The 119,195-nt window shown below is 36.8% G+C and overlaps 5 protein-coding genes, 1 long non-coding RNA gene and 1 pseudogene across 6 annotated transcripts; 4 read left to right on the forward strand and 3 right to left on the reverse strand.

The window, feature by feature from the left end:
- Positions 1–46,739: 46,739 nt before the first annotated feature.
- LOC133816793 (uncharacterized) lies at positions 46,740–47,538 on the reverse strand. Its single transcript, XR_009885470.1, has 3 exons — positions 47,215–47,538; positions 46,888–47,124; positions 46,740–46,804 (listed from the first exon to the last, which is right to left on the reverse strand). It is a non-coding gene; the product is annotated as an uncharacterized LOC133816793 (long non-coding RNA).
- A 19,686-nt stretch (positions 47,539–67,224) lies between these two features.
- Positions 67,225–67,767, forward strand: LOC133815697 (uncharacterized mitochondrial protein AtMg00810-like). Its single transcript, XM_062248508.1, has one exon. It carries the CDS (start codon positions 67,225–67,227, stop codon positions 67,765–67,767), a length of 543 nt encoding a protein of 180 aa, XP_062104492.1.
- Positions 67,768–71,381: 3,614 nt separating this feature from the next.
- LOC133816794 (uncharacterized) lies at positions 71,382–72,796 on the forward strand. The gene is made up of 2 exons (XM_062249102.1): positions 71,382–71,499; positions 71,926–72,796. Exon 2 carries the CDS (start codon positions 71,938–71,940, stop codon positions 72,556–72,558), a length of 621 nt encoding a protein of 206 aa, XP_062105086.1. The 5' UTR covers positions 71,382–71,499; positions 71,926–71,937; the 3' UTR covers positions 72,559–72,796.
- Positions 72,797–94,298: 21,502 nt separating this feature from the next.
- LOC133819803 (protein SRC2-like) lies at positions 94,299–95,491 on the reverse strand. Its single transcript, XM_062253146.1, has one exon. The coding sequence runs from the start codon at positions 95,271–95,273 to the stop codon at positions 94,404–94,406; it is 870 nt and encodes a 289-aa protein (XP_062109130.1). The 5' UTR covers positions 95,274–95,491; the 3' UTR covers positions 94,299–94,403.
- Positions 95,492–97,176: 1,685 nt separating this feature from the next.
- LOC133815698 (uncharacterized) lies at positions 97,177–97,794 on the forward strand. The gene has a single exon (XM_062248509.1). It carries the CDS (start codon positions 97,177–97,179, stop codon positions 97,792–97,794), a length of 618 nt encoding a protein of 205 aa, XP_062104493.1.
- Positions 97,795–100,763: 2,969 nt separating this feature from the next.
- Positions 100,764–101,573, forward strand: LOC133815699 (uncharacterized mitochondrial protein AtMg00810-like). The gene has a single exon (XM_062248510.1). It carries the CDS (start codon positions 100,764–100,766, stop codon positions 101,571–101,573), a length of 810 nt encoding a protein of 269 aa, XP_062104494.1.
- Positions 101,574–104,972: 3,399 nt separating this feature from the next.
- On the reverse strand, positions 104,973–108,740 carry LOC133815700 (synaptotagmin-1-like; annotated as a pseudogene).
- Positions 108,741–119,195: the final 10,455 nt, after the last annotated feature.

The raw sequence follows: 119,195 nt of genomic DNA on the forward strand, positions 1-119,195 counted from the left end.
CAGACAAGCAGTTATTACATAACATAAGTAAGCACATCACATTTAATATGTTTAATAAAACATTCTTAACATAGTAATAATCCTGTACTATAACCGGGCCAAGCCCTAAACATAGACTGGGTGCAATTTTCTTACCTTAGGTCCGAGTAAATAGTGTTTCACGACCCCCAAGTACGGTCCTTTCCTCCCGAGCCTAATGGTTCACCCTAGTCACAACCATAACAATGAATTACTATAAGGAAATGAACTAACAAAGGCCTCCGGACCAAGTCCTAGCCTCTGGGACCTTGCATTCTACTAACCCGGGTAGTAGAATCATTCCCGAGCCCTTAGGTTTGGGTTCCCAGATCCCAAAACCCAATTTTTCTCATTTCCCCTATTAGAGTCGCGGCGCCCCCCAGTTAGGGACGCGACACAACAAGTCAGAGAGTCCTCGACCCCAAAACCACAGGACACGTGCCGCGGCGCAATCTGCCTGTCGCTGCGGCGCCAAGGTAGTTCGAGGCACTTGCTTGTCCCTCTGAGTTCCTAAGGGCTGCAACGCCCAGGAACAGGGCCACGGTGCGATGTAGTGAACTCAGAAAACCAGCGATTTTAAGAATCACTAACCCTCCAAAAACCATCCCAAAACGTGATTTTCACGTGTTTAGACCATAATAATAGTCCCCACAGCTCAGACATATCAAAACCAATCTTAAAACTCAATCCAAACCTCATTAAACCCAAAATTCAATCAAGCTCTAAAAACACTTAAAACAAAACATAACTCAAACTCAAGAACTCGAATTACCTCTGTTAAACGTGTTTCCCTAGCCGATTCCTAAGCTTCCACAACTTCCAACTTGCCCTTAATTTTCTTAAAACTCAAGAGTTCACAAAGAAACTCACTTGGAGACAGAGAGAATGAGAGAGAGAGGGAGGGAGAGAGAGAGTGTAACGCCCTGGTTACCCCAGAACAGTTACGGTGAACGGTGGACCGGAAATTTGACTCGCTACCCGAGTCCTTTGGTAAAAAATGTGCTCTACGTGTAATTAACAGGTTAAGGTATAAAACCAGTAAAAAGGAAATGGAGATTTTCATTACAAACTGCTCTGCAGAGCTAAATAAAACATTTACAAGTTGTTCTCAGTACAAAATGGTCACTACTGTTTAAAATTTACAATCCCGCCGACCTAAGCGGCAAAAATAGGGTAAACCCCCTAGTTCCTCTGAGAACTCCTTAGCCGTGGTGGTCAAGCGGCCGCATATGTACACATCACCACATCAGCTCTCCACTCAAGGCTAGGTGAGCTTCTCTTTCCCTTTACCTGCACCACATAGCACCCATGAGCCATAGCCCAGCAAGAAAACATAACACTTTGCATAAACATTATCAAATGATTTTCATTATAATCACACTGAGCATAAAGCTTTCAAACAAATGAGTGAACATCACATGAGGTTCCGATAAACCATACTGAGTGATTGTCTAGCATGTCACTAATTCAAGTGGGAGAGTGGCTGCTAGGTAAGCCACTAGCCTCCAAGCGCTTATTTCATTCATCGACCCTCAGGGTCGGTCTGACATTAATGCTCTTTGAGCCATTCAATGCTAATAGTTGATTAGATCCAATCTTTGTTGGCTTGCGTTACACGCTAAGGCCGTCCTGACTAATGAGTCAGCGCAGTGTGACCAGTGCCCAATACCACTACTGAACCTGACTAATAAGTCACAGCTTCACAGTTGATACTAGCACCTTTGCCAAATCTGACTAATGAGTCAGTACCATGCGTAAGTGAGCAACATATGCTAAACATTCTTTATTCAATCCAAGTCCATATTAACACAACCAACATGCCTCATGAATCTCCATGCATGTCACACTTGGGGTGCATTTTTCTTACCTCTGGTCCGAGCGAGAATGAATTTGAAAAACAACCCTGAGAACGATCAACCTTTAGATTCCTTAGCGATTACCTAATCATAACCAATTATAATCCATTAATAAAATAAATTAATAAATGGTTCACAATCTAAAATCACACTCCCGGGATCAATCCCCCACTCTTGGGATGCTTAAAATACTCAAACGGGGCAAAGGAACCAAACCCCGAACCTTAAGGATCATTCCGAGCCCTTAAATGTGCTTGCTGAAAAATGGACTAGCGATGCAGCCCCATCAGAAGGGGCTACAGCCCCATCAGAAGGGGCTGCAGCCCTATGAGTGGCGCTGCAGCCCTAATAAATGGCGCTGCAGCCCTATTTCCAAGTCAGAGAGCCCATCTCTGAGCCCTGAATAGCGCTGCTGCGCCCCAAGTGGCGCTGCTGCGCCCAGAACAGACCAGAAACTTTCTGGTTCATCTTCTTTGCGATTTTTCTTGAAACCAAACCCTCCAAACCAATCCAAAACCTCACCAAACACCCAATTCAACCCCTAAACCTCATCTACATCACACCCTCATCAAAACCCAATCAATCTTACACAAAAACTCCCATTGATTCCAACTATCCACACCAAAACTATAAGCTGAAAACTATAAAGTAAAACAGAGTATGGCTTGTTTTTCATGGATGAATCCTTACCTCAAATGGAATTAAAGTCCTTTTCAATGGGTGAACCGAGTCTACAACTCCCAAGCTTTGATTTCCTAGCTTGTATCTTCAAGTTGGGACCAAAAACTTCAAAGAAAGAAAGAGAGAAATGGATGTACGGGAAGGGTAATGAAGTTGCTCTGTTTTTCCTCTGTTTCTACAGCCATCCAAAGCCATATAAATCCAAACCCAAATGACTAAAATACCCCTAGGTCTTTAAAAGCTTCTAAAGCCTTCCCAAGGGCAAAGTTGGTACTTTCGAACCTATACCGTTAATCATAATTAACGCTTCCCGATTCCCGCTACTCTCAAAATTCCCAAACACCAATAATTCATGTCCCGTTACCCTTTTACTCCCGGCAACGTTCTAATCATTAAAACATCCCGAGACTCACCCCGAGCCTCGAACTTATTCCCGTTATGACTAAACCGCTACTTTAACACTTAGAGATCGTCTCATGCCAAATAGCTCGAACAAATCCACATTATAATGTGGTCTCAAATTATATCACCAACATGCGAACAAATAATCAATTTACCCTCAACGGGCCAAATTACCATCACACCCCTGTAATTAAAAACATGGACTCACATGCATGCATTTCACATCATATTATAATATAATCAACATATACATGCATTTTATCAATTAATAACATAATTAAGCAAGTATGGCCCTCCCGGCCTACTATTCACACCGTTAAACACATCGGAGAATTTGGGGCATTACAGAGAGAGAGAGAGTGTGTGTGTGTGTGATATGTTGCTCTATTTTCCCCTACTTCCTGAGGTAATAACCCCAGCTGCACACTAGACTAAGGGTCCAAAAAGACCAAAGTACCCTTAAGGCAACACTCTCATCTCAATGCCCCTCGAGGGCGTGAACATCAATTGCAATCCCGTCTCATATAATACTTGAAATTTCCGCTTAATTTCGCTAAACCCAAAATATCACTAATTTTCCCCAAAATATGACTCATACTCTACTGAGTCCCGGTAACCCACCGAATTACTAAAATACCCCTTGGCTCACCTCGAGTCGGGTATAAATTCCCCGTTGTGACTAAACCGCTATCTTGCTCGAAAGGACCGACTCCTGCCGAATATCTCAAATATATCCACATAATAATATGGTCTCACTCACATATTATCATATAATTACAATTAGACCCTCAACGGGTCAAAATTACAAATATGCCCCTTTAAATAAAAGCGGGCTTGTTTCGCATATTTAATACACTTAAACATGCATAATCATCAATATAATAATATAACACATGAAATTCACATAATCACATCAATATTCAATTAATTCACATAATATTCCAATATTGCCTTCTCGAGCCCCTAATCAAGGCACTAAGCCTTATTAGGAATTTTGGGACGTTACATTCTCCTTCCCCACCGAGTCCTCCACCTTCTGCCTCTGTGTCAGCTGCCCCTCCTTCCCCTGCCTCTTTCTCACCATCCTCTACCCCCACTTCACCATGTCCTACTCCTCCTGCTGTCCATCCCACCGCAACTGCACCTTCTTGTATCCCACGCAATGCCCATCCCATGGTCACATGGGCAAAGTCTGACATATTTAAACCTTGATTATTTTCTAGCGTATTAGCAAGTGTTCCAGTAAAACCTTCATCTTTTACAGAGGCAAACAAATGTCAGGTATGGCGAGATGTTATGCAACAAGAGGTTTATGCCCTTCATTCTCAACACACCTGGACCTTTGTACCACCTCCCATGGATCACATAATTGTTGGGTGTAAATGGGTCTATAGAGTGAAGCTTAATCCCGATGGCACAGTAGCCCACTACAAAGCACGACTTGTTGCTAAGGGGTACCACCAAACTTATGGGAATGATTTTTATGAAACATCCAGTCCGGTTATTAAACTAACAACAATCAGACTTGTTCTTAATATTGTTGTATCTAATCATTGGGCGATTCAACAACTTGATGTTCACAATGCCTTTTTACATGGCGATCAGGCCGAGGACGTTTATATGTCACAACCTCAAGGTTTTGTTGACCCTGACCGTCCTTCTCATGTGTGCAAACTGTTGAAATCTCTATATGGCTTGCATCAATCTCCACGAGCATGGTTTATCAAACTTAGTTCTGCTCTTCGCCAGTATGGTTTTTGCCCATCTCAGACAAATTCTTCTTTGTTTATCTATCACTCGGGGTCTATTAAGCTACTTGTGCTGGTTTATGTCAATGATATCATCATCATCATAGGTTCTTGTTCTACTTTGATTGTTGCTCTTATTGCCTACCTTGGTACAAAGTTTGTTGTCAAAGATCTTGGTGATATTCACTTTTTCCTTGGTATTGAGGTCTATCGCACTACAGTTGGGTTGCATCTTAGTCAAAGTAAATACTTCAGAGACCTCCTTACAAAATCGGGGATACTTGATTCTAAACCCATGCCCACACTGATGGCTTTGGGTTCCCTCTCATTACATGATTGTACTCCTTTACATTCTGCCTCTGATTATCGAAGATTAGTTGGTGCTTTACAATATTGTACCCTTACTCTCCCTGATCTCGCTTTCTGTATGAATAAGATGTGTCAATTCATGCACAAACCTACAAATGGGCACATGCAAGCCATAAAACTTGTCCTTCGCTACATTAAGGGAACCAGCCATCTTGGTCTCTTAATTCAACCATATTCTAATCCTGTTGTACATGTCTATATTGATGTGGATTGGGCTCTTACCCAGATGATTGTCGCAGCACAAGTGCTTACTTTATTTTCTTTGGTCACAACCTCATTTCGTGGTCCTCCTCCAAAAAAAAGGTTGTTTCCCGCTCAAGCACGGAGTCCGAGTACCGCGCCTTGGCTAATGAAGTTGCCGAAGTCTCCTGGATTCAGTCTCTTTTGTCTGAGTTGAAGCTTTCATTGCCTTATTCACTAGTGTTGTAAGTCGACAATGTCAGCTAGGGGTGAGCATCTAAACCGACAAACCGCGGTGACCGACCGCACCGCACCATACTACACCGCAAACGCGGTGTCAAAAGTGTAATGGTTCGGTATGGTTTGTATTTGAGCTAAACCGTGCGGTGCGTGGTTTGGCGGTGTGAAATTTTGGTTTGCACCGCACCGCACCGCACCGCACCGCATACTTACAAATATATTAAAAAAAAAAACTTTACATATATACCATTTTTTATAGTTACCCAATATGGGAGACTTGTATATTTTTTTTGTGTTTCACTGAACTTAATTGATAACTTGTGATGTTATTTAGAACTTATTAAGGATTTGTTGTGAACTAAGGATTTAGTATTTTTTTTAAAATTTAAATTTTGTTATGACATTTTTTAACACAAACCGTGGAAAACTGCCCAAACCACACCGCAAAAAATGGTTTGGTTTGGTCGGTTTGGTGCAACCAAATCACACCGCATGGTGTGTTCTAGTTACTAAACCGCACTTGTGGCGTGGTGTATTAAAAAGTGTTCAAACCGCCCAAACCACACCGTGCTCACCCCTAATGTCAGCACACTTCATCTCGCCTCAAATTCGGCTCTTCATGCTCGGACCAAGCATGTCGAACTTGACTATCACTTCATTAGAGAAAGAGTAGCCAGAAATGCCTTAACATTAGCTTACACCTCCTCCACTGATCAACTAGCAGATGGTCTTACAAAACCCCTCCTCACTTATCGATTTCAAGAACTGCGGACCAAACTCACCGTCTTACCAAGACCATGAGTTTGAGGGGATGTTAAACATAAGGGTTAAGCTGTAATTGTTTAGTTATTTCAGTTAATTAATCTTTTAATAATCTGCTTTTCCTTTACTCTGCATTGTGGACACGTGCATGTGGTCCCTTGTATATAATTATTTAGTCTTTGTTTTCTGGCTCTTTCCTCTTTCAAGGAATACAACAATATTTTTCCTATTCTTTCAATACCTTTTACATGTTATTATATCTTTGATTAAGAGATAATTACACTATGAAATAGTAGTATCTTTTCCTTACTCCATGATATCATAAGTGCTTGGTTTTGTTTTCTCAAACTTTTTCCAATTTCAAATAAATTTCATTCAAATGTATCATCATTATTTATCATTATCATGTTTGAAATACAATTAAAAATTAAGGTCGATAGTACTCTTGAATAACAATGTAAAAGTTTTAAAAAAAAACTCTTCACTTTTACAGAATCAATTTTTTTTTAAATCAGAAGATTATTTTTATTTTAAAAAATCATTTTCTTTTCATACAACTGAGTTAAATATTATTCTTGATTATCTATCTCTAAAAATTCTAATATAATTCTTTATTTTTTTATCAAAATTAATCTATATATATATGATGCTCCATCTGATTTTAGTCAATTTGTTTTTTTTTAATATAAGATCATTTTTTATTTATGATATAATTTTAATTAATTTATTATATTTTCTAAATTTAAAAGAATAAAAAATAATAATAAATTTAGTTAAAACTATCTTAGTTATAATGAAATAACAATAGTTACCTGATCTTATCATTATTAAATGAGATAGAATGCTATTTTTAATAGATTTTGTGAAACCAAATATTATTTTTGAAAATAGAAAATCTAATATATTATGTAGCTAAAATACATAATTATCAAAATAATATGTTATCTTTTTCACTTTTAAATTTGCAAATAAATTTAGATTCTGGTTGTATATTTTTCTCTTGATGATTATGCCAAGGCTTAAAACTAATACATATATAAGGACATATTTAATAAATATATATTCTTACACTAATTTTTTATTCATAATATAAATACTGTTAAACTAAATTGATTTAATAATCAAAATTAAAACGCAAATTATTTAAATCTATACACATTCATGATTCATAAAACACCTCATTTGTTAAATTTGACTATAGGAAATAATGATCATTACAAAGATTAATGACATGGTCAACATTTGAATTTGTCCCAATTTAAAAAAAAAACTATCAATGCATTAATTGAATTTAACATGAGTAACAATACCAATCCTGCAGTATTTATATTTGTGGCAAATTCTTGGTATGTAAGCCTTTTGAAATTGTAAATTGTGACTTTGCTTGCAATGTAATTCTTAAATTTTATATTAATTAGCATACACATGTTTTTTTTAAGTAATTTAAATGCTAGAGAATTTAACAGCCTAATTGCAAAATATATGCTTATAAATTATATAAATATAAGAACCGACTTGCCGAAAATTCCACAAAAAAATTCTTATTTTATATCAAAGTTGTATCGCAATTTGTAGATTGAGTAATTATACTTCAATGTAAAATTAAATGCTTTGCCAACTAATTACAATCTTCATAACTTTATAATAATTCCTTCTACGCACCATTATTTTTATTTTATAAATATATATAGATATATGTAACGAGAATATTGTGTAGTTAACAATATAATATGGTCAATATAATCTCAAATATTGAAATGAGATCTAATATATGAGAGTTCAGGCAGCTGCTGAGGCTCCTGGGTTTGTGAGGGCCGCGACACCCCAAGTACAGGGCCGCGGTGCGATCCTGGGAACCCTGCTTTCTCAACTGAATGTACCCAAAACTCACCCCAAAACCAAACTAAACCCACAATTCAATCCCAAAACATCAATGGTACATCCTAGGCATCAAAGCCTGACTTTCGTTCGGATTAAAAGTCATTAAAATCACAAAATCCAATCCAGGCTGAAACAAAACTCAGAAACTTAAAACTTAGATTACCTCTGATTATGTTGTTTTCCAGCTAAATTCCTCCAGCTAACAAGTTTCTAATCTTCCCTAGAATCGTTATAACTCTAACCTTGTTTAAATTTGATTCCTAGAACTCGAGTTTCCTTCGAAAATGCTATTGAACGCCAAAAGGAGAACGAGAGAGAAAGAAAACTGAACATTCTTTTTATTTGTTTCTGTCAGGTTACTTCAAGCTTAAGTAACCTTAAGTAAATTTCAAAGCTCGGGGTACCCAATAACATCCTCGGGGGCAAAATAGTCAAAATCCCCAAAATTCCGTCGTCATCTCACTAACTCCAAATATATCCTCAAATATTCATTCCCATTACCCAATATCCCGGTAATGTACTAAATACCCAAAATACCCATTGACTCACCCCGAGTCAAGTATTGGTTTCATTGTGAATTTCCCACTAGCTTGCTCCTTAGGATCGGCTCGTGTCGAATAACTCAAATAAATCCACATAATAATGTGGTCCCACACATATATCACATATATGCCAAATATTCTCATAACGGACAAAATTACGAAAATTGCCCTTTTAAATCAGAAATGGGTTCACATGCATATTTAATACACATAAACATGCATATCAAGTCATATTATAATATAACTCACATAATCATATAATGATACACATATATATCACATAATTTCCATAATTTGTCATTCTGGCCCCTTAATCAATGCCTTAAGCCTTATTAGGTAATTTAGGACGTTACAATAACCAACTGAACAACGCCCAAATCTAAATCTAAAATATATAGATCCATCCAATGAGTGCTGTCCAAAATAAGCACGTTGGCGGCTCTACAAAGCCAACACAGCAAAACACCACCATAAAAGCAACTAACTCCATCAGATGAGAAATGGGACTGTGATAAATACACCATTATTGAAAAACAAAACAACCAAATAAAGGCAAACAAAAAAACAAACTGTCACAAAATATATAAAATAAAAAATAAAAACAACAGCCAAGAAAGTCAAATTGCATAATGTATGCCTCTTACCTTCCACTCCTGGCCCTAAGCCCTCCAAAACCGAGCCCAACCAGAGTCGTCTACCCCACCCAAGAAGCACCTCAGCACCAGATGTCGATAGGGTTGGAAGTGATGACCCAACCACCGCTCCAATCATCACCCCAATCCTATGAGCACCATAAGCAATCAAAAGTTGCTATCACTACCGACAGAAGACCAGAACCACAGAAAACAAAACTACTGGAATGAGAGAGGACTCAAATGCCCTATATATGGAGGAAGAAACACATACACTTGGCTAATCAACCACAGGCAAGATCACACATGTTCTCTCGGCTAGAGCCTTGCCAGAGCCTAGATATGGGCTAGTGTAGCCCTGATCGAGAGAGGAAAGACAGAGAATCGGCCTAACACTGGTGCACACTACTCATCGGTCGACGTAGAACACCCCTATGAAGAGAGAAAACTATGGCAGTCTAAATTTACATCGTGTAATTAACTACACAATATCTTCGACTTACTTAGGTTGTGTTTAGTAAAATTTTTGTTTTTGAATTTTTTAAACACAAAAATGAAATTTTTTTTTTTTGTTTCTTTATTTTTAAAAAATAAAAATATGTCTGGTAACTATTTTTGTTTTTAAAAACAAAAAATAATAAATGCATTTGATAACTTTTATTTTTATTTTTTGTTTAACAATATAAAATGAGGTGTTGATTTGAAGAAAAGAAGAAAAAAAAAGAAACGAAACAGTCGAAAACAATTTAAAAAAATTTTAAAAGTGAAAAAAAATCTATTTCAAAATTTAATATATTTTAATTATAATTTTAAAAAATAATAAATAAAAATAAAGTTACCAAATATTATTTTATGTTTAATTGTTAAATTTTTAATTAATTAAATAAGAAACTATTTTTTAAGTGTTAACGAACAACACCATATATATTTAATTTCTTTGTTTAGTTTAGACTATGGCCAATTCTACGGTCCAAATAAAGAAAAATAGAAATTTATAAATTATAATATGTTCATTGATTTACATTAATTACATTTAGATATTATAAGGATTCTTCTACACATAATAAATGGATATTATTAGAGATACAAAAGTATTTCAAACGTGTGACTTAGAATATAAGTTAGCCATTATTTGATATCACATGAAGTCGTGCACCTAGTGCGTATACATAGAACAAATATTGAAATTTGATGAAAAGAACACACGAAGAAAATGAACTCATTTTCCACCTTTGGCCACTGTACCACTACTACGATTGTGTAAAATGACGATTACGTGATATATAATAATTTCATTTTGTATGTTAATGGCTATGCCGCCATCTCCAACAACCTCTCATATATATATATATATATATATATATATATTTATACACACATAAAGCAAAGGATATTTGCTAAGAAAGGAAAAAAAAGGCAGCTAGGGTCTCTATTCCAAAGATCACTCGTTGAAGTGTAACTATCAAAAGCAAACATGAGTTTCATTGGGTATTACTATTAGGGGTGGGTATTACTATTAGGGGTGTTTGGAATGGGTTAAAGCGAAGATGTAAATGAGAATCTAAAATACTTATTATATTTGGTTCAAATTTTTAAGAAATAAAATTAATAATTTTTGTGGGTCCCACATATATTTTAAGAATAAAGTGAATAATTTTATATATTTGAATTTAATATTACCTCTATTCTAAGTTCATCTATACTTTCAAAAAGCACTCAACTACTCAAATCAAACACCCTCTTACATATTTAAATTCCATTTTTTTAAAAGTGTCAAAAAAATCTTATTTCCTTGATAGAGAAAGCAAATGATTAAACTTTAGAAGTGTTTGTTTTGAGTAGTTGAGTTGCTTTGGAATGTGTAGAGGGACTTAGGATGGAGGTAATATTAAACTCTTGTGTACAAAAGAGTTCACTTTACCCTTAAAATACATGTGAGGCCCACACAAATTATTAATTTTACCCCCTTAAAATTTGAATCAAATATAGGAAGGGATTTAGATTTTCATTCCCACATTTACTTTACCCCATACCAAACACCCCCAGAGGGTGTACCCTTTCAAAAAAAAAAAAACTTTGAGAGTGTATCTCTAATGAATGGGTGAAATATTAAAAGAAAAACATATATTATATATAGGGGCATACAAGTTATTTAAGGATGATGATATTTACACCAAAAAATATATAATCACCCATTTATTAAAAAAATCAAATTAAATATTTTTTTAATTATCATTAACCCTTTTTCTCAACTTTTTTTTTTACATTCTTAAATTATTTTTTTTGTGTTAATTTCAATTTTATTTAAAAAAAAATATTTCAATCATTTCTTTTAATCTTGTTTTCATAATTTTTTTAAATATTACTTTAACAAGTTTTCATTATTTTTTGTTCTAATTTTTTAAATATTGAAAATATATTTTATTTATATGTATTTTTTTAAATATGAGAAAGAAGAAAAAATGGGAAAAAGTGAGCATAAGTTAAATAAAATATATTTTATATTAATTTTTAAAAACAAATAAGATGCCTTAGTAAAATTTTGGGGTGTTAATATAATGTCACATTACTTTGTAATTTTATTTTTCGGATTATACTACTCTCTTGTGATTACTAAAATACTTTATAATTTTATTTTTCGGATTATACTACTCTCTTGTGATTACTAAAATACTTTATAATTTTATTTTTCGGATAATACCACTCTCTTGTGATTACTAAAATACTTTATAATTTTACTTTATAATTTTATTTTTCGGATTATACTACTCTCTTGTGATTACTAAAATATTATTTGCATCTCTATAGTTAATATCACTACACTATATTATATTTAACAAATCAATATAAAATATATCTTAAATATAATTTTGATCAAATTTCTTTTTAATATTATATATATTTTAATTACATAATATATATGATATGTTAAAGAAAAATTAATTTGTAATAATTTTTACTTTTAATTTGAAAACAAAATAATTTTGTTTTTCTTTTCTTTTCTTTTTATAGTTTTAATGAATTGAAATAATAATTAGCCATTAAAAATTGTTGATATTCTAATCAATTGTTTAGAAAATTTTAAAATATAGTATAGCTATTTCTTTTTATTTTTTTTAAAACTTAAGAAGGAAAAAAAAAACCAAATTGTTAATTTTTTTTAATTTTAGGTTTTTAATTAATTTGTTTTTTATTTTAAACCTGAATATTAATTTTTAGAAAATTAATATTAATATTTTGTTTTATTTATAAATATATTATGTAAATAAAATTTATATTTTAGTAATATTAAAAATGAATTTGATTAAAAATTATGTTAAAGGTATACATATGTTTTTATACTGATTTGTAAAATGCAAATGTTTTGGCATTGAAACAAACAAAAAGAAATTAATTAAAGTAGTATAATTCATTTATTTTCTAAAAGTTGAACATAAATAATGTTGTCACCCTCAAGATCCTATATACCAACACCTACCATGTAAATTTCGAATAAATATTTTGTGAACTTATTATTATTATTTTTTTTAGAAAAAGAAGAGAGAGAGAGAGAGAGAGAATAGTTTGCATTCTCAAAAAAAAAAGTTCAGCAAAAAAAAAGAAGGCTTTGGGCCTTAAATATTTTGGGCTTGTTTGGATATTCTATTGAGAAGTTTACATAAATATGAGAAAAATATATATAATTTTTAAATTTATGGGAAAAAAAATAATTATACAAAATATGGTAAGTTTTGGAAAAAAAAATAAAAAAAATATAGTAATTCCATAAAATATAAAAAATAAATTACCATAGAAATAGACTTCTATGCATATTGAAATTAAACTGGATTAACTAGGTGATATAGCTGCTGCTATTCAAACCAGAGTGATTTTCAAAGTTGTTTCACATAATATAATCATGGCTTTTTAGCCAAACTGTTCTTTACAACAAGTTTATATATATATATATATAGAGAGAGAGAGATGGACCTCAACATCAACTCCACGACTCCGTCTACGGCTGCGTGGGCGTAATCACTCTGCTCCAACATCAACTCCGGCAGCTCCAGATGGACCTCAGCTCCACCAAATCCGAGCTCTCCAAGTACCAGAACCTCGGCCTCATCGCTCACACTAATCCTTGTATGTATATTTATATATATATATATAAATATATACGTCTTCTTTTTCTTCTTCTAATTTCTTTATTCTTTTTCTTTTGTCTTTTTTTTTTTTTTCCTTTAAATCTTGTTTTATTCTTCTGGTTATCTTCATTTACTTAACAAGTTTTTTGTTACTGGAAATTCCTAAATCTATATGTTCTTTGCCTTTATTCATTCTATTATTAATTGAGGATTTGCTTTGGAATTGTTCACTGTGCTTCTAGAAAACCCAACTGATGACAGTGTTGAAGTCCCTATTGGGTTTGTGACAGAATGTGGTTCTATTCTCTCTCACCCAAAGGATTGCACAGTATGGTCACTTTGGAATATTTTGTACTTTGTGCTTTTATTTGTTTACTGATATGTGTGTTTATCATTCCTCATGTGATGGAGTCTTATCTTCTTTCTCTTTTTCTTCTGTCTATTCTTTTTTTTTTCTTTCTTCAAATATTGTTTTATTCTTCTTCTTCTTCTTCACATCTTATTTTGTACTTCATATTTGATTTTTCTGGGTTTTTTTTTTCTTCCAAATCTGTTTAAGTAACCAGGTACCATGACACATGATTCATTTTATTCATATATGATTTTTTTTAGACCTAGTTGTTACCAGTTACAATAACGATTTATTTAGATTATTTTGTTTAGATTTGATTTTGTTTTCATACCTGACTAAGTAACCAGGTACCATGACAATTGATTCTTTTTTTTAGGTTTGATTTTTTTTTCAAATCTCGCTGTAACCAGTTATGATTATGATTAGTTTAGATTTTTTCTTTGAATCTTATTTTTTTCCAAGTCTGGCTAAGTAACCGGTTACCATTGCAACTGTCTTTGATTTTTTTTTTTTTTTTCAGACCTAGTTGTAACCAGTTACCTTCACCATCAATTTAGTTTATTTTTTTCATATAGTTTTTTTTCTTCCAAATCTCACTAAGTAACCGGTTACAATTCAATTGATATTTTGATAATGGTACATTACTTTAAAAAATAAAAATAATTTTTATAGTTGTAACCAATTACTACAACACCTCTTAAATAATAAAACTAATTTTTATAGTTGTAACCAGTTACCACACATCATTAAAAAAAATGGACACTGGCATACGATTATTATTACAAAAAAAATCAAAATTGTTTTGATAGTGGTAACTAGTTACTGTGGATAACATGTTGATTAAAGAAGATAAAAAATGGAAGAAAAAAAGAAGAAATGAGAATAAAAAGTAACTGGTTACACCTAGGTCTAAAAAAAATCAGATATGAATTAAATGAATCAGGTATCATGGTACCTAGTTACTTGAACAGATTTGGGAAAAAAAATCAGAAAAATCAAATATGAATGCCGATTCATTTGGCTTTCTTACATACTAAGAGAGTGGTTTTCAGATGAGTAGCTAAATGATTGCAGTGTCATAGAGGCTTACTTTGTGAGTGACAGTACAAGAAGATTGCATGTGAAAAAGTGTGGCCTCCGCCTTTTATTTCAGCCTTTATGAGTTTAGCTATCTCACTTGTTTTCATCCCTTAATTTCATTCTGCTGCAAAATAAGATTCAGTGGTCAACCCGCGTTTAGTTACAAAATCAAACATGTTTGAATTGTTTTTTTTTTTTGTGGGAGGCAACACTATGGACTTGTGGATATTGATTGAGCCAAGAAAATGAATCCTTGCTAAAGAGTGCTGTGTGATCTCGTACACAGTACAACATATGGAGCCATAGTTGTATTAATTTTATTTTATGTATTTATATTATTATTTTTGACTTTTTTTTAATTTAAAGTTGACCAATCAAACATATGACCTCATTGATAGTTGGATACTGCTTTAATTTCATTTTTTTTATACTAATACATTTATTTTTATGCTTTATCAAATTTGATTTGATAAAAAAATATTTTATCAAATATAAATGATAAAAATTAACATAAATAAATTAAAATTATAAAAAATAATCTCAAAATAATAAAAAATAGATACTAAAAAAATATAAAAGATAAAATATGGTATACAAATAAAGTTTTACAAATATATGGAAAAAAAGCTCCTATAAAAATGTAAACAATAAAAATATGCCATAAAAAACTTAAAAAAAAAAACTGCCATATTTTTCAAAGTTTATAAAAAAATCACATATTTGGTGTAATTTCCTCTATTCTATAAGCTTAAATTACACTTCTAACTATATGGTGATGATTAATGTTTTGTTATGTGGTCTAAGACCATATTTGTCTTAGTTCGAAACCAAAAATATTATAAGAATCTTTTAGTTTTTTTTTTTTTAAATTATCTGTGTTTTTATCAGTTGATGGAGAAATAGCTTATTTTCCATTTTGTTTGGAAAATAAGCATATTTTTTTTAAAAAAATTATAGCATATTCTTGTGATTGAGAAAATAACTTTCATTTGAAAAAAATTAGCATAATTTTTTGAAGTTTTGAAAAATAACATATTTTTGTCTTTTGAAATTGTTGACACCAAGAAATTGCAACGATAATCTTTTGAAAAGAACGATTGTGTTTAATGAAAACAACAATCAAAATAATGAACAAGGGAAGCTTTTTTATGTGGTTCAACTATTAATAAAGCCAACATTTAGTAATATTTCTAAGGAGCACACAAAAATAATTAACACTAGAATTCAATGAGTTTCCTTGCAAGTTTGATTTCTTATTACAATTTTGTAGAGTAATAGTACCAAATTTGTATGATACTATCTGCATTATAATTATTCACTTATTTATAGAGAATAATCTATGATCATCTTTCCCTAATGAATTTGGTTGTTATTCCACAATTTATTGACCAATAAATGGATATTCTCCTCCAAAATATCTTTAGGAATGATCAAAGAATTGAAAATAGTTAAATCTGCATCTCCCAAGTTGTCACATGGGCACCATCCCCCACGAGCGCCTCTCGGGCTAATCGAGCCTTAAGTTCTTGCTTGTGAGCTCATACTCTGTTACGAAACCTTCATCTTATTCTCTAGCAGTATATTTTTTTTTTATAAAGCTCAAGCGCCTATAATAATCCATATCTCAAAACTCAATCATGGAGTTAGAAAGTGACAGTGAGATTGAGCATAAATATCACTTTCAATCCACAGACATATGTAATGTGGGATTAAGTGGCAAACACACACACCCAAGGGACAAGGGTCCCCAACTCAGTACCAGACGATCCTAGGAAGTAAAGTTAATAATTTTTGTAGGCCTCACATGTATTTTAAGAGTGAAGTGAATCATTTTATATACTTAGTTTAATATTACATTCATTCTAAGTCTCTCTACACTTTATAAGTTCACTCAACTACTCAAAACAAACATCCTCTTACATATTTAAATTCCACTTTTTTTAAAAGTGTCAAAAAAATCTTATTTCCTTAACAGAGAAAGCAAAGGCTTAAACTTTGAGGGTGTACCCTTTCAAAAAAAAAAAAAAAACTTTGAGGGTGTATCTCTAATGGATGGGTGGGATGTTAAAAGAAAAACATATATGGGCATAAGAGTTATTTAAGGATGACGATATTTACACCAAAAAATATATAATCACCCATTTGTTAAAAAAAAAAATCAAATTTAATATATATATATTTTATTAGGGTTTATAATTTTTTAGACCCTGTGTTTTGTTTCATTACTTGTTTGGACCCTGTATTTTGACAAATTATTTTTTAGACCCTATGTTTTGTATACTGTGTTTTGTATAATGGTTCAAATAGACCCCTAAACCTGATTTTGATGAACAAAAAATTAAGTATAACAACACAATTTTTAGGAAAAATGACTGTATTTTTGTTATAAGTTATTAGTTTGATGAATTATTTGTGATTTTAGTTCAAAAAACTTTGATCAAAATCGGGATTAGGGGTCTATTTGAACTATTTTATAAAACATAGGATCCAAAAAGTAATTTGTCAAAACACATGGTCCAAACAGGTAATGAGACAAAACACAGGGTTTAAAAAGGTAGAAACCATTTTAATTATCATTAACCCTTTTTCTCAACTTTTTTTTTTTACATTCTTAAATTACTTTTTGGTGTTAATTTCAGTTTTTTTTTAAAAATAATTCAATCATTTCTTTTAATCTTGTTTTCATAATTTTTTTTAAATATTACTTTAACAAGTTTTCATTATTTTTTGTTCTAATTTTTTAAATATTGAAAATATATTTTATTTATATGTATTTTTTAAAATATGAGAAAGAAGAAAAAAAATGGGAAAAAGTGAGCATAAGTTAAAAAATATATATTTTATATTAATTTTTAAAAACAAATAAGATGTCTTAGTAAAATTTTGGGGTGTTAATATAATGTCACATTACTTTATAATTTTATTTTTCGGATTATACTACTCTCTTGTGATTACTAAAATACTATTTGCACCTCTATAGTTAATATCACTACACTATATTATATTTAACAAATCAATATAAAAATATTTCTTAAATATAATTTTGATCAAATTTCTTTTTAACATTATATATATTTTAATTACATAATATATATGATATGTTAAAGAAAAATTAAATTGTAATAATTTTAACTTTTAATTTGAAAACAAAATAATTTTGTTTTTTTCTTTTCTTTTTATACTTTTAATGAATTGAAATAATAATTAGCCATTAAAAATTGTTGATATTCTAATCAATTGTTTAGAAAATTTTAAAATATAGTATAGTTATTTCTATTTTTTTAAAACTTAAGAAGGAAAAAAAACCATATTGTTAATTTTTTTTAATTTTAGGTTTTTTAATAATTATTTTTTTATTTTAAACCTAAATATTAATTTTTAGAAAATTAATATTAATGTTTTTTTTATTTATAAATATATTAGATTTATTATATAAATAAAATTTATATTTTAGTTATATTAAAAATGAATTTGATTAAAAATTATGTCGAAGGTATACGTATGTTTTTATACTCATTTGTAAATTGCAAATGTTTTGGCATTGAAACAAATAAAAAGAAATTAATTGAAGTAGTATAATTAATTTATTTTCTAAAAGTTGAACATAAATAATGTTGTCACCCTCAAGATCCTATGTACCAACACCTACCATGTAAATTTCGAATAAATATTTTGTGAACTTATTATATTTAAAAAAAAAAGAAGAAGAAGAGAGAGAGAATAGTTTGCATTCTCTAAAAAAAAGTTAGCAAAAAAAAAAGAAGGATATTTGGGCCTTACAATTTTGGGCTTGTTTGTTGGATATTCTATAAGTTTAAATTACACTTCTAACTATATGGTGATGATTAATGTTTTGTTATGTGGTCTAAGACCATATTTGTCTTAGTTCGAAAGCCAAAAATATTATAAGGCTCTTTTAGTTTTTTTTTTTTTAAAAAATTATCTGTGTTTTTAACAGTCGATGGAGAAATAGCTTATTTTCCATTTTATTTGGAAAATAAGCATATTTTTTTAAAAAAAATTATAGCATATTCTTGTGATTGGGAAAATAACTTTCGTTTGAAAAAAATTAGCATAATTTTTTGAAGTTTTGAAAAATAACATATTTTTGTCTTTTGAAATTGTTGACATCAAGAAATGCCAACTATAATCTTTTGAAAAGAACGATTGTGTTTAATGAAAACAGCAATCAAAATAATGAACAAGGCAAGCTTTTTTATGTGGTTCAACTATTAATAAAGCCTACATTTAATAATATTTCTAAGGAACACAAAAAAATAATTAAAACTAGAATTCAATGAGTTTCCTTGCAAGTTTGATTTCTTATTACAATTTTGTAGAGTAATAGTACCAAATTTGTATGATACTATCTGCATTATAATTATTCACTTATTTATAGAGAATAATCTATGATCATCTTTCCCTAATAAATTTGGTTGTTATTCCACAATTTATTGACCAATAAATGGATATTCTCCTCCAAAATATCTATAGGAATGATCAAAGAATTGAAAATAGTTAAATCTGCATCTCCCAAGTTGTCACATGAGCACCATCCCCCGCGAGCACCTCTCTGCTCGCGCTAATCGAGCCTTAAGTTCTTGCTTGTGAGCTCATACTCCATTACAAAACCTTCATCTTATTCGCTAGTAGTATATTTTTTTTATATGAAACTCAAGAGCCTACAAGAATCCACATCTCAAAACTCAATCATGGAGTTAAAAAGTGATAGTAGGATTGAGTATAAATATTACTTTCAATCCATAGACATATGTAATGTGGGACTAAGTGGCAAACACACACACCCAAGGGACAAGGGTCCCCAACCCATTAGTTTTTTTTTTATAAAGCCCGAGAGCCTACAAGAATCCACATCTCAAAACTCAATCATAGAATTAGAGAATGATAGTAGAATTAAGCATAAATACCACTTACAATCCACACACATAATCAATGTGGGACTAAGTGACAAACACGACAAGGTCCCTGCTGGCATGTATACTTGCTAAGACCAGCTCATCACTTGAACAAAGTGATATAAATCTGTATGCAATTACCTCTGGTTGCATATATGCCAAAAAACCATGCACAAAATTTAACATATTTTATTTGGTAATTCAAGAAAATGACAAGTGAAAATGTCATTGTCGCCACTACCTTTAGTAGGGCTCATAAGAAGTTCAATGGCTTAAATTTCAAGAGATGACTACATAAGATACTATTCGTTTTTTATCACTCTAGGTCTTACTAAGTTCTTGATCGAGGATCCTCTAAAGCCAAAAAAGGGTGAGACTAGTAGCCAAGTCACTCATGATACTAATGCTCATATATATTTTGACTTACTTTGTCAAAATTATGTTATGAATGGGCTCACTAACTCTTTGTATAATGTTTGTATTTCAAATAATTCAGAAAATGAACTGGATTAGAAATACAAAACTGAGAATGCTAGTGTAAAGAAATTAATTATAGGTAGCTTCCTAAATTTCAAGATGGTCGACTCCAAAATTGCAACCAGCCAAGTCTAAGAACTTCAAGTAATCTTCATGAAATTATGCTGATGGAATGTCATTGAGTAAATCATTCCAAGTGACTACTATCATCGAGAAATCAGCCCTAGATGGAGAGATTTCAAGAACTACCTTAAGCATGATCGAAAGAAGATGAACATTGAAGGTTTGATTGTTAGACTTCGCACTAATGGACATAAAACTAAGGCCAATGTTGTAACGACCCAAATTTGCTAATAAGGCTCAAGGGCCTTGATTAGCGTGCCTGGAGGGCATAATGGGAAGTATGCGTGAATTTAATGATTAAGACGCATGATTATGATTTTAAGCATGTTATATGACTATTTGAGTATTTGAGATGCATGATTATGTGTACTATGGTATGTGATAATTCTAGCCCGTTGAGGGCATACGTGTGATAATTATGTGATGTGATTTGTACCACGTGGGTGTGGTGATATTAATGCGATGCACGTGCCGAGACGGTCCTAGAGAGCTAGATAACTCAAAAGTCACAACGGGGTTTCATACCCGGCTCGGGAGGAGCCTAGGGGTATTTTGGGGATTTTGTAATTTAGTTCTTGTGGGATATTGGTAACCGGTGGTTTGGTAACTTGTGTAGCTGTTAGTAACCATAGAGAGTAACAAGATTGGTTAAAGGAAGTGGTAGAATTGTAAGGAAGTAGGAATGACAAAAAGGGCCTTGAGGTTTAGTTGGAATGGGAAATAGATGGAAGGGTAAAGTGGTCATTAGGCAAGGAATTGGATTACTTCAGCTGAAGGAAAGGGGGGTCACGTATAACACTTGGTGGGGAATTGATTTATGCTGAAATGTGAGGAAAAGATAGAAGAAAAGAGAAGAGGAGGAAAGCTGAAGTTGGGAGACCTAGGAGGGGAGCTTTGATGGTTCTGGGCAACTAAATTGAGCATAAATCAAGGTTACTCAGAGGTAAGGGTTTGTCTATAATTTGTGTAAGTTTCAAGTCTGATTTTTGGTTGATAAGTGTGAATTGAAACAAATTGGTGGCTGGTTTTGTATGAACTCAGAATTGGGTAATCAAAGGGGAAGGAGGTTTAAAGCTATAGGTTGGACTCACCACTCAAGGTAAGGTTTCTGTGTGATTATTAGGCTTGTTTCTGTTAAGGTTTAGGGAGTTTGGAGTGTGGTTTGTGTAATGACCCACTAATCTAGACTAATTGGACCATTATCGAAACTATACATAAAACTTACATTTTTACGAAAATACCATAATTTATTGAGTAACTTGAAAATAAGAGTTATTTACAAATAAACAGAATACTAAGAAAGATTTTGGGATCCCATTGTCTTTAAAACAAAATAAGATTTAAAATAAAAGACATTACATAATAATGCGGAAAATACATGTAAAACCATAAAAAACATAAAAGGAGACTGCATCCTCGAATCGATAACGCTCGGCCCCTTGACTCCATTCATCATCGATACACATTCTCCAAGCGTCACGAATCTTTCCGCCTCTAAACTTATTTTCCTGCACATAAACAGAAAGGAGTGAGCCTAATGCCCAGTAAGGAAAATCTAACACAAAGTCATATACACAATTTCATAAGAAAACATAAAGACTTAACATAATACATATAACATACACTTATTATAATGGCCATTATTACTTGGGGTCCCATAGACTAAACAAGCATATGCCCATGGGGTTAATGGGGTCCTACTAGCTAAGTAGGTCATATGCCCATAACCCATTTGGGGTCTTGTTAGTCATATGGGTCATATGCCCAAGCCTACATACACATATACATATCATAACACTTTTAATAACATAAACATATAGATAACATAAGCACATAACATATTAATTCTAGCCTATTTTCCTTACCAAAGTTACCGGGATAAAATGGACTGAGTTAGGACTTTTGGAACACTCCTAAAACCACAATGAACAAGGGTGAGTCTAAAGAAAGGAGATGAAATGAAAGAGAATAGGAAGACTAAACCATTAAACGAAAATATGCTTACCACCACTTAAGTGCTTAAGAACTTGGATTCCCTAACCAAAAATAAGAATAAGGTTAGGGGACTGAGTAGAAGGTTTTGAGAAAAGAAATAACATAGAATACAGAAAGGACTAGAGTTTTGGGTTTACCTCAAAGATTGCAAGATCAATCTAACCTCCACCGAAATACTATAGAACTCACTTCCCAAGTGTTTGATAAGCTTATGATGTTTAAGCTTATAGTTTTTCCCCAAACCAAGTGTTTACACTCTCACACTCACTTAACACTAGCAGCCTCTGAACTTAGAGCAAATGGTGAATAATGGCTGGGTACTAGGTCCTATTTATAGAGTTTGGGAATGAAAATATCTTGATTTTATTTGAATAAAAATAATGGCTTTTTTAGGTGAAAATCATTTGAATAATCGTTCAGCAGAGGCTGAAGACTCGTTCAGAAGATGCTGGACTGTTGAAGGAGTTTGAATGGCTGAAGGGAAAAGAATTCAAATGTATTTGAATTCATGCTGGTGGAGGCGATATATCGCCCCCTATAGGCGATATATCGCCTGGACCTTTGTTCCCGAGGCGACCGTGCATCGATTCGTGTTTTCCGTATCTACGTGCTGCGACATATCGCCCCCTATAGCTGCGATATATCGGCATACGCTGAATATTTAAACACGAATTTACACATTTTTAGCTGAGTTTGAATGGAGTAAACAGCCTTGACTAAGCCCTCAACGTGCTCAAAGCTGCTGACTGACCCTATACATTCAAACTTTTACCCTTATTTAATTTAATCCTCAAAAATACTAAATCCTTAATTACCATTCAAAACATGTGCTTAAAATCCTATTGGTTGATGTCTAAACCTTATAATATAATAATATATTCCTTAATATCAGACACATTAATCAAACCTTAGGTTATACTTAATATTCTTAAACTATAGGTTAAACTTAGAAAATCTATAAGTACTACTATGAGTGTCCAAATAACTCCCGGTCTGAACCAAAAATCCAAAGTAACAATGATAACACTAAACATGCTATAATACTACTAAACAATTAGCTAAGTAAAGTTCTTGGACTCTACAGTTTGTGTTTGAGTTCAAGTTGTTCTTAATTTTCTGGTTTGAGTTGTTAAGTATGAAATTCAAGAGTGAATTTTAGGATTGAAGGTGTGAGTGAGCTTGGGCATGATGTTTTTGAGTTGTTGTGAGGTTTATTAAGGGTTTAGAGTTGGTTTTGGGACTTAGGATGGAGTTTGGGGTGATTTGGAGAGGTTGAAGCTCGGGAAAACGCGAAGGAAAAACCCAAAATTCTGGGCTGCGAAGGCGTGCCGCGGCACGGGTTTTGTGTGCCGCGGCATGGAGTCCCTGACTGATGGGTGCCGCGGCACAAGAAAGTGGTGCCGCGGCACAAGGCCAATTTCAGGATATCACTTTTGGCAATTTTTGGGCCTTCGCTCCGGGGGTTCGGGGGATGTCTCCGGGGTATTGTTTTAAGGTCTTGGGGATTCCGAGAGTGTGGGATTGGTTCCGGGAAGTAGTTTTGGATTGGTTAGTGATAAAGGATGTTTCGTTTGTGTTGTGACTAGGTCTTTGGTGAGGCTCGGGAAAGAGGGCCGTGCTCGCGGCTTTGGGGCATCGGAAGCTCGGGATACAGGTAAGAAAGCTGCACCTGAGTATGTGGTTAGGTTGGGACTAAGTGCTCCCTATGTTTGTATGCATTATTATGTGAATGTGATTAACCATGTGGTCACGATGGGACTAAGAGTTCCCAATATTTGTATATCATGTCATGAGATGGTGTTATTACGCCATGGGACATGCGACTACCGGCCTAAGGGTGTCGGAATCATTATTTGCGCACTGGGGCGCGACTCAGCCACTGGGAGCTGAGGCAGCTTATTTATCACTGAGCTCGGTTAAGCTGGCCGGAGTCAGAGAGTATTACACTGGGGGCGGCCCTATTGAGCCGAAGACAGTGTGTTAAATAAAGGGTGCGACTAAGGGCGCCAACCCTGAATGTTATTTGATGGATATGACAATCTATTAGTTATGAACGTGAATATTGTGCTATGAATATAGTTGATTGACTGTCTGGATGACAATTGTTATCACTACGTGGATAGGTGTTATGAACTGATGAATTTCTGATTATGCACTGTGGAATATTTGATTATTGATGTTAATCTTGCTATGTTTTTATGCTTTCTTGCTGGGCCCTGGCTCACGGGTGCTACGTGGTGCAGGTAAAGGCAAGGGTAGGCTGAATCAACCATGAGTTGGAGAGCTCTGGGGGCGAGGCGTACATTGTCAGCTGCTCGGCCGCCACGGTCGACAAATTGTGCAGGACGGAAACCTAAAATGTATATTTTGCCATTAGAGTGGCTTGAACTATTTGTAACTTCTAGAATTTGTTGTAACTAAGACATCTAAACCCTGTTTCGAGTCTCCATGTACTAAATCGTCATTTTTAATGAAAATAGCCTGTTTGTAACCAAAATCTTTTTATTCCTACTCTGATAATGGTATAGAGCTTACACTTTGTCTGAATGACTTGATTAGCAAGTCTTGCACTATTTTAAGCACACAGTGTAACGGTCTTGGTTATCCAGGGCGTTACAACTTGGTATCAGAGCCGTCTGGGTTTATGGGTTCCTGAAGATTAGCTGGACATGTACACTCGCCGCTAAAGACAAGCTCGACTCATGGGTTTGTAGTGGAATGCATGAAATTGTATGTTTAAGTGCTTGAATAAAATATGAGTGTATTAATTGGTATGATTAATAGGGAGCATGAGATACTGATAGGGCCTGGCCCTTGACTGCTGTGTGATGATATTAAGGCATGCTAATTAGCTTTGCCCTTGCATGTGGATGAGTACATGGACGATGATATATGGATTGTGGGTTATTATATGTTTAAATTGAACGTATATGCTATACCTGTTTATTGGCATGGAGGGCATAATAGGTATGAATGCATTTGGTGATAAAGAAATTTGATAATTTATGTATAATATGGGTGCTTGATATGCTTTATGTGTGTTTGATTGTTATGATTATTTGGATCTGCCCTTGAGATGGTTTTGGGTATAAACGTCAGGACTAAGAAGTTTAGTCGGTGAAGACAGATTAATTCAGAGTGTATGTATTGAGAATGGTCAATCGGATTCAGTTTTGGTTTTGGTAAGGATAGAAGATGACAGCTGGGGGTTGGAATCCTCCACCTGCCTTTGAGATTCGCGGTGGATGTTTGCTGATGTATGAGTCAGGTTGTGAGGTCTGATGGAATGGGTCGGATGAACAAAAAAGGCAAGTTATTGAGGAGGAACAGACAAGAATTATTGTGAGGAGGTATTATCCTCTAGTTTCGAGGAAGGTTTGGGTTTGTTCAGTAATCGATTAATGAATGGGTGTGGTTAATTCCGTTCTTAGTGATATGAGAAGGATAAACTGGGACAAAGTAGTCGTACTAGGCATTTGTGGTAAGAGGATGTCGAAAGTGGTAAGATAGCGGTAGTATATATCGCTGAGTTTGGTAGGTCGGTCGATCCACTCTGGGTTATGGTACAAATGGATGAAGCCGGAGATGATAGGTCATTTGTGAGTTAAAATCTGAGATGGTTGTTTGTGTTTGGGCAGTAGGGAAAGGGCCTCACTATCTAAGATGAAAGAAATACAGGTGATGATATTTTCGTTCGTGGAAATGTTGTAAGTATGGCTACTCGGTGATCGGAAGAATGAGAACCTTTGGTGGTATTATGGCTCCTGGTTTGGACAGGAAGGGAGTTCAGTTTTATAGGTTGGCCATCAGGACGGGGAAAACCAGGATATTTTACTCATCTAAAGCTCAAGGTTAGTTTCCCAGAGGTGACCAGTGAATTGGATAGCCTTTGCTTTGGTTGGAAAAAAAAAGTTGAAAGGATTTGGTACCGTGCGTATATTAGGAAGGATTCAGATGAGTATTTGTTGAGGAAATTTAATATGTTATATAAGGGGCAACCCTGGACAGTCATGAGTATCCCTTGAAGAATATTGATTGGACCGAATGGAAATTAAATTAGTCAACAAGGATGTAGATGAGAATGCAGCTTTCGGGCACAGTTTGGAACTTGGGTATGGAAGAAGTTGGTATCAGGGACGCAATGAGAGATGATATTAGGTTGGTTTAAGGAATTATCGAGTCACCTAGAAAAGTATGCGACTTGTGAGCGAATCGGGTAGAGTAGTGTGTCGTGGGATTCGTGGATATTGCCGGCTAGGGATGAAGAGTTTAAATGCCTCGTTACAAGACAGGACGGTGTCTTTAGGAGTTGATTATTGGTCTGGTTATTACTAGATAAGGATCAGGAAAGAGACATCTCAGGAAATTATTACTTGTACCGAGAGGGGTGTGATATGTTAACAGTAAGGGTTCCTAATTGCTTGGTGCTTCAATAATATGGGCAAGTTTAACAGGCAGAGAATAGAGAAATGACATGGATGGGTTGTATTCAGATTCACTGGGACAGGGCTAAGCACTCCCCAGCTTGCGGTAGAACGTGAATGACTACCATATTGATGACATCGTGACTAAGTAGCAGGGTCAGAGGTAAGAAGGTATTAATTTCATTCTTCAAAGGTATTTAAGGTTAAGCTACAGGAAGAGAAGAGATCAGATATGAAAGAGATTTGATTGGAAGCACACTAAGACCAATGAACACATTAGCTACTACTTGAAGTATCCTCGAAGATAGTTATAACGTAAGAATTTTGAGTATGAAGAGTTGGTTAAGTATAGGGAATAGTGATGGAATGTATGAAAGGAGTGGTAACTCTTAAGTTTAAAAGGGGAGATCCTCGCAGCGTTTAGCAGTTGTAACTGGAGTAGAAAATCTGTTGTGGGGGAAAGGTCAGAACCCTAGCTAGTGTAACAGATACTACTTGGGTGGTATCAGTGGGACAAGATAGACTGGATTAGTTTGTGGGATTCCAGATGAGTATCCAAGAAGTTCGTCATGAAGTACGTCTGCGTAAAGAGATGGGGTGGTGACAAGATTGGCTTCAGTGATAGAATCAGATCTAAAGACGCTGTATTGAATGGTTTTAACAAAACGGTGAGAGTTAGGGTCTTAATTGTTGAGTAGGATGACATACTTCAAGAAGGATCTTTGATCTGGTTATTACCAGCTAGAGATCAGGAATAGTTAGAGATCTTTGATCTGGTTATTACCAGCTAGAGGTCGGGTGTAGTTAGAGATCTTTGATCTGGTTATTACCAGCTAGAGGTCGGGTGCAGTTAGGGATCTTTGATCTGGTTATTACCAGTTGGAAATCAGGGAAGAGGATAGGCAATGGGTTGCTGTTATATTGGATAAGAGCACTGAGGATGCTGAGTTATGTGTTGAGGGTTTGGTCAATGCCAAATTGAACTCTGAGTGAGATAGGTGAAATGAGTATTCAAAGAATATCTGAATTGAACTTGTGATTGTCTGGATTGACGGCACAATGATATAATCTGGTTGGAACGTCATTAAGGTTGAAGAATGCCTGGGAAGTGAGAGTTTCCCTAGGCGAGCAAGATGGTACATGTGGTTGGGTTAAATTCCATGTCTTCTTACAGATTAGAATCAATTGTTGGGTTGCTAAGACACCTCAAGACAGGAGGAAGTGATGGTCTATGCGTGATGTTGGTTAAAGGACTCGACTAGAATTGGAGTAGAATTTATAGTTTGCTTAATAGCCAGTGCTTAATAACAAGGGCGACAGCTAAGCGGATCCCAAATGAAAGGAATTAAGGGTAATTCTTAATTGAGTTAGCTAAGGATTTTACCATGTTGTGTATAAGTTTATCATGATATAAGGACCAAATCTGGACTCTGATGGACATCGAAATTACACAGAAAATTCTGGATGAATCTCATACTACTCTTTTGGTCTTTTCATCCGGATATTAGGAAAAAGGGTACAATAATCTGAAGGTTTTGTATTGGAGGCCTAGGTGGAGAGGAATACAATGAATGAGGAACAAAAATTCGTAACTTGATAGTAGTTTGTGATAGGCATTGCAGCCTTTGAGTATGTTATAATGGGAATAAGGAAATGTCATGAAAGGTATCGTGGAGAGACTACCAAGATGGTTGGGTCATCATGGACCCGCGTCTGGGGAGAACTTGCTTTTGTCAGTAAGAATAATTGATACAACTGACCAGTACTCAGAACTCTGAGGGAGATGGATGGTAAGCCTCCATGGAATTTAGGGATTAATTTCATTGAGAGAGGACTTTACTTTATTCTCAGGTCTTGGGAAGGTTAAGGAAGGCGATGAATAAAGAATCGGAATCTGATGAATTTTATTACTTTCAGACTGATGGTAAATCAGAGAAAAAGGGAGTTATCCAGATGTTGGAAGAGCATTTGATAAGATGGGGTGTAATAAAGATTGTATATCATCCGTTCACTGGAATGAGATAAGTGAGATGTTGTACTTAGATCCGGAGATAGTTCAGAGAATCATTGGGATTATTAGAAGATTGGAACGTGGAAATTCACTTTTTAAAGTAAATGGAAACGCTTTACAGAATTGGGAAACTCATACATTGATTGATAGGAAATTTGTAGTTAAGGTGGAGTTACTCCATGGGGAGCGACCAGTTCGGTTACGAGATAGAAAGCAAAATGTTTAAGGAACAGGATTGTACCTTGAGTTAAGGTAACGTTCTAGAACGGTAAGGTCAAGGAATGACCAGAGTGGTTGGAGTCAGTTATGTAGAATGTAGTACAGATAAAATTTCGAGGACGAAATTTTTGTAAGGGGGGAATAGTTGTAACGACCCAAATTTGCTAATAAGGCTCAAGGGCCTTGATTAGCGTGCCTGGAGGGCATAATGGGAAGTATGCGTGAATTTAATGATTAAGACGCATGATTATGATTTTAAGCATGTTATATGACTATTTGAGTATTTGAGATGCATGATTATGTGTACTATGGTATGTGATAATTCTAGCCCGTTGAGGGCATACGTGTGATAATTATGTGATGTGATTTGTACCACGTGGGTGTGGTGATATTAATGCGATGCACGTGCCGAGACGGTCCTAGAGAGCTAGATAACTCAAAAGTCACAACGGGGTTTCATACCCGGCTCGGGAGGAGCCTAGGGGTATTTTGGGGATTTTGTAATTTAGTTCTTGTGGGATATTGGTAACCGGTGGTTTGGTAACTTGTGTAGCTGTTAGTAACCATAGAGAGTAACAAGATTGGTTAAAGGAAGTGGTAGAATTGTAAGGAAGTAGGAATGACAAAAAGGGCCTTGAGGTTTAGTTGGAATGGGAAATAGATGGAAGGGTAAAGTGGTCATTAGGCAAGGAATTGGATTACTTCAGCTGAAGGAAAGGGGGGTCACGTATAACACTTGGTGGGGAATTGATTTATGCTGAAATGTGAGGAAAAGATAGAAGAAAAGAGAAGAGGAGGAAAGCTGAAGTTGGGAGACCTAGGAGGGGAGCTTTGATGGTTCTGGGCAACTAAATTGAGCATAAATCAAGGTTACTCAGAGGTAAGGGTTTGTCTATAATTTGTGTAAGTTTCAAGTCTGATTTTCGGTTGATAAGTGTGAATTGAAACAAATTGGTGGCTGGTTTTGTATGAACTCAGAATTGGGTAATCAAAGGGGAAGGAGGTTTAAAGCTATAGGTTGGACTCACCACTCAAGGTAAGGTTTCTGTGTGATTATTAGGCTTGTTTCTGTTAAGGTTTAGGGAGTTTGGAGTGTGGTTTGTGTTTGAGTTCAAGTTGTTCTTAATTTTCTGGTTTGAGTTGTTAAGTATGAAATTCAAGAGTGAATTTTAGGATTGAAGGTGTGAGTGAGCTTGGGCATGATGTTTTTGAGTTGTTGTGAGGTTTATTAAGGGTTTAGAGTTGGTTTTGGGACTTAGGATGGAGTTTGGGGTGATTTGGAGAGGTTGAAGCTCGGGAAAACGCGAAGGAAAAACCCAAAATTCTGGGCTGCGAAGGCGTGCCGCGGCACGGGTTTTGTGTGCCGCGGCATGGAGTCCCTGACTGATGGGTGCCGCGGCACAAGAAAGTGGTGCCGCGGCACAAGGCCAATTTCAGGATATCACTTTTGGCAATTTTTGGGCCTTCGCTCCGGGGGTTCGGGGGATGTCTCCGGGGTATTGTTTTAAGGTCTTGGGGATTCCGAGAGTGTGGGATTGGTTCCGGGAAGTAGTTTTGGATTGGTTAGTGATAAAGGATGTTTCGTTTGTGTTGTGACTAGGTCTTTGGTGAGGCTCGGGAAAGAGGGCCGTGCTCGCGGCTTTGGGGCATCGGAAGCTCGGGATACAGGTAAGAAAGCTGCACCTGAGTATGTGGTTAGGTTGGGACTAAGTGCTCCCTATGTTTGTATGCATTATTATGTGAATGTGATTAACCATGTGGTCACGATGGGACTAAGAGTTCCCAATATTTGTATATCATGTCATGAGATGGTGTTATTACGCCATGGGACATGCGACTACCGGCCTAAGGGTGTCGGAATCATTATTTGCGCACTGGGGCGCGACTCAGCCACTGGGAGCTGAGGCAGCTTATTTATCACTGAGCTCGGTTAAGCTGGCCGGAGTCAGAGAGTATTACACTGGGGGCGGCCCTATTGAGCCGAAGACAGTGTGTTAAATAAAGGGTGCGACTAAGGGCGCCAACCCTGAATGTTATTTGATGGATATGACAATCTATTAGTTATGAACGTGAATATTGTGCTATGAATATAGTTGATTGACTGTCTGGATGACAATTGTTATCACTACGTGGATAGGTGTTATGAACTGATGAATTTCTGATTATGCACTGTGGAATATTTGATTATTGATGTTAATCTTGCTATGTTTTTATGCTTTCTTGCTGGGCCCTGGCTCACGGGTGCTACGTGGTGCAGGTAAAGGCAAGGGTAGGCTGAATCAACCATGAGTTGGAGAGCTCTGGGGGCGAGGCGTACATTGTCAGCTGCTCGGCCGCCACGGTCGACAAATTGTGCAGGACGGAAACCTAAAATGTATATTTTGCCATTAGAGTGGCTTGAACTATTTGTAACTTCTAGAATTTGTTGTAACTAAGACATCTAAACCCTGTTTCGAGTCTCCATGTACTAAATCGTCATTTTTAATGAAAATAGCCTGTTTGTAACCAAAATCTTTTTATTCCTACTCTGATAATGGTATAGAGCTTACACTTTGTCTGAATGACTTGATTAGCAAGTCTTGCACTATTTTAAGCACACAGTGTAACGGTCTTGGTTATCCAGGGCGTTACAAATGTAGTAGAGAATAGAAAACACAAAGGCAAAGAAGAAAAATCTAACAACCATGAGTGTAAAGTAGATCCTAAAGGGGGAATCTTGAATAAGCCAAAATTCCAAGAAATGTGCTTCAGTTTTGACAAGACTAGTCACATGTCAACAAAATATAAGCTGCCTAAGAGTACTCCCAATCAGTGGTCTACTCTATCTCTTAAAATACTTTATCAAAATCATATTTTTTCTATTTTACCTTACACTATTACATTATCTTACTCACACTTTTACATTGTACCATACATCATATTCTCTATATTTTATTTTACATCATTTAAATATTGTATTTAGAAATATTATTTATTAGTTAAAGTGAAAGAAAAAAATTGAAAAACAAAAAATAGTAATAAAAAATAACTAATGGGAGAGAGAAAGAAAAAAAAAAGATAAAAAAATATTATAAAAAATATTTAATGAAGTTGTAAAAGCTTAACTATATTTGGTGAAAAATTTATTGGTGTTACAGCCTATGTATTTGTTATACCCAGATTTCGAGCCATGGTAACTGTGACCTCGAAAGATGGATTCGTAACGAATGGTCTCGTAAGAATTAGAGTATGTTCCAGGATTGTATATCGAGCCTGCAAAGTACGATATATGACCTCGAATATGGTGACCTCGAAACGATCTCGATCTCGAAGGGTAGCTCCGAGAACACACTCATCCTCGGGGACGACTTCGGATCGGGGGTCTCGAGCTCGATGTACGTACGATCTTGAAAGACACGTGATCTCGGGAGATGTCATTAGCTCGCACAATGACGTGAGACCTGGGATGCTAAAGCCTTAGAGATACGCGATAACCACCTTGAATATCTACAAGTATTATAAATATGAGATGTAATCCTCATTTATTAACGTAAATCCCCAAGAATCGTGGGATATTATTAGGTCAGTTATGCGTTTCCTGGTCTTCAGGGGCGTTTCCTTTTATATCTGATTATAGGCATTTAAAGCCATTTATTTTATTCACAAAAGAGTAACTACCCAAAATATGTGGGATAGTATTCTGCATCCTTCTCTATAAATAGAGAAGCCATGCACCATTGTAATGGACCGAAATTCTGATCCTTGAGAGAAAACTCTGAAGAATTCATGCTTAAGAATTTTCAGAGACAATCTTGAGATTAATAACAGAGACTCGTGGACTAGGCAGATTTAACTGCTGAACCACGTAAAAATAGCGTGTTTGATTTGTTTTATTTCATTTAGCCATTGTCATTCATTGTTTACGTGCTCTTCTTTCACTGTTTGACGAAAAACGGCGTCAACAGTTTGGTGCTTTCATTGAGAGCCTTAAGCATTCATCCCTGAGAGATTCATGGCTACAAACAATCAGAACACCCCTGATGAAAGCTACCCAAGGCGTCCTGGAAAACAACCAATGGAGAACCCGGATGCTGAGGAGAGAAGTGGGTCCTCCGATTCCCGGGGACCACTGCCTCCACCGAGGGATGAGGATATGTACTACAATCCTGAACGTTATGTTCCTATTGTAGAACTGGAAAATCGGCAGTTGAAACAACTGTTGGCAGAGGCCAACCAACGGAATGAGGAGTTGACTAGGATGGCCGCAGAGGCGCAGGCGGCTCAGCCCCCGCCTCCGCGCGAAAACCAAGTCCCTCCTCCAAGGGACGTGCATGTTCCTCCCCGAAGGCCCCGTGGACGTCCGCGAAAAAATGCTGCCACAAGGAGGCCGACTCAACCTCCAGCACAAGCAGAGCCATCTGCTCCTCCTAGGCCCCAGAGGAGTACCCGAGCTCGGGTCCCGCCTAACCCGCCTGTGGATGTGCCTGCAGGAACTGAGAATAACCGAGCTCCTGCCGAGGCTCGGACTCAGGTTCCTGGTAGTGCACCGAACGCGACTGACCCATCTCGGGCAAATTCTGGACCCTCTAGGCCGAGGCAAGGGCGGCAGCCACCGTCGCCTATACAGTTCCCTCCGTCTCCCATAAGATATCCTTCACCTCCCCGCATAAACGCTCAACCTGTTCAAGATCAGGATCAAGGGCGTACGGGGGATAGACAAGGACACCGGGAGACTTTCCAGGAACGGAGAGGCGCGCAATCTGAGAAAAGTCAGACGTCCCGATCTCGCACTGCGGAGACAAGGCGGCATGGGAAGAACCCATCGCGAAATGACCGATCGATGAGTTTCACCAGTGACGAGTCCGGAGAGACCAGGTCCGTCAGTAAACACGACCGAGGTCGTAAAAATACTGGAAGCCGCAAGAATCGTCCTGACCTGCGAAACCATCTGAATCAGAGCAGGGGGAAGGGAGATCAGACAAATCCGGACCTAAGGAATCACCTGAATGGGCGTAGAGATCCCTCACGGAGACGCGAGCCTGGAATCATGATCAATGACTGTCAATTCCAGCACCACCTAAGGACCCAGTCCAAGAAAGGATCGACCAGCTCGAAAAAGCCTTTAGGCTTTTAAAGAATGAACGAGGGAATGGTCGATATGAGGACTCTGACGAGGAGCTCGAGTCGTTTTCTCCACATATTTCTAACCCTCAGTTTCCTCAAGGGTTCCAGATTCCTCACGTCCCAGCGTTTGAAGGAAAAACCGACCCATGCAGTCATCTGAGTACATTCAACACTATTATGAGAGCTAGTAACGTAGGTTACGAGCTCAGATGCATGTTGTTTCCAACATCATTGGTCGGACCTGCCAAGAGTTGGTTCGAAAAGTACAAGAGACACTCGATAACTTCATGGGATCAGTTGTCTAGAGACTTCAAGAAGCAGTTTCGAGCTATGATGGGAGTCAGACCAGAGGCATCCACTTTGACTAACGTCCGACAACAGTCGGGTGAAACACTGAAAAGCTACCTGACAAGATTTAATCTAGAGGTTGCCCGGGCTCGAGATGTAGATGACAGTGGGCACCTGATGGCTATCCGAGTTGGTGTTTTACCCGGAAGTGCCCTTTGGGATGACATGCAAGGGAAACCGGTGAGGTCAATAACCGAGTTTAACAGACGGGCACAGAGATTTGTCAATGTAGAGGAGGCAAGGTCAACGCTCAAGGTGACCTCGCAGTCCGAAACTACAACAATAAATATCAACTCTGCCTCAACCTCGGCTGACCCAGCAGCTCCACAGCCTACCTCGGAGAATCCCTCCAAGAGGAAAAAGAGCGAGGGAAATAACCCCGAAGCTGAGGGAGGAAAGAAAAAGAAAGGAGATAGGTATTTCTCCGTGTATAAAGTGCACACCGAGCTCAATGAGTCCCGGGAAAACATATACCTGGCTAATGAAAACCAGGTCCCCTTCAGGCGTCCGGACCCAATGAGAAACCAAAAATCCAAGAGGGATTCCAGTAAGTATTGCCGGTTCCACAGAGACACCAGACACACAACTGATGAGTGTCGGCAGCTGAAAGACGAGATCGAAGGGTTGATCTCGAGAGGTTACTTCCGGCAGTATGTCAAAAACCAGAGTACTGGACAGACTACTGCGAGCCAGAGAGTAGTCGCGCCTTCGACGGCACAAAATAATAACTCCCGATCTCGGGAAAAAGACAGGCCCCCGCCGATAGATGGAGAGGACGTAATAACCATCTCGGGAGGGCCTCACCTCGCAGGAGGGGGTAGAAACTCTCAAAAGTGATACGTGAACGAGCTGAAGACAAGGGACGGGTCTCCTTATGAACCCGAACCTAGGGCACCAAAAAGCCAAAGGGTTGAAACGCAACCGATAACCTTCACTGAGGAGGATGCTTCCCATGTTCAGTTCCCTCATCATGATCCATTGGTTATTACTCTTCATCTTGCCAACAAGAGAGTCCGCCGAGTTCTCATAGACAATGGGAGCTCAGTCAACATTCTTTATAAGGCAACACTAGAGAAAATGGGACTCTCCCTTCGCGACCTGAAGGCTTGTGCAACAACTTTGTACGGCTTTTCAGGAGAAGGGACTGCCTGTATGGGATCCATTGAACTCCCTGTGACCTTGGGAGACTATCCAGTCTCGGTAACCAAGATAATGGAGTTCGTGGTGGTAGATTTACCGTCTGCCTACAATGTATTGCTCGGAAGACCCGCCCTGGTCGGGCTGGGGGCAGTGTCATCTGTGAGGCACCTGGCCCTTAAGTTCCCAACCCCAAGCGGGGTCGGGACATTAAAAGGAGATCAATTGGCAGGAAGAGAATGCTATAGCATTTATTTGAGGGGAAAGAAACAAACGAGCGCTCAAGCACTCGTTATCATACAAAATAAAGATGGAACGGTTTTAGAAATTGACGAGGAAATCGATCCAAGGATTGAGGATAAAGTTGACCTCGAACCATTGGAAGAGCTCGAAGAAATTCAGCTCGACGAGGCTGATCCCTCAAAGAAGGTGAAGGTCGGGAAACACCTCCAAGACGAAGCAAAATAGCAATTAATTTGCTTTCTGAAGAAAAACCAGGATGTCTTCGCATGGTCACACTCAGACATGGTGGGGATAAGCCCGAATGTTGCGAGCCACGCATTAAACATAGACAAAAGCTTTCCTCCGAAGCAACAAAAGCGAAGACAACTGGACGAGGACAGAAAGAAAGCATTAAAGGAGGAAGTTGACAGATTAAAAGCAAACCATTTCATTAGGGATGCCTTTTACCCTGACTGGGTAGCCAATCCAGTGTTGGTCCCAAAGCCCAATGGGACGTGGAGAACCTGTATTGACTACTCGGACCTCAACAAGGCTTGCCCAAAAGACTGTTTTCCGCTGCCGAGAATTGATCAGCTCGTGGATGCCACGGCGGGGCATGGCTTGATGTCATTCATGGATGCATATTCTGGATATAACCAGATTCCCATGCATGCCCCCGACCAAGAACATACAAGCTTCATTACAGATAAAGGGCTATACTGTTATAATGTTATGCCGTTTGGACTCAAGAACGCTGGAGCTACGTATCAGCGGCTCGTAAACATGATGTTTTCAGAACAAATAAGGAACAACATGGAAGTTTATGTTGATGACATGCTTGTAAAGTCTCAACTTAACAAGAACCATGTTGATGACCTCGAAGAGTGCTTTGGCGTGCTCAGAAAGTACAACATGAAGTTAAATCCTCAGAAGTGCACTTTTGGGGTATCTTCGGGAAAATTTCTGGGTTTCATTGTCAACTCTCGTGGAATCGAGGCTAATCCCGACAAAATAAAGGCCCTGATTGATATGCCTTCACCTCGGAAGCATAAAGATGTCCAAAGCTTGACTGGCAGGATGGCCGCCCTGAGCAGATTCATCTCGAAGTCAACGGATCGTGGCCTTCCATTCTTCAACTTATTAAAAGGAAGTAAGAAATTTGAATGGACAGAAGAGTGCGAGCTAGCCTTTCAGGAGCTCAAAAGACACCTCGCTGAACCACCCATCCTGTCAAAACCCGAAACGGGAGAAGTATTGTACCTATACCTCTCAACCACCGAACACGCGATAAGCGCAGTGCTCGTTCGAGAGGAAGAGAGGGTGCAGAAACCCGTCTATTACATCAGTAAGAGATTACTGGGGGCAGAATCAAGATATCCATTGATGGAGAAACTCGCCCTCAGCTTAATCCACTCATCTCGCAAGCTCCGCCCCTACTTTCAGGCACATCCCATCCATGTACTGACAGATCAACCACTTAGGCAAGTCCTGTCTAAACCAGAGGCGTCCGGTCGACTTCTTAAATGGGCTGTCGAGCTCGGACAGTTCGAGATCACTTACCATCCAAGAACGACCATTAAGGCACAAGCCTTGGCAGACTTCATAGTGGAGTGCACTGGTATAGCCGACGACGAGGTAATAACCACGGCCCACGAGCTGTGGAAACTTTACGTCGACGGCTCGTCAAATGAAAATGGAGCCGGGGCAGGAGTAATTCTGATCACTCCTGCAGGGAGCAAATTTCACTCTGCTTTAAGATTTGGCTTTAAAGCATCTAATAATGAAGCTGAGTACGAGGCTCTACTCGCGGGACTACGAATAGCAAAAGAGCTCAAGGCCAAAGCTATACATTGCTACAGCGACTCCCAGCTCGTGGTTAATCAAATCTTTGGAGAGTACCAGGCTCGTGGCACAAGAATGGCAGCTTATCTGGAGAAGGCAAAATCCGCATTGGAGTATTTCGAGTTTTATGCAATCGAACAGGTTCCCCGAGAACAAAACTCAAATGCAGATGCCTTAGCTCGACTCGCCACTTCCGCCGAAAATGAAGAGCTGAATGTTGTACCCGTAGAACACCTATCAGCACCCAGCATTACTGAGCCAGACGAGGAAGATGTGTGTATGATTGAAACAGAGCCGACCTGGATGAGTCCAATAGTTGACTATCTCGAAAATGGAATTCTTCCAAAAGATCGGAATCAAGCTCGAAAGTTGATGTATCAACTTCCTTGTTACACCATTCTGGACGGAAAGCTATACAGAAGAGGGTATTCCATGCCGCTGCTTAGATGTGTAACTCCTCCCGAGGCAAAGAAGATCATTGAAGAAATTCATGAAGGGTTCTGCGGAGACCACACCGGGGGGCATAGCCTGTCAAAGAAGATCATACGCCAAGGATATTTCTGGCCAACCATTAAAACAGATTCTTTTCTAGTATGTGAAGAAATGCGACAAATGCCAGAGATTCGCCACGATACCCCAAGCTCCACCATCCGAACTGACCATGTTGTCATCCCCATGGCCTTTCGCAGTATGGGGCATCGACCTCATAGGCTCTCTCCCAACTGGAAAAGGCGGAGTGAAATATGCTGTAGTCGCCGTTGATTACTTCACGAAATGGATGGAGGCTGAACCATTGGCAACTATAACTTCGAAAAAGATCCTTGATTTCGTGGTAAAGAACATCGTATGCCGATACGGAGTACCGAGAAAGATTGTATCCGATAACGGAACCCAGTTCGATTGTGACTTATTCACCAACTTTTGTGAAAAGAACGGCATAATAAAGAGTTTTTCATCAGTGGCTCACCCTCAAGCGAATGGTCAGGTCGAAGCCGTTAACAAAACTCTCAAGAGTTCTCTAAAGAAAAAGTTGGAGGAGGCAAAAGGACGATGGCCCGAGGAATTGCCTCAAGTCCTTTGGGGATATAGGACTACAGCTCGGACATCAACAGGACATACCCCGTTCTCTCTAGCGTACGGCTGCGAGGCAATGTTGCCCATCGAGGTCGAAATCCCGACGATCCGAACTCAAATTTACGATCAGGATTCAAATCATACTCAGCTCGAAGAAACCCTAGACTTGATCGAAGAAAAAAGAGAAGAGGCTCAGCTGAGAAATGCTGCTTACCAGCAACGAACCACAAGATATTTCAATAAGAGGGTTCGAGATCGAAAGTTCGGAGTGGGAGACCTGATTTTGAGACGCGTATTCTTAGCAACCCGAGATCCAGCAGCTGGAGTGCTCAGGCCGAACTGGGAAGGACCATACCAGATAGAGTCAGTCATCCGACCTGGCGTATACAAACTTGCGAGATTAGATGGGAGCCTGATACCACAAGCATGGAATGGCGAACACCTTAGACCTTACTATCAATAGTGTAGGAAAAGTGTTGCCTGTAACCATGACTTTCTATCTGTACTAGTTTGTTTGTTTTTGAATTTCATCAAATAAAAGGTCTATTTTGTTCCATATGTAATTTCTTTTTATTTTTGCAACCTCTCTTAATTTAATAACCTATGGTCACACTCATAGGATATTAAGGGGGCATCATTGGTATATATACCATTCGATTAAAAAATAAAAAAAATATATAGATAAAGTATTTGGATACAACCAAGTACGCGAGCTTCGATAGTTCGGACATAACCGACTTATCAAAAAGATAAAAGTATTTGGAGATAACCAAGTACGCGAGCCTAGATAACCGAGTTATCAAAAACATATGAAGTATTTGGATATAACCAAATACGCGAGCTTAGATAGTTCGGAGAAAACCGAACTACCAAAAACCTAAAACGTTTGGAGTTAACCAGATGTGCAAACTTAACAGGTCTGGAACAAACCAGCCAAAAAATTGATCGATGATAAGTAGGAGCCTAAACCTATAACGAGACAAGTCGAGATCGAGGCTGGGATATCTTAAAGAAAAATAGTTTCGAACTCTTAACCTCGGAACAAAAACTGAGGATGAGGAAAAGTGACTAAACAAAAAAAAGATATAACCAGATCATTCACATTACATACCATATAAGTACTTTTGAGTTCATGGTTAAAGTAATATCCGACCTTGATAAGTAACGAGGTCGGAAGCGGATAATTCGAATAAACTATGCATGAATGCATCGAATTTCGAGCTTAAATCCAAACTATGTTTGTATGAATAAATAAACATAACCGGTTCATCAATATAAGAATATGCAAAAAATATTTCGAGCCAAGAAATGTAAAGCATATAAAAGAATGGTAAAAGAAATTGTATCAGCTCCGTGGGCATATGTTAAAATAGTTACAGAAATAAGGGGACGCAGCCCCGATAACTGATCTCCCCGATGTCAGATTCAAGGAAGAGGAGTCTCCTTGGCCTTCTCAGCATGAGTAGCACCGGACCCCTCAGGACGAATAGCATGACTATCCTTCTGAGCCGCCTCTCGAGCAGCGGCACTTGCCTCAAGACAGGCATTCCACCGCTCAACGTATGTGACCTCGAGAGGACCCAGGAAGCTGGTATCGAGGTCGGCATTGTCAGCCCAAAGTTTGTAGATGGCTTGGTCGACCGCTTTCTCCTTCTGCTCCTTATACTCGTCCAGGAGGCGGGCCTTCTCGCTCTCCATGAAGTCGAAGGTGACAGATTTCTCCTCTTCGAGCTTGGCATTGGCCTTCTCGAGCTCGGCATTCGATTTTTCCAGCTCCTCGAGACGGGTCTTCATTTTTTCAAGTTCAGACTTCGAGTCTTTGAGCTCGTCAGCCATCTTAAGCTTGAGATCCCTCGATTTCTGGGCCAGGGACATACTCATTTGCACCTTGTTGGTCAGTTTATAGTTGAGCTGTGCTAAAACGACAAGGGCCTGAAACACAAAGAACGAATCAGAATTACGAACTGAGGCATAAATACTTAAAATAGAGTTGGGAAGGCTACCGCGGTGGTGAGTTCGATACTCTTATCATAAAGAGTATTGCAGTCCGAGGCCTTGCGCACGTGATCCCAGTGGTCGTGCCGAAGCCAGAAAAGCTCTGACCCACTCGAGAAAGGACATCCGAGCTGAGTACAGCCCCTTCTGTCCCAGCGGCGCCATCAAGTACGTACTCCTCAGTATGGGTTCGGGCCGTTTCAGCTGAGCCTTGGAGGTAGAAGGTTTCTTCGGGGGCCGAACAACTGCTAGTTGTGTTTTGGTGGCAGACAGCGAGATGGGTGCGGTCGAGCCAGGCCCATCAACCTGGACAGTCGGTTCCTTGGAGGTGTTTGCAGTGGTCTGGGCCGTGGGAGTCGTCTCGCGACGTCGGGATACCTTGGACGGTCGGTCGGACCTCCCTGGTATCCTCGGACGTTTGTTCCTCTGGGCGCCAGCTCCCCCATCGCTAAAAAGCACAGCGTCGAGGTCGGGATTCATGGCACCTGCACAGTGACAATGGGTTAGACAATAATAATAAGTTTGAGAAGAGATGGAAACCAGGTAAAGAAAAAACCTAACTGGGACTCTCCCCCGAGCTCGAACTTGGGGACCAAGAAATTCCCCCGTCTTCAGAGGAGGCGGGGGGAGTGCCTTCCCTATAAGTAGGTGATAACCTCGAGAGGTCCCTATAATCATTGGTCCCGTACTGCACAGCTATCCCATTCCACACCTCGTCCGTGGTGTACATGGTATCGTATTTCCCGAGCCCACTGTCAAACATATGGACACAGTCATCTACCCAACTCCATATGTAGAAGTGGTATCTATCCTGTGGGCACGAGACTAGCCTATTGGGCCTGTGTTTTAGTAAAGTGGGGGACCACATTCGCGAAGTAGGAAGGGTTTTACCTCCATCTGAATCCGAGCTCGAGGCTTCGTCATTGGCCTCATTCCCCGATCGCGGACTCCTCAGGCGAACTGGGAGTGGTGGTCTCCTTTCTCTCCTCGGAGGAAGGGCGCCTGTGGGCAGTGGCACTTCCTCCCAGCATTCATATTTTTTTACTGGACCGGTCAGAGGTTGACTGGCCCTCTCCCAACAACCCGCAAGCTCGGAGCTTGTCCTCGTGTAATAGGTACGAGAGAGATCTCCTGCCATGAGGGAGTCGGAGCAAGGCTTCTCTGTGCCTCGTCATCGCTTCAGTAGGGGTGGGACGCTTAAAGTTAGCTGAAAAGCGAGGCACATTTCAACTAAATATGGATTTAAGAACTAAAGTCTCGAGCTCAGGAATGAAAGTAACGAGAATACTTACGAATCCGCCTGAACGAATAATGCCGAGACGGGGACAGACCATCTGTCCAAAAGAAGGCTCTCTTGAAATCAGGCGGGTGGTTGGGAAGGTCCCCAAAAATCTTCGTCTCCTTGGGGTAGCTCGAGAGGTAGTAAAAGCCATCCCCTCCCCGAGCTCGGGAGGGGTTACTTTTTAAACAGAAGAGATATAAAATCTCTTGAGGTGAAGGTCCTTCCCACCCCAGCTCGTGGTACAAGGACCTCAGGGCAGACAGCACCCTGTACGAATTGGTGTTGAGTTGGAACGGAGCCAACCCAACAAAATCAATAAAGCCTTTGAAAAAAGACTTCAAGGGCAGCAATGCTCCTGCCCTCATATGTTCTTGGCTCCATGCCGCATATTTCACTGTGGCGTCACGGCCGCCAGGGGCGAAGCAGCTCCGTTCTTGACCAGTCGGAGGTCGACACTTCAAGGTGCCTGACAAGCTAAGGCCATGGAAAGCCAGGATTTCAGATATTTGACTGGTTGTGGTAACCGTGCTCCAGTAAAGCTCGGCCTCGAACATCTCTCTCCTCGGTTGAGAGGTGGAAGGTTCCCCCATTAATGAAAACTGGAGTTCCCCTGGGTGATACGCAACAGTGACTTTTAGCGCAGGGTCGAGGGGAATAGGCCTAGGTCCTGAATTGGGCTCCAGATAGATGGCCTCCCGAAGAACTCTTCTCTTCCCCTCGATGACTTCGTCTATCTGGCGGCGGTAGTGAGCTCGAATGTCTTCTTGTTCGTGTACAAGCTCGTATTCTCTTATCCGACGTTGGTTCCGGGCAAAGAGCGATTCCGGGCTCGGAGATTTCGGCTCGTAAGGGACTGCCAGCAATGACCCCCACCGTCTTTCCAGATTCTGTGACATCTAGCGAGAAAGAAAAAATAGTGAGGGCCATGCATGCAAGAGTCACGAGCTCGATGGAATGAGCTCGGAGATTTAGGAACGAGACTAAATACTAAGACCCTTATTGAAGAGTCAGGGGCGTGTATTCCACGAAAAAGAAAATGAGTGTGGATAATTTTTTGAAAATCCCGAAATTCAAGGGAAAGAAGAGTGGCGGTTAGCCAGGAAAAGCGTTTTTGGGTTTCGTGCATTTGTCAAAGCCCATGTTTTTATCCGAAAACTTAATGTACAAGAAACGCTGCCTAAGAGTTTCAAAACCCAGAAAATGGGAACCACACTCAAACGTCAAAACTGGGTATAAACCAGAGACGAACATCCAGAATGAAAAATCTAGAAAGCATAAAAGCCTATCGGTTCAAAACCTCCTATCGTATCACGCTAAGAACGTAAACTAGCACACACAGCAAGAACATTTTAAATGGAAAACAAAAACGGCATACTTACACAGTAATGGCGATTGCAGAGAGATTGTTGATTGAAGAAGAGGTTGCAGGAAAGAACTCACTGACTCGAACAGACCAGGATTCCTTTGCTTCTTTGGTCGAGAAAACATGCACGGAACAGGAACTTTGCAAAGAGGTCTCTGGGCTTGTTTTTCTTTTCTTGCTTATGGCGAATGAAGATAAAAGTGAAGAAGATGAAGAGTGGGGTCTTGTATATATAGGCGGGGAAAAGGAATTAATTAGGAGCGTCGAATGAAATCCTCACTAGATCGAACGGATGGGGATCAATGACAAGAAGGCGCCGAAAAGTTGTCAGACGGACGATCGTGGGCGTGTTTCCAAGGTACTCAAGTACCTAAAGTGAGCAATACCCGGCTGACGCGTGTCCATTTTCAAGAGTGTATGACGGTACAATTCTCAAAGAAAGTAGTTCAAAAGTTTCCTTCTCTTAGGATTCGAATAAATACTTTTGAGGGGGCAAGATGTTATACCCAGATTTCGAGCCATGGTAACTGTGACCTCGAAAGATGGATTCGCAACGAATGGTCTCGTAAGAATTAGAGTATGTTCCCGGATTGTATATCGAGCCTGCAAAGTACGATATATGACCTCGAATATGGTGACCTCGAACCATCTCGATCTTGAAGGGTAGCTCCGAGAACACACTCATCCTCGGGGACGACTTCGGATCGGGGGTCTCGAGCTCGATGTACGTACGATCTCGAAAGACACGTGATCTCGGGAGATGTCATTAGCTCGCACAATGACGTGAGACCTGGGATGCTAAAGCCTTAGAGATACGCGATAACCACCTTGAATATCTACAAGTATTATAAATATGAGATGTAATCCTCATTTATTAATGTAAATCCCCAAGAATCGTGGGATATTATTAGGTCAGTTATGCGTTTCCTGGTCTTCAGGGGCGTTTCCTTTTATATCTGATTATAGGCATTTAAAGCCATTTATTTTATTCACAAAAGAGTAACTACCCAAAATATGTGGGATAGTATTCTGCATCCTTCTCTATAAATAGAGAAGCCATGCACCATTGTAATGGACCAAAATTCTGATCCTTGAGAGAAAGCTCTGAAGAATTCATGCTTAAGAATTTTCAGAGACAATCTTGAGATTAATAACAGAGACTCGTGGACTAGGCAGATTTAACTGCTGAACCACGTAAAAATAGCGTGTTTGATTTGTTTTATTTCATTTAGCCATTGTCATTCATTGTTTACGTGCTCTTCTTTCACTGTTTGACGAAAAACGGCGTCAACAGTATTATAGCTAAATATTTAGAGCACCCAATGAAGTTGGAGTTTAATGTTCAGTCCTTAACTATTTTTTTTTTACATATTTGCTAGTTTAGAACAGTCATTGTGATTTCTCCAAGAGATACAAACATAAAGAAGTTAATGTATAGATGATATTGCTAACAATGTTTGTTGTAAAATCTGTAATAACTCAAGATCAAACAACTAGATTGTTATAGTGTTTAAGAACTTATCCCTGAAAAGCAATCACTACAACAATATAGGGGTTTTATGACTTTATTTGGGAGACATTGAAAGTCTACAATGTCTCCCAATTGGGGAGACGTTGTTGCTGGGGTCATTGTAGGTATATATCCCACGTCTCCCATTGGGAGAGGTAAGTCACTTCCCACGTCTCCCGTTGGGAGAGGTGGAAAGTCAAACGTTGACCTTCAACCTCTCCCATTGGGAGACATGGGAAGTGACTCACCTCTCCCAATGGGAGACGTGGGAAGTCCCTGGGAATCCCACGTCTCCCATTGGGAGAGGTGAGTCACTTCCCATGTCTCCCAATGGGAGAGGTTGAAAGTCAATGTTTGACTTTCAACCTCTCCCACTGGGAGATGTGGGAAGTCTCCCACCTCTCTCAATGGGAGACATTGAAAGTCTTCCAGATTTAAAAAACAATTAAATAAATTTATAATTAATATTATTTAAATTTGATTTAATAATTAATTAAATTGAAATTATTTTAATTTAAATTGAAATGATTTTAATCTAAATTTAATTTGATTTAATAATCAATTAAATTGAAAGAAAAAAAATATATTTGTTAGACATATACAAGAAATACAATATTTGTTAGACATATTCAAAATGAACAAAGGTAAAAAAATTAAAAAAAAAACCTATCAACGAGGTTGGTAACTTTGGATTATCGGCAACATATATGTCGCCCATTCTTGTCGCAACTCATCAATTTGTGCCTTTGTATATGATGTGCTTGTTAGCTGCAAGAAATATAAAGTAAAATATATTAATTAATTATTTGATTACATTTATTGTTAAAAAAATTTGTAAATTTTAATTAATAATATCGTTCTCAAGTAATGCCCGGGACTCGCATGTTCAATCAAATCCTTCAACATCCTCATTAAGTAGTATCCACATGCCACATTGTCCGGTTGGTGTGGACACTAATTATTTAAAAATATGAGTAATTTATTATTAAATTGAAACTTTTTAAAAAATGCATACATATTATTCTACTTAATTATTATAAATGTTCAAAAATGTCTGCTGAAGTTACTTACCCGAGGTTGCTTAATGCGTAGAGTATCAGGGATCTCGACATCAGGAAGATTCATAGAGAAAAAAAGATTGAAAGCGCTGACGATCACTGATACAATCTCCTCACGGTTATTTAGCTCTGAATTCACCAGATCACAACAATAAACATGATATGCATATGGTGCCAAAATAAGCAACATCCAATGTTCACTGTATAAGAAAAACAAAAAAATTATAGCTCAAATGTTAAACAAAGAAATTATTGATATGGGTCGGAAAAATGACAACTTTTTAAACTTACCCATGGTTCCAAGGGACAAGCATAACTTGTTCTTTTGATTTTACGTCATTGCAACGTCTGAACAGATTCTGAACACGATCGTCGAATGAACTCCCTTGAGTGGCGACGATATTAGGATTGACAAATAAAAACTTATTTTGGCGACCTTGTTGTACCACATATCTGTAAATGAACCTAATACAAAAATATGAAAAATTGTTATATGAATGAATAAATAAAATTAGAAATTAAATGAACAAACTTATTTGTGAGATATATACCTCATGTAGCTGACGACTACTGCTTGTCCAATCTTCTCCTTTCGAGCAAACTGAAGTATATCATCCTTAAATATATAACAGTGAGACATATCCTGATCAAAAACTTCAGACTCTATGCCTAGATTGACACACTCGCCATCATCCCAATGAGATACGATATTTTGTAATCGTTCCAATGGAGTGTGGGCCAATTGTGTTGGAGGAGTTTGTTGTCGTCTTCTCTCTCGAGGTTGTTGTGTTAATGGAGCTCTTGGTCGTTGTGATTTGGTCCTACTTGTAGAGGGAGTCTGTATACAATTATATCAACAATTAAAAAAATTGCAAACAAATATAGAATTGTAAAGATAATTATGTAAAAATATGGCATCACCTCATGAGTTACATCTTCAGATATAATGACAAAATCCTTAGGCCACGCTATTGGCGTCCCAATGGCCTGAGCAACTATGTACATGTCCAAATCAGGATATGCAAAAGGGAGATGACAGGTTGGCTTAAGAACACTCGTAATCATAACTTGGAAGTTGTTGCCTGCCTCTCTTTCAATGAGTGTACCTGATGCAACAATGTTTGGAACCGAACCAATTGCTAATTGGCATGCTCGGCCCTGCGTAAGAAACATATTATATACAAATAATCATGTTGAAGCAGTAAAGAAATTTATTTGGTTTCAGAATATTCAAGAAAGTTTAATTACCTCTTGCAAAAGCGGTTGTAGTGCAATAATGTGGTGTTCTGCTTGAGGCACTACTGGGTCTGGAGTATAGTAGGACGCCTGCGCTGGTGGCACTGGTGGGTCGGGCACATAGTATGATGATGGCGCTGGTGGAACTCCAACGTTAGATCTTGACCCGCTCTGTTGGGCCAATAATTTTCTCAAGAGCTCATCTTGTTACTGAAGGCGCTCTTCTAGGCGTTGTGCTTGTTGACGATGCTCTTCTTCTTGTTTTCGAAATCTTTCTTCAAATTCCTTTCTAATGTCGTCATTCAAAGAAGAGGCTTTTGATTTATTTTTCGTTGAGGTAGGTGTTGGAGTATTCCAGTATACTGAGCGGGACACACCGTGTCCTCCAGCCCTAACACGTCCTCGAGGCTCAAGAGTGCCCAACGCCCTCGTCAGCACATCATCAGGTGCCCATTTACCCTCAGCTTGGAGTTGCCGGTAATGATCCTGTGAAACAATATTCACACAAAGTTATATATATATATAAGCTAATAATTTGATATATTAACATTATTAAATATGAGCACTTACAATATTTTTTTGAATCTCAGAGGCCTCTCCAATGAGCTCTCCTTTTGCATTCCGACGACCCATGCTCCATAAGTCTGTCCTATCAAGTTCAGTCAGACTTTTCCCACTTTGTTCCATTAACATCTCTTCAATACGCACATAGCCTCCTCTAGAGAGGTTGTGATTGTATTTATTCAGTGCTCGATAATTTTGCATCTCCTCTCTCTTTCTTTGCCACTCAGGAGTTAATCTTGAGTTCACAAACTTTAACCATTCATCCGGAGTTATGACATTCTCAAATCCAAATGGCAAAGCTGGCGGGAACTCATTTGGGTATTTTTTCAAAGCGCCGTAAACGTGTACCCTTGTAAGATTAGTCTTCCAATTTCGGAAGTACTTTCCCGCATCCTTCAACATCTGTTGCTTTTGTTTGGGGTCCAAATCATAAGTTTTCTGCAAGTTTGAAAGTAATAAGAAGCATATTATCAAAACAATATATATTTTAAAAACATTAAATGAAATATAATTAATAAAAATATACCTTCATTGTGTCTCATATTTTATTTTTATCCACCACACTAACATCTTTCCAACTGTTAATGTTGATGGACACAGTTGCTCGAACAAATGATCCAAGCTGTGATGAAACATTACTTCTAGATTCACCCACTAGTTGACCATACTCATTGTATTCAACAGGAGTAAGATGTCCTTCACTCCTTTTTTTGGTGTTTTTAGACATCCATGTACGTCCTCTCACAGATTTATTTTCTTGTTCCACTGACTGAGAATGAGGGCATTGCTCCCCCTCATCAGAACTACCACCAAAAGGATCAGCCTCCATTTGTGAAACATAAATATCATTATTATAACAATTTTGGACACTCATAATCAAAAGATGAAACAAATTGACGAAACCAAAAGATGAAACTAAGAATTTCACATATCATAAACATATGAAACCTATTAAATGGTACCTCAAGACCCATTATCATCAACCCATAATCCTTCACCGTTTTCACGGAAACAAATACAATCATCATCAACTTCGTCATTATCTTCTATTGCGGTGAATGTGACAAGTTCTTCTTCGAGAGGTATATCATGTAAATCACCATCTTTAATGTTCCATTCTCTTGTTTGCGCTGGAAGAACAATTGACCATTGGTTGTGAAGCTAATATAAATCGATCAGATTTGTGCCCAATTCGATTTAGATTAACTAATGTGAAACCAAAATCTTCATATATTATGCCGCTACCACTTTTCACCCAATCACAAAAGAAAACAGGTACTCGAGTTGTGATATAATCTAACTCCCAAATTTCATTAACTACTCCATAAAAAGTCATATCACATTCAACTGGATTTTTATCTTTTGCACTAGAGACTTGCACAGTTTTAGCAACAAGGCTAACACCACTGTTTTGTGTGTTTCTGTTGTTATCGCGCTCCCTAGTGTTAAATAGAGTACCGTTAATCATGTATGATGAAAACTTGATGACATTAACCGAAGGTCCTCGAGAAATCCACTTAACAATGTTTGAAACCTTATTTGATGTGTTTTGTAATTCTGACACAACCTATCAAATCAACATACCAAAAACAACCAAAAATGTCATCTTGTAATTAAGTACTAATTAATGACAACTTTCAATAATGAACACAATATACCTTTTGTTCTATCCAACTACTAAAAGTTCGATAATGTTCGTCTTGTAACCATTTTGAGTTCCTTGACTTGGATGGAAATTTGGTCTTTATCCAATTAAAATGTTCCCTTCAATTATAAATATGCTGTTAAACAATTGAATATACGAAATTACACAACTTAAACTTAATGTATTATATGAATATAACTCACTCGATATAAGGTTGAATTTCATTTATATTCTGCAACACAAGACGGCGCGCTTCATCTAGAAGATCTCGACTTACTGTGCATACAACGCTACCACGACGACTCTGAATCTCAACATTTTCAACATCATTTAACCCAATATTCTGTACACCAGTCATGTATTCAGAACAAAATTCAACTGCCTCTTCTGCAATATAGCATTCGACGATGCATCCTTCCGGCCGACTTCTATTCCTAACATACCCCTTAAGAATCTTCATATATCGCTCAAATGGATACATCTATCTTAAATAAACTGGACCACAATATCTTAGTTCTCTAACCAAGTGAACTGTTAAATGGATCATTATATCAAAAAATGTCGGCGGGAAATATTTCTCAAACTCACACAATACCTCAACAATTTCATCTCTTAACTTAGGTAACTTTAGCGGATCAATCACCTTACAACACAGTGACTTGAAAAACAAGCATAACCTTGTGATTACATCTCAAACTCTCCTAGGCAACACAGATCGAATGGCCACTGGTAGCAAATGTTGCATTAGAATATGACAATTGTGAGATTTCATGCCAGTCAGAATACAACTTTTCATGTCTACCAATGACCTTATATTTGAGGAATATCCGTCTGGAACTTTTATATTAAACAAACATCTGCAAATTTCCATTCTTTCCTCTTTAGTAAGAGTGTAAGCTGCAGGAGGTAAATATGTTCGTCTCTTATCTAGTTTTGGAGTTAATTCATCCCTTATACCCATTGCAACCAAGTCTTGTCTAGCCTTAATTCCATCCTTAGTTTTCCCAGGAATATTCAACAAAGTGCCAATCAAACTATCACATACATTTTTCTCTATGTGCATAACATCTAAATTATGATGTATAAGTAAGAAAGGCCAATATTCAAGTTCAAAGAAAACAGATTTCTTTTTATAACACCCTTTTGGCTCCTCCACAACCTTGGCCTTGCGACTACGTTTCATCTTTGTAGGTGTACGAACTTTGGGCTTCCCTAACTTGAACACAATTTTAGACATCTTCTCAAGTACTTGGATCCCATTCAATGGCTCAGGAGCCTCCTCAAACTCTTGTTTACCATTGAATGCCTTCTTCTAAGTCCGAAGTTTATGCGTATTAGGCAAGAACTTCCTATGTCCCATATAACATATTTTCCGAGAGTGTTTCAAGTATTCAGAACATGTTTTTTCTTGACAAACGGGGCAAGCTTTATATCCTTTCACACTAAACCCAGATAAATTTCCATAAGCAGGAAAGTCATTAATTGTCCACAATAAGACCGCTCTAAGATTAAATTCTTCCTACCTATACGCATCATAAACCTTAACCCCTTCATCCCACAAAGTTTTCAAGTCATCTATAAGAGGAGCTAGATAGACATCAATATCATTACCAGGTTGTTTAGGTCCTGATATCAACAAGGTCAAAATCGTAAACTTTCTCTTCATACACAACCATGGGGGTAGATTGTAAATAACAAGCATAACAGGTCAACAACTATACTTACTGCTAAGGGATGCGTGTGGATTAAACCCGTCAGTCGAAAGACCTAGACGAATATTACGAGATTCACTTCCAAAAGAAGGCCACTTCAAATCAACTCTCTTCCAAGCAAGGGTGTTAGCTAGATGTCTTAATTTACCATCCTTTATTCTTTCATTAGCATGCCACGACAAACTTTTAGCATGTTCGACATTTCTAAACAATCGGATGAAACGAGGAATTGGCGGAAGGCACCATAAAACTTTGGCAGGTACTCCTTCCTTGACATCGTCACCATTTCTTTTCTTTTGCCATCGTGACTCACCACAAGTAGGACATGATTCTGCGTCTGCAAAACTATTTCGATATAATATGCAATCATTAGGACATGCATGAATTTTTTCGTACTGCATGCCTAATGAGCATAACGTCTTCTTTGCCTCATAAAATGAAATTGGAATTTCATTATCTTCAGGCAATAACTCCTTCAAAAAACCAAATAATTCAGTAATGCTTTTATCACTCTAGCCATGTTTAGCTTTTAGATTGTACAACCTAAGAAGCGCAGATAATTTTGTAAATCTTGTACAACCAGGGTAAATTGGTTTCTCGGCATCATTAAGGAGTGTCTCAAACTTATTTGGGTCTACTCCTGATCCATAATATGCATCGTCAATCATTTCATCTAATGGATCCCAGTTCTCCTCCACTATATTCCTCTTCACTCCTTTTGGTCTACTTGGCAGAGTTGGAGCAATCGGAGCTATCTCCCCATGGTAATACCAAATTGTGTAACTCTTGTCGATCCCATTGAAATATAAGTGTTCTTTAATCTTTTTAAGATCCATCTTTTTAACATTTCCACACTTAAGACATGAACAATAAGTAAAATTTGGGTCTTTCACATTTTCCGAACAAAACCTTAAGAACAAATCGACCCCGTTCCTATATTCCGCATATAACCTATTCGCTGACATCCATTGTTTATCCATATATTCTTCTATGTCTATGGAAAAGAAAAGAAACAACACTAAATAAGCACGTGATAAAGTTGTATGTCTATATAAAACTAATTTTTTATTATCCTAGATAAAATCGGGCAGCATTTCCCCTATAATAGTGACCTAACCATCTGCATGTGTATAACAAAACAAACAATTCAAACAACATAAAATAAGTTTCTTCCTTATAGGATGTCTATATTAAACTAATTATTTATTATCCTAGATAAAATCGGGCAGCATTTCCCCTATAATAGTAACCTAACCATCCGCATGTGAATAGCAAAACAAACAATTCAAACAGCATACAATAAGTTTCTTCCTTATAGCTCCACAGCACACAACCAAATTTCTCAGAACCTACTTCACTAAAACACACAAGTTCTCAACCTTCCATTATCATCGCAGCACACAATTTTAATCTCAGAACCTACTTCACTATGGATGAATATTTAAGATATTCAAACTCCTCTAACATTTGTTTAATAATATTAAAAGTAGAAGTAAGAGAATATATATGTACCTCTTGCAGTCAATAATCCAAAAGCTAGCAAAATTACTTCCCTTGGTAATCAAATTCGCTATTAAATCCACAAACCAATAAAATTAAATTAATAAATAATAAATAAAAAATCACTAAATATCTAGCAATATATAACGTATTATTGTAATTTTAGAAACTTAATTACCTCAAATGTGTGATTGATATAGGAATTTTGATGCAAAATACTCTCTAAAATCTCACCACAAAAATCACAACCTATGAAATTAAATTAATTAATATGTTAAACATTACTAAACAAATATCACTAAATATCTAATAATAGTAAATGATATTGGTAAACAAATAAAAAAAATCCCAATGTGCCTCTAATTATAACCTCAACAAAAAATCAATATAAAATTTCATAACCTAAAAACTTAATAATCAACAAAAACATAAAAAATTTCATATATTTATATTTTATAAATTATTTAATAAATTTATTTTAACATAACTATATATATATAACAAAATAGTTACAATTTAAAAAAAAATAATTCAAATATACAAAAATATATATAAATTTCGAAATAAAAAATGATAAAAATTTAAAAAAATCATGAACATATATACTCTAATGAAATATATACAGTGTGATAGGTTAAATTAAAAAAAAAACTAAAAAAAATCATAAATCCCTAAAAAACTTCCATGAAAAAACCACAAAATCCTACAATGTATATAAAAAAATGCATAAAAATGTAAAACTAACACAAAATCATGTATATTACTCATCCTAATGCAAAACCTATGATTTATTTGCAAAATAATTAACTAAAAATCTAGAAAATTAAAAAAAAACTTACCTTAGAACCCTAAAAATGCAGCCCCAATTCGGTTTCTCTCCTCTGGTTTTGCTCTCGGGTTCGTGTAATGTGAGGAAGACAACTGAAATTTGAGTAATATAAAGGGAGCACATCCAACGTCTCCCAGTGGGAGACGTTGGATGTGCTCCCCTATACATCCAACATCTCCCACTGGGAGACGTGCCACGTGTCCCACGTCTCCCAGTGGGAGACGTTGGATGTACCCATGAACACTCCCCCAGCCTATTTCCAACGTATTCCACCATTTTTAATGTCTTCCAATTGTACCCATTAATATAAACTTTCAATGTCTTACACCACTAGACATTTAAAACCCCTGATAAGTTTTAATGTCTTACGCCAATGGTGTAAGACATTGTAGGGAGTCATTGTATATCAAATTTGTTGTAGTGAATGACACTTATAAAACAAATTCTATTGTGCATAAAACAGAGTTGTAAAATTAGAAGAGAATCAAATCAGTCATATAAACTAAACACAAATGTCAGTAACGAAATTAACCCAACACAGAACAATTATACTGGTTCAAGACCAAAGATCAATGTGATCTTTGACTCTACATCCAGTTTGAACACTATCCCTTTATTGAATGATTCTATAGCAAAGAGTACAACACAGTTGAGAAGTGGATCTTCAACTTAATAATATAATTAAACACTTATCTATTTATTAAAATAACACAGATAGTGTGTTATCGTTGACAGTATAATAACACATCTGTATAACAATGATAAAGTGTTATGTAAAGTACCCTGACCTACGATAACTAATAGTCGGTCTTAACACATCAAAAAGTGTTATGGTATGTTTTGATAACAAATTTTTGGTGTTATTAAAAGCATTTTTTCTTGTAGTGAGAAAATCCAGTATTTCATGCAGGGACAAAACACGTGGAAGTGCATTATCATTTTCTGAGAGAAAAGTGCTTCAAGAAGAAATAGAGATGCAACAAATCAACACAGATGATCAAGTTGCTGACATATTCACCAAAGGACTAAGCACAATCAATTTTTTCGAAATTCAGAACTCAACTAAACCTCGTCAAACGAGAAGAAGCTTAGATATTCGGTAATGAGGGGGAGTGTTAAAAGTCATTACCGTATCTAGAATGTTCTAGAATATACTAGGAAGAACATAGAACATTCTAGAAAGTTCTTGAATAGCTTAGAACTAACTAGACAATATAGAAAGTTCTAGAAACATTTAGAAAAATGAAGAAAGTAGTTAAATAAATTATAAAGTTAGAAAATTCTAGAAAGATGTAGATGTTTCCTTTGTAGCCTATAAATACAAATGTAATGTGTGTCCAAGGTAGTAGCAAAGTGAGTGTCCCAAAAGTGAGTCTAAGTGAGTACTATATAAGTGTGTGTAAAGAGTGTGAGAGAAGTCACTAGTATGTGTTCCAAAATAAAGTGTGTAAGTATTTAGTGTGTGTTGTGGTCAAATATTGTATTCAAGTCTTGGTGTAATTACTTTTATAATAATAAATTAATTATGTTTTCTCGTGTGGTGGTGTTCAACAATACACAGAAAGGGAAAAAAAGGTACTTTTTTCCTTATGATCAAGAGAATTATCTTTTAAATGTTTAGCACTGAACTGATTTTTCTTCTTGGATCATCTTAAATTATCTGAAGTTTACTCTATGTAGGCTTTCTCAGTGTTATTCCTTTTTCTTATTTGGGGTCTTCTTATTTTTCCTTAAAGTTGTTATAGTAAGAAATTGCATAAAAATTGATAATGAAGATGCATGTAATTAATATCATTTTGATGAGCATGAGGTAATAATTGAAATAATGTGACATTTTGTAATAATATATTGAAGGATGTGGAAAGTTTATTTATAAGCTATAGAATAGAATATCACTGTTATATAAAAAGAAAAAATTGGTGGAATGAAATTCAAATGTATATATAATGAAGGTGGTGTTTCATTTAAATTATTATTAGGATGAACATTTCTGATTGGATCCCTTGCATAATGTGCTTTTTTTTTATTATAACAAAACAATAAGCAATTAGTTGTTTTGTTTTCTGTTAGCTTGGAAATTCTAAGAAGATTTTGTAGCATATGTTGATCTTGTTTTGATTGAGGTAGTCATGCCCTGTTTATCAGATAATGGTTTTTTTTATGCAAGATCACGAGCTAGAAAAACTTGCAAGGACATCCCTTGAAGTATGTACTAATTAATTATTATGTTTATTTTTTATTTTTTTTATTTTTGTATAATATATATTGATGGCTTTGAGGATGATGAACTTTATCAAGTTTTGTGGCACAAAGGTATCTCGGAGCGTGTACTAGAAGTTTTGTTCACTTATGAGGGTAATGACTAGAATGATGACTCTTCTCTTAGGATGTGTTTTGTATTTCGTATTTTCTTATGTTTACTTATAAATTTGTTTTGAAGATTATAAATCATTTTTAAATGTATATTTTCTAACTATTATACCTCATTTTCTTATAGTGAAAGGGATGATTCTTAATGACAAACTTTGTATATTGATATATTTTAGTTGATTTGTCTTTGCAAGATTATCAATTATTTTCTAATATATATTTTATTAGTTTTTTCGTTTATATTTCAATAGAATTTATGGCTAGAATTGTGCAAACACCCATGTTTTGTTTATTTGTTTATTCGAATTTGGTATCATTCTAATTTCATTCCTAATATACAAAGTGACTGGATTTTGCTTGTCTCAAGCAAGAAAAGAAATTAAATCAAATTAAAACAAGAAGTATTAAGTGATTAAAGTTGGTGATATCCACAATTATTAAGATTGCCTAATGATCATAGCTCAAAGAAAAATATTTAGGTGAAACCAACATAAATTCTCTTGAAGCCATGGTGAGTCCTTTGTATATTTATACTTATACATATTCCATTAATATTTTTATTAATATAAACTAATATGTGTTAATAATTCTGCACTTTAACTCAACTGGCCATCCCTTCAACATTTCCAGGTTGTTATGGAGGTTGTCCTGTTTTCTGATCTAGTACATGTTTGGTTTTCAGGTTCTACAATTATTTTAGTTAATGCTATGCTCTCAGACTATAGAATTTGTTTGCTTGCTGTTTTTTTTATTTTGCTGGTTTGTTTTCTGATTATTGTCTTGAATAATGATTGTTCATAATGAAGATCATTTAAGGTATGGTTTTATTAATTAAATTTCATTTGATATTCTTAAAATATATATTGTTGTGATAATATGATTCTTATTACTTTCAAACTTGCAAAAAACTTATGATTTGGACCCTAAACAAAAGAAGTAGATATTGATAGATGCTGGAAAGTACTTTCGAAATTGGAAGACTAATCTCACAAGGTTTGATCGTGTGTATAACGCTTTGAAAAAAAATCCCAAATGAGTTCCCGCCAGCAATTCCATTTGGATTTGAGAATCTCATAAAGCCAGATGAATGGTTAAAGTTTGTGAACTCAAGATTAACTCTCGAGTGGCGTAAAAAGAGAGAATAGATGTAGACTTATCAAGCATTGAATAAATAAAACCACAACCTCTTTAGAGGAGGCTATGTTTGTATTGAAGAGATGTTAATGCAACATAGTGGGAAAAGCCTGACTGAACTTGATAGGGCAAACTTGTGGAGCATGGGTCGTCATAATGCAAAATGAGAGCTAGTTAGAAAGGCCTCTGAGATTCAAAAAAATATTGTAAGTGTTCATATTCAATAATGTTGGTATATCCAATTATTAGCTTCTATATATAATTTTCTATGAATATTTGTAGGAAATATTATTCGGTATCCTTTTTAGAATGGGAAACCTAGCTGTATATTTTGTATAGTTTCCATATTTAGATTATTGTAGGCTTATTTTGTTACCCTATTCATTACTGTAATTATTCTAGGATATTCGATATTAACTGCCAAATATCTTCTCATTCTCTGTACAATGCCTATTTAAAGGCATAACCCTAATTCAATAAAATAAAATAAATAATATTTCCACATGGTATCAGAGCCTAAAAGCCTAACCCTAAAGGTGTCTGTAATGCCCCAGATTCCCTATTATGGTTTAATGGCTGGATTAGTAGGTCGGGAGGGCCATAACTGTTTAATTATGCCATTAAATGTGTTTATGCATGTTTATAAGAATTATATTATAATATGATGTTAAATGCATGCATGTGAGTCCACATTTGTTTACAGGGGTGTTTCGGTAATTTGGCCCGTTGAGGGTATAATTGAATATTTGTTTGCGTGTTAATGATATATTGTGAGGCCACATTATAATGTGGATTGGTTTGAGTATCTCGACATGAGATGATCTCTAAACATGATTTATCGGTTTGGTCATAACAGGTTTGAGCTCGGGGCTCGGGGTGAGTCTCGGGGTGATATTAATGATTATAGCGTTACCGAGGATTTTAGGGTAATGGGATATGAATTATTGGTGTTTGAGGATATTGAGATTAGCAGGAATTGGGAAGCGTTAATTATGATTAACGGGTTAAGCGGAAAGTACCAATTTTGCCCTTGAGGTGGTTTTAGAGGCTTTAGATGACACAAGGGTATTTTGGTCATTTTAGGGAGGATATATATGACTTAAGAGGTTGTTGGCTGTAGAAGGTGGTAGACTTAAACAGAACAAAAACAGAGACTTGCTTCCTCATCCTTCCCGTACATCACCTTGCTCTTTTTCCTTCATTGGGGTTTTGAGTTCTAAGTGGGGATTCAACCAAGGAAACTTAAAGGCTGGGTTGGTGGCTTGATTCAGCTTGTAAGGGAGGTCCAAAACCAGTTTCAAGGTGAGTTTTAGTCTTTGGTTTCAGGTGTTACTCTGTTTTCCCTTTTAGTTTTCAATTCATGGTTTTTGATGTGGAAAGTGGGAATCAAAGGGAGTTTTTGTGTTGGTTTGATTGGGATTTGATGAGGGTGAGCTATGGGTGTTATTTGGGGGTTTAATTGTATGTTTGGAGGAGGATTAGAGATGGTTTGAAGGACTAGTTTGAGAGGAAAGAACACAGGGGAAAAGCTGGGTTCGTATGAGGGCGTATTGCTGGTCTGGGCTGGGCGCCGCGGCGCAGCAGGGGTGTGTCGCGGCCCTTGGCGTCTGGCAGGGGGAGAGCCCTCTCTGTTTGAGGGTGCGCCGCGGCGCAGCAGGGGAGGGCCGCGGCCCTTAAGGTCAATTTTGCCAAAATGTAGTTTTTAGCTTGGGGATTCAAACCTTAGGCCTCGGGGTTGAACCTTGTAATGACTCACTACTCTAGACTTTTGGACCATTAACGAAACTATACATACAAATCCTTAATAAAACTTACATTTGCGAAAATACCATAAATTTATTAGAAACTTGTAGAAATAAAAGTTACTCTCATAAAATAAGTAGGATATGGGATCCCATTGTCTTTAAAAACAAAACATGATTTAAAATGAAAGGAATTACATAAGAAGTGCGGAAAATACATGTAAAGATCATAAAAAAAAACAAGACTACATCCTCGAAAATCGAACTCTCGAGTCCTTGAATCCATTCACCACCGATACACAATCCCAAGCATCCACGAACCTTACCGCCACTAAAGCTATTTTCCTGCACATAAAACAAAAAGGAATGAGCCTAATGCCCAGCAAGGAAAATCTAACACATACATCATGTACATAAATTTCATAATAAACATAAAGACATAACATAACACTTATTACATACACATACTATAATGGCCATTATTACTTGGGGTCCCATAGACTAAACAAGTCATATGCCCATGAGATTAGTGGGGTCCTACTAGCTAAGTAGGTCATATGCCCATAATCTATTCGGGGTCTTGTTAGTCATATGGGTCATATGCCCAAGCCTACAATCATACATATTCATAACATATTTTATAACATATTTCATAACATAAAACATAAGATAACATAAGCATAAAACATATAGATTCTATCCTATTTTCCTTACCAAAGTTACCGGAATAAGAGGACAGCGTTGGGACTTTTGGAACACTCCTAAAACCATATATAACAGGGTGAGCTGATTGAAGAAAAAGTAATGAAAAGAATGGAAGGAATGGAATGACTAAACCTTTGAGAAACATACTTACCAAAAAATTATGTGCAAGTTCTTAGATTTCCTAACCAAAATAAGAATAAGGTTAGAAGACTGAGTAGAAGACTATGAGAAGGAAAAATAACATAAAACCAATGAACTAGAGAGTGTGGAAATACCTTGAAGACTTGTAGACCAATCTAAACCTCGAACCGAAATACTATAGAACCTTACTTCCCAAAGTGTTTGATAAGCTTATGATGATCAAGCTTATGATTTCCCCAAACCAGGTGTTTACACTCTCACACTCACTTAGCACTTGCAGCCTCTGAGCTTAGAGCAAAAGATGAATAATGGCTGGGTACTAGGTCCTATTTATAGAGTTTAGGAATGAAAGGATCTTAATTTTACTTGAATAAAAATAATGGCTTTTTAGGTGAAAATAATTTGAATAATTGTTCAGCAGAGGCTGAAGACTCGTTCAAAAAGGTGCTGGACTTATCAAGAGGTTGAATGGCTGAAAGGAAAAAGAATTCAAAAACTTTTGAAATATACTGAAGGAGGCGATATATCGCCCCCTATAGGCGATATATCGCCTGGGCCAGTATGCCCGAGGCTGTCGTGCATCGTCTCGTGTTTTCCGTATCTACGTGCTGCGATATATCGCCCCCTATAGCTGCGATATATCGGCACACGCTGATTAATTAAACACGAAATTACACATTTTTAGCTAAGTTTGAATGGAGTAAACAGCCTTGACTAAGCCCTCAACGTATTCAAAGCTGCTGACTGACCTTATAGCATTCAAACTTTTACCCTTATTAAATTTAATCCTCAAAATACTTAATCCTTAATCACCCATTCATAACATGTGCTTAAAATCCTATTGGTTCTTATCTAAACCTTATAGTATAATAAATATTATCCTTAATATCAGTCATATTAATCAAACCTTAGGTTAAAATTAATATTCTTAAACTATAGGTTAAACTTAGAAAATCTATAAGTACTACTATGAGTGTCCAAATAATTCTCGGTCTGAACCAAAAATCCACAGTTACAAAGATAATACTATAAATACTATAATACTACTATCTAACTAGCTAAGTAAAGTTTTTGGACTCTACAAACCTAGTACCCGGTTGGGTAGTGTTTGATGTCTCAGAGGCTGGGTTTTGGTTTGGGAACCCTCAGTTATCATTTTTATTGATGAATTCTATAATTTGGTTATGACCAGGTGACCGTTAAGGAATTTAAAGGTTGATCGTTCTCAGGGGTCGTTCATATAATAATTCTCACTCGAACCAGAGGTAAGAAAACAGTGTATGAATACAGTTGCACCGTGTATAGATATATGACATGCATGGTTTGATATTGAGGCATGTTGGTTGTTATATGTGCACGTGGATTGCGTATTAAATGCTAGTGAGCGCTGATTATCTGTTTATGGCACTGACTAGTCAGGGACCGACTCTAAAGTCGATGATCACGCATTGAATGGCTTTATGGCATTAATGCGGGACCGACCCTAAGGTCGAAGAACTTATAAGCGCTTGTCTGGTCTATGACCAGATGTTTATAGCCAAGGTATATGACCCTGGTGACTGTTTGTCACATGGATAGGGGACGTTGTCCATAGCACGACTCTAGAGTCGGGAGGTAGGTTATGTTGGTGACCACACACCATGCACCTGTCTTGATCAAACTTATGGAAGAATCACTTATCAGTTAAGCCCTGGTGACCCTATCGTCACATGGCTAGAGGGAGCGATGCTCATTATTGTGACTTTTGGCTATTGTCACCTATTCGCTTGGACTGATAGTCCTGAGTGGTTATTATGATCGTTGTTGATATTATATCATGCTTTATTGTGTTTTCTTGCTGGGCCTTGGCTCACGGGTGCTTTGTGGTGCAGGTAAAGGGAAAGAGAAGCTCACCCAATCCCTAAGTGGAGAGCTTGGGCGATGTTGTGTACATACAGGGCTGCTTGACCACCACGGTCAAGGAGTTCTCAGAGGGACTAGGGGTTTACCCTATTTTTGCCGCTTAGGCCGGCGAGGACTGTAAATTTGAAACAATAGCGACTCTTTTGTGTTACGAACTACTTGTAAACATTTTGAAAGGCTCATGGGCAACTTATTTACTTAACGAAATATATCCTTTCCTTTTTACTGGCTTTTCACCTTAACCTGATAATAACACTTAGATCACGTTTTAACCAAACGACTCGGGTAGCGAGTCAAATTTCCGGTTCACTGTTCACCGTAACTGTTCTGGGGTAACCAGGGCGTTACAGTGTCGCTGCTCTCTGTCTTTTTCTTGTTTTTTCTGCTTCTTTCTTCCCTCATGGCCACTGTAACCCATCCAAACACTCAAAATCCCACTGCATATGTCATTGATGACACCTCAGCCGATTCCATTCTCAACAAAATCCCATCTGATGTCTCTTCCACATATTTTGTGTTGGTTTTTATTAATCAAATCAGAGATTATGCGCAGCGGAACAACAATCAAATTGTTAATTTAATCCCATAAGATTTCTAGATCTACTTCTTCACATGCATATATATATTGAATCAAAGACAAGAATAGAAAAATTACCCCAAGTCTTTCCTTGCTGCTATCTTTTTGTATGGCTAAATCCTTGAGATCTCACACCAAGATCTTCCAAAATGTTCTCAGCACACAAAGAACGAGTGTGGGCTCGCTATACAAACAATAGGCTAAAAAATATTTATCAGATGTTCTCAACACATGAGATCTGATAAAATTTGGAACCTAGGTTTGTGAAGAACAGTGACTTTTGTTTGTATCACTGTTCTCTTTCTCAGAGAGAGATTTATAGATATTTTTCTATCCCTGAAAAGTTACGTTCTGAAAAACTGACATCTCATATTTAATATATCCAATATATTAAAATAAAATCTTAGTTATTTTAAACAATTTGAAAATAACTAATCAGTTCTCAGATTTTTGTTTAAATAATAATATTTTAATCAAATTACAATATCTCATTATTTATTTAATATTTAAATAACTAAAATTGTGGAACCTAGAAACTGATCACAGTCTCTTATGCGTGTAGCACAGTGACTGTGCACTGTGCTACATGTGTACCACATGCCAGTGATGGCATGTGATTTTTCCCAATTTTTATTATTATTTAAATACCAAAAATCCCAAAAATAAATTAATTCAAAATTAATTATATTTTTGTTAAATCAAATAATTAATTGATTATTAATTAATTAATTACACATAATTAAACAATAATTATATTTGATACATAGAAAAATATTTTACTTATCACATAAGTCCTTTTTTGCCCATTTTTGTATTTACCTTTGTCAGTGATTGTTTGAGCCATTTTGGGGACCATGGACCTATAACATTAAGCTCCAATAAATTGAAACTAAATAATTAAACTCTTTAATTGTAATAGTTAATTTATTAATTCTGATATTACTCCACTATAAATTCAGAATTGCACTTTTTATGTTATAGATATACTTTTACAGAAATCTTATCTTAAGTCGTCCATTGATATAACCAACTTACAATAGTTCAACCCTCTAATTAATTAGTTCATAAATTAGAATGGAAGAATTACCATTTTACCTTTCTAATTTACTTCTTATTCCTTAAGTACCATTAATTCACTAGTGAATAATTAATCTATAATCTAACTATAGATTTGAGCTCAAAATCATTCAGTTCCAGAATTAACCCTTAAGGGAACTAATATACGATCCGTTAGGCAAAATTAGATTCCGTATTGTTGATACATGTTCCCAGCCATCCATGATATTAAATCTCAAAAACAAAAGTCATTAGCCTCATTCTTTGAAGAGACCTTAACGAATGAATCAACATATTTAATAAACATGAACAAGAGTTCATGAACACTCAGGATTTAGGTTGATCTATAATGATCATCAGTTATGATATGAATTACAAGTCTTTATTGTTAAATGATTTTTGGATAAAGATTTTAATTCATATCGATCCATGTCATATATAATCATATTATATAAAGCACCTTTACCGATATGTCTTTCCACATCAATAATCCGAATCTAGATTATTTGTATCATTATGATACTCAATAAACCGTACTTACAACTCCAATTAAAGAATTCCATAACTTTAATTTGTTGTTGTTGACTATTTTTATTCATTCATGTGATCTTAATTCTCTCGTACTAATACAAGATCACATCCTCAATAATGAATATGGAATTTTTCTGATATTTACAAAATTATTCAAACAATAATTTACCAATCTAAATATAACAATAATAATAAACTATTGTATTTATTTATTCACAGGAAAAACAAATGTCTTTTACATGCTTTTAGGACACACTCCTAACATTTTGATCACTAAAACTCTCTCCAAATTACCATACACAAGCCGAATGGTCAGAACTTTCTGCAATGGTCTCAATCCGTGAAGATGTACCTTCGAGGATGTGGACGCTTGGGATATCTCACTGGTTCTATTCCTACTCCTCAGGTTGATGATCTCTCATATGCTAAGTGGAAGTCTGAAAACTCTCTCATCATGGCCTGGCTTATCAACTCAATGGAAGTGGACATTGGTAAGATTTATTTATTCCTTTCTACTACTAAAGAAGTGTAGGACACTGTTCAGGAGGCTTTCTCGAACTTGGAAATTTCTGCCCAGGTTTTTGAACTCAAATCCTGACTTCGAGATCATCGACAAAATTTCCTTACGATAACACAATACTATGGAATCCTTTATAATCTTTGGCAAGAAATAGATATTTTTTATGTTCCTGAATGGAAATGTTCTGTTGATGCTTCTTTCTATAAAAAAAATTCTTGATCGAGAGAGACTTTTTGACCTTCTCCATGGCCTTAATCGAGACCTTGATGAGGTGCATGGACGTCTCATAGGCAAGAATCCTCTTCCCACCATCCGTGAGGCTTTAGCCGAGGTTCGAAGGGAGGAGAGAAGGAAGAGAGTCATGATGGGACCCCAAGTCGCTGTTGAAACTAATCAATCTGCTCTTGCTGCCCGGCGCATTAAGGATGGTGATGACCCTCGTGGAAACCGATGTGAACGTCCATGGTGTTCCCACTGCAACAAGGTTGGCCATACCAAGGAAAAATGTTGGGAAATATATGGTAAACCAACTGATTGGAAGCCTCGTCCCTCAAATCATCCCAACTCTGACAGTCAAGCCTTGGTTGCTGCTCCACCAGAGCCTTTTCCATTCACTCCAGCTCAGATTACTCAACTCCATCAGATTCTAAGCATTGCTTCTGCTGTCCGTGCAGTTGATCCTTTGTTCTCCTCCAATGCAGGTACTTCTGCTGCCTTCAATGTTCAAAATACTGCCTAGATTGTGGACTCGGGGGCCTCGGATCACATGACTGGTCAGCCCAATCAGTTCACTACTTATACTCCTTGTCCATGTACCCAAAAAATTAAAATTGTAGATGGTTCCCTTTCTTCTGTGGCTGGTAAAGGAACTATATACAACTATCTCCTTCTCTTGTAATACAATATGTTCTCTATGTTCCTAATCTCTCTTGTAATCTTCTTTTTGTCAGTAAAATCATTCATGAACAGCAGTGTTTTGCTTCTTTCTCACCATTTTGCTGTACTTTTCAGGATATGTCCTCGAGGAAGACGATTGGGAATGCGAAAGCATGTAGTGGGTTGTATTACCTTGATCTGTTTCCTCCTGCTCAAGTCAATAAAGCTTTTTTGTTGTTGTTGTATTTCTTCTAGTGACAATGATATTATGAGGTGGCATTATAGGTTAGGCCACCCTAGTTTTTCATATTTAAAGTACTTATTTCCTAAGTTGTTTCGAAATTAAAACTTGAGCTTATTTCAATGTGAAATTTGTCAATTGGCCAAACACACACTTGCTGTTTTTTATTCTATACCCTACAAATCCACCCAACCATTTACTCTTATTCATAGTGATATATGGGGACCATCTCGAATAACAAATACTACAACTACTAGATGGTTTATTACTTTCATTGATGATCACAAACGTGTTAGTTGAGAATTTCTCCTTAAAACTAAATCTGATGCTGCCATGACATTCAAAAAAATTCACTCTATGATAAAAACTCAATTCAATGCAAATCTACAAGTCTTACACACAGATAATGGAATTGAATATTTTAATTCAATCTTGGATGATTATCTTTTATCTCATAGTATTGTGCATAAAAGCTCGTGTGCAGGCACACCTCAACAAAATGGGGTTGCTAAACGCAAAAATAGGCATCTTTTGGAAATTGCTAGAGCCCTAATGTTTACAATTATTCTGTCCCAAAACATTTATGGGGTGAGGCTATTCTTACAGCTGTATATCTCATCAATAGAATGCTCTCTCGAGTGTTAAAATACACACTCCTCTCTCGGTGCTTCTTAAAAAATATCCATATACACCACTTATTTCCAATCTTCCCTTAAAAATGTTTGGATGTATCTCTTATGTTCATGTTCTTGGTCCTAATCGTTCTAAGTTTGATCCCGAAGCTCTAAAATGTGTTTTTTTGGGATTCTCTTCTACCAAAAAAGGGTACAAGTGCTACCACCCTTGTACGTTTCCTTAGATGTTACATTCAATGAAGAGCAACCTTTTTATCCCAACTATTCACTTCAGGGATGGACTGTAAGTGATGTTTCTAGTTGGGATACTTGTCTTCCTAAGACTACTCTTGAATTCTCTTCTAAGCAACAACCTCAGCTGTCACAACCTCAAACGCCCAAAACTAAGGAACTCCTAGTTTACTCTCAACGACCAAGAAATCATCAAGTAATACAGTCAACTACTACTCCAACATCTCATGACTCTGACTCATAGACCAATCCTGATGTAAGAAATTCTCCTCTTAACCCTATTATACCTACTGATATTTCTAATATTGAGTCTTCCAGTATGGTAGAACCTGAGTCTGAGTTACCAATTTCCAAAAGGAAAGGAGTCAGAAGTTGTACTCAACATCAAATGTCAAGATATGTGTGCTATAGTAGATTGTATCCTCACTATAAAGTTTTTTTAGCAAAAGTCGAGTAAGTAGTGATTCCCAAGACTATTACCGAGGCTCTCACACAAGAAGACTAGAATAAAGCAGTGTATGAGGAAATTGGGGCACTAGAATCCAACACCACATGGAAAATAATCAAATGGCCTCGAGACAAACATGTGGTGGGGTGTAAGTGGGTCTTTACAGTCAAACACAAGGCAGATGGAACCATAGACCGGTACAAAACAAGACTTGTTGCAAAAGGGTTCACTGAGACATATGGGGTGGACTATAATGAGACATTTTCTCCGGTTGCCAAGTTAAATACAGTAAGGGTTTTATTATCTGTTGCTGCCAATCTTGATTGGCCCTTACAACAACTTGACATTAAAAACACTTTTCTCAATGGACATTTGGAAGAAGAGGTTTTCATGAAGATTCCTCCAGGGTTCGAAGGAAGATATGGAACAGAGAATGTCTGTCACTTGAAAAAGTCACTCTATGGCCTAAAGAAATCTCCAAGGGCATGGTTTGAAAGATTTAATCGGGTGATAAGAAAGCATGGGGAAGGTAAATATCCTCACTGTCTATGTTGATGACATGATAATAACAGGTGATGATTATGAGGAGCAAGGAAGACTCAAGGGAGTGCTAGCCCAGAATTTGAAGTTAAAGATCTTGGGCCAATGAAGTACTTTCTCAGAATGGAGGTTGCAAGAACAAAACAAGGTATTTCGGTATCTCAGAGAAAATATATTATGGATCTTCTCAAAGAAACTGGAATGAGTGGTTGTAAACCAGTTGCAACACCGATTGAACTAAGAGGCAAGTACAAAAAGGAAAAAGGGAAGACAGTTGACAAATGTATGTATCAGCGGCTAGTGGGCAAACTGATCTATCTATCTCACACAAGACCTGATATTGCATTTGCTGTAAGGTTGGTTAGTCAATACATGCACAATCGTTTAAAAGAACACTTGGAAGCTGTGTATAGAGTCTTGCGCTATTTAAAGAAAACACCAGGGACTAGGTTATTGTTTAAGAAAAATGAAGAGCGAGGTGTTGAATCCTTCACAGATGCAGATTGGGCAGGATCAGTTGAGGATAGAAGATCAACAACTTCTTATTGCACTAAAGTTTGGGGGAACTTGGTTACTTGTAGGAGTAAGAAGCAACCAGTGGTAGCTCAAAGTAGTGTTGAAGCAGAACTTAGAGCTCTTTCTCAAGGAGTATGTGAATTAATCTAGATTAAACTCATACTCAAAGAACTAAAACTTCAAAGGACTGCTCGGTTGAAGTTGTATAATGACAGTAAATCAACCATTAGTATCACACATAATCCAGTTCATCACGACATAACTACACATGTTGAAGTGGATAGACACTTTATTAAAGAAAAAAATGATGAAAATGAATTATGTGTTGTCTACATTCTCAGCAAGCACCAACAGACAGATGTACTGACTAAGGGTTTGTCTAAAGAAAGTTTCAATGAGTTAGTGTGCAAGCTAGGCATGTGGAATCTCTATGCACCAGCTTAAGGGAGGGTGCAGGAAATATTATTCGGTATCCCTTTTAGAATAGGAAACATAGTTGTATATTTTGTATAGTTTCCATATTTAGATTATGGTAGGCTTATTTTGTTACCCTATTCATTGCTCTAATTATTCTAGGATATTCGATATTAACTACCAAATATCTTCTCATTCTTTGTATAGTGCCTATTTAAAGGCATTACTCTAATTCAATAAAACAAAAGAAGCATTATTTCCACAATATTGTTACACAAGATCATTACCGACAACTCTAAGCTGAGGGTAAATGGGTACCTGATGGCCCTGATGATGTGTTGATGAGGGCGTTGAGAACTCATGAGCCCCGAGGATGTGTTAGGGCTGGAGGGAATTGTGTGTCCCGCACAGTATACTAGAATACTCCAACACCTACCTCAATGAAAAATACATCGAAAGCTCCTTCTTCGAATGACTTTATTAGACATGAGTTTGAAGAAAGATTTCGGAAACAAGAAGAAGAAGGTCGTCAACAAGCACAACGTCTAGAAGAGCGCCTTCAACAACAAGATGAACTCTTGAGAAAATTCATGGCCCAACAGAGCGGGTCGGGATCCAACATTGGAGTCCCACTAGTGCCACCATCCTACTATTTGCCCAACCCACCAGTGCCACCAGCGCCACCAGTGCATGCGTCCTACTATACTCCTGACCCACTGGTGCCTCAAGTAGAAGATCAAATTATTTCACTACAACCACTTTTGCAAGAGGTAATTAAAATTTCTTGAATATTCCAAAACCAAATAGTTTTATTTACTGTTTCAACAAGCACATTTTAATATAACTTGTTTCTTGCGTAGGGTCGAACATGTCAATTAGCCATTGGTTCGCATTCAAACGGTTTTGCATCAAGTAAACTCATTGAAAGAGAGGCAGGCAACAACTACCAAGTTATGATTACTAGCGATCTTAAGCCAACGACTCCTCTCCCTTTGCATATCCTAATTGGATATGTACATAGTTGCTCAAGCCATGGGACACCAATAGCGTGGCCTAAGGATTTGGTTATTATATCTGAAGATATATATCATGAGGTGATGCCATATTTTTACATAAATATATTTACTATTGTATATTAATTTGTTTGTATTTTTTTTTAATTTTTTATAATATTGTATACAGGCTCCTTCTACAAGTAGGACTAGATCACAATGACCAAAAGCTCTATCAACACAGCAACCGCGAGAAAGAAGATGACCACAAAATCCTCCAACACAACTGCCCCACACTCTATTGGAACAATTACACAATATCGTATCTCAGTGGGCTGATGGAGAGAGTGTCAATCCAAGCATGGAGTATGAAGTTTTGATCAGTATGTGTCTCGCTGTTACATATGCAAGGATGACATACTTCATTTTGCTCAAAAGGAGAAGATTGGACAAGCAGTTGTCATCTGCTACATGAGGTATATATCTCACAAAGTTAGTTTTATTTGAGTTTCTAATTTGATTTATTCATTCAGATAACAAATTTTTCTAATTATATTTTTGTATTATCAGGTTCATTTACAAATATGTGGTACAACAAGGTCGTCAAAATAAGTTTTTATTTGTCAATCATAATATTGTAGCCATTCAAGAGAGTTCATTCGAAGTCCGTGTTCAAAATCTGTTCAGACCATGCAATGAAGTAAAATAAAGAGAACAAGTTATGCTTGTCCCTTGGAACCATGGGTAAGTTTAAAACCAGTGGGAGACATTGAAAGTCCACGTTTTTTGACAACTTTCAACGTCTCCCATTGGGAGACGTGGGATGTGCACTTACAATGACTCCACCTACGATGTCTCTCGACGATGTCTCCCCCAGCGGGAGACATTGTAGACTTTTAATGTCTCCCAAATAAAGTCACAAAACCCTTATATTATTGTAGTGTTTATAAGTTCACCCCCTATTTCTCTCCCCTTCCAGGAACCAGTGATACTAGTGTGGATAAGGTGATTTATTGGTGGAGCCAATGTGATTCTAGCCATAGTCCTATCTTTTAAGCATTGTTTATGTATTTGATTTGGAACCTTATGGTCTGTATCTCTTAATTAGTTATGTAATAGTTATGAATGATTAATGATGAATGCTAAGTATTATTTTGATGCTTTATGACTTATTAAATTGAATTGTTCTATATATAATGATAGATGCTTTTGCTGTTATCATTTATTTTTTATATATAATTATAGGGGTTATTCTATTATTTTTAGACTTATAATTATGACATTATTTAGTATAAACTAAATGATCATTGATCATTTATAAGAATTATTTTCCAACATGGGTCAAAGTTTAACCTTTGACCATCCAAGTTATGGATATTATAAATATGCCACAGCTTAGTGCTTGGGTCGTGACAAATCATAATTTTCATCTTCCTATGCAAGAATGGATGGAAAAACACATAATATAATAAATGATTGATAAAAACAATCCTTGAGACCCAAACACTGTAAATACAAAATCAGTAACTCAATTTTAACAAGACTCAAAAAACTCAACAAAATTTGTGGACAAGTTATTTAATTAAGCCAAAAAAAAAAAAAAAACTTGAACGAAAAATAATACAAAAATATAATTCCAATACCGATAAAAAGTAGAAATCAAAATGTAAAAGAAAAAAAAAACTCTAATCGGCATGTATAGAAGATTAGGAATAAACTGAAAATACAAAAACATAAACCTATGAGCTAATTTAATGTAATAACTCTCGAAACATCTACAATGAAAAAGAATATTAGATTTACTTCTTATAGTTGAGAAAAATAAAGTAGTATTAATATCACTAGCTACCAATACAGGGAGCAAAAATTAATAGAGAGCAAAAACTAATAGAGTTATTGGTCACAAGTGTCTCATACAGAGAATAAAGAAAATCAATCGTCCATGGTCCTAAGAAAATCTGAATTGGGAAGACAATAGTTGAGATAGTATTTTGGAAGAGAAATGGTTTTGGGCCAAAAAAAATCAGAGAAACAAAATAAATTAATATATAACGATAAAAAAAAGAAAAGATATTAACACCTACTTATACGTACGGTTAATAAATTCAAATTTTAAACTAAAAAATGCGGTATTCATTAAGTAATAATTTTTACAATGGTTAAAACGATATTATTATTTTATAAAATCTGTTATATGTGTATTTAATTAATTAATAATGTATTGATATGTAAATTTCCCAAAAAAAAGAAAGGGAAGGTTATGAGCCCACAAAATGCAGCCCACAATGACCTCGTAATCTAGGGTTTCATATAATTCACCGTCTTATGTGAAGTTACTGCCGTGATAATCATGCTTTAATTTTCTCGAGCGTTATATCTCAACTCTCAATCTCTCCCAGTCGATTGATTCTCTCTCAATCTCTCAACCAGTCAACCGTTCACCATCAAAACTCTTCGACTAATCTCCGTTGTGAGGGTGAGTGGGTGACTAACCCAGATTTTAATTTATATGCCTTATAATATATTGTAATTTGAGATTGTATTTCTTATTTGAAAAGTCAATTTATTTGTTATTGTCTAGAGTAACCACTTTAATAAATTGGGTAATTTATATCTAAATTTTGGGATTCAGATGTTTGTGGTATATATTTTATTGCTTGTGCAGTGACTAATTTTAGTTTCTCTAAATGTTTACCTGCATGATCATAAATCTACTATATATCATATATGGCTTTAGATTTTATGCTTACGTTATTTTGAAAGCAGTTAGAATTCTATTCATAAAGCCTTAAATCCACATAAGTTTTTGTTTTTATTCCATTTTTAATTTTTGTTATTATTAGGGCTATTTATTATTTGATCGAACGAATTAATTAATTGTCATATATTGTATGATTCTAAGGAAGAAGAAGCCATGAACCCTAATAGTGTATTGCCACCAAAGCCCAAGTTTAGAGCCTTGAGGGCTCAAGAGATGTCCGATGGGAAAGTTGAATTTCGGACGGTGTACGTTCCTCGCCATCGATACGCGCCTCTGAAGAAAGCATGGATGGAAATCTACACACCAATCTACGAAGAGATGAAGGTTGACATACGAATGAATTTGAGGGCTCAAAAGGTGGAATTGAAGACTAGAACAGACACACCCTACATTACCAATTTACAGAAATGTGCAGATTTCGTCCAAGCTTTCGTGCTGGGTTTCGATGCCATCGACGCCATTGCTCTCTTGCGTTTGGATGAGCTCTACGTTGAGTCTTTTGAGATCAAGGATGTTAGGAGACTCAGTGGACCGCAGCAGTTGTCTCGTGCGATCGGTAGACTCGCCGGCAAAGGAGGTAAGAACAAGTTTGAGATTGAGAATCATACCAAGACAAGGATTGTCGTTGCTGATCAAAAGATTCACATTTTGGGCTCATTTGCTAATATTAAGATTGCCAGATCTTCACTTTGTCGCTCTATTTTGGGCTCTCCTGCAGCCAAGATAAGGGCTAAGTTGAGAGCTCTTACTGCTAGATTGGCCGACAGGTTTTGATTCTTACAATTGTTTTTTTTAGTTTATGATTCAGGGTTAAATAAGTAGGTGTTGCAATCTATGAAGAGAAGTAGATGAGTAGTTGAGTAGGGAGTACTTGTAGCTAGATTTACTTAAAAGTAAGAGCTATTAATTAGTTACCCAATTAAATTTTTAATGTGCAAAAGTATAATTTTTTTTAGTCGTGGAATATTAATTAATAATTGAATCTTTATGAAAAATACTTAATTTGCAGGGTTCAATCATATTTTAATTAATAAATAGGATTTGTTTGTGGACTATTAACACTACGCCCCCCTAAACTTTTTGCATTGTTTTAAATTCCCCCAACTATTATCATTATTTTATTGTGCCCCTTCTATATTAGTTTTTTTATCCTTCATGCCTAACAAAGTGATGATTTGGCACTTAGCATTGACACGTCACTGCCACATGTATAAATAAAATTTTAAAAAATAATTAAAAATTATAAAATTTATTTCAAAAGATTAAAAAATACTAAAAAAATAACACTACAAGAAAAAGACTCTACAGCGACGACATCTATTACGACGACTCCAAAGTCGTCGTTATATATAGGCGAAATCCACGAAAAAAAAATTCTTAATTTATTTTAAAAAAATAAGCTACAGCGATGACAGGGTTGTCAACAACACACAACCAGACCCTCCAAATTCCCGATACCCTACAGCAACGACATGGGTACTAGGAATTATTTAGAGGGAACACGAGGCGGGAACTGACTCTACAGCGAAGACATGTCGTCGTTGTAAGGTCTTTGTCGAAAAAAAAAGAAGGAAATATGTTTGTCTACAGCGACGACGACGACGACGACCTGTCGTCGCTGTAGGATGCTCAGGGAACTTAACTGCCCAGAGTTGGTTGCTGATAACTCTACAAAATAGAGTTATTTTACCACTTTTTATGTGCTAATTGTTGCTTAATTCTTGAGTTTTTAATTGATTTATTAAGTTTTTAAGTAATTTTGAATTTATTAGGTTTATTTTAATTTTATAGATTTTTGTGTATTTTTATTGTTATATTATTGTAAAATGTTATGGCTTAATTATTTAAAATTAATATTGTTAAGTTAGGAGTAAAAAGATGCAATTTTGAGCTTAAATGTTTAAGTAAATTAAATTTTAATTAATATTTTCATTGAACTTTTGTTGTATATTTCATTATTGAAAATATTTAGTTTTAATTTAATTTATGTTTGTTTTATAGGGAATTTTTTGTATGTTAATTGCTCTTGAAAAGCAAGAAGAATGGTGGAAAAAAAATGACATTTCTGTAAAGGAAAACAAGGAATGTGGCATTTCTCTTCAGGCCCAAGCTAGGCCCACACCTGCCACTTGAGCCCAGCCACTCTCCTCAACACTCACGCCTGATACACCTCACGCCCAGCATCCCAATATTGCCACTTCCTTGCTTCAGCACTACCTGCCCAAATGCCGCCAGCTGTCGCCTCTAAGAAGCAGCAAACCAAAGGGATTTGCTTTCCTCACCACGCATGCAGCCTTCCTTCAGCAAAGAAGGCCCAACGCCAGGCCCATTGGCACTTCACAGCCAAAACGCAAGGCCAAATGCAAGGCCCACCTTGGCCCACCTCCCTGTTGACCAGCCCAAAGAAAAAAAAAGTATTTTTTTCTGAAATAGTCAAAATCACCAAATGGCCAAAAATCACATTTTTCTTCCCAATGATATTTTTTTCTTTTCACTAAAATATCAACTCACTCTTCCCTATTTTTCTCACCTAAATAAACATTCCTAATTCATTTTTTTTACCCTAGCTTTTCACTAATATTTTACCCAACCAAACATTTCATCTTTCCAATACTCTTACACTTACTCTATTTATCCTACCACTTCCTAACACAATTAAATTAATCAATTTATTTATTTTAATTTGATTAATTTAATCTCCATATTTTGCCTATAAATAGAGTCTTGTAAGACCATTTGGAGGGCTCTTCTTCTTCATCTGTTCAATATCTTCTACACATATTTTTCTCTCTTTTCTCTACCATTTTCATCTTTTGAAGAGCATGTCAAGTATGTTATTTTGTAATTTTTATTTCAATCTAGTTATGAGCTTCTAATCTTTTTCAAAGGTTATTAAGATGATGATGAAGCAAAATGTAACTAGATAGTATTTTTTATTGTATGTTGAGTTCCCATTTGTGTAACATTGTTTATGGATTTTTCTATCAAGGATATGCATTTTTCATCTATTATTGAATGTTAAAGCATATTACACTTAGTTCTTCATTATGCAAAAATATGATATTCTTTGATTAAATGTTTTTCATTAAATTGTTCACATCTAATTCTTAGAGCATAAGTATCATATTTTGCCTAAACATAATCTCTTTGATTTTTTTGTAGTTTCATTAGGTTGTAACACAACTAATGCTTAGAAATTATATCTTATATAAGTGAAGAAAAATCCTACCTTTTTGAAAGAGTAACTTGTGCTTGAATAGAAAATATATTTTGAAAAAATATATAGTGTGATTTATTTCAACTATATTAAAACTTGGGAATCAATATACTTATAAATACTATTGAACTTGCATTTTGTGGATTCTAAAATCTTAATAATCTTATTTTATATATCTCCTTTGAAAATCATTTTTCTATTTAATCTTAAATCTTTTTATTACTTGTCTTTTATTTTTCTAAAACAAAATCTCATCAAATATTTGGAACTAGGTTAGAATATTCTTGCTTTGTTTGAAATAGTTTCTTTTGATGTTAGTCAACTCCCATGGGTTCGACCTCGTACTTACATGAACATTATATTCCGAAACGATTCGTGCACTTGCGAGCTTAAATATTAAAACACCCTCTTTTGGATACAACAGTTGCATATTTGCACAAGTCGTCGCTGTAGAGTCATCGTGGAAAAAAAGAGGGAAATATGTTATTCTAAAGCGAAGACGTATCGTCGCTATAGGACAGGGAGGGAACTTAACCTCCAAGAGTTGGTTTCCTATTTTTCACTCCCTATAGCGACGACATGTCGTCGCTATAAAGTCCAATTTAATCCACTGGTCAGTTATTTTATACTCTATAGCGATGACATGTCGCCGCGATAGGCTTTGAAAAAAAACGTGGGAAAGTGAACCGCCAAAAAATTTAAGTCAAATTTTCACTGCCTATAGTGACGACATGTCGTCGTTGTAGAGTAGACACGTAGCACACTAGAGTATTCGTGTACTATTCCCCATGTCGTTGTTGTAGGGTCTCACCATTTGAGTGAAACGGTGCATTTGATATCAGTGATGGTTGTTAATTACCTATAGCGACGACATACCGTCGCTATAGGTCCCAGCGATATAACCCCCAGGGAGAGCCTTTCTTCCTCATTTCTGGTCACTTTTTTCCTCAAACAGAGACGATTTCTCTGTGTTTACTCCGCCGCCCAGTGCTGCCCAGCTCCGCCCAAGGATTTCTAACGCTATTTTGGTCCTCCATTGTTAAGGTTAGTTGTTATGTTCCCTAATAATCTAGTGTTATCCCCGTTTCCTCCCCACACACATGGCCCCATACACTAAGTCCATGGGCTATCCTGAAGGGACCTGAGGCCTAAATCGAGCCCAATAGACGGGGAAGGAGTACATCCTGCTGACCCAAATATCAGGAAGCCCAAAATTGTCCCGGAATACAAGTCGGGACCACGAAGTTGGCATGTTTAGTCTTCCCGGACCCAGTGTCCTGGTAAATGGATCGGGATGTTGGTAAACAAACCCGGATCAGGTGACCGGGTTGGGCGTGATAAATTGTCTCCAACACTGACATCACCCTGAGAACACACGGAGTTTTGTCTCCTCAACCAACCTACAGAAGAGGTTACATACGGAATCTACGATGTTATTCAGAACAGTACTGCCACAACTTTGACGGATCTTGTCCCCCGGATCTCCTTAGAAGCCCATGCGAATAAGGCTGAAGCTACGTACTGTTGTCAGTCTTACAACGTGGTTATGCTCAAGCCGGCCCAATGGGCCCTGATTAGTGTATTTTACTCAATAAAATCCTTTGTATTAAGCCTCCATCAGTGAGAAAATAGTGTTTATACCTTTATTGGGCCCGGATTAGTCCAGCCCAAACCCAAAGCATTCAACTGCCTATAACTATGAACAGTTGTGCACTGTGGAAAGCTTATAACAATACAGAAATGAACTAAGATTAGGGATACCTTTGAAATTGCTATACCCGAACTACACCTCGAAACCGAAATACACTATAAACCTTACTTCCCAAGTGTTTGATAAGCTTAAGATGATAAAGCTTATAACCCCAACCCAAGTGTTTAACAATCTAAAGTAATCCTAGCAGCTTGTAGGCTCTGAACTCAGCTTGATGAATGAAGAAATGGCTAGGTACTAGGTCCTATTTATAGAGTTCAAGAATGAAAAGATCTTCATTTAGCTTGAATAAAATAATGGCTTTTTAATTGAAAAACATTTGAATAATCGTTCAGCAGAGGCTGAAGACTCGGTTAAAAAGATTCTGGACTTATCAAGAGGTTAAGGATTAAAATGAGCTCGGTTTCAAAATCATTCAAAATTTATGCCCTAGGGTCGATATATCGCCTACCATAGGCGATATATCGTCTGGGCTCATATGCCCGAGGCTCGTCGAGGTGGTCGTGCGAAGTTACGTGTTTTTCGTATCCCCGTGTGGCGATATATCGCCCCCTAGAGCTGTGATATATCGGCATATGCTGAAATAGTATACACGTAATTACACTTTTTCAGCCTATTTTGAATTGAGTAAATAGTCTTGGCTAAGTCCTTTAACGATTTCAAAGCTACTGGTAGACTCTAGGATTTTCAAATATTACTCTTACTGAACTTATTCCTCAAAAATACTTAATTTCTCATTAAACATACACATGACAAGTGTTAATATCTTATTGGGTCTATCTAAACCTTATAGTATAATAAATATCATCTTCATAATCAGTCATATTAATCAAACCTTAGGTTATAATCAATATTCTTAAACTATAGGTTAAACTTATAAAATCTACAAGTGTTGCTACGAGTGTCCAACTAAGTCCCGGCTTGGACCGAAATCCACAGTCAAAAACATACTATAACTACTACTTATTACTATTACTACTACCACTATCTAACTAGCTAAGTAAAGTTCTTGGACTCTACATACTTCTGGCCTACTATCAAGGCAAATTCGTTTGATTACGTCCAGAAATGTGACAAGTGTCAACGATTCGCCATAATTCCTCGAGCTCCACCTTCCGAGCTAACTATGATGACCTCCCCATGGCCATTTTTAGTCTGGGGAATCGACCTCATAGGCTCGCTGCCAACTAGCAAAGGCGGAGTCAAATACGCAGTAGTCGCAGTAGATTACTTTACGAAGTGGATCTAGGCCGAGCCTCTAGCGATAATTACCTCAAAAAAAGTCTTGGACTTCATGGTAAAGAACATTATATGCCGATACGGGATGCCAAGGAAGATTGCGTCTGATAACAGTGCTCAATTCGATAGCGATTTCTTTGCAAGAAAAATGGGATAATAAAGAGCTTCTCCTCTGTGGCCCATCCCCAAGCGAATGGCCAGGTCAAAGATGTAAACAAAAACCTAAAAATTTCTCTGAAGAAAAAGTTGGAAGAAGCAAAAGGGAAATGGCTCGAAGAATTGCCCCATGTTTTGTGGGCATATCAAACCACAACTCGTACTTCAACAGGACATACCCCCTTTTCTCTGGCATATGGGTGCGAGGCTATGCTGCCAATCGAGGTCGAAATACCCACAATTCGTGCCCACACTTATGACCAAGCCTCGAACCAATCCCAGCTCGAAGTAAGTCTGGACCTGATTGAAGAAAAAAAGGATGAAGCTCAGCTAAAAAATGTTGCATACCAACAGCGAGCTACCCGGTATTTCAATAAAAGAGTTTGAGATAGAAAATTCGGTGTGGGAGATTTGGTGCTTAGGCGTGTATTCTTGGCAACAAGGGACCCAGTTGTTGGTGTGCTCGGGCCCAATTGGGAAGGCTCTTATCAGATTGAATCAGTTATCCAACCTGGTGTCTACAAGTTGGCAAGATTGAATGGGAGTTTGGTACGACGAGCATGGAATGGCGAACATCTACGACCTTACTATCAATAGTGTAGGCATGATGTCACCTGTAACCATACTTGTTTATCTATACTATGTTCCTAATTAATAAATTATTCAAATAAAGTTCGATTTTGTTTCAATATGCTGTATTTTTTGCAAACTCTCTTAATTTAATAACCTATGGTCACACTCATAGGATATTAAGGGGGCATTATTGGTACATATACCATCAGCTTGAAAAAATGAAATAGCATAAATTCTTAAAAATAAAGTGTTTGGATGTAACCAAATACGCGATTTAGATATAACTAGATCAAGAATATAAGTGTATGGATTACAAACCAAACACAACCTGAATAGGTTTGGAACAAACCAGCTAAAACTAATCGACAGTAAGTTAGAACACAACCGACTTCAAACTAAGTCGAGATAGAGGCTGGAATATCCTGCGAAAGGGTAGTTTCGACCTCATAACCTTGGGGAGCTACCCAAAGATGAGGAAAAGTAACTAAAAAAGCAAGATATAACTAAACCACTTACGTTACACACCATAGAAGTACTTTCGGGTGCGTGGTAAAAGTAACTTTCAACCTTGAAAAATAACGAGATCGGATGTGGATATATCGTGCAAACTATGCATAAATTCATTGAAGCTCGAGCTTAAAAATCCACCGCGTGTTTGTATGAATAAACAGACATAAGGACGCTTTTAATATAAATTGCGTGAAATATTCCGACCTTGAGAAATGTAAAGCAAAAATATTAAAGCAAAGTCAAATATGGTATCATAAATATCATAAGAAAATAGCTCTTTCGCAAGCTATAAATTGTCTTAGCCTTAGGGTCATAAAAAGCGGAAGATAAAAAACTATTACAAATTTTTTTGAAGGGACGCAGCCCCAGGTGGAGACTTAGGAAGGAGGAGCATCCTCCTTAGCCTTCTCAGCATCCTCCATGGCTCTCTCTGCCTCCTCCTCATCGAGCCGAGTTTGCCATTTGGTCACTAGCTCTTCCTCAAAAGAGCCTAAGAAGCTGGTATCGAGATCGACATTACTGGCCTAGAGCCTATACATGGCCAAGTCGACCACCCGATCCTTCTTCTCCTTAAACTCTGCAAGGAGACGAGCCTTTTCACCCTCCATAACCTTGAAAGTGGCAGCCTTCTCCTCCTCAACCTTGGCATTGATCTTCTCAAGCTCCGCGACCCGGGCATTCATCTTCTCAAGCCCGGCGAGCCGGGCATTCACCTTCTCAAGTTCAGCTGTCTTGGCCTTTAGTTGTTCAGCTTCAGCCTCCATCTTTGCCTTTGTGGCCTTAAGCTCGTCACTAAGCTTGAGTTGGAGATCCTTCGACTCCTGAGCATAAGACATGCTCGAATGGACCTTGTTGTTCAACTTATAATTAAGTTGAGCACAGACAGCAAGAGTCTGACACACAAAGAAATCAAATTAGAACATGAACTAAGTATAAATACAACTAGCAACGAGATGAGGAAGGTTACCGCAGTAGTAAGCTCGATACTCTTCTCATAAAGAGTGTTGCAGTCTCGAGCATTGTTCAAGAACTGTCAGTGAAGGGCGTCGAAGCTACCAAAACTCTGGCCCACTCGAGATAGAATGTCTGAACCAAGTGTAGCCCCATGGGATCCGGCTGCATTATCGATTACATACTCATCGACGTGAGTAGAAATTGACAGCAGACGCGTTTTGGAGGCCGAAAGCCTTTTCAGAGGTGGACCAAGCGCAGAGTGGACCAGGGTCGGAGGAGGCACAGGAGGAACGACCGTAGAGGACGCCTCGACCTGAGGAGTCGAATCCACAGCTGGGCTCGTAACAGCTAGAGCTGGTGGAGGAGGTGTCTTCTCGTCCTCTTAAGGACCTTAGCAGGACGGTCTGATTTTCGCGACCCCCTCGGACGCTTACTCCTCTAGGCTCCCTCGCCACTAGCGAGCACGTTGTCAAGGTTGGAATCCATATCACCTACACAGTTACACAACATTATGAGATATTCCAAGACAAAACAAGTTAGCATGATGCAGATAGGCAAAGAATAAAAAGACAAGTTGTAACGCCCTACCACCTTAGAGCCGTTACTAAGTGAGTTTAAATCGTGCAATTAACTCGCTAAACAAGATTCTTAGAACAAAAGTGTGACTAAGCTAAAATCAAAGTCATAATCTTTGAAAATAACCTCATTTCATTGAAAATTATAAGTTTAACATTTGGGATCCCAAAATACAGTTTAGAAATATTTACAACCCAAAATATAAACACAGTTGACTAAACGAAAAAATCCAGTTTTATACATTCATCTCCCAAAAATGCCTCTGACTGTGGCAGTCAGGCTGACCAAACATGTACACGCCGCTTCACGCTCGCCATACTCATGATTGGTTGACTTTCTCCTTGCTCTTACCTGCACCACAGAGCACCCGTGAGCCGAAGCTTAGCAAGAAAACTCACAAACAGATAACATATGCATATCAACACTTATCCATTAAACATGACATCTATAGGCTAAACACATACGGCCATGCCGTCCCAGGCGCTTTACCATGCCCTGGATTCGCAGTCCATACCGTGAGGATATCCCAGGTATCCTTTAGGATTCAAACTAGCAACTCGCACTCCACATGCTAAACGCTGCTTCCGGCCCTGGCCCCTTGTCACACTCGGCCTTGCACTCCACGTGCCTATCGCCGTTCCCGGCCCTTTGCCGTTTTTGGCCTTCGCCGTTATTGGTCTTCACCGTGCACGGATCATGCCGTACAATCAACATATTCACATATGATAAAGCTAATCAACAAGTTAAGCATACATAAACTCAAACAAAGGGTCAAACCCTACTACATAGTCATACAGGGCCGAGCCCAACAACTCATGCTCTACGGGAAACAATAGTTTTCTTACCTATGTCCCGAGCTTCTTATGCACCAAAGTCACGAGCACGGTCCTCTAACCCGAGCCTCTCTGAAAACCTAGTCACAACACATTTAAAAGATTCTTTAGTACTAACCAATCCAAAACCATTTCCCGGGACCAATCTCGTACTCTTGGGACCTCCAATTTCCCAAAACAAAGTAGCGGAAACATTCCCCGAGCCCCCTGGGCAAAATCCCTAAAATGGAAAGTTTTCCCTGCCCAAAAATAGCCTAGCGCCGCGGCACCCAGAAGGGCTCCTGATGCCTGATGCTGTCTTGCGCCGCGACACCAAAGAACAGGGCCGCGACGCCCCTATGCGAACCCAGAATTCTAGGTTTTCCCCTGCATTCTCCCCGAGCCATAACACTCCCAACTCAACCCCAATGCATACCTAACCCCCAAAATCAATCCAAAACCTCAAATAAACCATCTAGCAACCTATAAACACCAACAACAAGCACAAACACATAATCACACCCATAATTCACACTTTGGTTTCAAATTTCAGAAGTTTAAACCAGTAAACCAGAAACTTAAACCAAGGCTTATAAAACTTAAACCATGCTTCAAAATTCTTAAACCACACCAGAAACAAACCTCAAAATTTCATAGAATTCTTACCTCAAGTGGAAAATTCGACCTTAAGCTTCCTTCAATTCCAGCTTCAAGGTAAATCCTCTTGTTTCTCAAACTGAATTCCCACACAAACCAGCCACAAACCAACTTTCAATTTTCATGCTCACACTCTAAAAATCAAGCTTAGAAACTTAAACAAAACAGAGATAAATTCTTACCTCTGAATAATTCTTGGCCTATACTTGGTTTTAGTTGCCTCAAACCAACTTAATTCTCCTCCTAGGTTTCACAATTCCAACTCCCTTCCTTTTTCCTCCTTTCCTTCTAGGTTCTCCTCAAACTTCCAGCAAGAACAAGAGCTTCTAGGTGTAAAACGTGAATGACTTCTCTTCTCAGCTGAAGTTATCTAAATCCTTGCCAAAAGACCATTTTACCCTTCCATCTAATTCCCTTTTCTAACTAAACCTCAAGGGCATCCTAGACATTTCACATCCCTTACAAATATACCATTTTCTCACCTAGAATAGTTATACTTAATGGTTACAAATGGTCACTCAAGTTACTAAAATACCATTAACCACTAACCATTAATTAAAGTCCACAAACCCAATTAATAAAATTCCCAAAATACCCCTAGGCTCCTCTCGAGCCGGGTATTTAATCCCATTGTGACTTTTAATCAAATTAGCTCCCTAGGACTGTCTCGGCACGTGCATCACGAATAATTCACAATTTTATCAACAGTATTACCTATATTACATTTATGCCCTCAGCGGGCTAAAACTACCAATTTGCCCCTAACAATCAAATGGGACCCACATGCATATTTAATCACCTAAACATGCACCCTAATCACATATTCATTTAAATTCACATAGATTAACCCAGTATAACAATTATTGCCCTCCAGGCACACTAATCAAGGCTCCAAGCCTTATTAGCAAATTTGGGCTGCTACACAAGTAGAGATAAACCTAACTGGAACTCTCCTCCGAGCTCGTGCTCGGCGACCACGTGATTCCCCCATCTTCAGAGGAAGTGGGGGGAGTGCCTTCCCTATAAGTTGAAGTCAAACTCGAAATGTCTCTATAGTCATTTTTCCCGTATTGAACGGCTATTTTGTTCCATACCTCGTTCAGACTATACATAGTGCCATACTTCCCGAGCCAACTATCGAACCTATGAACCCTCTCATCTACCCAAGTCCATACATTAAAATGGTCCCTATCATCCTTACATAACACTAATCTGTCTTGCTTATGCTTAAGTAGTGAGGGAGACCACAAATCCGAGCTAAGGATGATCGTACCTCTGTCACTCGAGCTCGAAGCTTCATCATTGGCCTCGTTCCCCGATTGCGAGCTCCGGCGACGTCGAGCTGGGGATGGCGGCCTAGCATTTCGCCTCGGAGGAAGGCTGCCAGTTGGGAGAGGTACAAGCTCCCACTGGGTATATTTTTGGTTGGACCAGTCAAATGTGGACTGATCCTTCTCTAGGAGGCCGCAGGCTCGGAGCTGTCTTCGTGGAGGAGATAGGAGATGGGCCTCCTGCCGTAAGGGAGTTGAAGCAGAGCCTCTTTGTGCTCTTTCATCTTATTGGTGGGAGTGAGACGACGGTAGTTGGCTGGAAAAATGAATATATTATGATTAAGCGCGAGCTCAAATAAAACTCGAGCACAGAAAAAAAAAAAAAAGGAACTAGTCAGGGACTTACGAATTCGCTTGAACAAGTAGTGTCTGGAGGGAGCCAAGCCATCCGTCCAAAAGAAAGCCTTCTTGAAGTCTGGGGGATGGTTGGGAAGATCCTCAAAGATTTTCTTCTCTTTGGGATAGCTCGAGAGGTAGTAGAAGCCATCCCCTCCCCGAGCTCGAGAGGTATTTCTTTTCGAACAAAAGAGATACAGAATCTCCTTTGGTGAAGGTCCTTCCCACTTTAGCTCGTGGTAAAGCGACCTCGGGGCGGACAAAACCCTGTACGAGTTGGTGTTGAGTTGGAAAGGGGCGAGGCCAACAAAATCCGTAAAAATTTTGAAAAAGGACTTTAAGGGCAGTATCGCCCCTGCCTTCATATGTTCCTGGCTCCAGGCTGCGTATCTTAGCTTGTTGTCAGGATTCCCATCTCCCGGGGCGTGGCAACTTCACTCGTGGGAGCCCGGAGCTCGACACCTCAGCAAGCCCGACAGTTCGATATTGTGGAGGGCCAGAATGTCAGAGATCTGCCCTAATGAAGAGATCAAGCTCCAATAATGCTCGGCCTCGAAAAATTCCCTCTTCAAAGTGAGGATGGAGGTTGGTTGTGAGATATAAGGTTCCCCCATCAGTAAGAATTTGAGATCGCCTGGCCTAAAGGCAACTGTCACTTTGAGCGTAGAGTTGAGGGGAATCGGTCTAGGCTCGGGGTCCGGATCAAGGTAGATGGCAACCCTTAGTTATTTCCTTTTCCCTTCTTCGACCTCGTCTATCTGACGTCAAAAATGATCTCGGATGTCTTCTTGCTCACACCTCAGTTCATGCTCCCGAATCAAGTGTTGGTTCCGAGTAAAAGGGGACTCCGGGCTCAGAGTTACTGATGAATAAGGAATCGCGAGCTTTGACCCCCACCACTTTCCCGAGTTCTGCGGCATCTATCAAGAGAGAAAAAGGGTGAGGGCCAAGAAAACAAGAAATAATGAAAACCTAAGCTCGAATGACCGAGGCTACAAGGAAAACTCGATCCAAAGGACGAGGCCAATCTCTCGAAGCGTGTATTCCACCGAAAGAAAGGAAGGTGGATTTAATTTTGAAGATCCCGATATTTCAGGGAAAAAGGTGGCGATTACCCAAAGAGTGGAACTTTTGGGAAACGTGCATTTTATAAAACCCTAATTTTATACCCGATATCTTGGTGTACAAGTTATGCCATTCAAATTTCAAAAAATTCAGTAAAAGAGCCATATCTGGGCCTTCTACGCATGAACTAGGCTTGGAACCCAGAATATCATAACATAAGACTAGTATGTACTGAAACATTCTAATGTACAAAACTAGCAACGGAACAAACCGTGTTGCAATATAAACATGCATGAAAAATATACGGGCATACGAAGCTATGAACAGAAAACTTACACAATGCGATCGGCGGAAACAGAGAGATTGATGATTGAATAAGTGGTTGCAAAAACGATCTCACAAAGTCGAAGAGGTGCATGTTGTTCTATTTTCGTGGCTTGAAGAACATGCAAGAATTGGGCGATATTCTCTGGTTTTTTTTTTTTACTTCTCTCTAGGGCTTAATCATGAAAAAATGTGGACAACAAATAGAGTCCTATTTATAAACCCATGGGAGTGTAAAAGGTCGGATCAATCTGGGCCATTGGCCAAATTCTGTATCAGATCAAACGACCAGGGACCTATGAGGTGATAGTACCATAAAGAATGGTAGGCAGATAGACGTGGGCAGGTTTCCAAGGTACTCAAGTACTTTGAGTGAGCAATACCCGTTTGACACGTGTCCACACTCGAGTACTTTTGATGGTATAGTTTCCAAGAGGAGCAGTTCAAAAGTTTCTTTCCCACAGGATTCGAACTAATACTTTTGAGGGGGCAAACTGTTACGCCCAGATTTCGAGACCAGAGGTTATGACCTCGAAAACTGGACTCGTCAAGTGTGAGCTCGAAATGTGTGAAAATGCATTGTATGGTCCAGCTATAAGATCTCCAAACTAAAATGATGACCTCGAAGATGTGAAACCTCGGGATGCTTTCTGAGTTCGAAATGACATCACGTCGGGATACATCCGTTATTGATTGTCTTCGGATTAAACATTCCGAGCTTGGGAAGTGTAGGCTCGAGTGTGATAGCTTCGATAGTGACAATCTACTCCGAGCATGTCCTGAGGTAGGGTGGTAAGCTCGTACCAGTATCACAAGCACCACAGGGTCGATCGCTGATCTCAAAGACCCGATGAGTCATCTGGGATAGCCCATTGCGTATGAACACATTTATTATTGTATAATCCCAGCATTTAAGGGATATTATTTAGTATGTTATTTGTTCTCGATTCTAATGGGACGTTTCCACATATGTAGGAGATATTGCATTTAATGTCATTAAATAAATTGATGTACAGAATATCTTCCCGAAATATGTGGGAATGAGCTCTGTAACCTCCCCTATAAATAGAGGAGGAATGACCATTTGTAGAGGATCGATTTCTTTTAGGCTGGAGAATAATTTCTGGGTAATTCATCTCTGAAGAATTTCCAGAAGTCTTTAAGCCTTAATAACATAGACTCATGGACTAGGCACAGTTAATTGCTGAACCACGTAAAAACCCTCTTGTATTTCTTCATTATTCATTCGCTTCATAGTCACGTTGTTTAATAGCTCTAGGATTTAAGTTGACGAAAAACGGCGTCAACAAAATAAATAAGAAATTATTTTAAGAAAAATTATTAATTTTTTTATTAAATAAAATTATCTAATATTAAATAATTATAAATTAGTTGAATATAGAAATTGATAATTATATTTAATAAAAGTTTAAAAAATTAATGTTAAATAATAAATTAGTTTAAGAAAAATTATGAATTTGTTTATAAATAACATTATCTAATAAAACATCATAAAATAGCATAAGATATTATAATATTGCATAAGATTTCAAAAATGATAACAAAATTGTTTTGTTATCGATTCCTATTCACATTACTAAAATTTACACTTTTATAACACTTTAAATGAGGATTGACAAGACTTGGACAACATGTATGGACACTCATCCCAGTCCCCTCTTCTTTATTAACCCTAGGTCCCTGAAGGATCTCAGACGTCACATCCTAGGCATCGTGACTTTGGGGATTCATCGCAGTAGCAGCAGCAACCGCAGCAGCAGAGGTATGGTCAATTTGTGAGTTCGTCGCAGCAGCAGTGGAGGTATGGTCAGTTTGAGAGTTAATTGCATCAGTCTCCCTCGGCATGGCCACAGACTTAACAATTTGTAGACTCGTTTGGATCATCTTCGCAGCAGTCTCCACAAGTTTATTACCATTCACCACCAGCACCACAGTTTGCTTCACCACCATTATCGCGCCCTAACATTGGTGAAGATATTGACATGAATGTTAATGAATATTTCTCGCCTGGTTGGCCCGATCCAAACAATAATAATTAGTTTACGTTTTTTAATTAAATTAAGACAAGTGCTATTTTATTATGTTTATTTTATGATTAGTTTATATGTAATTAAAATAAAAGAATTGTTAATTTTATGATTAGTGTAATGCCCCGAATTCTTCGATGAGTTTAACGGCGTGAATAGTAGGTCGGGAGGGCCATACTTGCTTAATTATGTTATTAATTGATTAAATGCATGTATATGTTGATTATATTATGATATGATGTGAAATGCATGCATATGAGTCCATATTTACAATTACAGGGGTATGATGATAATTTGGCCCGTTGAGGGTAATTTGTGTATTTGGGTGCATGATGTGATTTGTGAATGAGATTCCATTATTATGGAGATATATTTGAGCTAAGTAACATGAGACGGTTATTTTTAGTGGATTAGCGGTTTTACCATAATGGGGTCAATTTTGGGGTAATAGAAATGTTCATTTGAGGATAAATTGGGAATATTTGAGATCAGGGTGAAATTTTGGAGGCTTTGACTATAATGTCCCCGAGGGTGTTTTCGGGACCCCGAGCATTAGGTTTTATTTGAGGTTACTTAAGGTTGAAGTAGCTTATCAGATAGAACATACGATAGAAAACCTTCCGTTCTCCCTTTTCAAAGTTCGTTTTACCGTTTGAGCCTTTTTGATGAAATCTTGAGTTCTAGGAGTCGGAATCGAGTGAGGATCGAGGCTTAGCGATCCTAGGGAAGATTAGAAGCTTCTTAACCGAAGGATTCGACGGAAAACAACCCAATTGAAGGTAATCGAAGTTTAAGTTTTGAGTTTTTCCGAGTTTCTAAGCTTTGAATTGATTTTGTGAATTGTCGAGTTTTTGGTTCGTTCGAGCCTTGGGTTTTGAGGGCTTTGATGCATGGGGAAGCTTGGGAACTTTTTCTTGATGATTGGGGAATGTTTAGGGATGATTTTGGAGGCTTTGGAGTGTTAGAAACGCAGTTGGGAATGGCCCATGGTGGAGTGTCGCGGCCCTGTTCTTGAGGCGCCGCGACCCTTGATGAAGGGCGCCGCAGCCCTAGCCTCTGGGAACCCTGGGGGCCGCGGCCCAAGGTGCTAGGGCCGCAGCCCTTGCCCTGTTTTCGCCCCGTTTGCTCGTTTTGACCCCGGAAACCTAGTTTTAGGCCTCGGGAGTGTCCTTGCTACTTGGATTAGCTTGGATTGATCTCTTGGAGGTTAAATAATGGTTTGAGACCCTTGATTATCTTGATTATTAATGGTATCCCAAATGTGTTGTGATTAGGTAACCGCTAAAGGACTAAAAGCTAAACTGTTCTCAGAGGTTGTTCTTTTGCTCATTCTAGCTCGAATCAAAGGTAAGAAAACTGCACCCCGAGTGAGACATGCATGGATATTTGTGAGGCATGTTGGTTGTGTAATATGGACATGAATTGAACATGGAATGCTTAGCATATGTTGTTCACTTGAGCATAGCACTGACTAATTAGTCAGGTTTGGCAAAGGTGCTAGTGCCAGCTGTGAAGCTGTGACTGATTAGTCAGGTTCAGCAGTGGTACTGGGCACTGGTCACGTTGCACTGACTTGTTAGTCAGAATTGGCAAAGGTGTTAGTGTCAGCTGAGAAGCTGTGACTTATTAGTCAAGTTCGGCGGTGATACTGGACACTGGTCACTTGGCGCTGACTTATTAGTCAAGGATGGACTTAGCGTGGTTCACGCAAGCCAACGGAGATTAGATCTAATCGATTATTAGCATTGAATGACTCAAGGAGCATTAATGCCTGTCCGACCCTGAGGGTCGATGAACAAACAGAGCCTGGAGGCTAGTGGCTTACTTAACAGCCACTCTCCCGCTGGAAAAGAGAGCTTGGAGGCTAGTGGCTTACCTAACAGCCACTCTCCCGCTAAAATCATGTGATGTTCTTTTTCTTGTTGAAAGCTTTATGTTCAGTATGATAATAATGATAATCATTTGATAGTGTTATTGAAAAATGTTATGTTTTCTTGCTGGGCCTTGGCTCATGGGTGCTATGTGGTGCAGGTAAAGGGAAAGAAAAGCTCACCTAGCCTTGAGTGGGGAGCTGATGTGGTGGTGTGTACATATGCGGCCGCTTGACCGCCACGGTCATGGTGTTCTCAGAGGAACTAGGGGGTTTACCCTGTTTTTGCCGCTTAGGTCGGCGGGATTGTAAATTTAAAACTGTAATGACCATTTTGTACTGAGAACCACTTGTAAATGTTTTGTTTAGCTCTGCAGAGCAGTTTGTAATAAAATCTCCATTTCCTTTTTATTGGTTTTGTACCTTAACCTGTTAATCATACTTAGAGCACGTTTTTGACCAAAGGACTCAGGCAATGAGTCAAATTTTCGGTCCACCGTTCACCGTAACTGTTCTGGGGTAGCCAGGGCGTTACAATTAGTTTATATGTAATTTTGTTTGATGAATGTTAATTGTGTTATTAATAATTAAATTAAATTTATGTTAAATTTTATTATCTTTAAATAAGTATTATATATTTATTTATTATTAAATAAAATCAAACGAATTATTATATTTTAATATTTTTTATAAAAAATTGTTAATTAATTACCGGCGGATTAATAGGGGCGGGACCCACTTGTATTAAATTAGTCAAACACAATGTTGACTACTTTTTACACCGGCGAAGTCCGCCCCTAATAACACTGGTATTAATATATTATCGGCGGGGTGTCAATCTGCTGGTAATAACCATAATTACCGACCAACTATTATAAGAGGATTATTACCGGCGGGGTTCCGCCAGTAATAACGTGTTTTATTGTTGTGTTAATAAAGGAATAGAAATTATTTTTTAATTTGGTCAATCACTTTGCTCACATGTTTTATTTTCATGATTATTTGTTTAATATAAACTTTTATTAAATTCCGAGCATGTAGCTAATCATATTTATGGTGACATAATCACATTGGAATATAAATATGATTATATGTTCAAAAATAAGTTAGTCATAAAATTAGTCAGTGCACAGGATTTACACCGACTTGTCAATCTACGATATAATCTACTTACACATTGTAGTGTTATGTTCTTTACAGAACATTAGCAAAGTAGATAAGATCGGATTATTTGTTACACCGGACTGGACCGATATTGACAATAGATAGGATAAGTAAACATACTGTTATTATCTATTCTAGTCATATCATATAGTTGATCATAGGTCAATTCAATCTCAATTCTGAGTGGTTAATATTCTAACTGATTGTATTATTTGAGTTCTTTGACTTGTTCGTCACCAACTTATTCTACGGACTAGCCCATACTTACATCTTCGGAACTCGGTAATATAATTGAGTGAGAGTGTGAATAATAGATATGAACATCTATAGCTTCTGATGAAGAAGTAAAATGATTGTTTCCTTTTAGTTTGGTTCGAGATGCTAAATGATAGAGATCTCATTTCAGTAATTAATATTAGTTTGCTGAAATATCATTTACAATGAACTAAGTGTTTTAAGGATAAAATACAATGAGGGGTAAAACGGTATTTTAGTCTCTTCTCATTGTAGACCGTCTATAGAGGAGTGAGTGACAATTTTGGTTGTAACAATGGATAACTAATAACGTATCTATATTGCTTATAGAGTGTTCTATGAATTCACGAGTGCAATTCTAAGTCTTTATTGGAGTCACGATGAATTAATAAGTTAGTAAATTTATTTGTTAAATTTATGATAACTTATTGGAGCTTTATTTTATAGGCCCATGGTCCCCACTATACCTTGGATAAAATCATCTTGATAATCTCAATTAATTGATTTAATTATCAATTATAATTATCAAAGTTGACAATGTCAATTTTGGATGGTTTCACAAAGTTATGCAATTTAGAGAAGAAAATAGATTTTAGGGCAGATTTATTAATTAAGACAAATTAGTGTCTAAATTAATAAATAATTTTAAATCAAGGTTGAAATTATAAATAATTAATTTGATAAAGGATTTAAATAATTATTTAATTAATTAATCACGGGCTTTTTATTAAATGATAAATTTCACAAGCCTAAAACCCATGAGAATTTTTACCTAATGGTTGATATTACCTATTATTTTATTGATTTTTTAATTAAAATAAGTGACCTAATTGAGCCTATAAAAGGAATGATAAGTGAGAGTTGAAAACAGATGATCAGAAGATCTAGTTTTGATGCTTTAAGATTTTAGACTCTCTCTACAACAAAAGTCATTTTCTAAGCCTCAATATTATCTTCTCTTCTACTCTTTGTATCTATCTCATGTGTTGAGAATTGCCTACTCTAGTCTAGGTGATTCTAAGGATACTTTGGAAGGCTATGAAGAAATTTGAAGATCGCTTGAGTTTCTTGGTGATACCCTGCGACTGAAAGGATACAAGGGTTAGAGAAACTGAAGGAAATACTTATTCATTCCACTGCATATAATGTAAGTGTTCTTATCATTATCGCTGTATAAATTCAATTATAGAAACATGTTATAGGTTTTCTTATATTAATTTGTTTAATATATTATTTACATGAAAATAAATAATATCTTGTATAAGTATTCCCAACATTATTTATTTAGTTAATCTATTATTGTTTGAACCATAGTTATTTTCTTGTATACTTTATTGCATTATATTGTATATGTAAATATATACATGATGCATGTCGTATACCACAACAAATTTAACAATTATTTTTCTTTCAATACGTCAAATTATTTTAGTATAATAGCAAGCACAGGTCAAACCCACGAGGACTATCGTTCACTTTATTATTCAATAATTAGCACTCTTAAAAGGGGGATTTAGATTTTGAACTCAAAATTAAATAACATAAACTAGAAAGCAAATAAATATTAATATTACGATATTAAAAAACAGTTAAAGGTTAATCTCCACCCTCAACAATCATTCTCAATCACTAATGATAAATATTATTCCAATTTCTCAATTAAACTATTAACCCTGCAGATAACGCTAAAACATACAATTATCCCAGTCGCCCTATTACAAGTAATCAAGGCGAAACGCTCAATAATTAACTCTTTTAGCTAAGTAATAAATCTATGAAGCATACAATCTATTTAACTTAGGTAAAGCATTAAGTCCTATGGAGACAAGTTAATCCAGGAAATAAATTAATGAAGCATATAATTCATTTAACCTAGCTTCTATTTTTCATCACAATCAACAATTCTTTAGACATTACTATCAATTGTAATTTATCACATACACTTAGAATTTTCGGCTTTTTTATTATCTTTTTGTACTTTTAGTTTTTGCATAGTGAATATATATATTTATATATATTATGGGGACATCTTTACTCTGGCACGCCAAAATATCGTACCGGTGTAGCACATTTCTAATCGAGGAGTGTAAAATAATTTTTACTTCAATTTTTTTTTATTATAGTAAGACTTCTGCAAATTTTTTAAAAAATATAAATAATTTACAGTATCGAAATCAAAATTTAAATATTTTATTGTACTTATGTTTATTTTATTTTTATAAACATAGAAAAATAAACTATTTAAATATTTATTTCGACATAACAAATTATACACTATAAAATTCAATTAAAATTCAATTAATAATGTACCGCACCAATTAGACATTTTGGCATGCGGCACTAGAGACACACCCATTGTATTATTTTATAAAAGTACTTCTAGTTAATAACTTTGAAAAGTAAATAAATTGTTGCTTACAAGTCGTCGAGACAAAAATAATGTCGTTGTTTTCCAATAGCACATCTAAGAGGTTGTTATAGTTTTTCCTCTCTGGGCAGGAACACCTGGAATTTTTGGTTTCAAGAGAAATAAAATAATAAAATCAAATAAGAAATATACAAAGAAGAAGAATTAAAATCGTATTAGATCACCTAAACACACGTCATTACAGATCTTTATTGGATTAATAACTTGTATTTAAATATTCAGACTATAACTGCTAAAAGAAAAGTCTAATTTTACCTTCAAGAAAAAGGAATGGTTCAATTTAATCTCTTACTCTTATTTCAATCAATTTTATTACTGTGACTCTTTCAGGTCACAATCCTTATCAGCCAAAGCTAGAAAATATCAGCAAATTTTAACTATACTTAATTGTTATAAGACTTCTTAGATGTAACCGTTTATAATGAGAATAATATATAATGTGGATGCTATACACATCATTCATAAATAAAATGATATTAATTACTTTTTTGACACATCAATTAAATTATTACCTCATATAATGTGTGGCACACGCACACTAAGACACTTATATAGCAAATACTCAATATTTATACATAAAATTATTTTCCATGTAACCAGTTTTGTACTATATGAAGACTTTATATACACAATTTGGACTCTTCATAATTAATTGTCCAAACCAAGCTAGACATGATGTCACAGTCGCATGCATATTTATTCATTACTCCCAACAGGGTTAGTATTGGGCGGGTTGGTCGGGTTACAAGGTATTTTTATCTGTCCAATGTCATAATCGGGTTAGCAAAAATGACCCGTAACTTGCCCAATTAAGAATTTTTTTTTTTAAACCGTCCAATAATTTGGGCGGGTTGGTCGGGTTAACCCGCCCAAACCGAAATGGGATTTTTTGGGGCGGATTGGGCGGGTCAACCCGCCCAAACAAAATATATATATTTTTTTAATTTTTTTTAATTTTTGTAATTTTTTTCTTTTAAATACTAATACTAATAGTGTGAAGTTTATCTTTTTAAACTTAAAACAATATTTTAAATTTATAGTAAAAAAATAAAACAAAATTTAATTAATTTATATATATAATGCTTAATTGGGCGGGTTGGGTTATATTGGGCGGGTTGTGTTATATTTTCAACCCGCCTAATGAAACAATTGGGCGGTTTAAATTTTGGTCGGTTTATTCGGGTTGCGTTTTTTGGCAGTTTTTTCGGGTTGGTTTGGGCGGATTATTCGGGTTGTAAAAATTTCTGCAGAACCCTAACTCCCAAATACACAATACACAAGAGAACAATTAAAATTAATCCATCTAGATTCACAAAAAAGTCAGAATCTATTTTTAATTAATTAACCTGCCAAACCCTTAATTAACCAAAAAAACCATTAATAATAATTTAAATCAAAAAGCAAATCCACCTCCATCTCCAAATCCACCATTATTATTTGACACCATATCTCCGATCAAAACCCCACCAATTGCTCCCCCTACTAATCCAGCTCCTAATCCCATTCCAAACTTGTTATTATTACTACTGTAATTCGGGCCCACACCTTGCTGATATGGCGGGTACCCATAACTCGGTCCAGTCGGGTACCCATAACCCGGTGGTGGCGGAGGTGGGTACCCATAACCCGGTGGAGGAGGATGATAAGGCGGCGGCTGCGGCGGGTAGTACCCTCCATAACTCACTGCTGGATGTGGATAGTACACTCCTGATCCGTACCCTACACTCGGTTGCACCGGAACATAACCCCCTACAACTGGCCAAGGAGGCGTCGCCACCGATGGTCCCACCTCAACCGTCGGATATAACTTGACGGGATCTCCGTCGCCGTCGCCGGGTTTACCCGCGAGTTGTGGGCTGAGTTTGTAGGAGAAATGGAGTTCGCCTTTGGGTTTTCCGGAGGGTTTTCTTACCTGGTAACTCACGAACTGTGTGGATGAGGATGATGATGATGATGATGTGAAGTCGAGAAGCTCTTTGACCGAGACGTTGACTTGGCCGATTTGCTTGTCGCCGAGGGCTCTGTCGCAGAAGAGGGTGAAGACTAGGGTTTGGGCCTTGGAGTCGTTAATGGTGAATTTGACGGGGAAGTTCCATGTGGGTTTGGTGCCCGAGCCTCGGTCCACGTTGGTCTTGAATTTTTGGTAGTTTTGAGAGTCGCCGGAGAGTGAAACGACGACGTATACGTCCATCTTGGTCACGATGTTTACATCCTTGAGGTCTTTGGCGGATATAACGTTGATCTCCAATGATCTTTGCTCCATTACAGAGAGAGAAAGAGGAGGATGATAGATCAGAAGAAGAAAGAAGGGTGTGATTTTGTGAATAATAAACTAGTTATTAATTACTTGTTATATATATATATAATATGTATATAACGTGGAATGGAAGTTCAGTACGGCCATGACTCGGCCATATGTATTATGTGATCAAGTCAACTCTTTTGTAGTCAACTTTGCGTTAGGTCGCTTGTATTGTGAGGTTATGGCTAACCAACATCCATAATGACAGTTAAATATTCATAAATATACATGTCACATTTAAAAATTATTTAAAATTGACAATTAATAAATTAAAATTTCAATTATTCGCATATTTATTGACGAAAATGATATTTTCAGCAGCTCTTCAGAAATCACACTCTGGGCAAACCCATGGCATTAATTGTTAACGAAACATGTCACGTCACGTGTCATGGACGTGGAAGGAAAAAGAAAAAGTAAAAACATCTAATCTTGAAACTCTATTATGTTCCCACTTTGAAATAATGAACGGATCTACCTAAAATAAATAAAGTATTTTGATAAATTATTTTTTATATTTTATATTTTGTAAAATAGTTCAAATAGAATTTTAAATTTGTTTTTGGTCAAATTTTCTCAACTAAAATTACAAATAATTCACTATACTAACAATTCATAACAAAAATAAAATCATTCTGCTTTAAAACTGTATTGTTATATTCAATTTTTTTCTTCATCAAAATTGATTTTAGGATATCATTTGAACCATTTTATAAAATATGGGGTTCAAAAATAATTTTTTTTAAAACACAGGATCCAAACAAATAATCGGAAAATATACACAGTAAAAAAAAAATATAAACCCATAAATAAATAAGCAAATGGTAGATTAGGATTTTTTTTAAGGTTGCCGGAAGACATGCCATTCTTTGAATTATTTTATTACTTGTTAGTTAATATATCATGCTAACAAGAAAATTTCCTTGTGCAATAGTTATAATTAAATATGTAAACATTTGTAAATTTATATGATATATATAAACATATATATATATATATTCATGTTTGACAAAACCAACAATCATAGAATTACTTTTCTAGAGAAAGAAAACTAAAGCTACCATTTTAGTGACAGTAGTATTCATTTTGAGATATATTTATGATAAAAGTATGAAGAATTGTATTTTATGATGTTGGGAATTGTCCTCAAAACATGAGTACACACTCTAAATCTAATGGTCAAACTATGACCTTCACAAATAAGATTTTTTTTTATGTTCTATTCTAATATGTTACACCCAAATTTTGAGAATAAATAAATACTCTCGAAATGTAGGCTCCACTACAAGAAAAAATACTTTCAATAAGACCGAAAAAGTATTATCAAATATATACCATAACACTTTTTGATATGTTAAGGAAAACGGTGTTATAGTAGGTCGGAGCACTTTGCATAACATTTTTCCATAGTTATAGACATGTGTTATGGTATAGCCTACGATAACACTTTTATTGTGTTATTTTAATAGTTAGATAAGTATTTCATTATGCTATTTATAAATAGATTGTATAACACCTTTTTGTACTTATAAAGTAGTGTTATGATACACTTTATAATAACACACTTTCTGCATTATAGAAAATAATTTGTGTTAGACAACAATATTTTTGTAATCGTAATCTTCTATTTTAGGATAGCATAGATTGTGATGTAATCAGTTATTGACTTTCCTAGTTTCTAGCCTTAAACTAAGCTTGTACAGCATGTATATTAAACATCTTGAGCAATGAGAATAATCACAGATTAATCTCTAATATGGTATCAGATTTCTAAAGTTTTTCCTTCTTCTTCTTCCTGGGAACCCCATCTCTGTTCTTCACGCAGCCCTGCTCCCTTCTTGTCCCACCTTGTTTCTTCTACACCATGTCAAACAACAAAGAAAAGTTCCACCCCGCCCTCTCGATTACCAACGTGAAATCCGTCATCCCAATCACGTTGGATAACGAAACTGGCCAATATCATTCACGGGCTGCTCTTTTCACGGTTCAACTCCGTGTCCACAATCTCCTTGACCACATCTTTCCTCCCACTGAGGAAGTAGCAAAGGCCGCCTACGAGAAGGAGAAAGCTGCTGACCCAGCTCTTTGGAAACGTCTCGACACCGCCATACTGCAATGGATTTATGCCACCATATCCTCTGACCTTCTCCATGCCATATTGTTCAAGGATGACTCGGCCCAGGCCGCATGGAACCGCCTTGAAACTTTATTCCTTGACAATAAAGGATCTCATGCTACTCAGCTTGAAGAGGAATTGGCTGCCGTGAATTTTGAGAATTTCTCCATCATCGATGCTTATTGCAACCATGTCAAGTCATTGTCCGATAGACTAGCCGACGTGGATGCTCCAGTGACGAATAGTCGCCTTGTTCTCAAACTTACAGGAGGACTGCCAGATTCGTACTCTAGCATGGTTGACTACATTCAGAACCAAGACCCACTACCCCCGTTCGAAAATTGTCGATCTCGTCTCAAGCTTTGAGAACGTACCATCAAAACCTCTGCCGCTAAAGAAAGTGGTGGTGCTGCTGCCCTTGTCACCACTACAAATGGGTCACATTATAATCCTCCCATCGATGGCCACAATAACTCTCATGGTCAAAACAACAACAAAGACAAAAATAGGAGGAAGAATAATAGAGGCGGTAATGGTCAAAACAACCGCTCTCGCAATAAAAATGGCGGCTCTGGCGGTGGTGGCTCCTCTTCCGGCACAGGCAACGATAGCTACAACCCCTAGCAGTGATGGCAGTCGCCTCCTGGCCTCAGCCCATGGGCAGCGTTGCAGTAGCCTTGGGGCGCCCCTCGGACAGTTCCTCCTTGTCCTTACCCATCAAGTTATGGGTAGCCTAGACCCAATTCTGCTCAACGGGCTCTTGGAGTGCTTGGCCCAAGACCACAGCAGGCATATGCAGCTTTTTATGCCCCCTCCACCGTAGGCTACACCCCGACGGACATCGAGGCAGCCATGCACACTATGACTCTCTCTCAACCGGATGGAAACTACTACATGGACACAGGTGCGACATCTCATATGACGACGAATCAAGGTATATTTTCTTCCTATTTTAATTCAAGCAATATTAATCATCACATTGTTGTTGGCAATGGAAATTTGATTCCAATTGTAGGTCATGGGAACACTACGCTACCATCCCCCCACCCTCCATTAACCTTGAACAACATGTTACATGCTCCTAAACTCATCAAAAATCTTATTTCAGTTCGAAAATTTACCACTGATAATTCTGTTTCCGTTGAGTTTGATCCATTTGGATTTTCTGTGAATGATCTACAGACGGGGACCAAAATCATGAAATGTGACAGCACTGGTGATCTTTATCCTATCTTCTCCACAAATCGAGCCATTTCTACTCAATCTCCTTCATCTCTCACTGCTTTGTCAACCCAGTTGTGGCATAGTCGCCTAGGGCATCCGGGTGATAATATTTTGCATCATCTTAGTAATAATCAGTTTATTGCTTGTAATAAGGCTCGTAAACACTCTTGTTTCTCTTGTCCTCTTGGCAAACTTACCAAGTTTCCTTTTTGTGACTCTTTGTCTTTTACTGTTTTGCCTTTTGAAATAATTCATAGTGATTTGTGGACTTCCCCCATTGCAAGTTCTCTTGGGCATCGTTATTATGTTTTGTTTCTTGATGGTTTTAGTAAATTCTTGTGGACTTACCCCATTGCTACAAAGTCGCAGGTCTTTCCATATTTTAAAGCTTTCCATGCTCTCACTAAACACACAATTTGAACGACCCATCAAGAACTTCCAATGTGATAATGGCACGGAATTTGTAAATGGCCCATTTAAACAATTCTGTGTCGATAATGGCATCCAACTCTGTCTCTCTTGCCCTTACACATCTCCTCAAAATGGCAAAGCCGAAAGACACATTCAATCCATTAATAATATCATGCGCACCATTCTTGCTCATGCTTCTATCCCGAGATCGTTTTGGCATCATGCCCTTGCCATGGCCACCTACCTTCTCAATATTCTCCCAACCAAAGTCCTAGGAAACCTTTCCCCTACTCAAGTTCTTTATCAAAAGGATCCTACCTATTCTCATTTGAGAGTCTTTGGTTGCCTTTGTTTTCCCCTCTTTCCTTCCTCCACCATAAACAAATTGCAAGAACGATCCACTCCTTGTGCATTCTTAGGCTACCCTCCTAATCATCGTGGATATAAGTGTTATGATATGTCTAGTGGAAAAATATTCATTTGTCGTCATGTGCGTTTCATTGAAAATGAGTTTCCTTTCTCCAAAATTCATACCCCCACCACTCATGAATATGAATTTCTTGCTAATGGCTTACCTCCCCATTTTCTTTATCAAATGCAGAACACCAACTCACAGACACATTTTGATCCACCAACATATCATTCCCCAACTCCTCCACCTGCTGTCACGTCTCCCTCGGCCCAACAAGCCCAATCAGAGACCCCTGCCCAGCTCGCCCCTCTCCTTCCTCAAATTGGGCCAGTTGGCCCCTCTCCTTCCCTAGCTGTGCCTCAGTCCTCTACACGACCCAGTAGCCCCAATACCATTACGAGCCACCCTCTCTCCCAGGCCCAAACTTCCCCACAGCCCAAAAAATCAGCGTTCCTCCTCCTGCCAGCTTCACCCACTCACCGAATCGGGCCCCAGTCCACAAATTGAGCCCCAAAATTCACCTCCAAATGGACCTAGCTCTACTAAACCCGTGTCTCATCATATGACGACCCGTAGTCTCAATGGAATTTTCAAACCCAACCGCAAATACTCTACCAATTTAAGCACCACAACCACTACCACCGTCTCACCCATCCCAAAAAATTCGGTTAGTGATTTACATGACTTAAATTGGAAACATGCAATGTTAGATGAATATAATGCTCTAATTAAAAATGGGACATGGAAATCAGTACCTAGACCTCCCAATGTGAATGCCATTCAGTCTATGTGGATTTTTCGTCATAAAAGAAAGTCTAATGGTGAATTTGAGCGGCATAAAGCCCGCCTTGTAGGTGATGGCAGGTCTCAAAAGAAAGGTGTGGATTGTGATGAAACCTTCAGTCCAGTGGTTAAGCCTGCTACTATTCGAACTGTCTTGAGCATTGCCTTATCATATTCTTGGCCCATTCATCAGCTTGATGTCGAGAATGCCTTTTTACGTGGTCATCTCCATGAGACCGTGTATATGCATCAACCATTGAGATTCAAAAATCCCAAATATCCTGATCATGTTTGCTTGTTACAGAAATCTCTCTATGGCTTGAAACAGGCTCCACGAGCCTGGTACCAGCGTTTTGCAGACTATGTCTCCTCCATTGGATTTTCTCACAGTAGTTCTGATCATTCCCTGTTCATTTATTGGAAGGGTTCTGATCTTGCATAGATTCTACTCTATGTTGATGATATTATTCTCACAGCCTCCTCAGAAAATCTTTGCAGGTCTATCATGGCTCTTTTGGCCTCAGAGTTTGCTATGAAGGATCTTGGCCCGTTAAGTTATTTTTTGGGGATTGGTGTCACCAGACATGAGAATGGCCTCTTCCTTTCCCAAAAACGGTATGCCGAGGAGATACTTCAATGGGCAAGCATGTCCAATTGTAGCACATGCCCTACACCGGTTGACACTAAGTCCAAACTTAGTGCCACTACAGATGCTCCTTATGATGATCCCACAAAGTATAGACAACTTGCAGGTGCATTACAGTATCTCACGTTCACTCGCCCTGATATCTCTTATGCAGTGCAACAAGTCTCTCTTCATATGCATGATCCTCGAAATGCCCACATGCATGCCCTTAAGCGCATCTTGCGCTACATTCAGGGTACTCTTATGTTCGGCCTACATCTCTATAAGTCTCCCATTGGCAAGTTGGTCTCTTATACAGATGCCGACTGGGGAGGGTGTCCTGACACTCACCGATCTACTTCGAGTTATTGTGTATTTCTTGGTGATAACCTCATTTCATGGTCCTCAAAACGCCAACCAACTTTTTCTAAGTCTAGTGCTGAGGCCGAGTACAGGGGTGTCGCTAATGTTGTTTCAGAGACCTGCTGGATCAGAAACTTACTTCTTGAGCTTCATTGTCCTATCCGAAAAGCTACACTCGTCTATTGTGATAATGTTAGTGCAATATATTTATCCAGTAATCCAGTACAACACCAGCGCACCAAACATATAGAAATGGATATTCACTTCGTCCGTGAAAAAGTTGCGTGTGGCGAAGTACGTATCCTACATGTCCCGTATCGATACTAGATTGCAGATATTTTCACCAAATGTCTTCCGTGCATTTTATTTGATGACTTTCGGGACAGTCTAAGTGTTCGCTTACCTCCCGCTTCGACTGCGGGGGTGTGTTAGACAACAATATTTTTGTAAATATTTTTGTAATCGTAATCTTCTATTTTAGGATAACATAGATTGTGATGTAATCAGTTATTGACTTTCCTAGTTTCGAGCCTTAAACTAAGCTTGCAAAGCATGTATATTAACCATCTTGAGCAATGAGAATAATCACTGATTAATCTCTAATAATTTGCATAACATAATTTTATGCTTATAAACCAATGTTATTGTAAAAGATACAATAACACATTTTTGTATTATTTTAATATTTGGATAAACTTGAATTATTATTATATAAACCTGTACATTATAATTATTTTTTATTACTTTAATTCAAACCTGCTTCATTTAATATACTTAAGACACCCTTAACATTGTACAAATATATTTTTAAGTACCAATTATATAGTTCATAACACATAACCAAATAATTGTGTCAAAATACATTCAAGATTATCTAAAAATAATCCAAAAGTCTTAAGATATTCAACACTGCCTAATTAATATAAACAAAACATTCTCACAATAGTCAACAAAATAGTCTTAAACAGTTGCATATTCAAAAGTAAAGGTAGGAATTCATGATCTTCCAAATGCCAGCACACCAAAGCCTTCCAAATCAGATTTTCTTTTGCACTTCACTTGTTGAATCTGGTAAATAAAACATAAAAGAAAAACTAATGAGGTCATGAAATATCATATCATTCATCTAAAATAGTCAATAATCATGACGCATAACCAAATTTACAATAATTAAGTTTGAATAATAATTATATTACACACATTACTACAACTACCTATACTCAAGTGACCTTAGAACTTTAATTAAATGGTGCATAATATTAATTCAAGTGACCATGGACGCAGGCACCAACTAAACAAGCCAAATAGTGAAACAGTGCTACTGGCGCTACTAGTTTTATTTCTTTCTCTTAGAGCCATATTAATAAAGATTCTTTAGAAAATTGAACTAACGATTTATGTATATATAAACTGAAACTCTAAGCGTAGAAGACTTACCTGTTGGGGTTTTATGCCCTAATTAAAACCCAAATTCTTTGTAATCTCATTTTATTATCAATAAAATAATAGAAATCATTTTTTGACGTGGTCAATCACTTTGCTCACATGTTTTATTTTCATGATTATTTGTTTAATATAAACTTCTATTAAATCCCGAGCATATAGCTAATCTTATTTATAGTGACGTAATCACAGTGGAAATAAATATGATTATATGTTCAAAATAAGTTAGTCCTAAGATTAGTCAGTGCACAGGATTTACACCGACTTGCCAATCTACGATATGATCTACTTACACATTATAGTGTAATGTTCTTTCTAGAACATTAGCAAAGTAAATAAGATCGGATGTATTTGTTACATCAGACTGGACCGATATTGACAGTTGATAAGATAAGTAAATATACCATTGTTATCTATTCTAGTCATATCATATAGTTGACCATAGGTCAATTCAATCTCAACTCTGAGTGGTTAGTATTCTAACTGATTGTATTATTTGAGTTCTTTGACTTGTTCGTTACCAGCTTACCCTACGGACTAGCCCATACTTATATCTTGGGAACTCGATAGTATAATTGAGTGGGAGTGTTAATCATAGATATGAACATCTATAGCTTCTGATGAAGAAGTGAAATGATGGTTTCCTTTTAGTTTGGTTCAAGGTGTTAAATAATAGAGATCTCATTTTAGTAATTAAATTAGTTTACTGAAATATCATTTGCAAGGAACTAAGTGTTTTAAGGATAAAATGAGGGGTAAAACGGTATTTTAGTCCTATCTCATTGTAGACCGTCTATAGAGGATTGAGTGAAAATTATGGTTGTAACAATGGATAATTAATAGTGTATCTATATTTGTTATAGAGCATTCTATGAATTCAAGAGTGCAATTTCGAGTCTATAGTGGAGTCACAAGGAATTAATAAGTTAGTAAATTTATTTGTTAGATTTATGATAACTTATTGGAGCTTGATTTTATAGGCCCATGGTCCCCATTGTACCTTAGATAAAATCATCTAGATAGTCTCAATTAAGTGATTTAATTATCAATTGGAACCATCAAAGTTGACCAGGTCAATTTCTGATAGTTTCAGAGAATTATGTATTTTTTAGAAGAAAAGAGAAATTATGGCAGATTTATTAATTAAGATAAATTGATATCTAAATTAATAAATAAGTTTAAATCAAGGTTCAAATTAATAATAATTAATTTGATAAAGGATTTAAATAATTATTTAATTAGTTAAATCAATAGAAAATAATACAGCCCTTGATTTTAAGTCCAATGGGCTTATGATCAAATGCGAAATTTCACGAGCCTAAAGCCCATGATAATTTTGATCTAGGGCTTTAAAATGACTATTATTTTATTGATTTTTTAATTAAATTAAATTGCCTAATTGAGTCTATAAAAGGAGTGCTTAGAGAGAAGTCAAAACTCAAGTTTTGAGAAGTCACAAGTCAGATTTTCCGATAGTTTTAGATTCTCTCTAAACACAAGTCCTTTTCTATGCCTCTTTGTTATTTTCTCTTCTTCTTTCTGTATCTATCTCATGTGTTGAGAAGTGCCCACACTAGTCTAGGTGATTCTAAGGATACATTGGAAGACTGTTAAGAAAATAGAAGATCGGTTCAGTTTCTTGATAATACTCTGGGACAGAGAGGATACAAGAGTTAGAGAAACTGAAGGAAGGACTCTTTAATTCCACTGTGTATACTGTAAGTATTCTATCCATTGTTTCTCTTTGAATTCAATTTTAGAAACATGTTTTAGGCTATTTCGTATTAATTTGTTTGATATTAGATATACATGAAAATAAATAAAGATTATGTATAAGTATCCTAACATTACCATCCAAAGATCTGAAGCCTAAACTGTTCGAGGACTGATGAGGAGAAGTTGAGAGGTGTGAGTGCATGATTGTGTGTCTCAGGAAAATAACTTCAGTGAGCTATCTATGGAGTGGCGAGGAGAAACATCAATTTCAAGTCAGAGGGACGATAAGGCTTTGGGGTGCTGAAGAGGGAAAAGGAAAAATCATAAATAAGGTGTCACCAGAAATCTTAGCTTGTGATATATATATTACAAGTGATGCATAATTGTTGATCACTCCCTCTAAGATAGCTAATAAAACTAGACAATCATATATATGTACGTAGATTTAAGTAAACAGCAGGATTGACAGGGTTTAAAAGCACATAATTTTATCATTATTAGTACAGTAATTATTATTTTAAACAATTTAAATGATGGATTTTCCCACAGAAATAGAAGTCTAATATTTTATAGGGCATTCATTAATTGATCATGCAACATATCTAAATACAAGTTGGCACCGGACACAGATCCTTCTATAAGCACATAAACTGAAAGGAGTGCGCAAGCATGCACTTTGAAGGAGAAAATGATATCAATAAAGTACCTGTGGAATATTGTTAAACCGCAGAACATGATCAGAAAGAGTGGAGCCTGAAACACATCACCTCCAATAGCAATGCCTACAATGGTCCAACAATTCAAATTTTATTACATCCTCCATTTGCGAGCATAGATAACAATGTAGGGGAAGAAGAACTTTACAGAAAAGCAAGCACATATGTCTACCTTCATAGATTCCATCTGTTACACGGGCTATGGTATTATACATCTAATTAGACATTCCACCCTATAATGGAAAAGAGAGTTATTTTCCAGGACAATGTATACAAAACTTGTCATGCTGGCCATGTTGGCATTCGCATATCCAAACAATACAAACAAGAAAAATCTCACAAATAGTTTACCTGCTCCCAGTCATAAACCATTATCTCTAATGCTTGAGTTTGGGGGTCTTTGATAACCATGTTAAATTCCTCGTTCCATTCGGGATTCAAATTTTTATGCTTCACCGTTGTTTTATTTGAAGGAAGCATGTCCTCAGTTAACTTAAGTTTAACATAAGGATCTGCTCCACCCATAAAATCTTTCCAATAAAGTTTCAAGGCCCTCGCCACTTTTACATTCAGAATTCCAACAGGTCTCCTCGTCTGCCAAAATTAAACAACACCATCAAATTATAGCAATAGGCCTATGGTATGGAATTTTTATGATATAATCTGGGGGAACAAATCTTACTTTGTTGGATCCATAATTTGTACTTCTAGAGATTTGGGCCATAAATACATGTTTGCAACTTGATCTTTAATCATTTCCTGAGGCAGAAAATAATAATAAAAGAAATAGTATCGAGGAACATAATGAAACATCTCTGAATAAAAAAAATAAAAAAAAGATAAGTAAAAACTGCAAGCAATATTCATTTAGTTACTATATTAGGATTAATATGTACTCTCAGAAAATTATGTTTGTCTATAAGATGGATGCATGTATTTATGTGTTTATTCAACTAAGCCTCAATCAACGAAACTTAAATGAGTACTCTACCTGGACAAACCCATATAGGCCAGGAATGGACATAGCATCTGCACCAAGTACTTTTAATCCAAAGTCAACATGTGGCTGCAAAAAACATTAGAGACAATAATGAAAGAAGGAAATAAAGATTTTTTTAAGACAAGACCTAAAAGAGTGCCACATAATATAAATAAATAAACAAATAAATAAGAGTGCCATCAAATTATAGAACTAAAAACTGATTCTGTATATCCAACCTCTCCTCGAATGATTAGTTGTAGTGAGAAATAACTAGACTCATAATAGAAAGAGGCCATATGAATCACAATACTTATATGAAAATTTACCAAGAAGATTTTTATACTTCAAGAATTCAATTGAGTCCCAAAATTTAGTCTAATGTATCATCAGAGACAACACAATTCTTTTTACTCTACAAAGTAAAAAAAAATGCCCTTCTGTCCAATGATCACCTATATGCCATTAGTAAGATATGTAGATCCATACCTTCTCCATAAGGGAAACAAGTATTTTTGCAAACACAAGGAAATTCTGGAACCAAAGGCTTCAGGGTAATACGTGGATGAACAAATACTTGCAGATCAATAACCTGAAACATTGAGAAGAATCAATAATTTAGTATTCTAAAATGTTGAATCCAAAGCGACATTTGCTTGATCATAGTAAATATGATATTTTTTTTCACTTTACCAACTATCAAAAAAATACCTGAACTGTGGCTCTCAAACCAAACGCTTTAACTGCAACCATAATGTTAGGATTTCCAGCCCATCTTAATGCTGGTTCCATTATCAACTCCTTTTCATCAGTTACATACACTTTCATTCCTGGTATAGGGAGACCAAGAATGAGCAGTGCCACAATCATCAACATGAAATTAAAACAATGGAAAATGCAGAAAATACATAGTTATGTCTATCAAAAATCACCAGAAACAACAAGAAGATATATAATAAACATGCAGGGCTCAAAAACAGGCTCCAAAGTTGATCACATTAGGCACCACTTGACTGTAGCTCAAGTGGTTAGGTGTGTGTCATTTAAGAGGTCAGTAGTTCAAACCTCAGCATGTAATTTAACAAATATTGGGATTGGGTAACTATTTATTGTTTCTTGTGTGTGTAAGTATACCACATACAGCAAAGCATAGAGTGGAGGCAAATTCACAAAAAAGCAAAATTTTTAAAATTCGGAAGAAAATAATGCTCAAGAAGAAATACTTGCCCAAGGAAGCATCATTACTCAGATAAGGAGGAAATCTTATATTTTTTAATAACTTTTAGTTTGAAACCACAAGTGTTAACTTCGTCTATTAATATGTTCTTATTAAAACTTCGATAAATAAATGCACATAAACAAGAGACTATGGAGGTCACCATGTATCATATTCATGAGCCAGAGCATATATCTTTCTTGTAATTAAAATTTACAAAAAAAATTCTTCAATAAACAAACATCAAAGCAATGACAAAAGGATTATGTCATGAAAATTGAAGACGCTTTCTAGAATGGATTAGATATTCTGGTCACTTCATTGAGGACATGTATTTTGGATTTCCACCATTGCATATATCAAGTATATAATGTGAATTTTTTTTATATATTTATATATATATATTAAATCAAAACAGATATACATGCTTAATAACTTCAATTTAGCATCAAGATGATATAAATTGACAAATAATTCCTCATCCATATATAATTGTACCTTTTTTCCCTGGAAAGACTGTTTTAAGTTATACCAAATCTGACTATTGGGATAATATATATTTATAGAGCTTCCAGGATAAATTATAATAGCGCTTAGAAATTTTGGTGATCTTATAGATTATATTTTACCTCAAACAAAGAAAATCTCAATACTATTTATGAAATGAAATAAACTAATAATGACATGCTTGGCAATATCCACAAAGTTCAAGCTACAAGTTGCTTGCAATTATTACCTTTTACATCTCTTTCCTTTTTTTTCTTTTTAAGAACCTTCCCATAAGATCCAAGATGTAAATATGACATGATTTTAGAAATTCGATCAAGCACAGAACCATCTACACTAACAGTAACCATTTCCTACCCAATGATAATTACATGAAGTTTTGAATAAGATGTACATTACCGAAAATAAGATTGCACAAGGGTTCAACAACTTTAAACCTCAAGCTGTGGACAATCAGCTTTACTCCTATGCACCGTAGTCGGAATGTCATGAGAATACCCATTTTCCTGGTACAAATGGAAAAAGAAAAAGCATCAGAGCACTAAAAATCTTACAGGAAGATTAAATTATCTGGGGCAGGCCTATGGCCAAATTAATTCCCACTGCAGAACTTTGAACATGTTTGGGTGGTAGTAGAAATATAAAAGTCAATGAAAACAACCATTATAATTTACCGTGTTAAAAATAAAAGCCATTCTACCGGGAAAGAACATTTCATTTGACTTGATAACAGTTTGGGGCTTCACTATCCTTTGATAAATAGACTGAAAACACACATAAGACATATGTTAAGCAATTTATGATCTAAAAGGAATAAAATGGCTCTTTGTTTATTCAGAAAATTAATGAACCTTTGCAGTCGCAGTGCAAAACAACAACTGTTGATCTTCCTTGGATGCCCTGTCATAGAACAACATGAATCTGCCAGTGCAGGTGTTACAATATGGCTACATAACTACCTCACATGAATTGAGAAAGAAAGAAAGAAAGAAAAAAATGGAGAAAGAAAGGTGCTTTGTTTTCAAAAGCAGTATCACCCGCTGAAAAACGAAAATACAAAACAAGGAAAAGTAAACAAATATTTGAGAGCAAGAAATCAAAGTTTTTGATCGCATAAGACTCTTCTTCTTTTTTCCGAAGCATACCAACTGAGGCTTCATTAAGTGTTGTTACAGAAATAAGAAATTAATATATGTCAATAATTTTCAAATCATAACAAATGAAAATTTGAAAAGAGTAAGCTTGAAAATAATAAGTGTTAGCAGTACACTTGTATAATTTGACACACAATTCCAAATTTGTTACTCGCGCTCGAGGAGAGTCGCAGCGTTCGAGCCTCAGTGGCAGGCTCGAAGACATCAACCTTCTCTGAGGAATGAGGTTGACTGAATTAGTGGATGAGGAGGAGGCTACAACTGGAATGTTGTTCTCGAAGCGTGGCTAGTCTCGAAAGCGCATTAGCACAACGATCGAGCTAAATGCGTGTTTTCCCACACATAAAGGATGTTAGGAAATATCTACTTCATAGGGATTCGTTATTACCATGTATTAAATCCCTTTTATCATGGGATATTATGTAATTAATGTTGGGGAACTTACACAGGATCTTTATTTATTTTCATGTAGATCTAATATTAAACAAGTTAATATGAGAAAACCTAGAACATGTTTCTAAAATTGAATTCAAAGAGAAATAATGATAAGAATACTTACATTATACGCATCGGAATGAATGAGTCATTCCTTCAGTTTCTCTAACACTTGTATCCTTTCTGTCGCAGAGTATTACCAAGAAACTAAACTGATCTTCAATTATCTTCACAGCCTTTGAAAGTATCCTTAGAATCACCTAGACTAGTGTGGGCAATTATCAACAAATGAGATAGATACAGAGAGAAGAAGAGAAAAGAACAATGAGATTTAGAAAAAGACTTATGTTAGAGAGAATCTAAAACCTATCAGAAACTTGTGTTTCAGAAATCTGAACTTATGAAATCAACTCTCTCTTAGCATTCCTTTATAGACTCAATTAGGTCACCTATTTAATTAAAAAATCAATAAAATAATAGCCAATAATCAGCCATTGGTCGAAATTATCATGGGCTTTAGGCCAATGAAATTTCTCATTTAATTATAAGCTCGTTGGACTTAAAATCAAGGCTTGTATTATTTTCTATTGATTTAATTAATTAAATAATTATTCAAATCCTTTATCAAATTAATTATTTATAATTTGAACCTTGATTTAAACTTATTTATTAATTTAGATACTAGTTTAACTTAATTATTAAATCTGCCATAATTTCTCTTTTCTTCTCTAAATAACATAACTCTGTGAAACTATCTAAAATTGACCTGGTGTAGAGTCCAAGAACTTTACTTAGCTAATTGTTTAGTAGTATTATAGTATGTTTAGTATTATCTTTGTAACTGTGGATTTTTGGTTCAGACCGGGAATTATTTGGACACTCATAGTAGTACTTGTAGATTTTCTAAGTTTAACCTATAGTTTAAGAATATTAATTTTAACCTAAGGTTGATTAATATGACTGATATTAAGGATTATATTTATTGTACTATAAGGTTTAGATATCAACCAATAGGATTTTAAGCACATGTTATGAATGGTGATTAAGGATTAAGTATTTTTGAGGATTAAATTTAATAAGGAGTAAAGTTTGAATGTTATAGGGTCAGTCAGCAGCTTTGAATACGTTGAGGGCTTAGTCAAGGCTGTTTACTCCATTCAAACTTAGCTAAAAATGTATAATTTCATGTTTAAATATTCAGCGTGTGCCGATATATCGCAGCTATAGGGGGCGATATATCGCAGCACGTAGATACGGAAAACACGAATCGATGCACGGTCGCCTCGGGAACAATGGTCCAGGTGATATATCGCCTCCTCCAGCATATGTTCAAACGTTTTTGAATTCTTTTCCTTTCAGCCATTCAAACTCCTTCATAAGTCCAGCATCTTTTGAACGAGTCTTCAGCCTCTGCTGAACAATTATTCAAATTATTTTCACCTAAAAAGCCATTATTTTTATTCAAGTAAAATCAAGATACTTTCATTCCCAAACTCTATAAATAAGACCTAGTACCCAGCCATTATTCACCTTTTACTCTAAGTTCAGAAGCTGCAAGTGCTAGGAGAGTGTGAGAGTTAAACACTTGGGTGGGAAAGTCATAAGCTTAATCATCTTTAGCATATCAAACACTTTGGGAAGTAAGGTTCTTTAGTATTTCGGTTGTGGATAGATTGGTCTTGCAAGTCTTTGACGTAAACCCGAAACTCTATTTCATTTGCTTCATGTTGTTTTCTTTCTCAAAGCCTTCTACTCAGTCCCCTAACCTCATTCTTATTTTGGTTAGGGAATCCAAATTCTTAAGCACATAAGTTGTGGTAAGCATATTTCTCAATGGTTTAGTCTTCCTATTCATTTTCATTTCTTCTTCTTCATAAGACTCACTCTTTCTCATATGGTTTTAGGAGTGTTCCAAAAGTCCCAACTCAGTCCATCATATCCCGGTAACTTTGGTAAGGAAAATAGGATAGAATCTATATGTGTATTGCTTATGTGTTATGTTATGAAATATGATATGTTATGAATATGTTATGAATGTGTATGTTTGTAGGCTTGGGCTTATGCCCTATTTGACTAACAAGACCCCAAAAAGATTATGGGCATATGCCTACTTAGCTAGTAGGACCCCACTAATCTCATGGGCATAAGCTTGTTTAGTCTATGGGACCCCAAGTAATAATGGCCATTATAATAAGTGTATGTATTAAGTGTTATGATATGTCTTTACATTTATTATGAAATTTATGTGTATGACTATGTGTTAGATTTTCCTTGCTGGGCATTAGGCTTATTCCTTTTTGTTTTATGTGCAGGAAAATAGCTTTAGAGGCGGTAAGATTCGTGACGCTTAGAGGATGTGTATCGATGGTGAATGGAGTCAAGGGGCCGAGCGTTATTCGATTCGAGTATATAGTCTCATTTTACCTTTTTATGGTTTTATATGTATTTTCCGCATTTCTTATGTAATTCTTTTCATTTAAATCATGTTTTTGTTTTTAAAGACAATAGGATCCCATATCCTTCTTAGTATTCTATTTTGTAAGAAACTCTTATTTTTAACAAGTTACTCAGCAAAATTATGGTATTTCCGCAAAAATGTAAGTTTTATGTATAGTTTCGTTAATGGTCCAAATAGTCTAGATTAGTGGGTCATTACACCTGGTCAACTTTGATAATTCCAATTGATAATTAAATCAATTAATTGAGATTATCTAGATGATTTTATCCAAGGTACAGTGGGGACCATGGGCCTATGAAATCAAGCTCCAATAAGTTATCATAAATCTAACAAATAAATTTACTAACTTATTAATTCCTCGTGACTCCACTAAAGACTCGAAATTGCACTCTTGAATTCATAGAACGCTGTATAAGCAATATAGATACATTATTAATTATCCATTTTTACAACCATAATTGTCATTCATTCCTCTATAGACGGTCTACAATGAGACGAGACTTAAATACCGCTTTACCCCTCATTGTATTTTATCCTTAAAACACTTAGTTCCTTGTAAATAATATATCAATAAACTAATATTAATTACTGAAATGAAATCTCTAACATTTCGCACCTTGAATCAAACTAAAAGGAAACCATTAGATTAACACTCCCACTCAATTATACTACCGAGTTCCCAAGATGTAAGTATGGGCTAGTTCGTAGGGTAAGCTGGTAACAAACAAGTCAAAGAACTCAAATAATACAACCAGTTAGAATACTAACCACTCAGAATTGAGATTGAATTGACCTATGGTCAACTATATGATATGACTAGAATAGATAATAACGATATGTTTACTTATCCTATCAACTATCAATATTGATCAAGTCCAATGTAACAAATACATCTGATCTTATCTACTTTACTAATGTTCTGGAAAGAACATAACACTACGATATGTAAGTAGATCATATTGTAGATTGGCAAGTCAGTGTAAATTCTGCGCACTGACTAATCTTAGGACTAACTTATAGTTGAACATATAATCATATTTATATTCTAATGTGATTATGTCACTATAAATACGATTAGCTATATTCTTGGGATTTAATAGAATTTTATATTAAATAAATAATCATGAAAATAAAACATGTGAGCAAAGTGATTGACCAAGTCAAAAAATTAATTATATTCTTTTTTGATAATAAGTGAGATTACAAAGAAATTGGGTTTTAATTAGGGCATAAAACCCTAGCAACTCTCACTTGCACTAATTGAAACTAATGCATTAATTCTACTAATCCCATTTTCTTGATATTCTTATCAAATATAGCTTTTGGTAGTGTCTTTGTAAACGGATCTGCAAGATTGTCTTTAGATGCAATCTTCATAACCTTCACATCTCCCCTGCCCACATATTCCCAAATAATGTGATACTTCCTTTCTATATGCTTACTCCTCTTGTGACTACGAGGTTCTTTCGAGTTGGCTATCGCTCTTGTATTGTCACAAAATGTTAACATATAATTAGGCTGTTCTTTTATTGTTTTTAATTATGTGTTAATTAATCAGGTGACACACCCTTCTTTTGTACTACACATGTACTTGCTCTGTGTATTTTCCCCTTTGACGCTGCTATATAGACAGAGTCTCGTATCACATTTATTCAAGGGATATCAATACAATATTTACAATTCCTTCACATCAACAATTTATGTCATGGTATCAAAGCAATAAACAGCTCCCATGGCGTCCGACATCAGCGATACTGACATCCCTGTACCAAGTGCTCCACAGATCATTCCCTCTTCAATTTCTCCTCCGATCATTGGACCTTTGTCCAACCCCTTGACGTCACTTCCGTCTGCTACATCTGGTTCTACGTTTCCTACGTTGTCGTTGGTACATCAAACTCTCACCGTCAAGCTTGATGAGCATAACTACTTGATATGGAAGACCCAGATGCTCAATATCATTATTGCCAATGGCCTTGAAGCATACATTGACGGATCTCAGCCATGCCCATCTCAGTTTCTCAATGATTCTTCTACTCAACCAAATCTAGATTTCTACTCTTGGCGCAGGTACAATAGATTGGTTATGAGTTGGATCTATTATTCCCTTACTGAATCTATGCTAGGTCAAATTGTGGGCTATGCTACGACGTTTGAAATCTGGCAAGGTCTTGAGCAGATCTATGAGGCTGCTTCTTTCTCTTAGCTTACAGAGTTTCATACCAAGCTTCAAAACATCAAGAAGGAGGGTCTTACTGCATTAGCTTATATTTAGAAGTTCAGATCTCTCAGCAACTCTCCTGCCTTCATCGATGAACCCCTTTCTCATACTGATCAGTTAGTCTATTTTCTGGGCAAATTGGGACGCGAATATAACTCTTTCGTGACTTCAATTCAAACACGGCATCCCAAACCATCGATTGAGGAGGTTTACAGTCAACTTCTTACCTATGATGCTCTCTTAGAGCGTCAAACTGCTGCTGACACATTGAGCTCCCTTCAAGCAAACATGGCTAATCTCAATCCAAATGCTTCTTCCAAACCAAAATTTCCCAGACCATCAAACCCCTCTCCATCTTCCTTTTCTCCTTCTAAATTTCCTAACCGACCACCCCACCACACCCCTTCTTCTCCCCATCCATTTAACCCCTAGCCCCAACACAATTCACCCACCTATTCCTCATCCCCAAATCGACCTAAACCACACTATCAAATCTGTTTCAAGCAAGGTCACACTGGTAACATTTGTTACCACCGGACCAATCTCCAATATCAACCACCACCGCCTACTCCCCGACCTTTTAATACCATGTTTACTCAACAAACACCTTCTCCACCTCCTTCTGCTACTCCCACCACTATGTGTGACCCTTCTTGGTACATGGATTCAGGAGCTTCCCATCATTTCACACCGGATTTGAATTTACTGAAATTGGCTCAACCTTATACTGGTAATAATTAGATAATTGTGGGAAATGGTAAGACCACTTCAATTTCTCATGTTGGTTATGCAAATTTACTTGCTTATAACTCTGTCCTTCATCTATCTCACGTTTACCATTCTCCATCTCTCTCAAAAAAATTGTTAAGTGTTTCTAAATTATGCCAAGATAACAATGCGTTTATTGAATTCCATCCCTCTTGTTTTTATGTCAAGCATCAGGTCAGTCGCCAGGTCCTTCTAACAGGTCATCTTGATCAAGGCATTTATCGAGTCACCTCCCCATCTTCCTCCTCCTCTCGACTGTCTCTTTCTCCCGCTTTATTTTTGGCCTCAAAATCGCCTTCACATCTCTAGCATGCTCGACTAGGCCACCCTTCTCATGCAATCATTAATTTTGTTTTAAGCAGTCACAACTTAGCTCACCCTAAGACCTCTGGTTTAATTTTTTGTTCTTCTTGTAATCAGGCTAAATCTCATAGATTGTCATTTTCAAATTCTATAACTTGGACTTCAACGCCTTTTGAATTAATACATACTGACTTATGGGGACCATCTCCTATTTGTGCTATCACTAGTGTTCGTTATTTTATTTTGTTCATTGATGATTTTTCCCGTTTTACTTGGCTTTATTTGCTCATAACTAAGGATGAAACACATCAAGCTTATTTAACTTTTCAAGCAATGGTTAAAACTTCATTCACAACCACCATTAGACGAGTTCATTCGGATTGGGGTGGTGAATTCCGCTCCCTTTCCACTTTTTTCTCTTCTCTTGGTATTCTTCATGAATTATCTTGTCCTCACACCCCTAAGCAAAATGGTCGGGTGGAACGCAAACATCGCCATGTTGTGGAAACCGGTTTAACATTGCTTGCCCATTCTTCTATGCCTCTACACTTTTGGCCTTATGCTTTTACAACTGTCGTCTACCTTATAAACAGGATGCCTACTCGGGTTCTGCATATGAACAACCCCTACTTTGTTCTGTACTACAAGCATCTCTCATACTCTCATTTCAAAACCTTTGGCTGTGAGTGTTTTCCTTTTTTGAGGCCCTATAACTCCCACAAATTAGAATTTTGTTCTACTTTCTGCATTTTTTTGGGGTATAACACTCATCACAAAGATTTTTTATGCTTGAATCCTTCCACGGGTTGATTGTATGTCACTCGGCATGTTGTTTTTAATGAAGATGTTTTTCCCTTTTAGGCAGCTTCCCCTCAATCCTTACCTGCCTCTGTTCCCTTTCACACTGTTATTAATTCTCTTCTATTTGTTCCTCCTGTATCCTCTCCTCCTGTTCCTCATTCTTCCCAACCACCTCTGTCGCCTTCCCAAACAGTTATTCCTTCTTCTTCTCCCAATACTTCAGCTGACCCTATCATGTCTTCTTCCACCTCTCATTCTTCTTCCCCTTCTCCCAGTATCTCCTCCTCACCTCCTATTGTCCCTCCTGTGGTTGATTTACGTAACCAACATGAGAACACCAACATCCCACATAATGACCATTCCATGATAACTAGAGCTAAATCTGGTATTTTTAAACCCCGTTTATTCTATAGCATTGCAGCAGGTACCCCTATTGTGCCTTCAAATTTCAGTGAAGCAAATAAACATCATGAGTGGCGAGCTGCCATGGCCATTGAATTTCATGCTCTCCAATCACAAGGCGCATGGACTCTTGTTCCCTGGCCTGAACACGCCAAGGTGATTGGCTGTAAGTGGGTTTATGACTAGAATAGATAATAACGATATGTTTACTTATCCTATCAACTATCAATATTGATTCAGTCCGATGTAACAAATACATTCGATCTTATCTACTTTACTAATGTTCTGGAAAGAACATAACACTACGATATGTAAGTAGATCATATTGTAGATTGGCAAGTCAGTGTAAATTCTGCGCACTGACTAATCTTAGGTGTTATACCCAAAAATTGGAGATCAATGATGTGGCAATAAATGTGACAAGTGGCAGTGCATGGTCAGTAAAAGACACGTTAATAGTCAATAAATACATTGACTCCTCAGAGTTGTGTTAAAGGGACCCGGTAGACTGACGAAGAATTTGGACTGCTTGAAAGATGTCATAACCAAGCCAAGTGCACCTTGGTCCGGGGAAAGCTAAGGAGAGTGCATCCTAGGAGGCTAAGGAGAATGCATCCTATGAGAGCTAAGGAGAGTGCATCCTAGGAGGCTAAGGAGAATGCATCCTAGGAGGCTAAGGAGAATGCATCCTAGGAGAGCTAAAGGAGAGTGCATCCTAGGAGGCTAAGGAGAGTGCATCCTAGGAGAGCTAAGGAGAGTGCATCCTAGGAGACCCCAAGGATGTGGTCTGAGGAGAGCCCAAGGGACTTTGGTCCGAGGAGAACTCAAGAGAGTGGTCCTAAGAGACCCTAAGAGAGTGGTCCTAGGAGACCCCAAGGATGTGGTCCGAGGAGAGCCCAAGGGACTTTGGTCCAAGGAGAACCCAAGAGAGTGGTCCTAGGAGACCCCAAGGATGTTAGAGGAGAGAAGTGCATGTCCACCATGCACAAGTCCTACCAGCAAGTGTATGTCCTACCAGCAAGTGTATGTCCGACCAGCATGTGTATGATCGACCAGAGTGGAGGTGAGGTGGATCAATTAGCTAGAGGAGGACTAAGTCAAGATTCCCAGAAACAGCTTCAACAAGATACGCGGGAATCTCTCATTCTTCCCACAAATGGGGGGTTCGGTTACATTTTGAATGTTTTTGTAATTTAAATGTAATAAATATAATAAAATATCCCGATTCTAGGGGATATCAGATGTATGACCCTAAGCCTATAAATAGAGGGCTTATGGGATTAGAGAGGGCTTCTTCGGCTTCTTCTTTCTAGAGAGAGAAAATTTGGGTCTGAGTATTCTAGAGAGAGAAATTTGGGTCTGAGTATTCTAGAGAGAGAAAATGCTGGCATTTGAAAGAATTCTTGTATTTTTGCAATCTGTACTGAAGAAACTCAGTTGGCTCAGTCCATCTGATCTTGAGTACAGATCTATAAATCACAACTCTAAGTGGATTAGGCTATTACCGACAATCGGGGCTGAACCACTATAAAATCTCTTGTGTTATTTACTTTTCTTGATTAAACTGTCTGTGCTATTTAAATTCTCTTGAAGGTTTGTTGTATTTGACGTTCTCACGTCGTTGGCTAAAAACACAGTCAACAACTATTATTACTATTATACTACTATCTAACTTAGCTAAGTAAAGTTCTTGGACTCTACAAAGCACTACTGTTTACAATAATGAATTAAGTGTTTTATTTTATATATAATAAAAGTTTTATTGTCTAACTTTTGGGGGGTGTATCTCTCTCATGCTAGTCGCAACTTTAATGTTGAGGCCCATGAATTGGCAAAGCATGCCCTTAGGCTAGACGATGAGTTTTTTTGGATGGAAAAAATCCCTAGAAATCCCTCCTCCATTCTGTAAATGTGTTCCTCTACAGTCTTGATTTAATACAGTCTTTCTTAATCAAAAAAATAGATGTTGAATTAATTTTTAAATAAGAAATATAATTTATATTACTTTTTATTTTAAAAAAAATTATATTTAAAATAATTATTAGATTATTTTATGAGTTGAACGAATAAAAGTATGACATGTGTCTGCAAGGTAAGCATTTAATGATAAGGTACTAATGATTTCACCATAACAGTGACAGGAGGTATTTTTACTGTACCAATTTTTTTTAGTATTTAAGTGCAATTTTTAACACAACTTAACCATTTTTGGCACAAATATCCCTATAATATTTAATAACTAGTAAATAGTGTTGCGCGGTTGTTTTATTATATATATTTATCATTTTATAATATATATATATATGTACTGCTCAATTCTCAGAGCTAAATCATTAATCTTTGATTTCTAATAGCTTTTGTTTGATTATCAACTCTTTTAACTCATTACTCTAATTTACAACTAATTTATTTAATTATTTTTAATTCAAATATTGTGTAAATTGATAAATGAAATGCACAAAAATTGGTATATTACATGTAAATGTTACATAGTGGGTATCCCATGATTTTTTACTTTGTGGACTCCACATTAAAAACAATATTTACAATAATACGTGTTATAGTGCAAAATCAAGTTGTTCCTCTAATTTTGAAGCTCCCTCATATAGATAGGGAGTTTGAATCTTCATCCGTGATAAAATGCTTGCAAAAGATTCATTAGATATTTTATTTCACACGGTTTGTAGATACATATGCATATTAAAAACAATAATTAGTTCTTATATGTGCTTAAGTTTATATTACTTATAATTGCACATATCAGAGTCCAAAAATTCCTAAAATAAATGTGTCTATGTAGTTAGTTTTTTGGACCAAAAAATATAAATTA

Source organism: Humulus lupulus, chromosome 2, assembly GCF_963169125.1.
Source record: "Humulus lupulus chromosome 2, drHumLupu1.1, whole genome shotgun sequence".
In the NCBI taxonomy this organism is placed as follows: domain Eukaryota; kingdom Viridiplantae; phylum Streptophyta; class Magnoliopsida; order Rosales; family Cannabaceae; genus Humulus; species Humulus lupulus.

Coding starts and splice junctions, on each gene's coding strand:
- LOC133819803 (XM_062253146.1), bottom strand. CDS start 95,273: ATGGAGCAAAGATCATTGGAGATCAACGTTATATCCGCCAAAGACCTC.
- LOC133815699 (XM_062248510.1), top strand. CDS start 100,764: ATGGCTCTTTTGGCCTCAGAGTTTGCTATGAAGGATCTTGGCCCGTTA.
- LOC133815698 (XM_062248509.1), top strand. CDS start 97,177: ATGTCAAACAACAAAGAAAAGTTCCACCCCGCCCTCTCGATTACCAAC.
- LOC133816794 (XM_062249102.1), top strand. CDS start 71,938: ATGAACCCTAATAGTGTATTGCCACCAAAGCCCAAGTTTAGAGCCTTG.
- LOC133815697 (XM_062248508.1), top strand. CDS start 67,225: ATGGAGGTTGCAAGAACAAAACAAGGTATTTCGGTATCTCAGAGAAAA.